Below are 144179 nucleotides of genomic sequence, written 5' to 3' on the forward strand. Positions count from 1 at the left end.
CGCTTTTAAAGTGCAGCAAATGCTTGTTTTCTGAAAAAAAAAAAATTCCATGCATTCAGTTAGCAATTATACCAAGTGGAACTTGAAATTAATTTTAGGATGTCAGGCAGAAGGCCAATGAGCATTCGAAAACTAAGTTCAGGGAAAGGGTTTGGTTGGGCATACAGAGCACACACTGTCAGTGGCACTTTCAAATTTGATTTAGAATGGCTTGCTATGTTTTTGTTTTTTGATTGTTTTCATTTACCTCACGTACAGAATGAAAACTTAAAAAAGGAAAGTAAAAATGTTGATAGCTGAAAGCAAGATTCATATAAAAGAGAAAGCCACTCGACACCTGGAGTAGGCCAGAGGAAAGACATGGTGTGGGTGTGTGACAACCTGTGGCACTCGCCTCCCAGATTGGAAAAGGGCAAAGGGCCAAAACTTTATATGAGCAATAACCATTGGAGATATCCGATGGTTATGGGCCTATAGTCTTGGGGTCATATCGGGTTATATCATTACAGCATATTTTAGTTGTGTGTAGTAATTTAGTATTTAGTTATTTGGCAGACACTCGTATCCAGGATAAGAAAAACATATATACATTTCGGTAGTCATATAGAACCCTTCCTACTGTCACATTTGATTCATTTAATTATTGTGTCCATATTGTGGCCTCCTTGTCAAAAAATATTTTACACTACACTTTGGGGCACTGTTACCATGAAATTCATGGATGCCTAATGTGTCTCTTGATTTTCTATTGCAAAGCTGTTGCTCTTAATAACTTGTCTAAGTTTCTTTCTTTATTTTTTTTTTTTAATTTTATCTGACTTTGTTTTGTTGGACCTCTTGGCCATGCTGTTATTGAAAATAAGAATTTTTTCTCAGTCAACATGCCTGGTCAAAGATTAGTGAAATAAAATAAAATAAATTGACATGGGCTGGACATCTGCCTTATTTGAAATACAACACTTAGTGCAGCACTAAGTATAGATTTTCATGAACTGAAGAGAACTGTGTGTTTACCAAGGCACTTTTGCACTTTTGGTCTTAATCATGGGGAAACCATAAACTTTATTGTGGGGGGTGGGGGGGTGCTGTAATATTCCTCTCTGTGGTGACATAGTTACATGATCACCCTGACCGTGGCCTATAAATCTTACATATGATCATTATCTCTATAAAGTAGTTAGGTGTTGCATGAGGACATTTCTTTATTTACAGACCAGCGTAGTTTAGAAGTATCACTGTATCTTTGATTCTATTACGCTGAGCAGTGGCATTCCACAACCCCCCCCCAACACACACACACACACACACACACACAAAAGTTCAGGAGGTCTCCCTTTGCAGGTATATTTGGTCCTTGGCCAGCTACAATTATGATGGGCTAATTTCGATTTCAGCATGTGCACCAAAGCCATTTTTTTCGTCTACAAAGCCAAACCTCACTGCCACAGTGTGCCATAGATTAGACTGTTTCTGGCTGCATTTCAGTGCTCTGGGGGCTCCCGCATGGCTTCCATTGCGTGGCTGTCCCACACGCCACTGACACTGTGATTTACTCTTTGTTCTCACTCCCCTACTCTGTCGCATTTCCACGTTGAATACATTTCACTCTGCAGGGTTTCTCTGTGAAGTGCTCTGTGAGTCCTTTAAGTTTGGTTCATTGATTTCTGCCTTATCAACGCAACTGGGATGTGAGCTCAGACGATTCTCTGTGACTGTGTAACACACGTTCTGTTGGTGTAATGCTGTGTGCAGGTGGTTTGTATTTGGCCTGGCCTGATTATTTCATTTTTAATAGCATTCTCTGCAGATATAGAAGGTACTCATAAAGGACAATCAATTCTTTTCTATTCTGGGAGCTTATTAAAAATACTGTTGTGAAAGTAATTGCAATATTACTAAATTAATTAATAACGATAACTGCACAGGCAGCTTTGTGCTCATGTTGCCTCTATAGCATATCTATGTGAATATCTTGGGGGACACTGCGTCTCAGCCATTAAAAGACTTCAATCAATATGGGGGAAGCCCTGTTCCTATCGGAGAGAGTGAAAGGCCGCTGCCCTCCAATACTAGCACACAACTTTTGCTTCACTCAATAAAACCTACTACCCCTCAGCGCTCCTCATAGCTATGCTAGCCTCACTTTATGGGGCAGCTTTACCATAAACCTTTGCATTTACAATGGACTTACTGCTCACTAATAACCTCTGTATTGGTGAGATTCATTCTAAAATAAACAGAAGGGCAGTAAAACAATGGTAATTGGAGAGTTGTCAATGCTGTTATTGTCTATAAATGTCAGATATGCCTAAGTACCCTCATACTATAAATAGCTAATTAAGGCTACCGGTATTTACCTAATTAGCCCCCATGAATACTACTGAGGCATGTATTTCCAATAGCCAGTTTAAAGAAAAAAAGAAAGAACCAATATGCGAGATGCTTAAAATAAATGCATGGTGTTTGAGTCATATGTTCGGAAGCCCGGAAACTGTACAGACCCGCATTTTAATTATATTTTAAGCTTCTAAATTCACACATCAATGGTATTGAATGTATGCTTATAATACTGTATATACAAAAGTGTCAAAATATCAAAAAATTTCCTGTTTGTATTACAATATATGTATGCTCTGGTCATCAGCAAAAATGCAAAACTTTCTTATTTTAGAGCCAGTGTTATTATTTTTATTACAGCAGCCCTGAGAATGACAGGATAGTGGCTGCTAATTGTGTGTTTCCCTTAGTCTCTGGCAGGGGGCGCTGGATCTAAGGTAGCATTTCCCAGAGTTTTCTCTTTTGAAGCAGGTAAGAAATGCATCACTCTGATGGTCTGACAAACTCCAGGGTAATCACTGTGATTAACCTTTGCTTTGTTGATAAATAAATGATTTCAACACGACACAATAAAAACGCAATCTAAGACAAGTTCATGTTTAGCTACTTGCACATATGAGGCCATAGGTCACATTTTCTTGTGGTCATAAAAACCAATGTTTAACCAATGAAAAAGTAAAAGGAGCTTATCAGACACACAGAGAAGCTGAAGCAGGTGCGAGAGAGATGTACACAGGTTCTCAATCTATAACTTAATAAAAATTAACAGCATGGAAAATTCAGAGGGAATTGTCTATTAAAATATTTTTAAATGATTTTTTTGAATTCATACATTGATTCAACATAGTGATTGTACTCAGCTGTACATCTTAAGATTCATATTCTTGATTAATCAAATCATAACATTTCTTGATTTTGTGCCAAGCCACATGTCTTGGCAAATGGCCCTCCGCACTGGATGTCCATCTTGGTTTTACATACACAAAACTCAATGAAGTGGATTGTGGTGTGGAGCTGTGGTTGCTCCAGGCCAGAGGGAATGAATAATGTATGTCTGGTTTCTGCTGGGGCATCTTTCTGCATGAGGGTCATGTTAAACACCCCCACAATCAGTGTGGGGGCTTGGAGATCTGACCGCAGATCATCTTAAAGCTCCAACTCACCCACGAAAAGAGTTTCTTATAACCAACAACCAACAATGCTTCTGACAGATGCAGCACTGCTGTACATCTCGAGAAGCCTCTGAAAGGTCAACACTACATATCCCACCGCCAACACCAGTAGTAATTTTGCTCAATGGCGGTGATCGAGTAGGCGAGACTGAGCGTTAAATTATACCCACTTCACTGCCTCCTGGGCATTGCAGGTGTTTACCATAGATTGGTGCAATACTGAAGCATTGGAATTATTGGTCCCAATCCCATTTGTTGACCACTTCACTGCCTCTAATTCAGATTTCCCTTTTCATAACAATATTGTAGACGTCACCATTCATTATGGTGAAAAGCCCAATTACACAGAAGAAAATCACACAGAAGTCTTGAACTGTGTGTATGTGTTAGTCTCTTCTGTTGAGTTTAATCAACCAATTTCCTGTGGTGTGGAAATTACAGTTATTATGTCTCTGATGAGTGCAAACTGTAATCTGTTTCATAGAGTCCAACCACAGCTTGGTTTGTGGAGGCCGGTTTGTTAGGCATAGTCAGTTGACTCTGTCCTTCTGTTGCATTTTGATACCTTCTTATGGCATTTTCAGCAATGGATCACGCAAAAGCAACATTTTGGGGAGGGCAGGATAGAGTCATTGTCCGTCAGAGCAACAGTTGTCTTCGAACAGAGTTTCTCCGAGTCTCTGTCTCTTTCCAAACAGGGTCTCACTCAGTTTATGTCTCTCTCTCTCTCTCGCTCTATCTCTGAACACTGTCTTACCCAGGTTGTGTTTCTCTCCCTGTTTCTCTCTCTCTGTTTGAACAGGGTTTCTTCCAGGTTGTGTGTCTCTCTTTCTCTCTCACTCTCTCTCTCTCTCTGACTCTCACATTCTCTACCTCACCTCCCCTCCCGTCTCACGGTACCCCCCTCCATCGTCTCTCACTCTTCCTCTCTCCCTTTTCGCTCGCTCTGTCTCTTCTACCCCCACCTCTCCCGTGTTCGCTCCGAAGGGTGCAACCGTTGACGAGGTGCGAACACAACCATCTCGCTGCCAGTGTAGCATAGCAACCAGGCACGGACATGAAGCGTCTCCAAGCCGACCATCTACTGGAGGTAAGGAGGCGGCATGCCCCAGATCGTCGCTGGCTGCCCTGATTGCATGACAGTCTTCCCCAACCCCAAAAAGCTGTGATGAAGCGGAGGAAAGGAAACCCAGCATGACAGCAGCAGCATTTACATCTTTTGTTATCTCGGATTTACAGTGCTGTCCATAAAAGCTTCTCTGCGCTCGGCATTTCATCTCCTTCTCTCCCTCTCTCTCTCTTCCTCTATCCCTCCATCCTTTTTGTGCCGTTCCCTTGCGACAATGCAAGCAAGGAAATGTGTTCATCCTTTTTTTTTTTTTTTTTGAATCCGCCTTCCTCATTTGTTTCAGTGCAAAGCCATCTTTTACATTTTTATGTGCTTGATGTTGAGTACCAAGCAAATTTTCTCCATCCATGCCGATATGTATTTATTAGTATGAAAAATGAGGTGATATCAGTGAAACTGCATTGCTTTATGCTTTGGTTATCAAGTTATTTTTTTACACACCTGTGGCTGCATGCACATAACTCTGGACTGAAAAATATGTGCAGTTTGTGTTGGTGATGTGAACCTGATGATGTGAAAATAAATCCAGCTTCTCCTTGACAGAATGTTTCCATATTTATGTCAAAATGATTGTAATTTCCATAGTAATTTAAATGTTGGCAGTCTGATGCTTCTGGAAGCGTGTTGTGGTATGAGATAAGAATGCCGTAGAGAAATTATATTATGAATTCATTGCAAAAATTCAAATTTCCAGCATTAAAGACATCTCTGAACATGAACCCAGCACTCATCCTAACATTCAGTGAGGTTTATTTTCCTGCATTCCCTACCTGCAGACATATAATATCCAGAATGCCATAACCACCTGCAGGATCTTTCTGTGGCATGATGATATAAACTGACATGTTTTATGCCAAGCATTACATTGCACATTTGTGTGTGACATTTCTACGAAATTTCCAGTACTGTTGAATTCTGTGTGTTCACTTTGGTTGAATATGGATTTTATTGCTGTACACAATGTTGTTTTAGTTCTAGCAACAGGAGGAAGCTAAAGGAAAGGTGTTAGAAGCAAAGTAATATTTTCACTTTTATTATCATTATTCCATATAACAATACATATGTTGTTACTGCTGTAGGCTACGATCTTGTGGTTACCATGGAAACATTGCACTGGAAACTACCAATAGTATCTGTATGTGTGTGTGTGTGTGTGTGTGTGTGTGTGTGTTTGTGTGTGGGGCATGTGCATGTGTATGTAAAAGCATCCAGAATAGACATAATTCAATTAAATAAGTGAAGATGAAGTGCAAATGGATACCTTTTCTTGGCTACAGAGGCCAATCAACGCTCACAGAATATTTACGGAGGGCGATGCATGCAGGGTTTAATTATTCAGTCTGATGGGTTTGAGAACAGAACTAATACCGTGGCTCTTTGAAATGAAATGTGTGACTGGTTTCATTACTGCTGTATTTATAGTATGTGTGTTGGCTATTCGGATGGATTCTAGTGACACCGGTCATCACTCAGGCTTTGAGGGTGCATGCATCAGGATGATAGAGGATAGACTCTCACAGTCATCACAGCAAGATTATAAATGCATTAAAACGAGTAAAAAAATATACATATAAATGCTGATTTTTCTATGCACGTTCAGTAGTTGCTGAGCCACAGACACTACATGTCATCCATTGATATGTGGTACATTTACACCATGGGATTTCAAACTTCTTTTGTTTTGGAGCATTTTTACCCAAGGGCGTAATTAGAGGGACTGAAAACAGCGTGATTTCCTCTGCAGGGTTGCTTTGCTTTGATGCTCTGTTGTAGCACTGTTTCCCAGTTCTTTTGTCAAAGCTCACCCTGCCATAAATAATCTGTGAGGTCGTTCTGTTTTATTGCTGATTGTTAATCAGCTGTGGGACAGCAACAATGGGCCGCCGCGGCTTTTGAATCGGCCAAAGAGCCGTTCCGCAAACTCTCCGACAAGCCCCCGAGTCAAGGTTCCCCCGGTCGTTGTTCCTTTAATACAGTTAAACAGCAAGCACAGAGTACACAGCGGCCCTATAGAAGCCGGTGTCATAACTGTCACCACATGTCATATCGGAAGCTACTGTAAATAAGATAGAGAGCGAGGCTCCACTTATTGTGAGAGCTGAACATCTTATGTTGTTTTTTTTCACATTAGTCTCATAGAACCTCTGGTAAGAAAATAAGGTTTAAAGTCGGGAAAAAAAACCTATGGTAAGAAAATAAGGTTTAAAGTTACGAAAAGCACTTCTATGGTATGTTCACAGATTTTGTGGTGCAAATCCTCCAGAAACAATTCAGTGGGGCTGGGTGTGGTATTAGTGTAAAGATTCGGGGATTTTAACACTTCTCATTTAATCAAATACAATTTTCCATGTCTTTCGGATCCAGCCCAGCGCCCCGGACCTGCTGCTGAGCCCCAGTGAAGGAGGGGATGGCCTCCTGTCCGAGCTGGAGTACCCAGCAGACAGAGGCAACTGGACGGGCAAGCTGGACTTTCTGCTGTCCTGCATCGGGTACTGTGTGGGGCTGGGGAACGTGTGGAGATTCCCCTACCGAACTTACGTCAACGGGGGAGGTGAGAGACGATTTGGCAAAACAGGAAGCTACACTGAGTAATGAAGGGCTCCAGGAGGGCATATGTATCGGTATTCAGAGCTGAATTGCTCCTCTGGATTCATTCAGCTTAATCAAGTCATCTTAAGGGAAAGTGCTATGCAGTAATAAAAAGAACATCTACAGTCAGGGGGTGAATCTGGTGACCTACGCCGTATTACACTTAAGTGCCTCAATTCAACTGTGATTGTATTCAGTTCAAAATAATGAAGTCGTCTTGAAAAAAAAAGGAATTTTCTTCAAATACAGATTCATCTAGGAAGAGTAGTATTCTTTGAGTGGTTCATACTTTCTCTTACAATGCCCTGGCAGTTCTGATTGAATCCAGCGTCAGAGTTTAGAATTTACTCCCATCAGTGGGTGTTGTGACATTGCAGCATCCAATAATTGTGAAAAATCAGTCCACAATTGATTGAAAATAGTACGCCTGCTCATACGCATAGGAATGCAGATGAAATATTTGAATATTATTATCAGCCTCTCCCAGCCATGTCAGTCATTAGCATAAGTAGGGAACAGTACATTACCATCCCCACAGGGGCAATTCCATAAAGCTGATTCCTCAGCTTTGGGCCAATGGACCTGCAAGCTAATTGTCTAATTAGCTACATTAAAGCAGCTTTAATGAGCGGCATTGAGCTGACCCCAGCGTTTGTACTTTCAAGTGAAATTTGCATGAGCTCCTCTGTTCCACATATAGAGACATCAGGCCATCTGTCAATGAGAGAGAGCCCGTTACTTATTAACTTCACATTCATATCGTTTTAAGCATACAGTTATTATCAAACATGCATATTATTTATTTGTATAGCAAGTGAATCCAGGGCAACCTGCACAGCCTGAATTGATCATACTCTCCATTTATTCAGCTGGATATTTACAGATGAAATTCAGTACCAAGATTAAGTACCTTTCTGAAGGATGAAATTCCATCATCCTACCTGGGACTCCATGCCATACCCTTTCCGTTACAAGCTCTGTTATGCATCCACTACTTCACTGCCTGCTGGATATCTGAATGCAGCATGGAGCAATCAGAGAGTTTTCTGGACAAGATTAGTGTAGTAACATACCAAGCAGAAACTGATGCCATGTGTTTGAATGTCACCTACAAAAGTGTGTGTTTTAGATTGTTGGTGACTTATTTTGGGTTTTAATTGGCTCTCATGGTCTGCTTGTTGTCCTGTTATGATCAGGTTTCAGGAGCACAGCATTGGTAAACAGCCCTTATTGAGGCTGATTACTGCCTAGTATATACAACCATGCATTTCCCCTGGGTTTCTTCTCCCCTGAGACCTTTTCAAAGCTCACTGCTCATGCATTACAATGTCCATATGTTGCCATGCGCTCAGAATGAACTGAAATGGGAAAATCAAACAGGAAAATCAGTGGTGCATTCTAGGACAGAATGAGTAATCATATCTCATGATTAGTCATTATTGAAGTCAAGTTAGTCATTGTGTATGGACCTTCAATGAAATGATGCAATGTCTTTTGAAGCCCTTTCCAGTAAATATTTTCAAAAAAAACAAATACACTTCAAGGGCATCTTCATCCATTCTGCTGGTGATGACGAATGCCGTGGGTGCCTGTTAAGCTAACCGTGTTCAGAGCCAGTCTCATTAAAGAGGCATCACACGTCTGCTCTGCACCCTGAGTTTACAGTGAATCGCTTTCCTTTGCCAGGCGCCTTCCTCATCCCGTACTTCATCATGCTAGCTATCTGCGGTATCCCCATCTTCTTCATGGAGCTATCGCTGGGTCAGTTCTCCAGCCTTGGACCCTTGGCAGTCTGGAAAATCAGCCCCTTCTTTAAAGGTGAGAGGTCGTCACACAGTGAAGTAGTGTGATGTTGAAGCTGAGGGATCAGTAAATGTTAACTAGGTAGAGGGTAGTTGAAAGTGAAGGGTTAGCAGTTACAAAATCAATACCTCTTTGCCAGTAGGTGGTAGAAACAAAGGTGGTGCCCGAGTAGTATAAGTGTAAAATAAAAATATATAACCAAATAAAATCACTTCAAAGCAAGCAAAGAAAACAGCACCCTTCCAAATGAGTCTCAGAAATGATACTGGGTATCTTCTACTAAAGAGGTAACAACCTGGATTAAAACAGATGATGGATAATAGAATCAAGAATAAAATAGATTTAATAATAATGCAGTGCAGTGAGTGGTGACCTCTAGTGGCTGGCAGATCTCACAAATCTGAAAATAAATTCCATCTCCTCCTCTGTGTATCTGGCCAGGAGTTGGCGTGGGGACGATACTGATTGTCTCCCTAGTGGCCATCTACTACAACATGATCATCGCCTACGTGCTGTTCTACCTCTTCTCCTCGCTGACCAGCGACCTGCCCTGGGAGCACTGCGGTAACTGGTGGAACACAGAGCGATGTCTGGACCACAAGGCGGCCGCAAACCGATCCGGATACGGCCTCAACACCACAGGCACCGTGAGCCCCAGCGAGGAGTACTGGAGGTGAGCCAGGGTGCGGAGCTGCCCCATCCCACAGGAGCGTCTAAAGGAGAGTGCTGAAACCTATCCCTGGAGAAAGTGTGTAGGCCCAGCAAAATCAGTCACACCACATAAAGGATATTTCCCCTCTCTCCATTCAAGCTGCTGACCCCATTGATTTTTTTGTCTTTGCCAGTTAAGTTAATGGTTCATCTCTGTCATTTGGCATATTTGCTGCTATTAGCATGTGGCCGTAGTACTAGCTCCCTGGAAATGGCACAGCCTTTTGCGTCAACAGAAAGAGATCAGTGAATAGGGTAAACTACAGCAGATAGGCATAGACTATTCCTGGATATCACAGAGTATTCAATATTTTATTATTAAGGAAGTCAAAAATCTGCAGGCTTGTGGCACAGGAGTGTTTCCTAACCCTGTTTTTGACTACACTTTGTAGCGAACAAGGTGACAACACAGATAACTTTTTTTTCACTAACAGCACAGCCAGACTGAGGATCAGGTCACAGACACAATTTACATGCTAACCTCCCGGTACGGTTGGACACACTGGCATGCAAATGAGCTTAACTTACTCCAAAGAAGGGCTGCCCGCTTTGTATTATATTGCTCAACTAAGGACACAAGAGAAATCACATACACCCCACATAAAATGAATGGAGCATAAAATGTGTAATTTATGAGTGTGTAAATTATGGTATTGCCGTAATCAATTATTACATGGCTGTTTAAAGGAATGAATGCAAAACAGATATCAGGTAAATATGCAAATGCTTTATCTCAGTTTTCTGAGTTATCTATTTTGCCATGCCTCGATGGCCTGAAGTTGTTCACCTTCATTCTCAAGAGCTCCAGGAATTTTTTTTAACCACTAACATTGTATACATAACTGAATAAATCTACACAGTTAATGGTAGTCTTAAACATTGAATCCAGTTGCATCTTTATTATAGTTTTGAAATGTGCTTTTTCTTGTAATGTTTTTTTTTCTCTCTTTTTTCTTTCTACTTTTCAAATGACTGTTTCAGTTATTTGGTTATTTGAATTTATTTCAATTTTGTTCGTTTATTCGTACCCAAAGCCAGTGGTAATGGTACCAAAAGTCAATCCCAGCTGGTACCCCCTGTTCTATACTGTTGAGAGCAGAGAACAGAGACATGTAGGATAATTTTATTCATAATGTATTGTACATCTTCTGTTCCTCAGATCTAACAAATAACATAGATAGATATGTATTGAACTGAGATATGAACTAAGTGATAACAATGTGTTTAAAAACATACATAGTGTATGGAGCTGAAATGGTCTGTTAACTATTAATTATATTAAGAAAAACACAGATCTTTAGCAGAAAAATATGAAGGTCCTTTACACATTATTTTTTCATGCCTTTCATACCTAAAAGTCAGCATAAAATCTTGTTGCCATGGTTTCATGAGTTCAATTAAAAAGGAGAATGCCGTTATAGCCAGCCAGGTCTGAGGAATGTCAGAATACAAAAAAGGTCACCGCTAACAATTACGCAGCAGTTACAAGAACAGAGGTGGTCAGTGCGCTTGCTGTGATATATAAGTGAGAGAAATGTAACATTTCTATGTCCTGTTTCCTGGCGGATGACTCACAATGGTCGCTGAAGCCGCCGAGTCCTGCACATACAGGGCAGCTCAGGTGTGGGCCACCCGGGGGCCGTCCGCTGGAACCTGTGCCTCTGTCTGCTCCTCTCCTGGGTCATCGTCTACCTGTGCATCCTCAAGGGGGTCAAGTCTTCAGGAAAGGTGAGCCCGCTTTCCGACACGGCCAGGTAAGGAGCTGGTGCTGTTCTAAGGTAACTTCTCCACAGAGTGGACTCTCTAGCCCCTTTCTGCTCCATCATAATTGTAGAAGTAAGCTGTGCAATAAATTGAGAATGAGTGGTAAAAAATATGGAGTTATTGATGTTCTCCGATTCACAATTGATGCAACAGTGTTGACTGGCAGCCCCTACATTTAGTTGCTATAGTTACTGTAATGGTAATAACAGATTTTGTATTGGATAGACTAAATGGATATTAGGAAATGGTTTGAAGCCAGATCAGGCAGAAATTCCTGGGCTGACAGTCTATGGTAAGTGTCATCATTGTCCACTGATTGCCTCAGCTTGTAACTGTCTAACCCCAGATGCAGATATGCAGAAATGTGAGACTATGTAGACCCAGCTAGTCAGGCAGTTCCTTCCCTGACACATGCCTTCACATGATTTTTGCCTTCTCTTGTTGAGAGACTGACAGCTACTGTACCCCTCAAGCATGCTGGGTATCCCTGCAGTTACTCTTGAAAGACAGAGTCAAAGCCCGGCACCAGCTTGTGTTCAATACAAGCGTAAACAAATACAATTTCATACTAAACCATGCTCAGTTAATGATGCGTATTTACCTCACACTATCATGGGAGAATGAAGTAGTCATTCACAGCCTTGGGTATTCACACTCATTACACATTCAGATGCAGTTTTTAATTTCCATCCTCCACAAATCCGTCCATTTATATTGTTCAATATCTTTTCACGTCACCATGGCAACGTGTCTCAGAGCCTCCAGTTTGTGTTGATCTGATATGATCAGCTGTCTGCCCAGGGCCTCCTTGCATAAAAAGAACAACACAGAAGGCAAATTGTAATGAGGGGGGCGACGTGTGATAACAGACACATCGCAGCCATTCCGCGCACCGAAGCACACGCTGTTGCTCTTTCCAGCTAAACAGTTTAGCAGCAGATCTGCGGATAGCTCTCTGTGACATGCCGTGAGCTAAACAGGCACTTGTGCTGTCTATAAGCCCTGTTACCTGACCCCAAACATACATGTTCTGTCTGGATCTCTAAGTGTGACTGTGCTGACCTGATCTCTCTGTCTTATCCAGGTGGTGTACTTCACGGCCACCTTCCCCTACGTGATCCTTCTCATGCTGCTGGTTCGAGGGGTGACCCTGGACGGCGCCTGGCTGGGCATTAAGTTCTACCTCACCCCACAGTTCGACCACCTCCTCACCTCTAAGGTGTCGTGCATTACCAGTAACTGGCCAGTTTGAACAAGTCATAGTGCTTCGGCTTGGAGAGAAAAATTATTTGGTTGGCTCAGAGGAGTCGCTGACTCTTCTATCACGAATGGCAGCAGATTTCCCAGCAGTCTTTGTGCAGCTCTCAGAAATAGGCTGAAAGGCTTAATTGATTCAATCAAGACAAGTTTAATTTTGTTTAGTGGTTAAAGTGCCTATAGACACTGTGCTGTATAAGCAGTAGGCCTGAGTAACTTTTTACATGTAAACAGGACAGTTGCAGTCCCTGGTCAGTTCCACTTGCTTTGCCTGACCATCCCTATGGTTATTCACAGAAGGCCCCCAGGGCCCAGGAGCTGTTTTAAATACGACTGCCCAAAGGAAGCTGCTTTGCATTTCCCAGAGTCCTCAGAGGTGAATTGCGCCGAGGGCATTGTGCCAGGTGTCAACAACCCTAGGGTTTGTATACTAAGAATCCCTTAGGTGTCGTTGACCTCTTGTGTTAGATAAAGTCCCTTGAATGACAGCTCGTCTTGTGATATTCACATGACATAGGCAAATGGTACAGGCTCATGATATGTTTTTTATGCTTTTTCCTTTTTCCAGGGGATTGACTATGACCCTTTCTACGAATCAGGGTTATGATTTTTTCCTATGGGCGTGGGGTTTCATGTTTGCTCCTTGTGATGTTTCAGGTTTGGATCGAAGCTGCTCTGCAGATTTTCTACTCACTGGGAGTGGGGTTCGGTGGCCTGCTGACCTTTGCTTCATATAACACCTTCCACCAAAACATCTACAGGTTTGTATGTCTTTGCCATGTGGAAGGTGACCGGTGGTACCCCTGCACCCTCACCTCCAATCCTTTGCAAAGATGAACTCCAGCTCTCAGAGGAAGTGGGTGGGGAGATCTTTGTTCACTGCTGGCTCCTTGCCATTGGACTTTCAGAGAGGTGAAGGCCCCCGGCTTTCCTTTTGTGTAATTCCGTGAGGGAAGTGGTCCAGGTGCCAGGGACAATCTGCCCCTGGGTAAACAAGCTTTCGCTCACATCAGCACAGGGAGTGGCTGCGAGGAGCCATCCAGTGAATCTGTCAGCTGCAAAAATAAAAGAGATTGTTTTATGGCCCTGTGAAAGAGTCCTACCTCTAGGGAACGGGCCGCCGTAAAAGTGGTTAATCAGTTTTCACCTGATGCTGAGAGTGGAGTTAGGCAGATTCTGTCACTGCACACCTGCACACAGCACGTTCCCGCTCGGCATGGCTATCAGCATATTTCATTGCAATAAATTCCCTACAGTGAAACAGGCAAAATACACATTAACAATACCCATTTTCATTTGTTGTACATTGACAATAATATCACTTTTAGAAGGGTAAAAGAGCATTAGCTAACAGCTTGGGCAGGCTCATTTTCAATGACGCATATTTTTTTTCCCAAAGATGATAAGCTGTCATGTACACATAAGACAAAATGAAATGAATTGTCTCTCTAATATCATAACAGGTGGAACCAGAACAGCTGAACACTTTCACTAAGGGCCAGATACTATCTCAAAAGTCACAATAGTATAGGAAGACTGCACATTTTTTCCTCTTGCAATGCAGAAATGCTCTGTTTCTGTCATTGCAGGGACACCTTCATTGTGACGTTAGGTAATGCCTTTACCAGCATCTTGGCAGGCTTCGCCATCTTCTCTGTGCTGGGCTACATGTCTCAGGAGCTGGGGGTACCTGTCAACCAGGTGGCACAGGCAGGTAAGGCCGCTACACAGATATCACAGATAGCAAATGTAGATAACTGTTGGCAAATGATGTCACACTGGTAGAACACTCAAAAGCTATATTTAAAGAGGCTTCTCTTTTAAGTTACAGAGTTCTAGTTTATTAAAAAGTTAATGTACAATTATGAATACAGGGTGCATCTGAAATGGCTATCATGGCTATCATGATGCGTCTGATCTGACATGTTCTCATTACACACACACACACACACACACACACACACACACACACACACTCACTTTTTATGATACACTGTAGCTGTTTGTATGTGTTTTGCTATGGTTACATTGTCATTCCTATGACAGTCTGTATTGTGAGGCTGTTCCTGTGCCACCTCCTCAGTGGGTTTAGTTGCTGTTCACAGGCAGAGATCAAAGGCAGTTCCCTCTCCCTGGAGATGGAGGGACGGACTGTCTGTCCTTTGTGTCCCCTCCTGGCCACACTTTGCCCTCTTGCCTAAGGTCCCCTCCCCCGCCCAGAGAGAGGCCTGATGAATGGAGTACCCTAACAGTCATTAGGCCTGGAGATGAGTTACACAAAAACACACAAACAGACATACAGATTCCCCCGCTCCCCCCCCCCCCCCCCCACATACACACACACACACACACACACACACACACACACACACACAAAGACACACACATACAGTAGGAGAAGCTGCTTAGGGGTCAGTGGAATGGTTAGTTTTTAGAATGGCCTTTGCATAAGGCCAGTGGCTTTGGCTGAGGTACCATTGCAGCAGGTTTGAACTGCTGAATGGTACAGCTAGCATGTCTTTTTTAAGTTTGCTGTGATGTGTGAGAGGTTAACAAGAGCCATAGTATTTTCGACATGTGTTGCTGCATGACGTTACACTAAATATTTGACAGATGGGCACCATTATCCAGGAGAATTTACATAGTTTACGTTTTATTTGATTTAATTTTGTCCATTTAAAAAGCTGGCTCTGTAGTGGGTCAACTCAGGTCAAAAACTCCTTGCTAAAACTAACAACAGAAATGAGACAATGAGATTCAAACTCGCAACCCTTAATCCCTGGTTCCAGGACCTGGGCTGGCATTCGTGGTGTATCCGCAGGCCATGACGATGCTGCCACTGGCCCCGCTGTGGTCGTTCCTCTTTTTCTTCATGCTCCTTACCCTCGGGCTGGACAGCCAGGTATTCCTTCGCATTTGTCTGTTGCAGAACTGTTTACTAAGATGCTACATTGGTGGTTGTGCAGTCTGCAAATTGCATTGCAACATAGTTCATATGAAGACCGAAGTGTTTTTATCATTCATGTAGTAGGAGTAGCTTTACTAGATAATATATCACTTTATATTTTATATTTTTTGAATGCTCTTACATTGGGTAAATTACTGCACATATCTTATACCTATGGATTATCTGATCATTCAGCTTGAGATATTCTGAAGAAACTTTGGCTGATTATCTTTCCTGTGGATTTGGACAAGGTTGTTGCAGTGCAATGCTCTTATCCAGAATGAATTACCTATGTTAAAAAAAAAAAACTCAAAAAAATTGCTCAGCACATCCACTGCTACACTCTGCTGTGGATTTGCAAAGAATCATACATTCAGAAACCAGCGGGACAGGAACATTTTACCTTCTGAGAGAAGCGGCAGAATAAAAGTGCCGGTTTTTACTTCTGGTGCAGATGGGCATTTACACTACATGAGGCTGAAAAACAGGGTGAAGCATCTCACATTTCCACAACATTTAAAGAAACAAATGTGAAACCACAACTGGGTTGAAAACATCAGAAATGACAGCTGAGACAAAAAGAACCTGCGTTGGTAAACAAATATGTTCAGACGAGTTTGTATCCATCACCCTGGACCTTTGCATAAGCAGACACAGTAGAATGTTTCACAATACTTACGAGCCAGTGCATTTAAGTCTGTTTAAGCCAGAGACGTTAAATGTTAACCTGAGGACTAAAATGTTAACCCTGACTCAATGGCATCTCTAAGGTATAGGGGTCCTATCTTAATTCCAAAGCAATCACCCTCTCATGTGTAAGGCTACTTAGAAAAAAGTGTAACCTCACTAACCTCAACCCTCCCAAGCTATCCCTGCAAAAAACAGACATTTGTTCTGGGTTGACTGGCTCAGTTAAACTGGAGCCGATGGACAACAGAGTAAGGAGACACCTCTAATTGCTTTCCTTTATTATACTAACAAAACTGATTGTGCAAATTGTGTTTTGTTTTTGCTTGTCTGCAGTTTGCATTCATGGAAACGATTGTCACAGCAGTAACTGACGAGTTCCCTTACTTCCTACGGCCCAGGAAGGCCCTTCTTTCTGCCTGTGTCTCTATTGCCATGTTTCTCATGGGTCTTATTCTCACAACAGAGGTACTCTTACTCGTTACTCTTGATTTCTTCATTTTCCCTTTATTTGACATCTTATTAGTCTATTTTAAAATTTACTGATAATGGTAAGCTAGGCATAGAGCACAAGGAATTTTCCTATGAAATCAATTGATAAAAGTGAATACTGACTAATACAGTCAATAGAAATGACTGGCTCATAGACACCAGACCTGCTGTGGTCCTGGACTGAATATATTCCACTAATACAGATATAACATATAAACACATTAAAGTAAATGTCCTTTGGCTCAATCAGCTCATCCAAGCAAATACTTTCTTTGGGCATTCATTTTGTCATTGAATAACCATAAGGGCCTTTAAGGGTAACAAGTCTGAACATGAATCTAATCCCAGTCCATGAGTCTAAATGATTTTTTTTTTCTAAGCATGGGCTAACCTTTATGCTTACACAGATAATGTGGACACATTATAGAACCTGGTGCTTATGACCCATAGTACAGCATCCATCAATTATGCTGCATTATCTCCATAATTTTACCCAAAGCTTATTGTTCCACAAGAGCCAGAATACAGCTTCCAATGCATCTTCAAGGTGGGTGACTTATCAGTCTTTTTTCTCTCATTGCTAAGGGTGGAATGTACTGGCTGGTGTTGTTCGATGACTACAGCGCAGGGTTTGGGGTCATGGTGGTTGTCATCACTTCCTGCTTTGTCATATCACAGATCTACAGTAAGACAAACTTCTCAAAATCATATCTTGTTTTGTGAATATTACTGTGTACCAATCTGTGGGGACCAATAAAGAGATCTGATCTGTGTTTTCTTCTCAGGTGTGCAGAGATTTTCCAGGGATATCAGGATGATGCTTGGGTTTGAACCTGGGGTTTATTTCACCACCTGCTGGAGGTTTCTCTCCCCATTCACCATGGTGGTAAGTCTGCATTTCCTTCTAGATAAATGACAGAAAGGTTAAAAGAAAAATAAAATGGAGCTTCCAGATAGTTCATTTGGCTAAAACATTCATTCCAAGCACAGGCTGAGTCCCAAAAAATAAGACACAAGAACAATGTCAGCGCAGCGCAGGGCTCCACAAAGCATTGGATTCACTGTCATGTGGCTCTCACGCAGAAACTCACCATCAGCATTTCATGAAGTGCTAATTTACAGGGTGTGATTTAAGATTCAACGCTCATTAACAAATTCAAAATGACACTTTAATTCTCTACCACATCACAGGCAGAGAAAATCACGTGCGTAGTTTCCATACTGTCTGTCGATGACGTCGATGATGTGAAAGCCAAAAACAATTCTCTCTTGAATGAAAAACTGAGTTGCAGAAACAGGGAGAGCTGTACACTGTCTGATTATTGACAGCAAGGAAGATCTTCTTGTATCAGACTGAACGTGAAATGTGTAAAATAAAAGTAAAATATATGACATAAAATTATGAATAGTAGGTATCTGCCATAGCTGGAGCATTTGACTTTTAGATAATTCATTTCAACGCCGTTACATGATAGTTTCTGGTGGTCAACAATTCTTCTGTAAAATGTGACAAATTCTGTTTCGTTTAAAGCGAGGGGTGTGATTGAAAAGGTTTGTTTACTTGTAATCTTGCAAACATGGTGAAGATGAAGAATTCATAAAGATTCAGAAACAGAGGGCAGAAGATGAAATGGCAGGTCACAGATGGAGTGACGTATCAGGTGCCGTTGGTCGTGCTTGCACCTTTCTTTCTTCCTCCTGGTCTGCAGGCCTTACTGGTGTACAGCATCGTGAAGTACCAGCCCTCGGAATACGGGACGTACAAATTCCCCCGCTGGGCGGAGGTGCTGGGCATCCTGATGGGGCTGTTTCCCTGCCTGATGGTGCCGGCGGGCATGGGGCTGGCACTCCTGAGGGAGGAGGGCACCTTCATGCAGGTAAACCTCGCTCCATCCACATGTCCAACGAAACTAGCGAAAGATTGGGTCACCGGCACTGTGGTCTGCTGGTAATGTGCGAGTCATTTAACCCAAGGGTTAGCTGGTTTAGTCCCCTACTGGAGGAGGGCAAACCCTGTTGTACCCTTGAGGAAGGTACTTAAGCAAAATGTTGGCAAATATCAAGTATAAATGGATGATAAGTAAGTTATGGAAGTCATTCTCTATTAAAAAAATTAATTAAAAAATGATGTCCTTTAACTGGATATTACCACACAGTACATATTGTTAATCAAGCCTATTAAAGATATTTACTTGTTCAGTGGAAGTGTCAGCAGTTTAACTTTACAGTCATATAGAGGCTTGAAATAAATGAGGTAAAATGTTTTCTGGGAAACGTACATGGAAATTAATTCCACTGAAAATGTTTAGTAGACATTATGAAGCACTCTACCCACATTGAGTTTTCTCATGTCTTACCTCATATTAAAGGAGTCACCCATAGGCTCTGCTGTGAGCCTGTCGACCACAAGCAGGAGTCCTTTACAGAGACCAGCGCCACGCTTTGGGCCTTTATGACTCTTTTGTTTACAAAGCGCATTGGCAAGCAAATGAAATACTTCATTGGTATCAGATCAAAACTTCAACAATTCAAGGTCTATACAAGATTAAACCAAGAGTCAGGCCACATAACTGTAATTTCACGTTACTTTTTAACCTGATCAGTCACATGCGCTGAGTAACACAGCAATGACATTATATGCTTCTGACGAGCTGCTGTCCAACTCATGTCACCAAAAGCTGTGTTTTTGCCAAATGGGTGAGATGACAAATGTGAAACATACTGCGCCATAATTCTGATTTTTAACCCAGTTGGACTGACAACATCAGCGCAGAACATTTTGCAGGCTGAATGATTTTTCTGCGTCAGGATTGCACGGGCAGAGCATTGAAGCATAGCGCCAATCACCCTGAAGATGTGAAAATCTGTGAAACTGTCAGCACTGTTGTTAAGTCTCATCCCAACTCACAACACGCACAATACCAATACACCACAGGGCCACTGAACTGGTGGAAGCTTTATTTTCTTATGATGGTTTGAAAGAACTCTTTTTGGAAGATATAATGATCCTCGATTTTCTCAGATCGTGGCATTACATTATCAACACATTATCATTATCAACTTATATTTTGAAATATTAATATTGTATGTGTATATCTTTAAGTATGTTTTGATTTATCTGTTTTTTTTAAATTATTTTTAAATGTCATTTAAGTGTTTTTTTCCAGTGTTTTGGAATTACTCACAAATTAGTTTCAATTGATAATGTTAATTTCATTCATTTCATAAGTACTAGTGTAAGTCAATTACTGATGTTTTGTTCAAAATTTATGATCTAAAATTTTATCATTGAGAGACCCTGTTCATATATTGATAATATGCACCTCTCACCTGATTTTATGGAACCAGAAAGTGTTCGTGCACTGATAATCAGGGGACTCAAAATGTAAAAATCTTTAAAGGTGTCCTGAAGCAAATCTTGTTTATCAGGCATTATCGGGTCAACAGCAGAATGTGACTATTAGAGGGTGTTGAATCTATCACCAGATGGTGGAAGAGAACCAGTCCTAGCCCTCTAAAGTATCACAGACCTACTGGTATCTTATCTTCCACAGGATATTGCAATTATTATTTGTCAGGGTCTGAGCAGCTACTCCTTCTACTTGCAATAAAAGGAAAATTTACGGACAGCCATGATGGCAGTAAAACTGTACAGCAGTTACCTGGGATATCAGGCAGTATCGAGCCGCCAACGCCTAGCCTCCACTGTGTTCCTCCTTTCAGTTTTGAGACCAAATGAAAATAATTCCTCTGCGCCCAGCGGGAGTCAAACTTGAAGAGTGGCACTGTGGTTTTAAAGAATGTTGTCTTAACACAGAACGTGGACATCACATGAGGATTAGATGGAGTCTCCCCGTTCTACTTGGTCTACTATATGTGCATAGTTGCACATATATGACTGGCAATAATTAACATTAATAATTTTGTAAAATATACCCTATTTTGACATAGGGTACACTAGGCACACAAATACATTGATGCTAATTAACAATATTAGTTACGTTGGGATAGGAGTTGTTTTTTGTGAAGTTGGAGAACAGCATGACCAGATTTTCCATATTCGTGTCATTAGTATTATCATGAACCTCCAATTTAGAGAATGTATCAACATTGTATTGTACTATTATAGTGAATCATTATGTCAGTTTTATGCTTTAGGGGTCCTCTTTTGATATCAGGCATGCACTTGAAACCCTTCGATTAAAAAATTGAGTTCCATCCTTCATATTGAATTACTGGTGATTTCACAAAGCAATGGTTTCACATCAATGACAAATCATCATTTAATGTCAATTAATGTAGCTTCTGAAAATGAACACTCCACACATTTTCAATTGACTAATGTTGGACACAGCTCCCTTGATTCAAATGGTTGTCAATGAAAAGAACATTTTTGTTGAAATCATCAGACTCACAGCGATTTCTGTCTCTGAACACTTTTTGCAAATAAATAGGATTTGGCCCAACCACCACCAATGGGCAGATTTATTCCCTTTAAATGGAGAAATTTTGAAAATGCAATTGATATTTTACAATATTGACCATATCTTTTTACCTGACCTTCTCTCAGAGGCTGAGACAGGCCATCCGGCCAGCTCCAGATTGGGGTCCTGCCTTGGAGGAGAATCGGACAGGCATCTACGTGAACACCCTTGCAGGTTGTCAGTCTCCTAGGCCACTCATGGTCCACATGAGGAAGTATGGCGGGGTGACCAGCTATGAAAACACTGCGATGGAGCTGGATAAAGAGATGGAGGAGGATGAGGAGTCCACAATCTGAGGCCCGTCCTCTGTGAAGGACGCACCTAGACCCCTGCCGCAATTTGGATTTTCTTCCGGTGCTACTGAGGCTCAGAGTGCATTTTCATCAGTCTTTTCCTTTTTGGTTTTCATTCACTGATGCATATTGCTATGGAAATGTGTCAATTTAACTGGGATTGGAGTGGCAATTCCAGACACAGACATGTGTGGCTATGTGAGTACATTTGTGACTGTCTGTCTGATTGGCGTGGTTACACATTGACTATCGATCACTTCGGAGATGTGAACGTTTGATGAACTTATGTTCTCTGTTTTATGTACAGTGTGCTCATACATTAATGCTGAAGAATAAATAGTTTATTTATTTTAAAACTAATTTATTTATTGGTCAGACACACTTACCCAGAGCATCTTATAAGGCCAGTGTGGCACATAAAATGTATATAACAAGAGCAGTGGAAACAACTAAAGCGTAGGTCCAGAGCAGTTTTATTTTATGATCATGGTATTTCTGTGGTGAATTTAAGTCACTTAAGATTGCTTTATGCACTGTCGATCAGTTTTTAACTCAATTGTTTTGTTTTTATTTATTTATTTTAGATTCATTTTCCATGCATTAGCTTCACTGATGATGGTAAGCTGTTGTATTTGTAAATTTCTGGTCCACGTGTTAATATCTAAGTGTGTCGATGGACTGTCGGCAGCGTTTACATGTATGAATACAGGATTCTATTGCTTCATGCTGACAGTCACCTGAAAATAATTATTTGCTTTTACATTTTGTAAAAAAATAATTTAAATAAAAGGAAATACATACCACACAAATGTGATTTAAAACAATATTTGATTTGTCTTGATCCCATTCTTCAACTTCCATATAGATCATAGATTACATCATAAAATCAGTTACTTTACGGACAACAACTGTTTTATTCCTCTTGTTTCAAACATCATTTTCTTAACGAGCAAACAATATCATAAGAACATAAGAACATATGATGACGAGAACAGGCCATTCGGCCCAACTAAGCTCGCCATTTCTTATCTTAGCATTTATGTTAGGGCACAAAAGTAGGTCACATGGTAAACTGATCCACTTTACTTAATAATGTTGTCATCAGGAGAGATGTATGATGGGACGTTAGCTGTCACCTGTAGGTGGATATGAACAGACACCTTGGTCCACAACTGTAGCGGAGCGAGCGGGGGGGCAGAGGGTGCGGGTGCCCTGGCCCCACAGAAAAATTACGCACTCTGTTCGAGTCCCAAAGTATAGGAACTAGGCGATCGCCGGCTGTCTTGTTTTATTTCCCATCGCCGTCACTGCTGACGGAGCTGTGGTATTTAAAAATGGTCTCACGCAAAGAGGTGGACTGACATAGTACACCTCATTGTAATCTACATTTCCCTCCATTCCGCCCTTCCGTCTCCATATGTTTCCCCTTGGATCTGTCTTATATCTCCATGCAGCTTATAATAGGCTGTGTAAGGGCCCACTACAGGTCCTCGCCCCCTCTGCAATGAGCCATTGGCTCCGGCCCTGGTCCTATGCTCCAGAGAACTGATGTAAAAAGTGACTGCAAGGTTGTGCTTTGATGTTCCGTAATGTTACTGACACATTGCAACACTCTCACATTCTCGTCTGTGAATGAGTATTTCTCAGCTCTGTATCTTTTTCCGCCTTGACCTCATAACATAACTGTAAGCCATGGACTTTATGCTCAAAGTGCACCTGCTCGGGTGTGTTAACACTTTTGAATGCTAACAATTTCATTTGTCTACAAAATTGCATCTGTGGACTCAGCAGCTCTTTCCTCTCCAAGAAGAAAAAAAACATCCTGTTACCGCAGATGAGCACAGGTTACCACATGCAATTTCATTCACTCGTTATTTTGCTTTTTTAATGCCTAAGACATCCCAGATTCTTTATTTATCAGGTAGACAGTAGACTTAAACATTCTGTGGATGAAGACTGGCAGCTGTTCTCAGTAAAAGTTTGTACTAGCTGTCACAAGCACTTGCACTTCAATTCAGGAGTGGTATAAGACAAAAACCTCAGAGTCTCATTACGTGATTTTTATAAAGGGGAGCAGGATGTGATCTAGTGACAGAATCTATTTATGCCAACGTTCTTCTTGCCTTACACTGCAATTATTAAATTATTCCCACAAGGCGAAAAGGGGATTTGAACAAGAGAGAAGGGCTTGGGTGATGAAATATCAGTGGATCCTTGTCACCTGTCGGTTAAATGATTAACCCAAGCAAGGCCATAAAGCGGTAGTTTATGGAAAGTTTGATTATGATGGGTCGTAAAGATTGTGTTTTATTGCTCCTCTGCATGGCTGTGGTCCTGAGCTCTGACCTCTGACCTCTGACTTCTGACCTCTGTCTGACTCCATGGGGGTGCCTGACTCCAAACGTGGATGGACGGTAGTAAATGTCTCCTCTGTACCTTTCTGTTTGTGCTATGGTTCACAGATGCATTACATCAAAGCAAAGCGTACATGTGATAGTTCAACAGTGCCCTGTGTTCCAGAATATTTCCTAACATTGTTAGGCTTATTTGCACCTGTATTTGTATAATAAGATTATAGAAAAGTCTAGCCAAGTGGCATTTGAGTCTCCCGTCATAGTTAACTGCTATCAGGAATCTGTGACACACTGCTCCCTGACTGGAGCTCAGGTGACTGCAAAAGGAAGCTGTGAGAGTCCCTCACAGTAACGGCCCCTGTGATAAGAAAAGTGGTTTGTATTCTCTCTTGTCGCTTCTTCCTGCTTCTGAATGTGGGAAAAATGTTCTTACACTCAAAACATTTAAATAAATTTCAGTTTAAATTGAAGGTGATTTTTTTTTTCCCTGTCATGTACAACATGTCCTGGAATGACAATAAAAATATCCTTATCCTTATGTTTAAGGGTTTAAACTCTTAAGAATGCAATTTGTGTCATCCTTAGATCTCACAGCAAGAAAAACAGTATTTGTACTAGGAAATAATCATGGAGCACCCCTTAATTTTTCAATATCTCTGCCTGCAGGAAACTGGTCTGTACTGTCATTTTAGATTTCGGGGAAGCTGATGTTTGTTTTCTAGATTATTTTTTCCTATTTTCTCTGTGTTTACAGTAATTGTGAGCCCTTCATCTTGATTGCACTAATGCTACCATCTAGTGGCCATACTTGATACGTGCATATTCAAAGTGAATGTTACAGCACTGATGGAAAAGTGAGGCTTCACAAAGTCCAGGGTGGGTAGAGCTATTATGTTATATCGATAGACTTTGCTATGAAGAGCAACATTTTTTGATTAGTCCAATCACATCAGTAATGGGAAGCACATGGAATCTCCACCCATTATGAGGGCCATTATGAAGCCTCACTTCACCATCAGTGTACTGCGGCATATTACAGAACATCAGTGTATCTATATAAATTGCTAAGCTGACTTATGACATATGACTGCTACACTTTAGTCACAGGTATAAATTTTATTGAACAACTATTGCATTGGAAATGTGCTTTCCTGTATACAGAACAAATTATGGTTTCAATTCTGTTGTATATTTGAATTTGAGCCATTTGGTATTTTATTAGGTCAAATGGGGAATTGCACTGTAATGTGTATCTGTACACCACCAGAAAACTATGTGTACAAACTCTTAATGGACTCCCCGATTAATGAAGGACTCTTAGGTCATGAGGAGCACCTCATTACATTACACTCTGGAAGCCTGGTATGTTAAAGTTTCTCTGACTTCAGACTTCAGTCAGTTCATTAGGGCTCAATGAATTATTATGTAGCATTCTCATTTCAAACAATTTCAACATTATCATACTTACTGGCTTTCATTAGATTCAGTCAGCTTGCTGTAACTGGGCACATTCAGGTGTTGGTAGAGTATACTATACTGTGTCAGCTAATGATCCTTCAAGATGGAGGGTCAGATTTTTAAAATTTTCATTCATTCCCACAGGCATAAATGACCTCTGACCTTTCCATGTCAGCAGTGGAACTCTCCTAATATTCTACATGCTCACATCAGAGCTTCCTTTGTCAATTTGCGAGTATTTTGTTACAGGCTTACTATTTGCTATATGCTTACTATTTATAGTCACCGAAATTTATAGTCATGAAAGTCATGGAACAGGTACCAAGATAAGAAATCTGGAGGATTCTAAAAGATTAGGGCACTGCCTGTTTTCATGTAACGTTATGATGGTCAGTGAGCAGCAGTGGGTAGCACAGTGGTGTCAGGGTAGGGAACAGGTCTCAGAATTACTTCTTTATATATCCATCTGTATAAATGGATGACACTTAATTGTAACCTATGTACGTTGCTCTGGGTAGGAACATCTGCCTAGCAGCTAAATGATAGGTAAATGAGCAGACAGACACTAGTCAATGCCAGAGTTGATGGTAATCACAAATCAAGGTCATTGTGAGGCATATCTGAATCTGGGTTAGTGTGCACATATTTTATCTTACTTTAGAAATTAGGGGATTTGTCTGATGATGTGAGCAGAAAATAGGTGGCAGGTAAGAAGTAAAGCCATGAATCACAAATTTTGGACAGAAAACTTTCTTTTATGTGCAAATCAAATCAGAGGGAATATCAAGACATCAAAGGGTTAATGTTTTATTACTTTGCTTAAAAAGGGGAGAGGCATAATGAGAGACAAAAGCAACAGCTGATGCTGTATTTAATTTTCTGTTTGACTATCACTCAACTACAGTATGTATATCTGCACCTACCATGATCTCTGTTATATCTGCAAACATAGTCTTGACCCAAAAGCTTACACAAGGACAGACACCTACTACATGAGGGTTTGTATTTCAGGAGCGTTATTGGAAAAGTTACATTTGAGAAATTATCCAAAAAATGAAATAAAACATTTTTCAAACTCCAGAAGGGAAACGGATGAAGTTATGGAATTTTACACTGTATCACAGAATGGACCCTGTGGAGAATGGGATTTAGGCTCAAGTGTGTCATCATCATGCTCCTCTGTGATTGGAGACACTGTCTCTATGATCACATCATTATTCTGACTGTAGAACAGTCTCTCAGTGATGTCATCTGGCTATACAACTTTCCTTAAATTTGTCACTGAGATTTAAATAACATTCTTATTATGGTTCTGTTATATCAAATATACCTTTGGGTAGTACCTAATAGTGGTTTACACATTGTGTATTTGACATGAACAAAATTTAATACATTTTAATATTGTTTGTGCATCTGGAACAAAAGTTGACTTTCTGATTTAAGAAGCAATGCATGTACAAAATAGCAGTGTATTCTGGTTAAAAATAAATTCTTTCTAAGCAAATTTAAATCTGAAATAAACTTTCTGCCAAGCTTTCTGGCAGAATATATCTACACTGTATCACAGAACGGACCCTGTGGAGGGTGAGATTTAGACTCAGGTGTGTCACCATCATGCTCCTCTGTGATTGGAGACACTATCTCTATGATCACATCATTAACCTGATTGTAGATCAGTGGATAGAGTCTCTCAGTGAACTTGTGTCTGAAGGTGTGGAGGTGTCGCCTGTCCTCAACTCCATAAAAGGAGAGCTGCCCTCCCTCATAATCCAGGTACAGCCCCACCCTCTGGGGTACAGGTCTCAGAGAGATCACAGTCTCAGGGACTGACAGGGCCTTAAAGTGTTTACTTGACTCTAGAAGCCAGTACCCAAACTTGGGGTTGACTGTTACTGCCCCTCTCCTTTCAGCAGATTCACACACAACCCCTAATTTCCACTGAGCCCCCGCATTCTTCTCATCCCTGATATGCACCTCCCAGTAGTGTCTCCCTGATTCAAACCCCTGTCTGCCCACCACTGCAAACCAGCGGTCAAATCTCTTAGCAGTGTCAGGATAATCCTGCCTGGTCTCTCCCCTCTCCACACTCTTCCCATCCTCAGAGAGAATGAGCTCAGGATGCGCTGAGTCTGGGTCCAGAGTCACATCAGCTGCAGAGACAGGATGGCAATGTTAGATACAATTTAATCAGATTAATTTGTCATAAATGATGTGTATTTTACATCTTAGCATTACTATTATATATTTCATTTTCTGTTTGCATAATATTAGCAATAAAATGTACAATAATATACCAAATGCAGTGCTATGTAGCCCCAAAAGACAGAAGCCTCTATCAACATATCAATGATGATATGGTGTTTTATTGAAGAATGACACTCCTTTTACTGCAATAGCTTGTTTTATTTTATATATACAGGACTGATTAGTTTACTCAGTATCCACTGTGGGTGCTTATTGTGCCAAACGCTGCCACCATGACACCTCATGGATTTGGATAAATTGCCTGTTTGGACTACATACAGATGCCTTCATAGTTTGCACAGTAAGCGATCTACACAGCATACAATGCAACTGTTTGCTTCATGAGATGACATTATTAAACTGTACAGTCTTCATATATATGCACAGAGCATAAATGATATTCACTCACTGAAGAGAACATCAGCTCCTGAATGATAATAACTTCCAAATGTATGAGCACCGACAACTGATTTTGACATTTGTTATGTGAAAAATGTGAAAAATGTTTAATTACAATTACTTACCTGCATTCATTTGTATTCCCTTCCATTCTGAAAATAAATAAAAAACATTCAAACAGCAATTTTGCAATTTTGCATTTTGTATTTTGCAATAGTACATTTAGTACTTTTAGTACTTTTAATAGTGTTTTAACCAGCTGGATACTGCATTGCTTGGTTAAGCACTTTGCTTAAAGGTGCAGCAATGGTGCCCTACGTGTATTATACATCACACTGCGGTCATCACACACACTGTAATAACATACGCTCCCACTGTAAGCAATGCCTGTGCAGATATTAAGTATGTAAATACACTGATACCTGATTTCAGAAGGTATCCTCTGGACTCTGTAGGAACAAGATTGTATTCGTCTGTTACTGGTCACAATGTAGCATCTTAATATAAGATTACATTAGATAATTATGATAATAAAATGTTTTTGATATTGTAAATGAAGCTTTGATGAGATAGAGGTGAGACAGATGCCTGATTTAATCATTTGCATTTTGTACATTTATATGGTGACATATATTAAAATAACTTCATATATCACTGCATTTAGAACTTCTGAAAATGTTTTAACCAGTTATTTGGCTTTATCCAGGGGAAAATAAATCTGCAACTCATTAAACATTCCAGGTTATGCGACTTCTTATTGGATAAGAAATCCCAGCTGAAAAACAAACCAGTTATCTTCAGGCTCAAGCTATCACTATGAACCACCACTGTTTATTTATAAATTCTCTCTACAAACTTACTTAAATCCTCACGCAGTTCATCACAGTCTATGAAAAGAGGAAAAAACTGGGTTAATTCTATAACGTGAATTTTCTGACATTTATAGAGACAATACTGATTGAATACTTTTAAATACCAGCATTTCATACTTATTTAGTACAATACTTTAAACAAAATATCTTTAAACAAAATTTAGAAGAGATTACTGTAATTATTTGATCATATTAATAACTGCACATTTCATTGGACTTACCCTTCTCAAGTTTCTTTTTCTCTTCTATGAAAACAAATGAACAGAGATATAGAAAATCTGTATGATTTCAGATTTGTAATGGCTACCATATTCTTGAATGTTAAAACAAACTGTTAAAACAAAATTTCATCATACTTCAAGCAACAATTTCAGAGTAAGACAAAATTAAAAGAGAATTTTAGAAACATACCAGCTTCTCCCTTAAGGTATCTGCACTCTATGATTTCAAAAAAGAGAAGAATCTTACTGAAATTTACAAAATCATTCATGAGAGGTTTTTTTAATGAGTGAAAAGAATAAATGTATGTATGTGTGTATACATGTGACATATGAGTGTTACAGTATAAACTACCAACCTTCTTCAATTGTCCTCTTCTCAGCTATTATGGGAAACAGTGACAAACAAAATATAAATTTTATTGCAAGATCGTCAGCCATTTGTCTCATGAAATGTATTGTGCACACACAGTACTGTTTATAGCAGTTCCATAATTCAATGGTTATGGTTAATGTTCAAGTATTGCATTCTTTTCAAGAGAAATATGGATACACAGTTCTTACCCCTCTCTTTTTTCAGTGTTGCAGATGCTAGGGAAAAAAACATTATAAGCCATAAATGTTATGATTAGAATTATGTCACTCTTATTTCTGTACATATTATATTTAGAAGAGGATTTGTAGAAACAATCACTTGCACTTTATTTGTTACATTTACATTGTTTAATGGCAAAATAATGCATTCCTGTGATTCTACATCTCACAGGGTACACGTGTGTGTGATTCACATACCAGAAGATTAATGGTTCCAAAGAGTCCTCTGACTAAACATTTAAAGATTAGATAAAAGTACTACCTGAGTAATGAAAGGCAGCACCATCTTCTAAGGACTTTCCACTGAATAGTGGGGTACTGAACTGCACAGAAGACTCTCTTTACAGTACAAACTCTCTCAGAAACAGGGAGGAAACTGAGCCGTTTCAGTGAGTTGAATCAGATACACTGAGGGTGAGGGCTGAGAATCCAGCATCAGTGCTCGCGGGCACCCTCTATCCAGGGCTTTCTATTTCTGCTCATGTGTGGACACTTGAACTAACTGCATTGGAACTACAATCACTAGTTAAGGGTGTTAGCCACAATTTTAAATGCATGCCTGAAATACGTATGCCTGTGAACCTCCATGACCACAAGAGGGCGCTCCTGGCTTAATCACACTACAAACCTCCTCTGTTTCTCAGGAACAGCACTGTGACAAGCACAGAGAGACCAAGCGCACTCAGTATGAGGAAGACTCCAAAGTGCTTCCACGATGCAGAAACATTGGAGAAGTATTCTCCTACACAGAAAAATAAACATATATATATGAACATGCATACAATGTTTTTCTTTTGCCATTCTTAACTTCTGTATAAACTACATTCATAAAAATCCACACTTCAAGTTAGGAATAAACATTTTGGAATATGTTTTTCTTCAGTGAAAGATATTATCCTGTAGGCAAAAGTTGAATGGATAGCATACAAATTTAAAAGTCTTTTATCATATGGCTAATAATAAAGAGGTCATGCTTTATAATAGATGGACAGTGAACTTATGGAATTGTAATGAACAACATTACAGCTGCATGCAAATACTCTGTAACTGACAAGTAAACATATATATTTTTTCAAAGTTGCAGAGGTAAGATAGATTTTACATTCAATTTAGGCTGTTATGGCAAGGAGTTGGGGTTAGGACTACATTTATGGTAATTGGTAGAGCTCAGGTAATTCAGATATGTCTAATTATACCCAACCAAAAAATGATACTAATGTCCCCTCACCACTGAGCTGTACTTTAGACTGCATGACCACATGGTCCTCACTGTGCCTTATTAGACACTGGTAGAAGACGCCCCCCTCGGCCTGCTGTGAGATGTCCAGGTGACTGGTCAGGGTGTAGAGGCTCTTTGCGTCCGCTTTGGTTGCAGTCTTAGCTCTGGCAGTAAGATCTTCACCCGTCCCGTCAGTCCAGATCAGCTGTGGCTGGGGGAACCATTTTACTGATACACAGCGTAGGGTCAATCCGCTGTCCTGGGGCTCACTCACAGAGATGAGTGGGGGGGTTCCTACAGCTGACAGTGGAGACACCCAGATTCAATCAAACTGCAATTCACTGTGTCCTTCACTCTTATAGTTACAACCACTATATATTTTACAGAATTATTCAGTTCTGTCCATCAAACTAGTACACTCATAGTACCATGTAAGTAATTATAAAAATGTAATACCAACAAATTTTTACCAAAAAAAAAATTAATAACAAAGGATAACATGCTTTGACTCAGTCTTGGCCTCAGTTTTTTACACATTCATTTTTCAGTCATCTGATTTGAGCTAATGAAATCCTTTATATCCTACTGCTATCTCAAACAAAAATGTTCTAATATACTGAGAAAAATGCCGTTCAGCCAAAGAGTCTATTGCAAGTACATGTGAAATAATTTCATGCAAAGCAGAATATATTGCAATAAACAAAAATAGCAATAATGTACACATGTTCAATGCATTAATTTAGCAAAAATACTTTAAAATAGTTTCAAAATGTATTATTTTTGTATGGTTTTGAAAGCATTGTGTCCAGTACAGTGTGTGAATGGTATGAGGACTGCATGAGTGAAAGTGAGTACTCACCAATGAGTTTCAGAGTCACATGGGCCTCAGCATACCATTCGCTGACCAGAACACAGCAGGTGTATTTCCCCTGGTCAGACAGCTGGACGTTACTGAGATGCAGGGAAACATTGCCACTCTTCAGCTCGTTGTGGAAGAGCTGTGATCCGCCTCTCTGGTCCTGGTCTGTGGAGCCTGGTCTGTAGCTGTAGAATTCCTTGCCCTCTCGTTTCCACAGGACAACCATGTTCTGGGCGTCGAGGGCTGGGGACAGCTGACACTGCAGCACCGCATCTCCACCCAGGCGACCCAGAGTGTCGGCCTCAGGGGTCACAGTCTTAAACTCTGGAGTCACTGCGATACGGGAACAGGGGATTAAGCTTCTCATATAAGTCTGAAGCTTTGCTACAGAGTATAAAACTCCCATTCCCTTCCAAAACACAGCTACAGGGTAATAAACTTCCCTTTTCACTCCAAAACATTACTATAGGATATTTAATTTTCCATTTCACTCCAAAGCATTCCTACAGTGTATTGATTTTCTTATTTAACTTTAAAGCCCTGCCACAGGGGTTTCAATCTTCCTTTCAATTTCAAAACACATCTGTATGGTATTGAACTTTCCATTTAGATCTAAAACACTAACGCAGGTTATTAAACCATTATCTCTATTGTGTTCTTCTGAATGAGCTTCACAAGTAGGGGGAATACCTTCTCGCATATTGTATGAATTATCTGATACATTATCACCCATCAACTTATACCTCAATCCCCCCAAAATGGATGTTCTATTTTTAATGGATAGTTTTACCTGAAATCACAGCACATATATGTAGGAATGTAATGACAATTGTATCTTGAGGTTTGAAAAGGGGCATCATTTCTGTTAAGAAGAAGACATCAATATAAATGCTATTATTTTCTACTAAAATCTGCTGTTGAATACTACCAGGATTGCTAGAAGAACAATATGAACCAAAATGAATGATGCATAAGAAACAAAATGTATAATGCACAACTCCAATTCCCTTATCTTGCTGCTTTCCTAACGATTTAATGTTCAATAAAAGAAAAATCTGAGGAACAATATATGTAATGTTAAACTCACACAATTCTTAGCCACACAGGTGAAGGTAGTCTGGACCAATTTGCTGTTATAATTTAAAGTGTACTTTTTGCAGATATTTTAGCTTTTTCCTCCTCATTTCTTTTGCAGTACTGTAACTGTGTCACCAAAGTCAAGCAGGAAGTAACGTGAACTCAAAAGTTCTTACCTTTCTTGCTATAGATGATGTTCAGGATGTAATGCTGTCAAAAGTTAATTTGTTAAAATTCACAAACATGTAAACCTGTAACATGTTACAAATAACATTAACAAAAATCCTGAAAGCTGAGAATGGTTGCTTACTTATGGACTTGTATCATTCCTTTTTTACTTTCACTTTCCTAACCTTCAGCTGTGAAGGTGTGCGTTCAAGAACTTTGGACTTGTTTATCATATGAGGGCGGTTTCTCTAGTAGAGGTGTACAGAGACGTCAGAGGGCTTTGGTTTTTTGACATGATATATATATATATATATATATATATATATATATATATATATATATATATATTTGAATTAGGCTACTGATGTTAATCATATCACGTTTAGTTTCACTCACTAGTTCAGATAACTCGCCCATCCCCCACCATCAGGTAAGTGTAAGTAAGGGGGGGTGGGGTGTAATATTTCGAAATACAGTTGACCCTCCCACACCACGGCTTTCCACATCGCGGCTTTGATTTTTTGCGGGTTGGGGGGCGGTTTTATTATCCAGAGCCGGCCCGTGGCATAGGAGGCAAATTTTTAACTTTTACTATTTTTTACTAATACTATTTTAATACTATTACAGTTGACCCTCCCATATCGCAGAGTTAGGGGCTCAGCGGAAAAGCTGATGGGCCAAATAATCGCAAAACATTAAGCTTTTAATGGTCTTAATAACAAATCCTTGGTCAGAAAATTAGCAAGAATTATACAAATACACTCCTGAGACCTTCTGTGCCACCATTTGCTCGTTAACTTTTGCTGCAGTGAATAGTTTGGGAGAAAGTTGGAAACAGGGAAATTCACTTTCCTAAACTTTTCTAAAAATATCTTCTGGGATGTTTTTATTCTGAAAAGATAAGATTATTTGGTGATCTGCCACACCGCAGATCGCAGCCCGTCAAAGGCCTGATAATGAGCTCATAAGTGGAGCCAGGAGTGATAAAGAGATCTACAATATGCAGTGTTGTGAGTCTCAAGGAAAATCTGCTCCAAAAAAGCAAAATATCATGCTGGGGTTGCTGTCAGAAATCGCATAGCTGGTCTTCATCAGGCCAGCTGTTGTTATTCTGAAATTTACAAGACCCTAAAGGCAGAGAAAATCCCTATAAAGAGAATAGGTCAACACTTTGAAACAATAGGTGATGTTGCCAGAAAGAAAGGATCTGGAAGGCCCAAAGCCATGTCATGCAAGGATGACCACCTGCTGAAATTTACAGTTCTCAAAGACAGGAAAAAAAACTGTCAGAAGAATTCAAGACAGACAGAATTCAAGACAGACCTCAGACAACAAGAATCTTTCGAGAACAACAATTACCAGAAGGTTGTCCATTGCAGGTTTTGTGTCTAGAAGATGTGTTAAAAAGCCATTTCTGTCTGAGAAAAACATCAAAGTTGCACACTGCACAGACCACCAAGGAGTGGCTTGAGAACAAGTCCATCAGGCTTATGTTTTGGCCTGGCCATAGTCCAGATTTGAACCCTATAGAGAATATTTGGTCTCACATTAAACACAAACTAGCCGGGAAACGTTTTTCAACTACTTGTCACTCGTTTTAAGCCATCAACGCTGAGTGGAACAATATTGACTCTTACTTCTGTAAAAAGCTGTCTGCAAGTTTACCCTCAAGGCTTCAACATTTAAAGAAATCACAGGGGAAAGCTATCCCATACTAAGTTAGTTTATCTATTTGTTTAACTCTTGCTAATTTCCTGAAAAGTTATTTGTTATTAAGACCATTAAAAGCTTATTGTTTTTGCCCATTTTTTGCCTGGGAGTGTGTGGGTGTATATATATATATATATATATATATATATACGTATGTATATATTTTTTTTACTCATTTAGCAGACGCTTTTATCCAAAGCGACTTACAGTACGAGGAATACATTCAAGCTATATATATGTTTTATATATACGAGGAACACATACAAGCTATATATATATTTGTGTGTGTGTGTGTGTGTCTGTGTGTATTGTATTGTACCGTATTTCGAAATATTACACCTCCCCCCATCCCCCCCGATTTACCTGATGGTGGGGGATGGGCGAGTTGTCTGAACTAGTGAGTGAAACTAAACGTGATACGATTAACATCAGTAGCCTAATTCAAATATATATATATATCATGTCAAAAAACCAAAGCCCTCTGACGTCTCTGTACACCTCTACTAGAGAAACCGCCCTCATATGATAAACAAGTCCAAAGTTCTTGAACGCACACCTTCACAGCTGAAGGTTAGGAAAGTGAAAGTAAAAAAGGAATGATACGAGTCCATAAGTAAGCAACCATTCTCAGCTTTCAGGATTTTTGTTAATGTTATTTGTAACATGTTACAGGTTTACATGTTTGTGAATTTTAACAAATTAACTTTTGACAGCATTACATCCTGGACATCATCTATAGCAAGAAAGGTAAGAACTTTTGAGTTCACGTTACTTCCTGCTTGACTTTGGTGACACAGTTACAGTACTGCAAAAGAAATGAGGAGGAAAAAGCTAAAATATCTGCAAAAAGTACACTTTAAATTATAACAGCAAATTGGTCCAGACTACCTTCACCTGTGTGGCTAAGAATTGTGTGTGTTTAACATTACATATATTGTTCCTCAGATTTTTCTTTTATTGAACATTAAATCGTTAGGAAAGCAGCTAGATAAGGGAATTGGAGTTGTGCATTATACATTTTGTTTCTTATGCATCATTCATTTTGGTTCATATTGTTCTTCTAGCAATCCTGGTAGTATTCAACAGCAGATTTTAGTAGAAAATAATAGCATTTATATTGATGTCTTCTTCTTAACAGAAATGATGCCCCTTTTCAAACCTCAAGATACAATTGTCATTACATTCCTACGTATACGTTGCAAACCGAATGAGCATTTTTATTTTGTTATCACAATGACATGAATCGATGATTCGAAGAAACATAATGGCTGACACACAGATATGTCAATCATGTTTTTTTTTTTTTTTTTTTGAATAATAATGAACAACTTCGAGTAGAACAAATGTCTGTTTCCATCGCATTATTTGCGCTTTCCTGAATAATGTATTCGGATTCGGGTACATCCCTATTCTCTAGCTTCCTTATATTCTAAGAAATAATTAAAGAATTAAAGGAGAGGTTAAAAGAGCAGTCTACCAAAAGATCTAAGGTGATCTAAGTTGTGAGGACTGCAATGATTCTATTTTCCACATCTTCTTTAGGCTGCTCATTACCTTTAAATTACCTTCATTATCTTCTCTTTCATCTTCATCTTCGTTTCATTGTGGAGCTTTATTTTGCAAATTGCCATACCCCTGGGTGACTTAAGGATATTTAAATAAATAGCCTAGAGTATAAGCTGTGCATAAGCTAATACATACAAGTCATTCTGTGAGCTCTAAAATAACCTACAGCCTAAACAGATTTCTAAGTGTAATGATTCCAATCTAAGTCATAATCACTTACACTGGGGTCCAAAATTATTGGGACACTCACTTTTTTTCCTGAAAACCCACAATATTTTTGCTGCATATTCCATCAGACATTGGGAAAGTCATATTTATGTAAAAAAAAAAGCAATCAAATATCTCAAAACGACTGGCAGAATAGAACAGGTCTGAATTTGATACTCCCAGTGAAGCCTGGAAAGGCAGTGGAAGCTGAATGTGCTACCCCATCTGGTGTAGGTAGCTCATTTCACCACTAGGGGGTAGTGGCTGCAAACAATGTAGACATATTGAGGCGAAACAGCCAATCTCTCCCATTAATAATTAATACAGTCATACAAGACAGTTAATATTATTATAAGACAAACATCTGTCCGTTTTCAGGAGAAGAGTCTTTCTTTTTATCCTGGTAACACACCAACTGCTCTACTGTTTGACAGGCAATTTATTGAGGTCTTCTAACACTTTTCATCATCTAATAAGCCATTTATAATGTTCTCTTTAAAAGTCAAGTATATGCAATTAGCCAAAATGTGCAGATTTTTATTTTCATATTCTATGTCAAGGAGATTAGATAAGGTACCCCGTTCAGTGGCTGCACATTCAGGGCCTGAACCTATATCCTTGTGCTTCTAAGACTAATTATTCCATATTATAACAGACTGATACAATAAAGGGTACCACAGCTGTTGAGGCTGAATTCAGTTTATAATACTTAAGGCCATGTCATCACGGAAACATATTTATCTTTATCCGAAATTATCTAGCCAATTCTTGATATGAATATATGACGTAGTCTCCTTTTCAAACAGTGTAATTCAGACAGCTGAGATCCCCACAGCTCTCTCGAGAAAATGGATGTAAGTGAATGAGATGAAGTGATGGACATAAAGTAATGAGCACAAAAATGTCAGTGCTTTAGATTTGGACTCTAAGCTCATTTTATTTGTATGATAATACATTGGATTTCCTTTCATTCTATTGCATTCAAGCAACAGCTTTGTCTTACTGATTTTACTAGTCATGAGTCTGGCAAATTTCCAATGAAAAAACAATGGAATTGTGTTCATTTTAAACAATGAAACTACTTACAGAAAACTAAGATGATGAACAAAAAGAAGGATGGCCTGCTCTTGAAGTCCAAAGTTAATTTTAAAAGAAGAGGGGAAACTTCCTTCAGTTTCTATGTGCCCAGACTCTGGAGGTCTTTGAGAAATCAGGGAGTCACCATCAATTGCAGACTTCATGAAATGTTTCATCACTGAGTTCTTTAAGTTCTGTTTTTAAAAACAGATAACTAATTCTATCTGCCCAGTGCCAGCCAGAAGTAGATGGGCTCCCCCTCTGAGTCGGGTTCTGCTCAAGGTTTCTTCCTGTTAATTGGGGAGTTTTTCCTTGCCACCGTTGCCTTAGGCTTGCTCTCAGGGGGTCTCAGACCTGGGATCAATGTAAAGCTGCTTTGTGACAAGTTGAATAAATTGAATTGAATAACTATATACGATATATGAGTGGCTTCATAAAGAGCACTGTAGATTTTATTGCAGTTTAGCTTGTGCTGTGCATTTTTTCCTTTCCATTTTATTTATACTATTTCTACTGCACATTTTATATTGTTTCATGTTTAACTATGCATTGGGTTTGACTTCCACTTTGTTTATTAAACCATATTGTTATTTCATTTATTCATTATTTTTCTGTAAAGCACTTTGGCTCATTATTTACTGTGCTATGTAAAAAACAAGTTTAATTTAGAGGTGGCATGAATAAAATATTTCCAAATTCACACAGTTTGTACAAACAATGCTTTCACCCACATATAAGTGATCAGGCCCTTTTTCTAGGTGATAAAGTTTCACATGTTGCTGAGCTTAGCTTAAAAGTCAGTCATCAAGGTCACAAGGTATTCTGAGAACAAAAAATTCATGAGAGTCAACAGGTGTGACGATTCAAATTCCACTGTCAAACTGAAACTAAAGGTTATTTTCACATTCACAATACTATAGAGAAGGCAACGCATTAAGGACATTTTCTCCATTTGGGGGAACAATATTGTCAATAAACTGCTTTTAACTGAGTTACACATTAACAAGTGCTTATACTAAAACAACTGGAAAGACCTCTATGTAAAGGACGAAGCGGACGTACAAGGTATGACATTAAATTTGCAGTGTGAATTGTAATATTCTAAGTGAAAATATGCTGTACAAGATTTCCCAGATTATGACATTTTGAATGATTGTTTCTTTTTGATGATTTCAGGGATTGCTGTATGTAATATTTATGTCTCAAAGTTGCTGTCAGTTTACTTTCGTTTTCACCTGTTATCACAACACTGAAGCACGTCATGACAAAATCTACACGGCAAATGTGATGATGAACTAAAAAAACAACAAAAAAGAGAAGAAAAAAACAGACTATGTTCTCGAGAGCACTCTAGACTTTGATTAAAATTCATCATCACTAACAGTGTCACAATGCCTCGTCTGTTTCACGAATTCTTATAGTACACTGTTGGTAGTGAATACTTTGAACTTCATATAAGGTAATTGTTAACCTTGAGATGTTATGAATTTTCCTGTATTACACCAAAAATTTGAACCACCATTAGATTGACTTTATTACATGAGAGCAAAACTGCAAAATGAGAAAATTTTACTGTTCTAGATAAGTTGCTGTTCAGAGGGATCCAAACCACCTCACTTTGTCTGTGCTGGGACTCATTTCTGCCATGGGAACGTGTTTCAGCAAAGAAGGTACAGTACGCTTCATGCTAATAAGTAATATTTAGGCATCCATCTTGCAAATGCAGTTAATTTTCTTTTACCATACACCTGGTCAACATTTAAGAATTTCATTTAAAAATAAAGTTCTTCAGCTAACAGCCAATGATAAAATGTAAACAACAGAAAAAGTGAAAATTAGAGGAAAGATGAAAAGAAAAAGAAGACATTATATCATATATTCTCCAAAGTTCAATAAAATTTGATGAATGTCATAAACAGTTTTAAATTGTCCTGTATGTTTCATGAATAGACATACTTTCTGATTTCAGATGTTTTATACTTAATACATTATATTTGATAATCTCTGGTAATCTTACTTTTTGGTATACTGTCATTACTTTTTATAACTTGGCATTACTTTTATTGGACAAGAAACTTTCACAACACTTAGATTTGCTTAGTCACACGTGAAAAATAATATATTTTCAATTCTGTTTTACAAATCTACTTTTACCAATAATATATTTGAAAAGCTCCTAAACTGAACACACTAGTGTTTATGCACCCAGACTCTGGAGGTCTTTACCTCAAGACATCAGGGAGTCATCATCAATTGTAGGTTTCAAGAAATGTCTTACAATTGAATCCCTTCACTTCTGTTTTTAAACACAAATAACTATATACTACATACACGTGACTTCAAAAGGGGCAGTGTAGATTTTATTGCAGTTTAGCCTGCACTGTGCTTTTATCTTTACCCAATAATGCTTAATGTCTGCAAAGCAAGTGTCTGCTTATTCTATACATTTCTGTTCTACATAGATGTATTTATTTACTTACTTCCTTATTTATGCAGCATTTAAGTGTGTGGATCATTCTTTATCAATTGTCATTCTTTTTTAGAGAGTAAGAGGGAACAAATTGGTAAGGCGCTTCTTATCCTATTCTTGAAATTAAATTTTCAGAATAATTCAGAATTAGTTAAATAGCATGTTCTTTATGATGAGCAAATTTTGATCATCTGTGAAAATGAGCTTATCATATTTCCGAAAAATGCATTAATCTATGAAATACACATTAGTTTGAGAAGGTAGAGCACGTAGTGTATGTACGCATCAATCAGAAAATTGACTTGGTAGCTATCTAATGACAATTGTTCACAAAAAAGTAGCAATGCTGTGCTACATCTGTGGAATATTGAATATTTTGTTTGAAAATGTTTTCTGCTTTTACAGAGGAGTTAAAAAAGGAAAATGTAACCCTGAGACAAGGTAAGAATTTTATATGATGAGGAATCTGCATGAGGTTATAGTGGCAATATTAGTTATTGTTGTTTTCTACTTTTAAATTCACATTTAATGATGTGAGTTAAAAGACGGTAGGCCTACACACCTGTGCTGTGCATATGTTTTCAGTAATGTACTGAATGACCAGATAATACTCTTCACCAGCCTGATTATTCTACGTATTTCTGTTCCACAAGAAATACATTCTTTATGATTTTTTTAAAATATTGAAGTGTGTGTATATCATTGCTTATCAAGTGTCCTTTTCTTAGATCGTGAGAACTTCTGTCAATAACTTAGTAAAGGTGTTCTCATCCTTTTCATGAACTTATATTTTCAAAATGATACAGAACTAATTATAACCATGCCCGTCTATGATTTGCAACTTTTGATTACTCAATTTATTTTCCGTTGGAAATGAGTCTACCATATTTGCTTAAACTGCATTCATCCTCGATATACATACATAACAATTTCAAAACATACAGGAGGTACTGTAATCATCCATCAAGCAGCAGATTGAGCCGGTAGCTGCCGAATGACAATTGTTCACAACAAACTAACAATGCTGTGCTATCTCTGTAGAATAGTGAGAGTTTCAAATGAAAATATTTTCTGCTTCTGTGGAAGATTACAACTGTTATGGTTGGAATGGGAAAATATCATGTCAGTTCAATGATGTTCGTAAAAGTAATATTCACATAATTGAAATGGTAGTTAAATAAATACTAGCTAGGCCATTGAATTTTATGTCACGTCATTGTATTGCCTTTCTTGTAAATGTTTTTGTCCACTGCTTTTTAGTCAACTTGTAAACAGTTGCGCAACTGCTAATCATCTTTCCAGATGTCCACAGTGACATGGCTAGCAAGGTAGTTAGTGCAATGAAAATCTGGAAGACTTTGGCTGTCAGTTTTTCAGTAGTAGCATTAGCCACGGATTAGTCTAAAGCCTAGAAACATTATTCACTGCTTCAATACAGCATGCTCTTAAAAATGGCCAGCCTCCATGTAGCATCCATGGGCTTGGAAGATTATTTTTATTTTTATAGGTATGTGAATTCATGCGAATGTATGCTAAAATGCTGTTGGAGAAGCAATATATATTGTTTCATTTTTAATGAAAGTTATCTGGTCTTTCATTAAACAGAATTGGATAAAATGGATTTGTCCTTTTAAAAGGTTTCTACTCACCACTAACCTTAGTCAATGCTAATTTGCAGCCACACCTTTTCTTGATTCATGATTTTAAGCCCTTATGAGTATAAAGCTGAATTACTGCACCATGGTGATGTGATATTGAATCCTGAGTTCATTTACTTATTTACTTGGTCATTTATCTTGAATACCATTTCCCTTTCATTAACAAATTCAGCCTTAATCTTATTTTGATATGGAGAATGATACTGTCTGACCAGATGGCAGCCTATGAGACCAGGTAGTTTATTCAAGGGATAAAACAGTGGGAATTGGACAGAAATTTTATGTGTATGTTAAAAACATTTCTGTCCACTACTAGCCCTGGTAAATACTAATCTGAGGCCACACTTTCTACTTGAGTCATGATTTTGAGCACTTCCCAGCATAAAGCTGAAATACTGCAATGTGGTGATGCGGTACTGAATCCTGAGTGTATTTTCTTATTTTTTTGCTCATTTCGGTTGGTGACCTTTTCCATTCAATTAACATATTCACTCTTGATCTATTTTCGACATGGAAGATGACACTATACTATTCAGAATTTGGAGGGAATGGAAAAATGTTGCATTTAACCAAGGAAAAGATGAAATACAGTATTATGCTTGTGCAACATACAATTTAATTAATTCGTTTTGTTCACATTTCAGAGTTGAAGAAACTTCACAATGAATTTGGTAAGGTTTTCCAGACCTGCCAACTGCTAAAACAGACATGCTTCAGACAATTACAGAATTTCCATGACATGGTTTAAGAAAATTTATATTATATATTTAAACAAAGATGTTAATTCATCAACGTTAATTCAGCTGTACTTGGCCTGATGATGTATACAGTAAAAATGGCAACACTATTCAAACTGAATATTGAAAATTGAAAAAAAAAATCAGCAGGTTGGCAATGTTGGCAGGTGTTTTCTCTGTGGTTTCTTTTTCACATCATTGAATACACATTATAAGTTGTAAAACCAGAATTGATGTTCTGTCTCTGTAAAATATTTGAATTTGTGTTTTAAATTTTTACAATAATTGGCATTATCTTGCTTAATACAGGTGGTGAGAATTATGTTCTTAAAGATGGTAAGTTCATGGAAAACCTGGACGCTACTTTTGATATTCAGTTAATATTTAGTGAGTTTTCTCAACATTACATTATCTTGTTATTGAGTAACTTCATTTTTGGCGTGAGTTTTCAAGATGTTTAAACTTCGCTTAGTGAGGAAAATGTTCCTATATCCATTGCTTTCAAAATGTTTCTATTATTAACATTTAACCCTTTATTCAAAGATTTTGCAGAGATCAAGAAAATGACAGGTAATGAAAACTGTTTTCTGTTGCATTAAACACATTCATTTATCAAGGAAATATGTAAACATATAACTGCCATCACAGTTTTAAACTATTTTGTGAATGTTCTTTTTAATTGAAAAAAAATAGCAAATTGGTAAAATGATTGTTCATTGATTAAATTAATTGATTCTTAATTGTTTAAGGACAAAAAGCAAAATTATTCAACAAATAAAAAACAATTAATTGAACAAAGTAAGCTTAGTTGTGATTGCTTCCCAAGACTTCTTTTAATCATTTTTACTAAATCAAGTCAATCATTAACTGTGAAGAGATGTAGTGCCCATATTTATTTATACCCATGGTTAACTAGGCAGTGAAAACATGATATTATTGAAAAAAATGTACGTGTGATACTTTTCTGCTAAAATTTGTTTCTGCGTGTTATACTTCATCTGTAGCACTGCATAGAGCGCAAGTCATGTTGTTCACAAATAATGAACTTTACTCTAACAATACCGGTATTACAAGTAGTTCGTTTGTTGTAAATTCTCCACTGCTATAGATTGGCAAGATTCTTCTTGCAGTATTTTATGCAGTTGTGGCTTACCTGAGGGGAGATTTGGCCATTTCTGCAAAATCACCTGTGGCCCATCAGATCTTTTGTTGTTTGCTTGTAAACTACAAGTGGTTGATTGGATTGAGGTTTGGAAACTGAGATGGTCAGTTCTGACCATTTGTAACTGCAGTTGAATTCTCTGGATTGTTATCATGTTGGAATGTCCATTTTCAGCTTTGTGGCTGTGGGAACTAGGTTTGAGACTCCATCTATCTTAAAAAAAATGCCAAGATCTATGTATACAAAACTGCCTCAAAACATCATAGCAACTGCCAGATTTCAGTATGGGGAGTTTTTGTTTCCAAATATAAACTTTTTTTATGCTGAACACAATGTACAATCACATGTAGTCTGGTAAATTCAATATAGCCAGTGCTGAACATCTGTATTCAGAAGATGCCTTTAGATTTATGGTTGTCTTGTTTCTCACCTTGTAGTGGAAAGATGCATTCTTGTCCGGTTAAAGGTCCATACTGTACTAATAGCCTAAGAAATAAATTTCCTAATGAAGACCGGTAGAAAGTGGAACATTCAGCATTTTTATAGCCATGTCCCAGTACACAGAAATTAATACCTGTTTGTCTGTGTGTATAATAATGATTAAGGATGCTGAATGCTAGAATGCTACCAGAATGCTACTGAAAATTGTTCTGTGTGTTACCTCCTTTTATACCCCATGGGAACAGAAAACTTTCAGAGACCTCTATATAGTTCCTGAACCTTCCACTGAACTTCTGAAAAGCAGACTGTTGCTGAATATTTGTTTTTGTTGGATTATATTTGAAGAATTATTCTGAGGTGTGAATAAATGTGAACCTCATGTTGAGCATTAATATGATTAAGATATACCAGTTTAAACAATTCAAGCAGAAGCAGGAATCAGATTTGTACATTTTTTTCTATTACATGATGCTTCCATTCCAAATCATGGGTCTGAATAAATACTGGGTAGCTGCATTTGACCCAGATCAGCCTTCAGTGATGCAATCTTCAGCTAAATTTGAGTATCTGAGAATGAACATTTTGTATATTTTGGTCATAGAAATGATTGTTTCCTATTGTTGTTTATTCTGAAATGTTTTGCTTTCCAGCTCAGGTAACTTTACCTGCAATCCATAAGAACAGCTGCCTAAAGACAATCAATGGGAAACGAGTGAGATTTATCAGGGATGTGGATGATGGCACTGAAGACTGGCCTGGTGTACTGGGAGAGCAGGAGTTCCACACTGGGAGACACTACTGGGAGGTGGAGGTTGGGGAGAAACAGTCCTGGAGAATAGGCGTCTCCTCTAAACCAGTGGCTCATGGAGAAGCAAACAGGGAGATGCTGGGGGAGAGTTACTGGATGCTGCAGTTACAGGATGAACAGCTCTCAGCACGGTCAGCAGAGGGAGAGATCACCCTGGAGAAGGAGAAGCCTTGGAAAATCGGGGTTCATCTTGATATTGACAAGAAGAACATTTCATTCTACAATACTGAAACTAAAACTCAGATTCACTCTTTTTCTTTGACTGGGCAGCGCACCATTAGGTTTGGGTTTTATCCTTACCTCAGTCCGGGTTCAAAGGACAGAGACTTGCTTGCTATTCTCACCTAAATTAACAAGATTGTCATTTTACAATCAACTACTAGCATTAGTATGATCATTCTCTGTGACAGGTGTTATGCGGTTTAGTATGGCTGATTAAAATAATGGTTGCAATAGGGTGGTATGAAATATACTGTGGAGTAGTGTTATGACACTCAAAATTATGTGATTCAGACAGACACACTCACAGCTCATAGGATAATCTTTTCCATAAATGGGCTTCCTAGGGCCACCCTAAATGTCCACACATCATCATCATAAGGAACCAATAAAAGGAGGGCCAACCAACATTTCATTCTACAATAGTGAGCGTAAAACTCATATTTACTCTTTTACTTTGACCTACCCAGGTCAAGAAAGCATAAGGTTTCATCCTTACCTCAGTCCTGGGTCAAAGGACAGAGACTTGCTATCTATTCTCACCTAAATTGAGGAGTCATTTTAGTATTAGCTACTGTAGAACATTAGTAGTTCTCTGTGTGACAGGTATTATGTGGTTTGTTATGGCTGATTAAAAATAATGGCTGCAATTGGGTGGTATGAAATATATTGTGCTGTAGTGCTATGATTCTCAATATTATGTGATTCAACAGACATGCTTATTGTCCATTGTATAAACTCTTCCACCCTTCAGAAAAAGTCTTGGAGAACTGGGTTTCATCTGGACTGAGAAGATTAATATTTTGTTTTACTAAATATTATTTTTTACTAAAACTAGAATTCACTCATTTGCTTTGACAGCATAGCACATCTCAGAGTTTGAACCTGGACTGATGTAAGGATAAAAGAACAGAGTCACACACTTCTCACTGATCACTGGTAGTCATTTATATCCTGCTTTAATCCATGTGCTTAAGATCATAGAATAGAAAACCACAAACAATCACTGTTATATGAAGTGAAGCATACTGTTAATTTGACCAATTGTTCAAATGTTAATTTTTAACATTGTTGATTGTGACAAATGAAATGGAAAACCTGCAATATATGCTGACAACAGCTCATCACTCCTTCTTCCCAAAAAAATATTCCAGGACTGAATGAATCAGTAATGTCAATATAATCAAGAAAATTACACAACCTATCAAGTTACACATTTCTCATTTTAAAATGTCATACTTATATTTATTTAAGGGAGGTACTAAATTACAGTGTACATAATGAAGCAGTCAAACAGGATGTTGGAGTGTACAGAGTACATGCTGAGTACATCTCAAAGGTTATGTGCATGTACTGCAATGCCTTTGTCATAACACATTTAGCAAACTGTGTCCAGTTCTGTTTGGATTGAGTCTCTCATGTCACAGAATTGTGATGGTCAGGCTTTGTAAAGTTGCAAATTTTTGGACATGGAAATGTACTTTTCTACACTGCAAACTCAGTGATTTTTTCAGATGTTGAACCCAGATGCGATTATATCTATATACAGTATAATTTTTTTCATTATTATATATTTTTCCATTTTCCTCATCCTTCATTTTGTAATACTCCACTTTTCCCACAAGTCTTTAGAGGTATTTTCTGTTTGATATCTTCCATCTGAGGCCATGAACTTAAAAAAGTTTAACTTAGAAAGTTTGGGATGTTGTTCAGTAAGCACATTCACCTGCACACACTAATAGCACACTCTGTTACCTATTAATATAATTAGGTATACTGCAAAATGCTTTTAATGTGACACAAAATGTCCAGTTTATAGTTACTGTAGCAGCAACTCTGCAGGTTTTACATCTAACAGTACCCAACTAGCAAGCCATTTTCTGGCTATAATGCTTTTCATCTTTATGCAACCCGTTTTAGTTGTATTTGCACATTAGGCTGACTGAATTGAAGCACTGAAGTGATAATAATAACTTTACATGACTAGCTCCTTTTGTACATTGTGATTGCAACACAAAGTATTACTAGAACAATGTATACCACAGCTCCACAGATTAGGATCATAAAAGCAGAAAGCATCTCACTCCGCGTTTAAATTTGGTACACTAAGTGCGGCTTGATCTGCAGTGTGGAGATCTCGGTTTGGCTGGTAGACTTTAATGCATTCACTAATGTATTTGGGTGGTAATCCATGCAGTACTTTAAGATTAAATAAACAATAAAAGGACCTTAATATCAATTCTAAAAGAAACACACATCCAGTGTTGGTTGGCAAGAGCTAGGATGATATGAGCATTATGACCTGTCATTGGTCAATACACTTTTTTGACAAACAGAAATTGTGTGGCAGTAATATAATCATGTATTAACATCTCTGAATCTGGTAAGGATAGTAGTGGGTTCACTTTTGCTAGGTTTCTCTGATGACATTTTAAAATAAGGCACAGTTAAATTCAGAGATGAATGTAATCCTACAGTACACTCGCACACTTAGCCAATTAATATTTTTCACACTACAAATCCCACAGAGCAGAACAGCGAAGGATAATCTACTCATGTCAGCTGAGTAACTCACTGCTGACTGAAGAATCACAAGATGTCTGTGAGTGTGTCAGCACTCCAGCCTGAGTGGCTGGTTTCTCCCTGTCAGTCAGTTGTTATCAGCCATCGCCCCACCTCCTGTCCTGCCTATCTGCCCTGCTGCCACGCCCACCACTGAAGCCATCCTGCACACCTGTTCCCGGTTCTCTCGTCACCAGCCCATGTATATATGCCCTGCTGTTTCCTTTATTCATTGCCTGGTCATCTCAGTTTTGTTCCTGTGTTGTTCTCGCTGGTTGTTAATTTGGATCTGTCTGGGGTTGTTTTTTTTTTTTTGGACTCTGCCTGTTCCTGATTCACCCTTTTTGCCTGCCGTTTTTGATACTGTTTTTTCCTGTGGATTTTTTGGTTACTGACTTTGGACTGGTTTTTCATTACGACTTTGCCTGTGCGTTTGGATCTGTAATTAAAGGATCTCCTTATACTGCCTGTTTTGTCTGCGCCTGGGTCCTTTCCCTGTCAACCCTGACACAGCGGTTAGTTGACTCTGGTTGACCAGTCAGTAAACATTTGACCTGATATGATCTAACATGACCTTATAAAAACATATCCCTGCTGCACTTTAGTCATGGGGAAAAAAAAAAATCATGCACAAATATTGTTTTGGAAAGTGTGCAATTTATACTTTTGATTCTGTTGCATGTTTATAAATGTACTGACCCCTCTGCATCAGGTAAGGATAGTAAGTGGACTAACTTTTCTTAGATTTTTTTTTTTTTTTTTTTTTTGGTAGAAAAACAGTCTCAGTTGGCACAAAGTTAGTCAAATATCTGAATTAAACTTAAGACGAATGCAGGGAAAGATGTTATCAATCATCACTAACCAGTTTACATTATACTGTCTGTTTCATGGTTTGGCATATGTGACTTTGTGACTGCAAAATTGTTGTGCTTACTCTCAGGCAATGATTAATCTGAGCTGTTAATATGCGACTACTCTTCCTGTATCACACCAGAAACAACTGCCACACTGAGACTGAGAACTACCAAATGGAACATTCTCTCAGTATTTCAAGCCTGACACTGGTCAGAGGGATCCAAGCCATTATCCTGCTGGTCTATTTGCAAATCTACTCAGCAATGACAGGTAAGATGACCATTCATAAAGGTGCTATTTTCAGGATCCTGAACTGAACAGGATGCAAAGGAAACCTCATTGACTACAATGACTCAGGGCTGATCTCACTTAAAGGGCTTTATTACATACCAGTGTGTGAATGTGCTCAATAGAGACTGTTTCCTGGTACCGGACTTTCTGTATAGTATGCTACAATGCTGGCTTGATGAGGTTACTCATTACTTCAGGTAAAGTAGTTTTGTTAATTTTCTCAGTTTTAACTTGAGTGGCCTGAAAGTCCACGACTTGAAGGTCACATCTATTTGTTTCACTCCCTCTTTCAATTGCATTTGGTTTGTCTTGAACAGACACATGTTTTCTTTTAGACATTTATTTCACTTTGAATGTACAATGGTGGGGGAAAAATAACATTTATGTAAATGTCTTGAGCACTATTTCATTATTTAGTGATTAGGAGGTTTAAAACACACCTTAATTTGGGATCCCTCTCCACAACTGCTGGTTATCTAAAATCTGTAACTTATCGAGGTGTGACTTATGAAGTGGGTAGTATATTAAAAGCATATTTTAATAATGTGATGTTTATATTTTGGATTTTAATTTTGTTACCGTTTGAATTCCAACACTACCATTTTAGACCCGGACCACTTAAATAGGAGCATTGGGCAAAATGGAAGTTTTCTCATCATTATAAAGGGCAAATCCAGGGAGAAGAGGGATGCTGATGACCCGTCTGCTGTGACCAGTCGTCCAGACATCTCCCATCAGCCTCGCCAAGGTTATCATGAATGCTTCATTAGACCTTCAAACAATGATAAATCAATGCTGAAGTTCAGCCTGAAATCAAAGTCAGTCACATATACACTAATCTGACATTAAAATGACTTATATCAAAATGAAGCCATGTTACTGTACTATTTAGGGCACATTACTTCACACAACACTTACATTTTGTCATTTCGTAGACTTATTTAGTGCAACTTACAGAGAAAAATGTAATATAGTTGCAAGAAAATGAAACAATTACTATTCCAGAGCAAACAAACAAGCATAAGACTGAACAGCATGTTTTAAATTAACTGAAGAAATAAGTTTGAATAAAGGTTATAATGATGTTGCAACAATCTCATCTCAAACACTAGAACAATGTCTTCCAACTGATGGCATACATTGTTAACTGTGTACACTCAACTGTGTTTAAACATAATATGGCATTCATTTATTGGGTACTGTATGCAGTCACACCTTTCTCAAACTCACGGATAAGTGTTTCCTCATCCACATCTTGTCTGTGCTGTTTGCAAAGTTTGCTTTGTAAATTTATAATTCTAGGTCAAAATGCCAGTTTTCCTTCATGAATTCAGTTGTCCATTTCCTGTGGCCTTTTCAAAGTTCAAAGTTTTGTCACATGCCAAGGTACAATGTACAGGCCAGTGAAATGATGTTTGGCAGCAAGGCAGACTGTGCAAAACTCACAACAGAAAAAATATAATTTACTCACAATCAAAAATTACTCAAAATAGGAAAAAAATATAAAGATAAAAATATAAAAAATATAAAAGGAAATAACTTAAGGAAGATGTAAAACACAATAGAAAAATGTGCAAGACATAGAAAAATGTGCAGAACAAAGTTAGACTCCAGTATGAGCTGCATTTAGTGTTCTGATGGCCCAGGGGAAGAAGCTCCTACGGAGCCTCTCAGTGTTGGCCTTGAGGTTGCAGAGGTGAAAGAGTCCATGGTTTGGGTGATGGGGGTCCTTCATTATCGTACCGGCTCTGGTGCTGCACCGCCTGGTATACAAGTCCTGGAGGGGAGTTAGAATGGTCCCTGTGGTGCCCTCAGCTAGTCTCACCACCCTCTGCAGGTCCCTACGGTCCTGTGAAGAGCAGTCTCCATACCAGGCAGTGATGCATCCTGCCAGAATGCTAGTAGAAGGTAGAAGGTTCTTAAAATCTGTTTCGGCAGTCTGAATTTCTTTAGCAGTCTGAGGTGATAGAGGTGCTGCCGTGCCTTTTTCACCAGGGTGGAAGTGTGAGTGGTCCATGTCAGGTCCTCGGTGATGAGTATGGGGTGTGGCTCCTCTATCGTGTCTTGCAGAAGTCCACTGCCAGCTCCTTTGTTTTGCTGATGTTAAGGGAGAGGTAGTTGACCTGACACCATTTTGTCAGGTCCTCCAGGTAGGCCTTCTCATTGTTGTTGGTGATCAGGCCCACCACCACAGTATCGTCTGCAAATTTTATGATGGTGTTGGAGCTACTCTTTGCCACACAGTCATATGTGTACAAAGAATACAGTAGGGGACTGAGGACACAACCCTGAGGAGCACTGGTGTTGAGAGTGAGAGAGGTGGAAGTGAGGCTGCCCACTCTAACCACCTGTGGCCTGCCAGTCAGGAAGTTCAGGATCCATTTGTACAGAGAGCTATGCAGTCCAAGGTCCAGAAGCTTGCTGACCAGTAGGGGGGAACTATAGTGTTAAAAGCTGAACTATAGTCAATGAACAGCGTTCTAACAGCATTCTTCCCTCTGCCGATGTCAAGGTGGGATAAGGCGGTGTGCAGTATGTGGGTGACTGCATCATCAGTGGAGCGATTGGGGCGACAGGCGAACTGAAGGGGGTCCAGAGAGCATGGTAGAGAGGAGCAGATGTAGCCCTTCATAATCTTCTCGAAGCACTTCATTGTTACTGATGTGAGGGCTACAGGGCGGTAGCCATTTAAATTGGTTGGGGAGGTCTTTTTGGGCACAGGAACAATGACAGATCTTTTAAAACGTGGGTACTATGGACTGGGCAAGGGAGAGGTTGAAGATGGTCGTTAACACAGGGGTTAGCAGATCTGCGCTAGTTTTTAGCATGCGAGCAGGAATGCCGTCAGGACCCGCTGCCTTCCTAGTGTTCATTCGTCTCAGTTCTCCTGACGTCATGCCCTGAGACAGTGAGGGCGTGCTCTCCCCCCGCAGGGGGGCTCAACTCCCAGGCGCTAGTCTCAATGCCGTCGGAGGCAAAGTGGAACATGTCCCAGTCTACATCCACCAACGCGTCTTGTAGCATGTCTTCTGATTGGGCGGTCCAGTGCCTGACCTCTTTTCAACAAACAGTAATAGACAATTAATTACGTAAATACTGGATGAATGACATTATATGTGAAATAAATATTGTACTCTTAAACTGTTTTTTTCCTCTTTTTCAATAGATTTCCTGTATTTTCCTGGTGAAGGCATTGTTGTGATAATATTAGCCATCATCATCATCATCATCATCATCATCCTGTTAATATTTTTTTACTATCGGAGAAAGAAAGCAAAAGGTATGTTTCAATTATGCAGTTTCCAGTAATTCAGCACACAGTCTGATATAATGGAGTAAGTATCTCATTAAATAAGTTACCACATTGACCATACCTCACATACATGACACAGATACTACAATAGTTTGCTGCAAAATATATTCACTGATAGGAATGCTGGATGGCTAATACCACTTTTGTTTGTCACCATGAGACAAAACTGAAACAAGCAGGCTCATGTTTTTTTTTTTTTTTTTTTTTTTTTTAACTGAGATGGGCCTTCTCATGCAAAATTGAGAAGGCCCATCTCAGTTAAAGAATTTCTTCAATTTATCAGAGGCAACTGCTGAGCTTTCATAAACTAGGACATTCAGCCAGAACTCCATGAGAATATGTATCGACCACCAACCTCTCAGAAAGGAGGTGTCGTTCTCTAAGGAGAAAGGAATTTACTCAGAGCACACAACTTTGTACCAGCCATTTTAAAAGATATGGGCACCTATCTGATTATTACAAATTGGACTCAATATCTCATGCATGTCGCAGTACTAAAAATCCTCAAATTTATTAATTTCTGTATCTGTAAATATCTGTAAAATGCAAAAATCAGTTAAAATGCACTCCTTGGTTCTCCTGCATGTTAGGCCATTAGATATTAACCCTGTTCAGATCAAACCCCACATAATATTATGTATTTGGATATGAAGCTGATTACACTGTATATATTTAATTTGATATCACAACACTTAATTAAAGACACACACCTATGTGTACATACTGTATTTTCACTATATTATGGCAGACATAGTTCTCCATAATATTAGGCTTTTTATTGTTTTTTGTTAATTGGGGGGGCATAATTCTTATGAGATATGAATTTATAACTCATTACTTGTGGAATGAATAACATTATTCAAAACATGTAATTACAGAGGAAGAAAGACAACGTCTAATAGGTAAGTTGAGTGAATTTCTGATTGTGCCACTACTATACCATTTTCTCATTTCAACAAAAACACTTAAACCAATAATGTTAGTATTGTTCTCTTTGATATTAGGCTCCAGATATTGTTTTCCTTAAAATGCATTTTATTGGTATAAATTTGGCATTTTACTTTGGCAGTTTAGCTAGTTAGCTAATAGCAGTTGTTAACACATATAGCATTCATAAACATTTGGCATAAGTAGTGCCAATAAAAAAGCCAACAAGGCCAGCAAGATTCAAATTACTAATTATCTAATACATATTTGAAATACTTATCTGTAGATTATGTACCTATAGATTACTTATCTGTATGCAGACATCAGCATCTGCACTGAAAACTATGCATACTTTTTATAACAGAACACTAAATTTTCATTACAGATCAATGACACAAGTTATACTCACAGTACTGGTAAATTTTACTCCATTACATACCAGAAGATTAAAGCACTGATCAACTGTACAACATCATATCTCAGTTTATTTTCAGTTGAAAATATACCCTTTCTTCACAATATTAAATTTTACTTACTGACCCAAAGAAAAAACCTTTAAATGCACCTTAGTCATGGAACAATCTACAACCAACTCTACAACCAAGACTGATTTTTTCAGTCTTGAATTTTATATCAAATGTTTGTATTGTCTGCATTGCATGGTGTGTTGTGTTGTCATGTGTTGTGTCAACTGCTACTCATCTTCCCAGACTAGTGTCCTTGGCTGGAAAGGTGGTGCAAAGAATTTCTGAAAGGCTTGTTGTTGCAAGAGGACAGTAGTAACCTATGCATGCACTTGGTATGCACTGGACCAAAGCCTAGAAACATTATTTAAGGGCAGCATGTTCTTATAAATGACCAGCCTCCATGTAGGATCCAATCCATGAGCTTGAAAGATGGTGTTTATTTTGATTATTTTTTGGAGTGCAGTATATTATGTCATAGGATATTATTTTCACTGCCTATTACTGCTGCAAAGACTTTTATTTGTGTGATGTTTAATAGCTTATTGGCCAACAGCCGGTAAATACCAGCTATTGGGAAATCTAACTCTCAGCCTAATATAGTTTTGCTTCATCTAATTATGTGACACTAACTAACTAGACAATGTACTATATTAAAACACAAACACTTCTGTTCTGGTATTTATATGATTCATGGGAGAGTTGATATGTATGTGAATGCTAAAATGTGTAGGAGAAGTAGCATAGTTTGTTTCATATGTAGCTGTAGTCTCATTCACATGCAGACTAATTCATTAAGTTTAATTCATTAATCTGGCCATTCACTAAACGTTTTATTCAAGGGATATGACTATGAGAATTGGACAGAATTTTCACTGTCTTGATTTTTTCCTACCACTAACCTTGGTCAATGCTAATCTGAAGCCACACCATTTCCTGATTTGTGATATTAGGCCCTTATGAGTATAAAGCTGAATTACTGAAACATGGTGATGTGGTATTAAATCCTTTTTAAATCCTTTTTTAAATTTACTTGCACAATTGTACTTGCCAAATTGTACACCAGGAGTAAAGGGAGTTCCGTGTGGCCCCTATTTTAATGAAGAGGCTGAAGTCTTTAATATAAAAGGAAATGATACTTTATTAATACAGTCCAGAAAGATAGGATGAGAGCAATAAAAAAACACAATAGCCACACACACACACAATTACACGCTACACTTCCCTGATAACAGGTCAAAGGTAAATGGTATTCAGCCTTGATCTTATTTTGACATGGATGACGATACTATCCTTTTTCTGGGAGAATAGAAATATGATGGTCATACTTTGCCTTGGAAACTATGAAATACAGTATTATGCTTGTGCACCATATCATTTATTTAATTCATTTTGTGCATTTTGTGCATTTCAGATGTCGGGAAACTTTACAAGGAATTAGGTAAGGTTTTCCCAGATCTGCCAACATTCATGCATTATTTGCACCATCCAAACATTTTGAGGTCAAAATATGCAAGTACAATACTATAACAAGAATTATTCAAAAATGACTCATGCCAGGAGATACTGTTTGTGACCGCCTCTTAACATGAGCCTCTTACTCACAGTGCTGCCTGAATCATTCTGTTTCATTCAGACCCTAGGGTGAATCAGCTGTGTTGGAGCAGGGAGAGATCTAAAACATGCAGGGCAGGGGGTACTCCAGGAGAGGGTTTAGAAACACTGCTCTAGAGGATTGCTCAGCCCTCTGTACTCACTGACTACTGTGTGTTAGTAACAGATACTACCATAGGGACCAGGGTAAATCCCTGAGGAATTTGATTGATTTTATGTACTGGAGGCTGTCTTTTTTAGTTTTCAACATCTAGCAGTTAACGTAGACCGCCATAAAACTCACAATTTCAACCAAAATTTTACAGTAATACCACTTCACACTCCTAGTTCAGTCACTCTCTCTTAGCGTATATATTTATTTCATCAGTATTTGTCCTTATCCTGTGCCCCTCCTATGCACGTCCCTGCTTACATCCCTAAGTGCTCATAGCATCCTGCTGTCCTATGGCATGGTGGCATAAATTGGTTGTGCATGTCATCTTAGCTAATCAGTGAGAAGGCAAAGCACCAGGAGAAACTGAGATGTTGGACATCATCTCCATCTTTGGGAGAAGGAAAATATGAGTCCTCCCAAAAACTGGGTTTTGTTCATTGTTGGTTATTGTTTCTACATGGTTCTGACAGCCTCATAGACATTGACTTATTTCAGGGTTTGTCCAGAGGTTGTAACTTATCTTTTGCCATGGAGTAGAGGGAGGGGAGTATAGCATTCCAGCGCCCTGCCATTTTCTGTTTGGCTATCTGCACTGCGTACCAATGACAAGTGTTGGAAAGACTTAAACTTACTATTAGAGTGCTATACTTTCTAGTGGAACTAATGTATCACAGTTGCACAGTCTAGCAAAGTCGGTTTTCCATGCTTTCGTTGCACTTAATTGAATATGCACAGTATGTTATGTAACTACTCCTTAATTGGTTTACCTTCTCTTTAAAATATTTGAATATTTGAGTATTTATACAGTTTTTTTTACAATAACTGTCATTACCCTGCTTACACAGGTGTTGAGGGTTATGTTCCCCAAGATGGTAAGTTCATGAAAAACTGGGTTATTTACGTTATTTTTGATATTCAGTAAATATGTGAACATTCTCAACAATTACATTATGTTGTCATGAGAATGATAAATTAAAGTTTTCAAGATATTTAAACTTCACTTAGTGTAGAAAATATTCATGTTCATTCCTTTCAATTTTTTATATCATTGACATTTAACCCTTTGTTCAAAGATTTGGCATGGATCAAGAAAGTGACAGGTAATTAAATTTTTTTATTCCAGTAAATGTATCCATTTGTCAAGGACACACAATCATAAAAATGCACCAGGTTGTTAACTGTTTCTTGCATTTTCTTTTTATTTGAAATTCCGTACATCGTCTTAAATAAATTGATAAAAATATTATTATTCAACTTACTGTTTAAGGACATATAACTATAACTAGCATAAATTATACTGACAAGAAGCATCTTGTAGTATTTTATGTAGTAGTGGTGCACTTTAAGGGGGATATCGACCATTTCTCCTGGCAATATTAGTCTAGGCCCTTCAAATCTTAAGGTTTTTGAGTGTGAACTACAAATGGATTATTGGATTGAGGTCTGGAGATTAGGATGTTTGGAGTTTAGACCATTTTTAGTGAATTCTTTGCATCCTTGTCATACTAGCATATCCATTTTCAGCCAAGCTTGAGCTTCTTGGCAGAGGGAACTAAGTTTGAGACTCCATCTAACTTAATGAAAGCTCCAGGACCCATATATGCCAAACATGTATGTTTGTGTATATGTTGGTGTATATGTTCTAAAAGCTCCATTTCCATTTTACCTGACCATTAATTGTCATTCTGATGTAGTCTGATGTAGTAAATTCAATACTGACAATGTTGACAGTTTGTGCCCAGAAGATGTCAGCTCATTTTGCAGATTTTCAGCTGTTGCCTTTAGATTTATGGTGGTCTCCTGAAACACTTGTTTCTCAGCCTGTGTTGGCAAGAGGCATCCTGTCAGGGTCGCTTCTGCCATTAAATTTCTTAATGTATTTTTGTAGCCCCCAGTCTATGGTAGCTAACACCTAGTCACCTGTAGTCTTTGGAGAGCTGTCCATTATTAACCATAAATGATAGTGAAAATTGTTCTCTGATACCTCTTTGTATATCACATGGAAACAGAAAACTTTGAAGACCTCTGTATACCTTCAGAAGCATCCACTGAACTTCTAAAAAGCAGAATACTGCTAGATTTTTGATGGATTTTATTTAAAAGAATGCTTAGATTGATGAATAAATGTGACCATCATGTTGTGACTTTGAACTGTGCAGCATTAATAGCATTATGGTATACCATTATAAACATTTTAAGAAGAAGCATGAATCCCATTTTACATTTTTTTCTACTATATCTTGCTTTCCTTATGATTTAATCATGTATCAGAATAAATCTTGGGGACCTGCACTTGTCCCAGATAAGCTTTTAGTGATGCAATTTGTTGAATCTGAACCACTGAGAACTGAAATGCTCTATATTTAAGCCATGAATATGAACTTTTCCCATTGTTGTTTGTTCTGAAATGTTTTGTTTTGCAGCTCAGGTAACTTTACCTGCAATGCCTAAGAACAGCAGCATAAAGACAATTGTAGGGAAACGAGTGAGATTTATCGGGGATGTGGATGATGTCACTGAGGAGTGGCCTGGTGTACTGGGAGAGCAGGAGTTCCACACTGGGAGACACTACTGGGAGGTGGAGGTTGGGGAGAAACAGTCCTGGAGAATAGGCGTCTCCTCTAAACCAGTGGCTCATGGAGAAGCAAACAGGGAGATGCTGGGGGAGAGTTACTGGATGCTGCAGTTACAGGATGAACAGCTCTCAGCACGGTCAGCAGAGGGAGAGATCAACCTGCAGAACGAGAAGCCTTGGAAAATTGGGGTGCATCTGGACATTGATAAGAAGAACATTTCATTCTACAATACTGAAACTAAAACTCAGATTCACTCTTTTTCTTTGACTGGGCAGCGCACCATTGGATTTGGGTTTTATCCTTACCTCAGTCCGGGTTCAAAGGACAGAGACTTGCTTGCTATTCTCACCTAAATTGACAAGATTGTCATTTTACAATCATCTACTAGCATTAGTATGATCATTCTCTGTGACAGGTGTTATGCGGTTTAGTATGGCTGATTAAAATAATGGTTGCAATAGGGTGGTATGAAATATACTGTGGAGTAGTGTTATGACACTCAAAATTATGTGATTCAGACAGACACACTCACAGCTCACAGGATAATCTTTTCCATAAATGGGCTTCCTAGGGACACCCTAAATGTCCACACATCATCATCATAAGGAACCAATAAGAGGAGGGCGAACCAACTGCGGTATTATGACAAGGTGTTGTGCTTGAAACTGTCATGAGTGTGACAAAGATGTCACTACATATTAGCCAAACAGGATAAATACCATCAGGGCTGGCCCAGACATGGTTGGTGACCTAGGCCTAGATTATTGTTTAAATAAATTGTAGAGACTGAAGTCTGTCACTAAGGACTGGTCCAAAGTAAATTACTGTATAGATGGCATTATAATGGACTAAGAGATTGTGTATTGTATGTGTTGCTTACATACAGCTACAAGATTATGTTACTGATGTGCATGGGAATAATTGCTTAGCTAAGACATGAAGATTCCATTCAGTTAAGAGGTTGCAGCAACAGAGAGTGTAATTAGTGAATTAAGAGTTGTTAAACAGGAACTGTCACAATGTTAACATCCCACTGTAACATGATTAGTATAGCAGCACATGTCTTTGGTTAAAGATTTTTCTTCTTTTACATCTTGAGTTCATTTTAGTTACTAAATATTGGGAGCTAGTAACTGGATTCATTCTTATGTATGGAAAAGAGATTCATGTAAATATTACACTTGCTAGCTTCCATAATGTTTTGTACAGTATGCTTGGGTGAAAGTTTGCATGTCAGCACTACTGTTATAAGAATAATAGGGGTTGAGCTATGGTGGTTCACTCAGGTGAAATGTATGGAGTTTCAAAATATACTGTATACACCAGTGGGAATAATAGTAAACATGTATATGTTGATGGAGTAGATTCTATGGATTACTTTGTTCAATGTTTGGTCTGTCATGGTTTTCATTGTAAATAAAATGCCCAGGAAAAGCGTTTTTAAACAGCAGCTGAATGTTTGTCTTCTTTCTATTCCAGTATGAGTGTGAAGGAGAGCCTTTACCTGTTTCACACAAAACCATCTGATTGTTTTTTAAATGTGTGTTTAAGGATCTGTCTTTCCAATATATATATATATATATTTATATATATATTTCAGCTTACGTCAACCAGTTGCATCCAAACAGGTTAATTGTTAGTTGTAAATTTGTATTTGCCGATGTGTCTGTCTTTGTATTTTTGTGAACCATCATGTAGTTAACTGGTTCCACCTACCTAAGTAGAGATACTGAAATGTGTGTGTGTGGCTGCAGAAGGAAGCTCATTTCTTTTCAGTGTAGCTGTATGGTCAGTACTGAATGCTTTTGTTTGAGTAGTTTTAAAACAATTATTGATTTTTTTTTTACTTTTGTTCCTTCTTTTTGTTCTTTTTTGTGTTGGTAAGCTTCTCTGTGATAAGCTGGTTTTGTTGATGTGGTACAGTTCACCAGAGCAACCCAAAAGGAGCATACCTTGGGAATACAGGGGATGGGCAAAATAACAGAAACACCAAGCAATTTATTAATATTTATTAACTAATAAGGAGTTGAGACCCTTTGCCCTCAGGATAGCTTCAGTCCTCCTTGGAATGCTGCTTTGAAGTGTTTCTAGTGGGATATTGGACCATTCATCATGAAGATGTGATGTGAGAAGAAGGAGGTGGATGTTTCAGAACCTGCCATAAAGGTTCAACAATGTTTACATCTGGTGATTAGGGAGGCCATGAATGGTATTTGACTTCATCCTGTCATTTATGAAACGACTCTTGAATCTGTTTAGCAGTGTGTATGGGGGTGTTATTGTCTTCGAGTATGTGAACATCTTGAGGAAAAATGGTTGCTTAAAATGTCTCTGCATTCCTTAGTTGTAATTCTACCAGGCAGACTAATAATCAGACTCAATGAATCTCATGAGGTGGCTGTCCATACCATAACCAATTCACCACCATGACAGTTGGAAACAGGCAATATGGGTTGAATGCTTCCTTTGACTTTCTCCAAACTTACACCTGTCCAGATGTATAGAAAAGAGTAGAAAGTAGAAAGTAGAAAGTCGATTCGTAAGAATATATTTCTTCCACTACTCAGACATCCAGTATATACCCTATACATACTAGCACTCAGGCCACATTTACAGTATTTATACATAAAAAAGTGTTTATTACAAAAAGAATCTGAAAAAACACAATACAATCATGCAGTAATATTAACTGGTAACAGACAGGAATTGAACCAGTTTCAGGCACTGAAATATTCACAGCACATTGTTTACACAAAAATGGTACAAAATATACATGTAAAACCTTTTTTTTATTTTCCTGAGGCATCTATAACATTTTTAACACGTACTCAAAGAACTGAACAAATCAGTGTATGGTGTACTGAAATCTATGTTGAATTTGCGTTTGGCATTTCTATTCAGTGACTATAATTGCAATACGGTGCCTCCTCCAGCAATTACACCCTATAATGCTTAACTTGTCCATGCCATGTTGAATCTTTGTATCATATTGTGTATTGTACTGTTCCCTTGTTATCCATTTCACTGTATTTTAAAAAATCTTGCTGTAATGTAAACTCCTTGGTCAGGTCAATCACTGGCAATTATCATATTATGGTTGGATTTTCGGTTAGGTGTTTTACCTGTTTTTTTTTACCAGGACACTACCTTTCCTTCAATGTTCTTAATTTCACATTTGATTGTGCAATAGTACGTGTTTCATCATATAAATCAATCAAATCAATATCCCGATTAATATGAAACCCAGGGAATCTATCTATGAATCTATCTGTGAAAGGGTCAAGCTGTTTTTGATGAGTGTGTCTGATAATGACATAAAATTAATGTTAATGACAATCAGCCCTACTCCCTTGTAGTGAACCTCTTTCGCCATACCTTGACATCTACACACCCCACCCCATCACAACAAGTCTGTCCAATCAGCTGATCCATACAACAAAAAACAGGATCTCACATAGAAACAATATTCATGCTAGGACTGTAGTAGCTGTATTACAAAAATGATCATATTTGGTCACAATTCAGGTGAGAATAGCAAGCAAGTCTCTGTCCTTTGACCCCGGGCTGAGGTAAGGATAAAACCTTATGCTTTCTTGACCTGGGTAGCTCACAGTAAAAGAGTAAATCTGAGTTTTACGCTCAGTGTTGTAGAATGAAATGTTCTTCTTGTCAATATCAAGATGAACCCCGATTTTCCAAGGCTTCGCCTTCTCCAGGGGGATCTCTCCCTCTGCTGACCGTGCTGAGAGCTGTTCATCCTGTAACTGCAGCATCCAGTAACTCTCCCCCAGCATCTCCCTGTTTGCTTCTCCATGAGCCACTGGTTTAGAGGAGACGCCTATTCTCCAGGACTGTTTCTCCCCAACCTCCACCTCCCAGTAGTGTCTCCCAGTGTGGAGCTCCTGCTCTCCCAGTACACCAGGCCACTCGTCAGTGCCATCATCCACATCCCCGATAAATCTCACTCGTTTTCCATCTATTGTCTTTATGCTGCTGTTTCCAGGGTTTGCAGGTAAAGTTACTCCTTCTACAAAATGAAACATTTAGTAACAGACAATGATCAAAAATAGTTCTATCCTTGAAATATATGGTTTATGGTAAATGCTTCAGATTCAGTCACGGATTACATCACTGAAAGCTGATCAGAGACAAATACAGAATCCTCCATGGGACAGAACATTGTCATATCCACCACAAATTATGAACTTTATTCCATATTCATCTAACCAAATACAATCAAGTATCTGTGGTTCAAGTAAAGAAAGCAGTTCACAATAAAATAGAAGCTCCTAAATGTCTGAAGGGTCTAGAAAATTCTGCCTGCAATCCTAACAAAATCAAAGTCTAATACATAAAGATCCAATATGCATTTTCTGCTATATGTTACACCCAGTGCCTAACTGAATACATATTGAAGGCACTTTATTTCTTGTGTTAATGACTAACTTCTTTCTTAAGATAAATTCTTTCTTCCTATGTCTGCGCAACATTTTATTTTTACTACTATAAATACTTTTTTTCCTTGTTTTTATAGTTTTCCTATAGTTAAATAGTAATGAGAATTACCAGGCATAAGATGAAATGTGGACAGATAACAATTCTTAAAATAGTTAAAAATGGCAGTTTTATGGTTACACATGTGCTTGTTTAATGAATGCATTTAACACTGCATAAACATTACCTGTCATCTTCATTATCCATGACCGATCTTTGAATAAAAATAAAAATGTTAATAATGACAAAAATGAAAGCAATGAAAATTTTATATTTTTGTACACTAAGTGATCCTTAAACATCACTAATATTGAAAACTTCTCAGAAAGTTAAAGATTTAATGACAATAAAAAATGTTGAGAATATTGACAGACTATTTACTGAATAACAAAGTCCTTCATACTAATCCATTTTCTACATGTTTACACCATTGCTTACCTTGCTGAATGACATAGTCTTCTGCACCTATTTTAAACATGACAACATTTAAAAATATATATATTTCAAAAGACCTATATCAAAGAGATAGTAAATAAACACAATGATATTTATACAACACTACATGTCCTGAATATGTCACACTCTTTAAAAGAAAATATGCAAGACCTTACCTAACTCCTTGGTAAGCTGCTTTTTTTCTGAAATAGGCACAGATTAAATAGAATTAATCATATTGTTTATTTTAAACATGTACTTTCTATTTCTGTCTGTACTAGGCATTAATTGTAATTGCAGTAAACAATGGATGACCAAGGCTTTCATAACAGCTTCATGAGTATTCTTCATGAAATATTGTGCTTACCTGTCTTCAGGGTTTCATTTTCATTTTTTAATTCCACTGTCAAAAGAGAAAATTTTGCAGCAAATGCAGTAAATCTTTTCTTAATAGGCATATAAACATTTTAAAATATTGTTTATTCTAGCCAAAATACTGGCATGTCACACCTCTCCTCATTTCCCTCCACTGGTTACCACCTGCAGCTCAAGTAAAATACAAACCTGGACACAACCTACAGGGCAGCGAAAGGGGCTGCACCCCCTTACCTTAAATCTATCACCTAAACTTCAATATATTATTATATATATTATCTAAACCTTACGCTCCTGCCAGACCAGTCTGCTATGCAGCCTCTGGTTGCCTTGCCATCTCTTTCCAAAAGGGTTCATCATGTAATAATTCAAAAATTATTTTTGTTAGATTAAAGGGAAGTTTTACATTGTACAATATTATTAATTCACATTGTTATTATTATTGACAGTATTATACATATTATAAATATTAATTTTAAATGTACACTTAAAATGTGTTGTATTTTTCTAATAAAAGATTTGATGAACCAAACACCACACACCATACAAACATACAGGATTTCTTAATAGGAGGATATGGACAGGCTTACCAAGATGCTGATTCAGCATTTCACACTCTTAAACAAAAAAGTCAGTATGTTATTTCTGAGAATGCTGCCACAGGGAATAACTTTCATCATAGTTTCTTTATAGAAATATAAAAGGCACTATTTCTAAATACAATGCAGAAAAAGGTCACATGCAAAGTGATGAACACACAGTGTACAAATGTAGGTATAGAAATGAAACTGATGAACACATTTCAAGCTCCAAGATTTATCACATCACTGTAAACCCCATCACCATTTTAACATATATTTAACATGCATTTTCTTTATCTTTCTTCCTGTTGTAGGTAGAAAATTTTTGAGTAGTAAACACAGACAATTACAACTTTATTTTTATCCCTTGACATAGTGCACTTACCTTTTTTCAAGCTTTTATTCTTATTTTTTACTACCGCTGCAGAAAGGGAAACTTGCGTAAAATTGCAGTAAATTATTAAATAAAAATAACATAAAAATGTAAGTGTTAACATTTGGAAGATATCCTTGTCCATTTCATTGTTGCACTTCTAATACATGAAAAATGAGAGTCTTACCGAGTTTACCAGAAAGGCTTTGTATCTCTGAAAACAAAACAAAAGGGTGCATTTCATTCATAATCAATCTGTTGCATCACAATTTATTCCCCCATGAAAGACTAATTTTAAAACATTACACATACATTTTTGTGGTTCTTCTTTTTTGATAGTAAATTTCTCTATAGAGAGAGATGCAGACGATATTAGATGCTATTGCCTAGCATTGCTGCTGAGGAAAAGATCTTCTGCGATGCTGTTCTTCAGCAGTAACACAGCATGGACATAATTTTGTAGAGAATTTTTTAAGATGCTAGCTAGCTAACATGTAACTGACCAGCACACTGGTAGCTACTAATGTCAATGAAGAATACGCTTACATACAGCAAATATGGTCAGTTAATTTTCTAGATTATAACATACTAATCACATTCTTCTGCCACAAATCAAAGTACGATGATGTTTATTGCTCACTACAAAATTAAGTAGGTAGATACTGATAGACGGAAGATCATATTCTAGTGAACCTAGTTATGTTTGGTATTGTGTAGAAAATCACAAGTGACAATACCCCTTCACATAAGCATACATGCAGTCAAAGCTGTCTGTCCTGGGTCCCGTTCAGTTTGGACCTCAGGTTTATAAATTGACATTTTACCCATGGTCACCGAATAGATTTGCAAGGAGACCAACAGAATCATGACTCGGATTCATCTTTATAAAGATTGGCAAATACGATGTTGAGCCATTTTGTTCTCATGTGTGAATCATCAAGCATCATAAATCCATCCTTAAAATATACAGTGCTCCCCCTTGTCCGGAGTTTAGCTTTCCGTGGTCTGAAAATATTGAGTGGAAAATTCCAGAAATAAACAATTCATAAGTTTTAAATTGCACGCCATTCTGAGTAGGAACATATCCGTCGCGGATAAGGGGGGACTACTGTAGTGCCATTGTGGGAAACATTATAAGTGCATGTTTACCACTGTTGCTGTAAAAGCTAGAGGTGCTACCACACCATAGTGGGGAGCTCAATTAAGCACTTGGGGGCAAGGATTGACTAAAGATGTGAATGAGATGAGCAACCCTTCCAGGAAGGCACTAATAGGTGACCAGAAGTATCAGAGTGGAGTGTTCTAGCAAGAATATAGTGTGTAATGTTAGACTGTAAGTGTGGGGGTCCAGATTTTGTTACTGTGCGGTAGGCTACAACTAGAGTTTTTTAGAGAATTTTATGTGAGCCTTAACAGGTAGACTAAGAGAGAGTGCGTTGACAGGATTTCGTTTGGTTGTAAAACAATCAGACACCATTTTCATCAGACAGAACATTTTCTGAGAAGAACATGTTAGTATTCAACAACATGGGATATGGGATTATGACATGGTCATGTAGTCAATGAAGCTTGTGTAGAGGTGATAACTTAGCTGGCATGTAGATAAGAACTCATTGAGACTGAGCTTCAGATGTTTACTGATCATGTACACTGTTGTGTGAATGTTTAAAAAAAAACCCATGAAATTGTCAATTGTTGTACCTCAGAGAAACTGTATCTCATGAAAGCTCTACTTACTGAAATAGGCGATCATGATGATGATGATGATGATCATGGTGAAGATAAAGACAATAATGATGTCCATGTGATGGGAAAAACCCCTGTCTTCTTGGATAAAAAAGGCCTGATGAGGCTGGCTTGGGTTTAAGAGAGGAGCAGGTAATTTTATTGGAGGAAAATCTTTGGGGAAAAGAAAAATATAAAGTAGTAAGTAAAGCAATGTTTTAGGTATCTTTTCTGTATATATATATATATATATATATATATGGTTCACCTGTAATTTAATGTCCATCTGCCTATTCAATACATCCATGAAAGCTCTACAAAAACACTCATTTACCTTTGTTTTCAGTCTGTAACAGGCACTAATTGGAATTACAGTGAGCAAAGGAAGGCTACTCTTGTCACATCAGCAATATTGGGATTCCTGATGATGTGTTATGTTTACCTTTTTCCAGTTTATCCTTTTCATACTTCAGTGCATCTATGGGTCATGTATCAGAAAACATCACAAAAGATGGGTGATTTCACTTTAATTTCCTGAACAAAGTTTGAACAAAAATTGCTTGAGGGCTAAATGTTACATTGCACAATATTTTGTACACAAAAAATTACACTACAAACAATACAACAATATTTAATGTGGTTTGTGTTATCTTTGAAATTTCAATTCATGAATAGGAAAATAAGATGAACCTCACCATATTTCCACCTTAAGTTTTCATGTTCTAAAAAAAAGACAATTAATAAAAAATGATACATACACACTTAAATATAAAATATTTCAATGGACAATTCAGGCTTCTCCATAAAATTACTAAGATTATGATTTTTTCATGTTTTGCTTGATTTGAGAGAAATCAAGTAATGGTATCGAGAGAAATCACAGTAAAGTACATGTTTACTTCATTGCAGAGAAAGCTATGTAAATAGGAATGTCAGTGTCTTTTTAGCACAACTGAGGTCAAGCATCCTGTCACGAAGGAAGACTTATCATGTATAACACCTTCATTAACACATATAAATTTTCACATATACATATAAGCAAACATATGCAAATATAATGTATGTCAAAGACAAGGTTTGGTGGCACATCACTACACAGAAGGAAAATGATATAGCTATAACAATGAAATTGATAAATCCATTTCATTGGATTAACTTCCAATTCGATACCCCTATGAACACACTAGCAAAGTTTAATCATACTCTTTTCTTCCTTCTGTTCTAGGTGTGGATTTTCAGAGTACTAAACATGGATGTCTAAAGTGGTCACAGCAGCTTCAAGGGTATTCTGCATTACACATCATGCTTACCTTTTTCCAGTGCTTCCCTCTCATTCTTCATTGTTTCTAAACAGAGAGACACAGGCTACATCAGAGACACTTACCTATGTGATGTATTTTGTTCCTCTTGAAATATGGGATGAAAAGCCTTACCATGCTCCAGTCTTAAGTTGATGTGCTCTGCAAAAGAACCACAAGTTATACACCATGATTCATACCCACTTAAATGTACAAAATATTGCTATGGGCAAATCAGGCTTCTGTTCCATCGTATAACTAAGGCTTTCATTGTCGCATGTTTTGAGAATAATCAAGGAACGCAATTGGGAGAAAAAACAATGGAAATAAATGTTTTCTTCAATACAGAGAAAGCTGTGTTAAGACAGGTCTGAATGTCAGTGTCTTGTAAATGCAATCAAGGTCAATTATCTTGTCTCTAATAATTTGTCATGTAGAACAACTTCTTTGCCTACATTTGTTAATACAGTGAATATTGAAGGGAAAATTTGGTGGCACATCAACCACACATGGAATGTGTAAATGTATAATTTTTCTTTCCAAATATCTAAATACAGATTATAAGAGCAGTCAATAAAGAATGGCTAAAGTGTTCACAATCATGGTTATTGTGCATTACACGCCATGCTTACCTTTTTCCAGTTCTTCATTCAAATTTTTCATAGTCTCTATAGAGAGGGATACAGGCTACATTAAAGACACTTGCTTAATTTTATGTGTATTTGGAAATTTCAGTTCATATATGGGATGAACAGTCTTACCATGTTCCAGTCTTAAGTTTTCATGCACTACAAAAGAACCACAAGGTACATATGATCATGCTTACAGACGTAAACATGCAAAATATTTGTAAGGAAGGTTCAGGCATAATTTGTATCTGTTGATGAAGCCAAAGATTTTATCAAGGTTCTAGTCAATATGAGCAAAACAGCACCCATAAATCCTTTAATACAGTAAATAGCACGAACATGCAGCACAAACATTACATTGCAGTAAAAATTGGAAGTCAGTGACCACAGCACCACACAAAGGACAGAAAATAACACACAGGACTTAGTTAATCTATTTCAAATTTTAACATGCATCTGCCTGTTTGATGCATTCATGAAAACTAGTCATGTACATTCTTTTTACAGTCTGTAACAGGTGCAAACTGTAAGCTCAGTAAACAATTGATACATCACAAGCATGACTACTGTTGACACAACAGCTGCACTGGTCTTCCTGATGATGTGTTATGCTTACCTTTTTCCAGTTCATCCTTTTCATTCTTAAGCGCCTCTGTAAAGAGACACACGGACTACATTAGACACAGTTGCTTACATTGCTGCTGAAGAAGAGATTCACTGTTCCTCAGCAGTAATACTCACCGTTGAACAGACAGTAGGCTCTGAATCAAGATGCATCTTGGTTTACAGCACTAAACTATATTTTATATTTGGCCTGTAGTTACTGAAAACTCATATTTTGTAGTTAAGAGCTGTTTGTGTAGGGATACAGAGGTCTGTATTTGTTTAGTGTAAGACTGCAGCCTGAACACAGTGGAAAACGTCATATATAATACTACAGTAAGCAAAAGTCATTTCATGAATTTGAACTGTCTTTGTTTTCATTGCATGAGGACACCACATGACTGGAGTAAAAGTACATTTATGATTAAAAGGTATATATTTTGAAGACAAATTTCTAAGCCAAAAATTGTACACCACAAGTATCACAATTATTTCATGTGTTTGTGTTATCCTTGATATTTCATGAATATGAAAATAAGAATGGCCTTACCATGTTTCTGCCTTAAGCTTTCATAATCTAAAAAATGACAAGTGGTTAAAAAAAAAAAAATATATATATACATACATACTAACAAATACAAAATACTTCTTGGACTTGTTCTCCATCCATTTGGTAAAACAATTTCAAAGATTTATCAGTCTATTCAACCCATCCATGATCATACAAGCACAATGCAATCATGTGCATAATATGTAATCAATTTTTTTTTTTTTACAACAGCGTCACGGTTATTCCTCATCACCTATCATGCTTACCTTTTTTCAGTTCATTCTTCTCATTCTTAATTGTGTCTACACAGAGAGACATGGGCTACATTAGAGACACATGCCTCTTTGACGTGCTTTGTGTCCATTTTGTAATTTCTTGTAATATATGGAATGATAAGTCTTACCATGTTCCAGTCGTAAGTTTTCATACTCTAAAAAAGAACCACACATTATACACAAACGAAGCAAACAGCAAACAAGGGATGGGTAAAGTGTTCTTCTGCATGACACATCATGCTTACCTTTTTCCACTTCTTCCTTCTCATTTTGCATTGTGTCTATACAGAGAGATAAAGGTCACATTAGAGACTGTTTGCCATGTTACACGTTTCGTGTCCATCTGGAAATTTCAGTTCATGTATGGGATGATGCGAAAAGCCTTACCATGTTCCAGTCTTAAGTTTCCATGCTCTAAAAAGAATCACAATTGAAGAAATTTAAGAAAAATAGTGCCAATAAACCTTTTAATATAGTAAATACTACAAACATGCCTTAACATTATACTGCAATATGAACTGGAAGTTAATGACCACATCAGCATACAAATGAAGGAACATACACACTTCAGAAAGGAATTAGTTAATCTGTTTTGAGTTTTAAGGTTCATCTCTTTATTTGATATGTCCATGAAGACTCAAGAACAAATAGTCATCAGTCACTAATAGTTACAAACTGTAAGCTCAGTAAACAAAGAATGGCTACTGTTGTCACACCAGTTGCACTGGTTTTCCAGGTGATGTGTTATATTTACCTTTTTCCAGCACATCCTTTTCATTCTTAAGCGCCTCTGTAAAGAGACACACGGACTACATTAGACACAGTTGCTTACATTGCTGCTGAAGAAGAGATTCACTGTTCCTCAGCAGTAATACTCACCGTTGAACAGACAGTAGGCTCTGAATCAAGATGCATCTTGGTTTACAGCACTAAACTATATTTTATATTTGGCCTGTAGTTACTGAAAAGTCATGTTTTGTAGTCAATAGCTGTTTGTGTAGGGATACAGAGGTCTGTATTTGTTTAGTGTAAGACTGCAGCCTGAACACAGTGGAAAACGTCATATATAATACTACAGTAAGCAAAAGTCATTTCATGAATTTGAACTGTCTTTGTTTTCATTGCATGAGGACACCACATGACTGGAGTAAAAGTACATTTATGATTAAAAGGTATATATTTTGTAGACAAATTTCTGAGCCAAAAATTGTACACCACAAGTATCACAATTATTTCATGTGTTTGTGTTATCCTTGATATTTCATGAATATGAAAATAAGAACGGCCTTACCATGTTTCTGCCTTAAGCTTTCATAATCTAAAAAATGACAAGTGGTTAAAAAAAAAAATATATATATACATACTAACAAATACAAAATACTTCTTGGACTTGTTCTCCATCCATTTGGTAAAACAATTTCAAAGATTTATCAGTCTATTCAACCCATCCATGAACATACAAGCACAATGCAATAATGTGCATAATATGTAATCAATTTTTTTTTTTTTTACAACAGCATCATTGTATTCCTCATCACCTATCATGCTTACCTTTTTTCAGTTCATTCTTCTCATTCTTAATTGTGTCTACACAGAGAGACATGGGCTACATTAGAGACACATGCCTCTTTGATGTGCTTTGTGTCCATTTTGAAATTTCATGTAATATATGGAATGATAAGTCTTACCATGTTCCAGTCGTAAGTTTTCATACTCTAAAAAAGAACCACACATTATACACAAACAAAGCAAACAGAAAACAAGGATGGGTAAAGTGTTCTTCTGCATGACACATCATGCTTACCTTTTTCCACTTCTTCCTTCTCATTTTTCATTGTGTCTATACAGAGAGATACAGGTCACATTAGAGACTGTTTGCCATGTTACACGTTTTGTGTCCATCTGGAAATCTCAGTTCATGTATGGGATGATGCAAAAAGCCTTACCATGTTCCAGTCTTAAGTTTCCATGCTCTAAAAAGAATCACAATTGAAGAAATTGAAGCAAAATAATGCCAATAAACCTTTTAATATAGTAAATACTACAAACATGCCATAACATTATACTGATGCAAAACGACCGCATCAGCATACAAATGAAGGAACATATACACTTCAGAAAGGAATTAGTTAATCTGTTTTGAATTTTAAGGTTCATCTCTTTATTTGATATGTCCACGAAGACTCAAGAACAAATAGTCATCTAATAGTTACAAACTGTAAGCTCAGTAAATAAAGAATGGCCACTGTTGTCACACCAGTTGCACTGGTTTTCCAGGTGATGTGTTATGTTTACCTTTTTCCAGCACATCCTTTTCATTCTTAAGCGCCTCTGTAAAGAGATACATGGACTACATTAGACACAGTTGCTTACATTGCTGCTGATTCACTGTTCCTCAGCAGTAATACTGTAATCACTGTTGAACAGACAGTAGTTTCTCAATCAAGATGCATCTCAATGCACAGCTCTAAACTGTATGTTATATTGTGCCTGTAGTTAATACAATGTTGTTATTTTGTTGCACAAGACTGCTTGAGAAGAGATGGAGAAAATTATTTTTGTAATGCAATATATGCAACTTGAACACAGTGGTGAACCTCATATATTGTACTGGAATTTAAAGTAAGGGGCGGGCTTATGATCGTGGAACAATCCTATTTTCACTACACAAGGGCAACATTTTACACTGAACAATACCAATGTAGTAAAAGTATATTCAGGATGCATGTATCCTGAAGATAAATTGTTAAACCAAAGATTGTCCACCACTAATAATACAATATTATTTTATGTGTTTTGTATTATCCTTGATTTTACAGTTCATGCTTCATCCTTACCATGATTTTGCCTTAAGAGTTCATTCTCTAAAAAAGACAGTTGGTAAAACAATAAAACAATAAAAGATTTATCTGCTGATTCCAAACATCCATGAGCATTGCAGCACAGTTTAATCCTGTACAGTCTCTTTGTTTCTTTTTAAGTAAATTCTAAGTCCAGCAAACAAAGGATCATTTAGGTTTTTACACCAGCATCATGGGTATTCTTTGTGACATATCATGCTTACCTTTTTCCAGTTCTTCCTTTTCATTTTTAATTATTTCTGTAGACAGGAGACACAGGCTACATTAGAGACACCTGCTTCTTTAATGTGTGCTTATTTTGAAATATTACTTTGTGTATGGGATGACAAGAACAGGCTTACCATGCTCCAGTCTTAAGCTGTTGTGCTCTAAAAAAGAACCATGTTATATACGTGATCATGCATACACACTTAAACATACAGATATTCTGATGGAACAATCAGGCATCATAAATACTACGAACACACACAACAAATCACAGAGATGGATGGAAATACACACAAGAAAGGGTTAATCCATTTCATAATTTAAAGTTCATCTGCCTATTTGATACACCCATGAAAGCTCAAGATGAACTTGCGTCATTTAGCCATTTAGAATTTAGAACCTTCTTTTTTTCTGTTTGCAAAAGAAATTGTAACAAACTGAAACAGTGAGCAAAACACGGCTACCATTTTCACAACAGTCATAGATTTTCCTCATCATATTCTATGCTTACCTTTCACAAATTCTTCACAGTCTGTCTTAAATGCTTCTTTAAAAAGACACATGGGCTATATTAGAGACAGTTTATCATATTACCACTGGGAAATAAATACAATTCTTAGAAGTATCACAGTATGGTCACTATTGCTGTGAACAACTGATGTCAAAGAGCTAGTTAATGATTAAGTGAACGTGTTTTCATGTTGGTAGCTACATTTGTTAGGGAAGAATTTTCTCAGAGAAAATAAAGTCAGAAAAATTTCAGATTGTGGCGAGGAATTACTAATCTCCATGTACAAAACAGCACATTGTGTGTTGCTCAATGTTGAACTGAGACTAAGTACTGATTTAAGGTGCATCTTAACATACACTATGTCAGTTTTGTTCTCCCCTTCTCTAACTAGCTACATAGGTAGCTGGTGAAGTAATAGGAGACACTATCAAACTGTTCTAATTGTCTCATCTTTTTCACAGCATGCTGCTGTGCTCTGTCTGGCAACGCTAAGTACTTCAAACAGAACATGAGAGTGTTTTCGATGTATTTACCAACACGACTACTTCCAGTAGGAGGCTCACCTGTTATCCTCAGGTATATGTTGGTTATATGAAATTCATGTTTCACACGGGTGACACACTTGTATTCTCCCTCATCTGATTTTCTGACATTTTTCAGCCACAGACTGCCATTTCTTTGATGAGTCCTGCCATGGTACTCTTCCTGTTGCTGTTCTTTTTTATTGATGTAGAGATGAACGATTTGTTCATTGTCGCTCTTATACCATCGCACTTCAGTTGCATCTGGTGGTTTTTTGCAGGGCAACAGCGCATCTGTCCCCACTTTCACCTCTATGCCTTCTGCCCATGTGAGGCTGCCTGAGAGGGAATCATATGAGGATCAGAAATGAACCTGGTATCAGTCCCAGTCATTTAGAAACATTGTGAAACATTGCATTGGAGGTCTTGTATTATTCTGCGTACTTGCACTTAGCAGTTGCTTTTATCCAGAGCAACTTACATAGCTTACAGTTATTAAGATGCTGTCCATTTATACAGCTAGATATTTGCTGAGGCAATTGAGATTAAAAGCCTTGCCATAAAGTACTATATGACCGTTTTATTGTGTTCACTTACCTGAGCCCACAAGACACAGCAGAAATATGAGTGGTAACACAAACATAGAAATATTCTCCATCCTACAGTATGGGAGAAAATTAAGAAAAAAGACATGAGATGTAAATAAATTAATTCTTAAATGAATCAATCATTAGTATCTTTTGTATGTTTTGTATTTTCTCCCAGCTTTTTGTGGTCAGCCATTTTGCACTACGCTTGTCCCGCTGGGACATGCTCTGCGCTCAAGCAGGAGCATGGGGAAGGGGAATGCAATCATCCAGCAAGCACTCACCTAAAGGGTGCCAAGAGAGATGCGACTGAAACTACCCTGGCTGACCCACCCACCCCTATCCCAGGTGGAATAAAGCTATGTGTTCCAGGTTATTGTCAGTAAGTCACATGACCAGGTTTGAAACCGGACCGTAGGACTCTTGGAACATTGGAACATGTGCTTGGAACTGACACCTTGCGTTACACCAATGTTGTGTTTTCTATTATTATTTTCCAGGAGTGTCTCAATCAATAATTTATAATTATAATAATCAATAATAATTAATATATAATACATACAATATAATAATCAGTATAATTAATCAATAATTTTCCAGTTTTTTTTTTTTTTTGCTTAATTTGCTCAGGTTTTCTGGTTTTTGATTCCCTCTGGAGAATGCAATATGCACAGCACTTTGTGGCAATCTTGATTGTAAAAATGCAGTATAACAACTAAAACTTTCAGGAGAACTTTATCAGTCTTTCTGATCAAACAGCCATGCATACAGACAGACACATGCCCACACATGCATACACGCACACTTACCGTAAGCCAGGTGAGTTCATAACGAAAGGCAGATGTACTTTCACTTTCTCAACTTGCTTTATAATGATCTGCCAACAGTCTCTATCACAGTTTTCTTCCGTGATGATTGTTCTGAAGCATCATATTAACAACATTGCTAACAGGAATTTCATTTTAATTAACTTTTAGCAATCAATAGTAAACTAAAATTTAAAAAATGGTTTCTCCTTTACCTGTTACCGTAAAAGTCCCCCATGGACTTAGCCCTACTGATCATAAACAAGGAAGTGAATTTAACCCTGCAAAGCCCAAACCACAATGTGCCCTTTGAATAACAAGCAAATCATGTTCATTACTGGAAAAAATAAAAAACACATTATTCTTTCTTCCATACCTCACACTAATAATAATAATTGTTTGTAATAAGAATATTTTTATTTCATATCACTAATACTTAAATCAGGAAATGTTTATATAATATCATGTGAATGTTGAACAATACCCATGTTTAGAATTAGTCGTTGTTTTTTGGCTTATTCATGGTATTGCTAACATTTGGGATTCACTGAAAATGTTGACAACATTGATGAAATAATGACATCCACAGTAAAGAGGGCCTATCACTTTAAGCACAGGTAAAATGGTCATGACGTAGTAGTGCTGCTCTCAGACGGGGCGGGCTCATGCTCCATGTCACTGCACACTTTAGCCTGCCGTACGGACACTGTATGGAACTGTTTGAGTGTTACTGCCTGGTTCTATGGGAGAAAAGACAGATCTTCTCTCTGTTGCTGTGGTGAAACATTTTTTATTGCAAATGATTTTTTTATATGAATGTGTTATGTATATCAGGTAATGTGCACAATCAAGTGGGCTTGCAGAGTATTTTAATGATCTTTTTTATTTTGTCATTGTGAAAGATCCCACTCTCATTGATTAATACTGAAACAGCAGTTGCATTTATCCTGGAACTGATCATATTAACTTTAGTGGTGCAAATTTATAAACTTCTGCTTTGGTTTCAATTTCTGCTTTGGTTTACAACGTCTGGCTTGCATAGAAATTTCTTTGGCTGTTATTGTAAATACTGAAAGTAACTCTACATGATTCCTGCTTACAGTAGCAAATTAGCATACAATGCAAGAATATAAGAATTAATATTCCAGTGTTTTGCAACACATTTGACAGCAATTGATTTGGCTATCATGTTTTGTTATAAAGACTATCCAGAGAGGTGAACTCTGCTTCCAGTAAAAGACAGCAGCCTTTGAATGCCAAATAAACCATTACTTGTACTGTAACATTTTAAGAGGTCAAAGAGATGCAGGACAAACAGATATCAGCTGTTAGATATCATGCATTAAGCGCATATATAGTTAGACCAGCTGAACAGGTATCATGTATGGATTTATTTTTATGAAAGCATATTTAACATAGTGTTCCTTTCTTTCACGACTGTTTAGCCCTCCAGGGATTGTCCAAGTTAAGTTTTAGGTCCATTTCAGATCAGAAGTCACAAAGCTTCTTCTTATTCTTATTCTTCTTGAAAATGCTTAGTTTTGTACATTGAAAAACTTTTGTGTCTTTTATATTTCATTTCAATACCATGAATCCTTTTGTGTACATATTTGCTGCTATCAGCATTTGAGCACAAATTTGTGGTGTTGAATGTAATTATTGTGAGGCATTTTGGTGTGAACTTCATCAAGCAAAATATTGCAGTCCACTGTGTACAGTAGGAGTTCATTCAAAATTGAGCAATTTACTGGTACTCAAACTCATACTTGCACTTGCTTAGTGGTCAAACAGTCTCTCATATTTGTTGGCTCATAGATTCTTAAATAACAACCAAAACAAGCTTTATACTAACATATACACATATTCTGAATCAATATAAAAAAAGGCTTACCTTTTTATTTTGTATCCTCTATTTCACTCCAAATCTGACGAGAAGGCATTCTCTATAAAGCCAGTGCTTGTGTGCCTGCAGTTTGAAATTGAGAGGGAAATAAAGAAACAGTTTTGATTGGCTGAAAATAGTAGAATGAGGAAGCTGGAAGGTAGGTTGGATGTTAATTGCTTTATTACTTGCCTATATAACCGTACACCCAACCATCCAATATTATCTTCATAATTTTGTATGTACACAAGATTGTTTGAAATCAAATGTAAAAAAGGCACATATTGTGTCTGTATATGGCATATATATATATATATATATATATATATATATATATATATATATATATATATATATATATATATATATATACACTTACTCCACACTGATTTTGCTACAATGTCTCCCCAAAAGCATTTATTCATAAATGATCAATAAAAATAATTATGTGCACTTAATTTCATAACAATCAATTCGATTAAAAACCTTGAAAAACATCATTATTTGTATATTGGGAACATTCCATATGTGGAGGAATGGATTGCAGAAGATGGTGGCAGTTTTCATTTTGTTTCTTAAACTGTGACAATGACTACATTGAGTACTATGTTAAACTTTAATCTGGACGCTATTGCAGAGAGCAGTCACATTGTTAACAATAAATTTTACTGCAGAAGACGTGAAGGTCACATTTACTCACACACCCTGCTGGCACGGGTTGCCCTTACAAGGTGCAGAGTTCTTTAAGGTTCTGGCACTTCAGTTAGGGCATGCTTGTCCTTTCATCTTGGCCTAAATCGCCTGGGTTCTTCATGTCTTTTTTTGTGTGAACTGCTTTGATAGTGGTATTTTGGTGAAGTAGGCAGTTTCAAATTTTTGTATTCTGCATCTTGAAGAAATATGAGAGGGGGTGTGTGATGAAAATTAATGTTAATTATGAGAGTTGTGGGATAATTTCAATGACAGCATTGGTGAGTTAAAAATGGCTTTTAAAAACGTAACTAAATGTCCAGTGAGACAGACACAAAGAAACAGTTTTTTATAGAGATTAGCTGTCTTGCATTGTTTATAACATTGTCTACTTTTTCCACCTTGTGTATAAACTGCAGTAATAGTCCATGTAACTGTTTGAATTGTACAAAAAACACAAATATGCACAGTATGATTCAGGCAGATCCTCCTCAAATCCACATGGAGAAAAAAAAGGGGGGGGAGCTGTAATTTAAAAAGCTTTATTTCAAACATTCAATATGCATCTTTTTAAAACAATACCATCACAAAGACCTCTGACTAACATACATGTTCCTGTATGTTCTACGTATCACAGTGGGGTCACGTGTAACTTAATGAAACCATTGTTTCATTCCTTTTTATTAATACAACACATGAAATAACTGGCTCATTACTTCACACACTGGGGTCTTTCTCTTCATTTGAGCTTGTAGCGCTTGATATTTTCTATTGTTGCAGGAAAGCCATGCAAGAGTAAAGAGTTCTAATTTAATCTGGCTATGATCTGATTGGCCATCACACAGTTACACCTTTTACACAAAACAGCAGTTTATTCTGTTTACAAATACAGTATTTCTAAGCAAATTTACATATGAAAGAAACTTTGTGCCAAGATTTCTGGCAGAAGATGTCTACACTGTATCACAGAACGGACCCTGTGGAGGGTGAGATTTAGACTCAGGTGTGTCACCATCATGCTCCTCTGTGATTGGAGACACTATCTCTATTATCACATCATTAGTCTGACTGTAGAACAGCGGATAGAGTCGCTCAGTGAACTTGTGTCTGAAGGTGTGGAGGTGTCGCCTGTCCTCCACTCCATAAAAGGACAGCTGCCCTCCCTCATAATCCAGGTACAGCCCCACCCTCTGGGGTACAGGTCTCAGAGAGATCACAGTCTCAGGGACTGACAGGGCCTTAAAGTGTTTACTTGACTCTAGAAGCCAGTACCCAAACTTGGGGTTGACTGTTACTGCCCCTTTCCTTTCAGCAGATTCACACACAACCCCTAATCTCCACTGAGCCCCCGCATTCTTTTCATCCCTGATATACACCTCCCAGTAGTGTTTTCCTGAATCAAACCCCTGTCTCCCCACCACTGCAAACCAGCGTTCAAATCTCTTAGCAGTGTCAGGATAATCCTGCCTGGTCTCTCCCCTCTCCACACTCTTCCCATCCTCAGAGAGAATGAGCTCAGGATGCGCTGAGTCTGGGTCCAGAGTCACATCAACTGCAGAGACAGGATGGCAATGTTAGATACAGGATCCTAATAAATGTATGAGAGTATGTTTTCAGGCATGCAGTTTTGAGGTTTGTCTTTTCCTAAAACATTTAAGTGCTACTATCAATTTTTCATAATGCACATGCGAGGTTACGTTTATGCAACTGTCCAGCAATGTTGAGCAATGATATAAAAAGGACCTCTTGCTTAAATTCATGACTTAAATTTCAAGATGAAGACAGAAGAAGCACTGAAGTTGGAAGATAGGTGCATCAAATAGCAGTTCAGAGGCATTTTATTGAACAAGTGTTTAATGTAAGAATGCAAGTGTTTTAGAAATACTATGGTTATTGATATTTTTCTGCAAGTAAGTCTATCTAGAGGATGTCACTGAATGCTGCAATGGGGTTGTTTAAACTGGGAGAGATTCAATGCAAATAAAATTCCTTTTCACATGCATAAAACATGTCATTATTTCAGTATAAGTAATTACCTGCATTCATTTGTATCCCCTTCCATTCTAAAAATGAAGAAAAATGAACTTCAATTGAAATTGAACACATTGTATGTTGACATTTTTGCCACAAAATCTAAACAGCCATCATTCTTCATAATTATGTTTAATTATTAATGTTTTCACCATTCCTAAAAGAAAGGTCCATGTGTAGTTGTTGACCTATTAAACATGCCACACTGATTAAACATTTTGGTTGTGTTGATTGGTGTAACTACCAAAAGTTCATACCTGATTTCAGAAGATACCCTCGCGACTCTGTTGGGAAGGTGCAAAATTGAGTAGATTAATAAAGATAGAGAAGCACTGATACTGAACAGTACTCATGTCTATCATCTTAAAATCATTTGTTATTTATTTTAAATACAGTTTTCTTGGATGTTAAAAACTGTTTTATGAGCATGGAGGCCCATATACTTTGCCACTGAACACATTTATTTTTCAAATGGACTTACTTAAATCTTCTCGAAGCTCATCACAGTCTGTGAGAAGGGAGAAAGAACATGGTTGTTGTCTTTTTTTTCTTTCAGCACATAGTTGTCAAAAATAATGTTGGCTGTCCAATTATCTAATGGTAACATACATTACAATACATTTTTTCTAATTATTAGAAAAAACATAATTACCAGTTCAATAAAAACCTGAAGTCAATATAAAAATACTTACCTTTTTCAAGTTTCTTCTTCTCCTCTAAAAGTAAAAACAGACAATCAAAAATGGATTCATAATGAAAAACTGTTTTTTTTTTCCCAAAAAGCGTTTTAGATTGGATAAACACTTACCAGCCTCTCCCTTCAGGTGACGGCATTCTGTAAACACAAAAATGCATCTTAAAAGAAGAGAAATATGGCATTGAAAATCCTCTAACCATGATGTTGCCAAGAAGATTATTGAAATATCATGAGGTTTTCTTCTGTGTTCAGCAACAATATATTGTTGTCATTTAATTAATGTAATGATTAATAACTAAACACTGACACAGGTCTCAAGCAAATTCTGATGATGATTTATTACACTTATTATTTGTATTTCTTAAAATGTCACAGGCATTCATGAAGACCTTTAGTAAGACATAGCTGTTGTAAAAATTACATACCTTCTTTAATTGTTCTCTTTTCAGCTTCACAGGGAATAATCACATGTGAAAATAAGAAATAAGTTTACAACATCCAGTGCCAAAAATAGACTGGGTAGCACAATAGTAGTGTGTACAAAGATATCACATAAACCCCAATGTAAGCCTAGCAGATGTGTTTCCTTGCTTTTGAATCATTTGTAATCTTGTAAGACTACCTTTTCAAGTGTCGTGCATTTTAGATCTTTCTCAAATGCAGAGTTAATCACACTGAAATATTGCATTGTGTCTGATAATAATAATAATGAAATTAAAAAATCTCACCTCTCTCTTTTTTCAAAGTGGCAGATGCTAGGAAAAAAATACAACACAATATTAGTATTAATGAAAGCCAGAGGTAGAATGTCATTAAGGAATCTTGACTGGAGAAATACACTCAAAGTGGCTGTAGGTCCATTTTTTTAACGGGACACGGATATTGTACCTTTTCGGAATCATAAATTGTGTATTACTGTATTGTGTATCATGCTTTAAAAATAGTGCAGTGTAGTTACAACATATGAATTTGAATTGATAGTTTGCCTGGGATTTTTGCGACCAGGTTTTAAAATTATATAAACACCAATAGAAATATAGAAGTTGATTGGATATTACTTTACAACTTTACTTTGCCTCAAAACCATACATTAAAGTTAACACTGACTTTATATTTAAAGTAATTCACTTCATCACAGGTTGTGGTCAAAGTGACTGCTGCTTATGGTTTGCTTACTCTGCCAAGCACATTAATAACATAGTGAATTTACAAATTGGAATTTGTAAGGGACTGTCTCAATTAAAGGTACAAAAATTACATAAACACCAATAGAAATTGACTGGATATTATTTTAAACTTTTTCCTTTCCATACATTAATGTTAACAATGACTTTACATTTAAAGGAGTGCACATGAGAGTGGCTACTTATGGCACAGACGGTCAACAATTCACAAGGCTGAGTCCTGTTTTGGAGTTCTCATTCAATTACAACCTGGTAAGCAGCTACAATAACATGTGCTGCTAATCTTCATGAGATTTTTTTTTTTCCTCACATCAGTTCTTCACATAATCTCTCACATACCTCTTCTGTTTCTCAGGACAAGCACAGTGGTCACAGCCATGAGTCCCAGCACGAAGAGAATGAGGAATATCCCTCCGTGCTTCCATGATGATGAGACTCTCAAGAAATGCGCAGCTGAAGGATATCCACAAGAATGCATTTTTAAATCTGCCCACAATATCAAATGGCAAGTATATGCAGATGCAGTATATGGCAGATGGAATTGCTTCACGCACCATAGCCTGGCTGTAGGTTGTAGGTTCAAATTCTGGTGGAGGTGTTCCCGTCATGCCCCTGCACTTAAACTAAGTTGCTTTTGTAATTAAATGAAATTGTGCAACTGTATAAATTGATAATGTGTAAATAGTATAGGTTTCCCTACAAAATGGTATATGCCGTTATAAGATGTAATTTTAATTGAGAATGTAGCCCAAATCAATTGGCAGATGGCTCAGGGGCTTTTTGCTTATGCTTAGGATAGTAAGACACTTACCACTGACTTGGATCTTGGACTCGAGTTGGGTGTTGGCCTCCGTTTGTCTGAGGATGCATGCATGATAACCAGACTGACTGGAGATGTCCAGATGGCTGATCAAAGTAAACAGGCTATTAGTGTCATTCTTCTCAGTGGTCTGGGCGCTACTGGTCAGATCTGCACCATTCTCGTCCATCCACAGCAGCACAGGGCGAGGGTACCAGCCACCTGAGACACAGGTAAACCTGATACCATCATGAGGAGCAGCCAAGGAGACCAGGGGTGGGTTACCAATACCTGTCAAAGCAATCAAGACAGCGGCATGATGAGCAAAGAAACTCACATAGAACTTCTGAATGTCTAATTCAGACTTTGTGTACGATTGGCCAAGCTCTGAAATGGTTGTGTTTGGTCTAAAAAACAAATTATATTACACACAAAAGCATTGTGAAATTGACTGTCTTGGTAATGTTATTTTTCCTGAAAAATGTGTGTTATGATAACATTGGCTTACCTATGACCTCCAGTTTAATGACTGCTTCTGATTCCCAGGTCATAGAGGTTACAGAACACCTGTATGTGCCTGCATCTGAGACTTGGACCTTGGTCAGCTTCAAAGAGACATTCCCCCTCTCCAGTTCCTCTTTGAACAGGCTTACCCTGTCCTTATAGGCATCAGGCTGGTGGTCAGTGTTTTCTGTCTGTTTGGTGTAACTGTGAATTTCGTGATCTGCCTGGTCCGTCCACAGCACAATCATTCCCACAGCGTCGATTTTAGGCATCAGGTGGGCTTGAAGGACCACATCCTCACCCACATTGGCTGTGATAGTTTCTTGAGTGACAACGGTGAATTTATCTGCAAAAAGAGACATGATGTATGGAATTATATTTTTGACTGAATGTTGCAAGAGGCCTATATGTGATCTCAGTTCACTGCAAAATGCGGTGACTTAAATTACCTCAATAACATTGTATATAGATTTCATATTCAAAGAATGGCAGTATTTGTGTGCATATTTTATAGTATAGCATATATATAGTACAGTGTGATGATAGTGTGTACATTTGTGTTGTATCTCTCAGCATCATCTTGCAAGTCAGTCTGCATGCTATTAAATGAGAATTAATATGATATATGACTTTACATATTGCCGTTTATCACTGTCACTGTAGAAATGCACACAAAGTCCACTGGCAGGACACCATCTTTTCTGACACTGATATATAAAAATAAGAGCCATCTATGCGAGTTCACCCATGAGATTGTGAGTCACCGAAGTAAAAGCTGTCTGCTTTGGGTGCTGTACAGTCTGGACCCTGAATGTAGCACACCTTTACAAATTATTGCCTTACCATTTGTCGCTGAGCAGATTTGCAAACAGACCAGTAGAATGATGGCTTGGGCCCCTCTAACTGGCAACATACCTGAAATGCTGAAAAAATGGACTGTTTTACAGACCTTTTGTAATTTAAGGGTCATGAAAATTCATTTTGGTAGACTTCTTTGGTCTAATACAGGAATGGAATTGAATCAGTATCACTCAGATCAATCATTACTGTAGATTAAACACAACGATCTAAACGTCCGTGATCTCAAAGTGCACCTTTGTGAAACAAGCAAGGCATTGTAAACCTGTAATGCTTCTGTTATGCTTTTAGAAATGTAGATTTACTGCTCAAAACCTGCTATATTTTGCCAGTAGAACCAGAGCTTCATCCTCAAAAGATATCTTCATAATGACTTAATATAAAACTGTAAGCATTTGTGAAAAAGAAACTAAGTAAGACATAATGTAAATTTTTAAAAGCATTAAAGAGACAACAATCAGTTCTGTAGTATTGTTGTGCACTCTATTAACATCATACATCATCTTACCTTTTTCTGACCTTATCTGTTCGAAATCAGTTCCCAGTCTTTCTTCTGAAATTTAATTTTCACAAATTTCACGAATAGGTCTGGTTTTTCCCACATGAAGCAAATGTCCTCGTTCTTGCAGTAGAACTATGGATCTGAAGACAACTTTCAGTTTCACTTAAACGCTGGACTTGGAACTGCCACTCCTGTTTACTGAAAAACAATCACTCGAGTCACCTAACGCCTTTGTCCTTCTCTGAAACGTATATTATAGCCCATTAGTTTAAGCAATGTTGTAAAAAAAGCTGTTACTGGAAGGACAGACTAAAACAAGAGAGCCTGTATTGTTACAGTGTACCTGGATTCCTTTTTTCAGCATATTTACTCTATAAATTGGGTCCTACGTTCCTTCTTTCAGATATAATAATTAACTTGCTAGGCTCATGCTAGTCTGCTAATGATTAATTGTATGTCACCCTGAATATCCTTTAATCAATTGTGTCAATCCTCTCATAATAATATACAAACAAACTAGCATTTTCTGCAAGGTAGGATCTACAATTGTGCATTGTTTGGGTAACTGGGTTTGGGTAACCAAAAGTAAGTAAAATCAGTTGGAGAGATCTGCACAAAAAGGTTTTCATTTTTACCTTTAATGTTCTCTTTATTTAATTCAAACATAAAGCACAGTGCAAAACTAAAGTATTATACACTGACACAGTCAATCCCATTTCCATGTCATTGTGGTAGCTGAAAAACAAGTTCGCAGCCATTCCAGTGTTATCAGTTGATTCTTGTCTGGACACAAAAAGTTTATTTGTCATTGCTATAGCAACCCCTGCAAATTCAAGGTCCCCTTTGTCCTACCTGCTCCGTGCTTTGAAAAACAGGTCTGGTCCACTGTGTAATGAAAGCGGAATTACTACAGCAGACACTGCGATTGGAACAGTCCTTTAGATAAGGCAAAACAATTAACAACATGCTTGCATATATAATTTGATCATCCATCCACTTTCCAGATGCAAATTAATGTGGCAGTATGTCTATTCATACACGCTACATGTTCGAACTGAAATAAAATCTAAATCGGAGCCAAAAGCAATAAAGTGCAATAAAAACAATATGTTCAAACGAATTTTTCTAACATGAACTACAATTTGAGACACTACTAGCTAGCTTCATTTCACTAAAAAAAATGTTTTGGTCACAACTAATATTTAGCCAGTTAGCTATATTATAAACTACACATATTTTGTGCATCCATACCAAACACTAACCAGTGAAAAACAGGAAAAAAAGACGAGGCAAGGAGACGTGCGCGTCCTTCCAGAACCTTCTGTTTTCATGAGATAACACCGCGATCTTGCGCATTTACCCACACAGTGGTCCTGGGAGCTAAGCCATAACCTCGCTCCGCCACCTACTGGGGGAGAAACACAACCAGCGTGTTCAAAATCTAGCATAGCCATGCATTATGCAGGTGCCCATTTCTTGACCGTTTCCAAGAAAATTAAATTACATAAACCAAAAAAACATCACAAATGTGACCGAACATTTTGTGAGCGTCACAAATGCTACTTTCAAACAGCTAAACAATTTTTGTGCAGAAAAACAGAGGTAATAAAAGGAATGTTAATACTGTAATTTCCAGCTACCTGAATCACACCCACAGTGAGGGGATTTAACACAGAAATAAACAGCAAAGTAATGGTTCCACTACATGGTGATTTCAGTGCTGTTAATTTTTACAAACATTTCTTATTCAATATAATGTTTTCCATTAATTTTAGCATAAAACAAATGCGTGTATTCTTGTGAATTGGGAAAAAGGATTTACTACCATCAGTGCCATTTTAGATTTGTCTTTTATAATCAGATGTTCACAAAATGGAGGCCAAGCTAATTTTTGTTTTAAAGGTGATACCTCTACTCCCTCTGCTGATCTCTTCCGTAACAGTGTTTCAGATTGTGGGTGGGGCCACACTATACTCCAACAAAAGTGAAAGTCATGAGAGCTGTTTTCGTTTGAAAACAAGGAGTAAAGTTCAGGTGGTCACAGTGTTGTAAGAGCTCATATTTCCTTGTGAATGACTGTCTTTTTTTCCTTTTGTGTATGAAATTATCCAAAAACTGATACTGCTACCTATCAGAATGCATTATGGTACCTACTTATTCCACAGGAGATCAGCGCTCGTGAAGAATCCCAGAATGCAAAGCTGTTGTGTAGGAGCATTATTGGTTATCTGCTGTTTTGTCCGACAAGCTGAATCCTCACTCCAATGTGAGTAATGCCTGCTAGGCAGCCTGCTTTCTTGTTGCACATTTACTTTTCAAAAACTACAGTATAGAAATGTCGGTGGTGCAAATGGTGTAAATGACCACAGTGTTTTGCACATAATCTGTCCACTCTCTGCTATTTTAAAAGTGTTGAAGAATGGCTCTCTTTTTTTTGATCTCACACAGATTTTGAAGTCAGGACAGCCGTTGACACGGTGACTGCAGTGGAGAATGAAGACGTGGTTTTGCCCTGCTCCATCCCCCCTGAGACCAGCATCCCGAACCTGGAGCTGCGCTGGTTCCGGGAGAAGGGGGATGAGTTGGTCTCGTTCTTCAAGGATCAGAGGGAGGACCTGGAGTTGCCTGGAGACAGCTACAGGGGCAGAGCGCACCTGTTCACTGCTGAGCTGTTGGATGGAAACGCCTCTCTCCACCTGAGCAGGGTCCAGACCTCCGATGCCGACCTCTACACCTGCTCCGCGTTTGTGGGGCTGGCATACGGTCATGCAGAGGTGGAGCTGAGGGTTGAGGGTGAGTGAAATGGCCAAAAAAATTGCTTCTAAACCCTAGTTGATGCAAAACTACCACAGGTAATTAAGGCCAGAATAAACAGGGAATAAGAAGGAGATTCATTTTCAAAAATCACTTGCTGTTACATTTGTTGTCGTTATGGTTTTATTTCTAAAGGCAGACAACCACTTATTGAAGTTACAGAGGAGGACCGTTCCGAATTGGAGCAAGAGGATACCTCCCGCTCCCCATCATATACTGAGACAGAACTGGAAGAAACAGGTAATCCACACACTTATTCTGTGGAAGAGACAGACGAGGCGCGGGAGGATCATTCCCCTCCTTCTCCTCTCAAAGGTAGAGAGGAAAGCGAGAGAGAAAATATATTTTGTTGATATTACCTCATGTTGTATATTTCTATTTTGTTCTGATAATATTTTTGACTAATTTCTGTTTTATTTCATTCCACTCTAAATTCTTCAGTTTGATGTTTTATAAAGAAAAGGTTATTGCTCTTGAATTTGCAATAATTGTTATTTGTTGGTAAACATATGAATATGCACCACGTTATATTTGATCAAAATAATATTCTTAAATATTGGCACTACCTATAGCTTGACAGAATAACAGACAGTATGGGTGTCCATTTCTTCATTTTTTTCCCTTATTTTTTTCCCCCCAGTTTTACGGACTAATCTGCATTGGATAGGTGCCATTATTGTGATGTCCATTGTCATAACTCTCATAAGTATGAAGTTAAAAGGTAGGATTCGTAAAATTATATTTATTCATAAAGAACAAAAGCTGTGTTCCTACTCAGTTCCTACCCTTATCTTTTCTTAAGGGAAAGCACCACAAGGACCAGACAAGACAGGGACACATAAGGAGAGGATTATGCCAACAACTGTCTCCCATCTACAGTCACAAAACCGAACTAATGCAAGCTCATCAGCACGGACAAGACAAGGTGACATTTCAAATATTTCCTGTATGGGAAAATGAGGATTTTGGCAGTCTAGCTGACTGAGATGGACTGTAATAATTTATACTGCATTTGAATTTTCCTTTGCAGAGCAGGAACAAAAGCAAAAGGATTCTGCATCATCCAGAGGTTTGTTGAGGAATCTGATCATTTAGACCAGCGTGCAAACTTACACACACACACACACACACACACACACACACACACACACACACACACACACACACACACACACACACACACAGTTGCACAGATGATAATCAAGCGGGTATTATCTACCTACAGGCTGGTGGTATTCCTTGACCAGCTTTCTTCACACAAACAGTCCGTCAACCCCCCAAAACAACACCCCCATGCTCCAAGTGTCACCAAGGCTGGGTTTGTAACATCAAATGTCTGATATATCTTTTATATATCCTGTGTTGATAACAATGTAATTCTTTGAAAATGTAGAGTATACTCATCCAAATCACATTATTCCAAACTTTAATGTTCTTGATTGCTGTTCCCCAGTCCAGACACCAGTAGTTTTGTTATTTCGGCAGGATCAGATGGGAGTTTACCCCCATCGGTCAGCACTGGACCTTCATCACCCTCAGTGCCAGTGCGGGGAGCGGCCCAGCGGACACAGCTGCCACATACCCAGAGAGGTCCCCGGCGCTTCACTTTCATTGTTCTGAGCTCATCCGCAATCCATGAAATTCAATAAGTCACTCTGATACACACACACTGAGACCTACCCACATTTTACTAGTTAGAATGGTTCTGCCTGAACGGATATACTTCTGTTTTTTATGCTGGAAGTCGCTCTGGATAAGAGCATCTGCTAAATAAATGTAATGTAATGTACACACAGACACACATACACACACACACAAGCATGTACACCTTTGCACACATGATAATCAAACTGGTATTATTTTCCTACAGACTGGTGGCATTCCTTGACCAGCTTTCTTCACACAAACAGTCTGTCAACCCCCCAAAACAACACCCCCATGCTCCAAGTGTCACCAAGGCTGGGTTTGTAACACATCAAATGTCTGATATATCTTTTATATATCCTGTGTTGATTGCAATGTAATTCTTTGAAAATATAGAGTATACTCATCCAAATCACATTATTCCAAACTTTAATGTTCTTGATTGCTGTTCCCCAGTCCAGACACCAGTAGTTTTGTTATTTCGACAGGATCAGATGGGAGTTTACCCCCATCGGTCAGCACTGGACCTTCATCACCCTCAGTGCCAGTGTGTGGAGCGGCCCAGCGGACACAGCTGCCACATACCCAGAGAGGTCCCCGGCGCTTCACTTTCACTGTTCTGAGCTCATCCGCAATCCATGAAATTCAATAAGTCACTCTGATACACACACACTGAGACCTACCCACATTTTACTAGTTAGAATGGTTCTGCCTGAACGGATATACTTCTGTTTTTTATGCTGGAAGTCGCTCTGGATAAGAGCATCTGCTAAATAAATGTAATGTAATGTACACACAGACACACATACACACACACACAAGCATGTACACCTTTGCACACATGATAATCAAACTGGTATTATTTTCCTACAGACTGGTGGCATTCCTTGACCAGCTTTCTTCACACAAACAGTCCGTCAACCCCCCAAAACAACACCCCCATGCTCCAAGTGTCACCAAGGCTGGGTTTGTAACACATCAAATGTCTGATATATCTTTTATATATCCTGTGTTGATTACAATGTAATTCTTTGAAAATATAGAGTACACTTGTCCAAATCATAAACATTAGCTGTTTTAATATCCCTGTTGTTTCTTAAGGGAAAGCGCCACAAAGGTCAGGGGACATAGGGACACATAAGGAGAGTATTAAGCCAAAAACTGCCTCCAGTCTACAGTCAAAACACCGGACTAATGCAAGCTCTTCACCACCAACAAGACAAGGTGCCATTTTTTTCCTACATAGGAAAATGAGACAATTTGGCAGTCTAGCTGACTGAGAGGGACTGTAATAATGTATGTTGCATTTGCATTTTCTTTTGCAGAGCAGGAACAAAATCAAGAGGATTCTGTATCATTCTGGACCAGATTTTTCCCCACAATCAAACAGTCGCCTCCCAAAAACGACACCAACCCTCTCCAAGTGTCACAGACGCTGGGTTAGTATCACATCACATGACTGATACTTTTTTTTTTTTTATAAGACGTATATATCCTAATAACCTATGTTGAGTAAAATGCCATTTCTGAAAATATAAAGAGCAGCTGTTAAGAGATTCAGTACTGTAGTAATGCAATAGACAGTGGATTATGTCATTCATTAACATTTATTAGGGGCAGAGTGCAATACAAAGGGGCATGACACACACGGTCCCAGTACAGAGAGAGGCCGGGGTGGCACAGCTGCCTTGTACCGAGACAGGTCCCCGGCACTTTACTCTCATTGCTCCGAACTCATCCACAGTCCATGAGATTCACTGCCTTACCCTGATACACACATTGCAACCTACACACTGAGTGCACTGGGTCTCTGATCCACATTTCACTAGTGAGAATGGTCTTGCTTTTATGTGGCATGCCTGATTGGTATACAGATGTACACGCAAGTATGGATATGTATAACTGAATCAACGGCACATGTCTTTTATTTGCTTTATAATAAAAACAGAAACTGAAGATGATAAAGAGGAAGAACCCATGGATTCAGAAGCAGGTAATGTGGTGCTGGCCTTATTCATGCTTTGTGACATTCACTTCCTATTTATGATCCATTTACATTTATTCATTTGGCAGACGCTTTTATCCAAAGTGACTTACTGGAGTGGAGCAGAGTATAACACAAGCATAAAGAGTTAACAATATTAGAAGTATCCACACAACAAAACACACACACTCCAGAAGAATCACTCAATATGTCTGACTGAAACGCAATTGCCTTTGAATTCCAGATTCACAAATCTTCAGACGACATTTGGTAAAACTACAAGCACACAATAAGAGCTTGAGGTGGTTTTGTGCTGACCTGTTGAATCGAGTTGACTTTTGTGGCTTATATTCACATTTTCAAACAGGACCAGTAGAGGGCGAATAAGAGCCGATGGCTGAGGACACTGGTATGCAGTGATTTTGTTTATTTCTGTTGTGTTTTCATTTATGGAATATAAGTGGGAACTCAGAAGATATGAGGTTAAAATGATACTAATGATGATGCTAGCACTGCAGTGTGTAATTTTGTATATTTTCTCATAATGATGAAGGACCAGTTCACTGCGAGGAAGGACAGTTTTCTCTTAAGAATACAAAGATACATGAGGACAGTTTACTTGAATCTGAATGTAAAATGCTGTAGCAGTTCTTGGCAAGAGTGTTATATCCATCTTACCAAATATCAAAAGCATGTTTAGAAAGTAGATATGAGAGTTCGGAAACCCAGGTGGCTTAATAATCATGGAAGCAAAACCTTCCTACTCAGAAATTCATATTTCATATATTCATATACTGTATATACACAGCATATACTGTAATAAATAGTGGATCACGTCATTCAGCTCTATGTACCCAGACAGGTCTCTTCTCATTCACCATCACTGTTCTGAGCTGATCCACAATTCATGATGATTCACTAAATCATTCTGATCCACATTGTGAAACGTACACAATGGAGTTCACTGGGTCTCCACACTTCGCTAGTGAGATGTGGTCTTGCTTTTTTGCAGCGTGTCTGATCGGTATACAGATGTAGATGTAGTTACAAATATGTATAACTGAATTGACAGTAAATGTCTAATTTGTGTTTGAATAAAAACAGACTCTGAAGATGATAAAAAGGAAGAATCTATGGAGTCAGAAGCAGGTAATGTGGTGCTGGCCTCATTCATGGTTTGTGACATTCACTTGCTATTTATTATTCACATATTGAAACACCCTAACCCTAAAACATTCACACTCCAGAAGATTCACTCAGTGCTTCTGACTATACAGTTTACTTTGAACTTCTAATCCACAAATCTACCAGTGACTTTTGGCAAAACTGCAGGTGCACAGTAAAGCTTGGTGATTTTAACTAATGAATTCTAATTTCATAAAAATACTTCCATCATGTTATGTGTTCAATTAAAAGCATCACATATTTTTTTTCCTGTTCATTTCAATAGACGGAATGAGAGAAATTACATCTGGCAATGACAATCCAGAGGCTTCAAAACACCCTAAGGCCTCCACTGGTAACCGTCGGGATAACAAGGGTTCACGAAAAAGAGGTGTGTCTCCAGTGCCCTCAATGCTAGCTTTAGGTAGATGCTTCTCACAGAGCGCTAATTATTCTCTCTTTTCAACTTTGTGAGCCCATTGAAGAGTTAATACTCTTTCTATGTGTTGAAAGGGAGGCAAAAAGCTGAAGAAAAGGAGGGAAAGGGTTTGAAAAAAGGTAAGTGTTTATTTTGTTGAGATGTGTAGACTTGAGCCCTGGTTCAATGTAAAGGTATGACACTTTATGCTTAACAGCCACGAAAGGTCAATGTACAATGTACAAATAAATATTAATGCTTTTGGATGTATATAAGCTGTCTGCAAGCTTTACTTGTCACAACCTAAAAATCAGCTTAATTTTATTCCTATATAAAAATTTGAATAGTGACTAACACTGCATTGTGTAATTTTTTTATTATAAGACAATTTCTCAAAGATGAGAAAGGGCAGTCCATTTAGAGGAAGACTCTTCCCTTTTCTCAGAAATATGTTTCTACAGTGGACCTTCTTTCCATTAATTCTATGCGGAAATATCAAGTGTCTGCTTAGACACTATATGGGAGAGGTTGGACACCCAGGTTACTCCTGGGAGTGGTGAAGGTGGATGAGAAACGGAGCCACTGTTTCTTCTTGACCAGTTAAAAAAGACTGCTTTAGTGCACAGATAGGGACACTGTGTTCTGGGACAGGATGTCATTTGGATATAATGCACCAAGGTGCTGACACTCAGTAAAGCTGTTTGCGCAGTAAGAGATTGTTTGGGCATTTAAATCTCCTCAGCCATGTGGTTTGTTTCATTTTTATCCAATTGCACACTTAATCCTACTTTAATTCCCAGGTGATGATGAAGAGTCTCCAAGCAAGAGAAGTAAAAAGGAGTGAAGTGTCAAAGTTCACATAATTTAGTACTGACCACAAAGCAAGTGCCATGAAATTACCTGTAAAAATATTTACCTTGAATCTATATTTGTCTACACAGATAGTAAGGAAAGTGCAGTGTCTTTTTTACACGGAGAAAATAATTCTAGATTCTTTTTTATTTTTATAAGCAGAATATAAGACAGTCAATGTGATAATTGCAGTTATGGCTGTTGTAACTCAATACAATAAAGCTGGTTTGTATTTGACATTCAAGACATTGAATTTTTCATTAACCCACCCTACAACAGCCCCCCCCCCCCCAAAAAGCATCCATTTCTAATTTTACTCCTGTCATCCACTGATCTACAGTGACATAGAAACATGTTATTCATGGTTTGAACCAATCAAAAGACTTTGCATGTTTGACAGCCAATGGAACCATTGCCCATTGTGTAGCTGAGAGCGACTCTTTCTCTTGTTGAGATACAATTAGATTCTACACACACCAAGAGCAATTGTAAATATTTCATGGTTTGATGAAGTGTATTTTTGTAACTTTTTCAAGTTCTCCTCTTTGAAAAGGGTGGTGGTCTCTTCATAATTAGAGTCACCTTAGATTCAGGCCATTACAGTATTTAGTGTTGGCCAGCACCAATGAAAAAGGCCTGCTTGAATGACTTGATTGATGTTAATAGTCTTTTTATTTATTTATTCTTTAATTTACACTGCAAGCACATCTCTCAGCTCTGTGAAGACACCCCCTTACCATAATACATTTGCATTCAGTCCCTTCAAGTTAGCTCTGGTGCACTGTGAACACAAATACACTGTAATGAGATAAATATAAGTCTATAGAGAGAGAGAGAGAGACGGACGATTTCCATCTCACCATCACATCTCGATAGGCCACAGCGACAAAGTCTTGTGCATCTATTTAAAACTGAGGTCTGTCTGAAGGCACCCAACTCACCTCTCAGAGAGCAGAGAGCCTCAGAAATGAACTCCAGCAGCTCTGTGTTTTTACTGCTCTGTTGGAGTCTTCCCTGCTTCCTAACCGGTAAGACCATCATTCCTGATATCCATGTTGTAGTCACTGTTGTCCTTTTGTATTCTGTTGGATGAGAACCCTGGCTGCAAAACATTTTTCCCCTAGTGGGATAATAAAGATAACCTAACCTAACCTAACCTAACCTAAATGGCATGCCTAAAGCTGTACCTGTCCCATGTTTATTTTATGAGCATCCCTCCATAAAAAATACAGTTTGTAATGATTGCATGGAGATGGATAGTCATGGGTCCGTTTGCTTGCTGTACAAGAGCTTGATCATTTCAGTAAAGACAAGTATTCGGCAGTAAGTGTCATATATCTGGTAATGCAAATGAAATGATGCATATTCCTATTTAATTGGAAACCCTCATTAATTATTACTTTTAAAAACAGGTTCTCCAGAAAATGTAACGGTGGAAGAGGGAAGCTCAATATATTTAAAAATCCAGGAGGGCACATCACAGGGAAGTTCAATTCTGTATTTCAGTAATAAAAAAGTAGCATCATGCAACAGTTTTTCGTGCAAACATCATGAAAGTTACAAATCCAGAAGCTCTCTTTCAAATTCCACTCTCCGCATCGACGGGGCAATGAAGAATGACTCAGGAAACTACACTTTGATGATTTACGATGAGGACGGCAGAGAGGTTAAGACGCTAGTCTACTCTGTGTTCGTTACTGGTAAGTACAGCACTGGCTCTTGCCAACTTAGTGGTGCGGAGCTAATATGCCGATTTCAGCCATATTGGCATGGGGAGTTACCTGAACATACCACTTTATCACAAAACACCTATCCGTTGCGGAATATCAATATCAATTTGTGATAAAAAAAAGAACAAATTTAACTACGACATGACAAAAATTGACACCTTTTGTTCACTTGTGTTCTTTAACAAACTGTTTGGGTTTAGCTGTCACAGAACATGCAATGTGTGTGTGTGCGTGTGCGTTTCCCATCGACAGCAACACGTATGGGCAATATTTATTAAATAAATGACTATATTCACTGTAATAATGAATTTTATTTCTTCACTGAAACAATGGTTTTCCAGAACGCATGATTTCCACTCAGGGCATTGGGGACAGCCTGCTGTTAAGTACCACAGCTGGGTCTGAAAATGTGACAGGCTTCAGTGCTACTGAGGTGACCTTGGGTAAGTTTGCCCTTGATCTAAGCGATGGTAAATATTGCTGGTAATGGAGCACCTACATGAGGCTCATTATAGCCTGTGTCATAGTAATGCTGCAGTCAAGTGTGTGCATAATGTTTACATTTTTTAAAACAATATTTTAACCGTTGACAATTTTTTTTTTTTTTAGAGCGACATGCCACCATCTGTATGCCAGATGGACATATTGATTTTGTATGCTTACTACAAAAGGGTAAGAGTATTTACAACTTTCATCATCCTGATTAAAGCAGATTTTAACTCTCTAAGACAGCAGAAAGCTGCAGCTGTTATGCTTATCTGACCCCTCTGTGGTGAACTTTGTTGTAGGACTGCTAAGTAAAACAGTCGTCTATTTGATGGTACATACATGTTTCCTGCTGGTAGCACTGGCTGCGGCTACCTGCACTCTGTGCTACATGAGCAAGAGACTACAACAGTAAGTAACACATTCTCCCTCTGAATTGTTAAAGCTGTACGTACAAATCAATGTTGAGTTGAGCTGAGCAGTGGTGTGGAATACGTTTTAAAGCATTGGGTTTTGAGTTTGAACAAAACTGTAGCTGCTATGCTTCCATTAAGTATTTTACATACAAGCTAAACCTGATATTTATGTAACATTTATTAAGTTATGTAAAGTACTGATTTTTTTTAAATGTAAAATTCCCTGAAACAGCAAATTGTGTGTTTCATTCATTTCTTTTTTTCCCCCATGAATATCATTTCCATGCTAAAATGTCCTTAAAGATGTTAGTTTGACGTGTAGGAGAGTGCCATTTTTCATGACCTTCACTGCTGTATTTTTGGTTTACATATCATTTGTCTGTTGTTGCTTCACAGCCGAAAAGGAAGGAACATTCATACTCACACTGATCTATGAAAATCACTCACCACTACCTATAAAACCACTTTGGAAATTTCTGGGCTTCATGCTGGGTGATGTAACCATATAACTGATTGTAAATGTGTGTATATTTAGATATGCAGTTTATATTTATACTTTACATATGTATTTTCTTTTTTCTCATATCTAACCCCTCAGACTCAGTATCAGATAAAGGGTGCATGTTAAACTAGCTAATGTTTTTTGGTTCAATTACTACTCTGGATAGCTGAATTACAGCCAAGCAAGCCATTTTAGGTAAGCAAGTTCACCCTTCAGTGCAAACATTGCTTCCTCAAGAAATGGAGCATAATACTCCCTTACACACTGCTAAAGAGATTCAAGAGTGGTTTCAAGAAGACCAAGACAAAGTCAAACGCCTTCCATGGCCTTCTCAGATCTGAACCAGATCTGAATATCATTGAACCTTTATGGGAAATTCTGGAATGCAGAGCACGGAGAATATTTCTACTTTCTTCATCTCTCAAAGCACTGGAGGCTTATCCTCTTGAAGAATGGTGAAATATCCCAAAGTTTGTATAACAGCATTCCAAAAGGGACTGAACTGAAGCCTAACTCATATACTGTTTGATGTATCCATTATTTTGTCTACCCCCTGTTTTTATTCTACGGTAAGATGTGTTCTCTCAATCCCCAGTGAAAGTTTGTTCAATGTAAATTAATAAGCCATGTCATGTCCATTTTGATTGCTTATATCACGTGTTACCTGCATGAAAATGTACAGGAAACCACTAGAAGTGGTAATGCCATGTAAATAGGACATTAGTTTAGAACGGGTCCAAGACTGCAAAATGTTTGCTCCTTAACTGTCTCAGTGCTCCAAATGATGTAACTTGTTTTCATGTTCATATTACTCTTGATGATTTTCACATTCTGTCACAGTATGTTATGGCTGAGGTAGTCAATGAAGCTAGCAAGTTACTTGCTGGCAGATTAAGACACAAGATCACATCAGGGAACGCTTTCTCTGATAGTTCTGTATGTGGAGACCTCAGGGACGATCTATAGCGTACATCTGAGTTCTGAACACATCGTATTCAAAGACGTCTAAGTGGCATTTGCTGAGACTATGAAGCACCTTGTGCCCTGGCCACAGTCATGAGACAAAGTTAAACTTGTATGAGATGAAACCTTCATGCGGTCACAAGGAGCTGTCTGGTGTCACTTAACCTCAAGCAGCCTTTATCTTGCACAGATACTAGTGCTATACTCTATACAAAATGTTTCAGCACCACACTGTCATGCTCTTGAACTGAAAGCACAAGACAGCTGTATGCTTTTTTTTAATACTTTCCACAAACATTTGCTTTTTATTTATTATCTAAGCAACACCAACTAATATTTTTACACAAAATTAAAAATATTTTGCTCAAAAGAAGTCTAGTATTTCCTTAGTGCTGTACTTGCTTGATTTAACAATTACCTACAATGCACACACAAAAAAGATATTCAAACCTGCGGATGAAGGTGTGTGGTGAGCTGCAGTGCAGGATCGAACCACCAGAGGGAGTGCTTTCCAATTTAACACTACGCTGCAGGCCTTAGCGCACTATACTTGCATCAGACACAGAAATTCTTTCAAACCTGTTTCTGTTTATGCATAAACAAGATGCCACTGGCTGCAACTGTCTTACTGGAAAAAACTGAAACAGGCAAAGGAAGGCTGGTTTTGGACAAAACACATCACCACTGTTTATTTACCCTTGATTTGCTATTCAGGTAATTGGGTATCCTCAGTTTTTAGCTGCACACTTGAGTTGCCTTGCTCAGCCAGCCTTTACATATGACTCCATATGAGGGCAGCAGTGTAGCACAGTGGTAAGGTGCGGCTCGTAACCAAATGTTTAGCGGGTCAGTTCCCTGCTGGGGCACTGCTGCTGTACACTTGGGCAAGGTATTTAACCTAGAATTCCATCCGTAAAAAATCCAGATGTGTAAATGGATAACATGAAAAAATTGCAACCTGTGAGATTTGCTCTGGATTACATCATCTGCCAGGTGACAATAACATAATGACTTGTGACGTCTGTGCATGTAACTGAGATAAGTATAAACAGACTGTTGTTTATTACCTGTTCCTTTTGTACACAAAGTCTACTCCATGCGTGTTGAACAGGTGAAACCCCCACTACATTTGTTTGCTCCCCTTTTGTGAATACATTATCTCTGCATTTTACCACTATCTTCAGGCCTCACGTTTGGTTGGGTTGGAAAGTGAATCCAGTGAATGGGCTCCTTCTGAACTTTCCATATATACCTTTCTCAGAAAATAAAGGAGAGAGTGCACATTACAAATAAAATATATATTTTTTTTTGACCTTGTACCTTTTTTGTATTTGGTCACTTCAATGGTCCATGTTGTTTTGTATTAACATGAACCGCTACTTTACATGGTTCATGACATATGAAATAAATACATTGACATAATAATCTCATAATCCCGTACAATATTCCAGACATGCCTTTCTGCTGTTGGTGCTTCTTCAAACGTGTGTGATGTTGCTCTGTTTCTCCGTTTGTGGTAAAGTCTGGATGGAACATTTCTCATAAAGCTTATGATCTCTGTGCGAGTATGAACCATAACAAAAACAGGAAATGAGAAACCAACGTCCTGTCCGAAAGCGTAGCAACCCAAGGTTTTATTTTGGCCATAGGCATTAACTGTAATAATGTGTTCATGTTGTGAAAAACTGTCACCTCTGTGTGCAAGTAGTAACCTGATTGGTGCACACCATGAAGCATAAAAGAAGATAATAAAAAAAGATGATAAAATTGTTTATGTCCTGTAACTTGTAATGAGTAATTTGTGTACCACACCTTAGGCTTGTGCTGTGCATTTTCATGTGGCTACACAGCAGTGTGTAGCACATAGCAATAGCCATCTGCTGACTCAGACAAAAGTAGTTTCATCCACGATAAACCATAAGAACTGTACTATTACCTAGATGCAACAGACACATTCTGCTCAATGGTGTCTCAAGGGGGGGGGGGGGGGGGGGGCTGTATCTGTTTTTCTTTTCAGTGGTCAGACTTGCTCAGAGTTTCATTTAATGTAATGTCCTTGCACACATACACGGTCTTGTTCCACAGTATGTGTGTTCATCTCTACCTGTACTTCATTACAGAACGTAACCACATTCAGCAGTCCAGGCCTTTATGTTCTTACTGGTGTAGCTCACAGCATGACCATAGGGTCTAAACCAGGTTAGTCTGCTTGGTGGTTAGCTGCCCTATGAATGCCACCCCCAGACCTACCTTGGTCAGAGCACCAGTTCATTACCATGGCTGAAAGACCGAACATTGCTTCCATTGCAATCATTTCCCTCTTCCTTGTGTCTGTCTCCGGTAGGTACAGTATGTTCATGCCATTTAACTATTTGTATGCATGTCAATACATGTCAATCTAGGCATGAATTGTGTTTTTCCGCTGATGCTTGGCATCCTGTTTCTGCAGCTTTTCATGCCATTTTATTAGGTGTGTGAGAGTTGCACTGGATGAGAGCATCTGCTAAATGACAACAGAGTGTAACGTAATCCATTTGCTAAGCCTATATATACTACCAACAACAAACTGATTCTTTTGTAGCGTTAAGGAAGGAGAATCAGCTTCATAAATTTTCTTACAGGAATTGTCTTTTGTTTGTCCTATGCAGGCAGTGGAGGAGCTGTTGGAGTTTTGGCCACAGCAGGTAGCCCAGTCATACTTGACTTGGTCAATGTGTCTGTATCAGAACACAGTGACATCAGGTGGACCCAGGGACAGGTTCGAATAGCTCAGATAAACCGCCACAAAAAATATACTGTTAGAGAGCAAATTGAAATATTAGCAAACGGGTCCCTTCAGCTGAGAAATGTCCAAAAACAGGACAATGGTTTCTACAAAGCTGAAGTGTACGACAACGATGGACGGCTCTCTCTCAACAAGACTTTTGAGTTGACTGTCACTGGTGAGAATGACACACATGATATCTAGAACTGAGTTATCTGTCTGATGCAGTCATGTACTGTAAACAGCATGAAATAGTGTAATTGTGTATATATATATATAATATATGTGCTTACTGTAATATTCTGTTTACCATTTAATCTTTTTAGAGCAGACGCATAGCCAAACTGTGGGGGCCATATTGATACCATTGGCAGTGCTGGCGTGTTTGGTTCCGGTAGCGTTTTGGATACGCTCCAAGATACAGAATCGGCAGCCCGGCATAAGTGAGTACACTAGAAACTGGAACGCTCTCACTTGGCTGGATGGTATACCTGTCAACCCAATGATGACTAAGACAATTCTATGATATGTTTTTATCATATAATAGCTGTAAAACTAAAATAAGTACAAAAAAAAATACATAATTCTTTTATGAAGCTCAATATACGCATGACTGCATTTGCTTGGAATGACTTGGAACACTTACGTAATGTAGAATTCCTCCACTTACACTTGTAACATACTAGAAAGTACAACTACATCTGCGACAAAATCAGGTGTCATTCAAACGAGGGGTATTTATACTCTGCATTTACACAGAATAATGTATGTTCTATTTGTGTGATAGAAGCCCCCCCCATCCTCAGAGCTTTGGGGACGGACGGAGAGAGGGTTCGTTTTTAGACGGCCCTTTCCTGTTCAGCACAGCCCTCACCCACTTTGCGGTTTCAGACTCGGCTCGTTCCAAAGCTCCGTTTTCCCTTGTGCAGCCTGTGCTTCTCAAACACTGTTGCTGCCAGAGCAGCACCTCTCACCTCTGGCCCCAGAACAGTGCTGAACTGCAGGCTCTCCAGCGCTCTTTAAACCACAACCACTCTCAGAGCCAGGGGTATGGGGGACATTAAACTGACAAAATAAAGACAGAGTTATTGAATTGGGTGGTTATTCGTTAACCAGATGCTCCTGTGATGAATGGCACAGTCGTCTTCGTCATATACACAGCTGTGTTTATAATGCAGTTACTTAAACACGTTGGTCAAGTCTAGAACATCAGTTGAATTTCATCAATGTGCTGCACTGCACCCAGAGCTTTAGATTAGCATGCTAGAGGTTAACAGCATGTATGCACATGTGGAAGTACTGGCCCTTTAAGAACAGAGTTTTAAGACTGAGGGCAAACCTGAAGGACCCTAATCCAAACTTTCAGTGTCCAGTTATCCCTATGTGAAAACATAAGATGCTTGTGTACTTTGTTGTTACATGAATTAAGGACAGAGCTGATAGAATTTTTTTTTGGTTCGAGCAGGTGAAAGTTGAGCTGCTGTGGTCAAGCCTAATTAGGAAGATAAGGAGGGATTCTCTTTTTATCAAGCACAGCATCTTCTGCAAAGTCCATCTGGGATCCACTAAAGGCTTACACCTCACCCTGCAGCCTCCCCCTCTCTCTTTTTTGTGTGCGATTTGTTGACCTCTGTTAAAAATGGTGAACTCAATGGGGAATACTATCTTGATTAAGTTTAAAGGGCATTCCACTTTCTCTCAGATGAATTTAACATTTCTCAGGGGATATTATGAAATGTATAGAATTTTATTCACAGAATCATGGCTGTTTGGATTTCTTTATAATAAAAACTTGAGATTAGCATACTGAGCATTAAATGCAGTGTGTAGTCTGATGTCTGTTTTGCATCTTGTGGCTGCAGTGGATAAAAATATAAGTGAGAACTGATGGTGTCTATTTATACACATTTCCTGTTTCCAGATATCTGTGTACATATAGTGCTTATCAACTATGAAAGCCCATTGTCTGAACTGTTACCATTTCCAGAATGAACATTTAAAATGCAGTACCAACCAAGTGACCAAGTAGCATTTAATCACTCAAAGCAAATAAATCACAACATAATTTAACCAATTTCATTAACTATAATTTAATAAAGCATGGTATTCCTATATCAATACATGTTTAGTGTCAACAGTTCCATGTTTAAATGCGATAGGTCACAGGTGCAAACAAACAAGATTGTGACAATCTTTTTATGCAAACTCATGACCCTGGTACGAGACACATGATTAACTTCTGCATCGCACATCAGAGAGCCAAATGAAAAGATGCAATGGCAAACAAAGAGGTAGTAACCCCAAACATGGTGTACAGAAAGGTGTGATCTGTGCTGTTAATCTGGTACAATTGCCCTGTAAACCTCCTAAAATAATTTTCCTGCGTTTTGGCTGAAGCATGTGAACATTGTGAATGTGAAAGGAATTTTCTGAGGAGGCTCATGTTCAATGAAACAATGTCTTTGAAAGCTTACCATCTGTTCAGCTCTGCTTTAGTCACCACTGATTTTGGCCTTCTAATGTAGGGCAGCAGTGTGGCGTCGTGGTAAGCAGCAGGGCCTGTAACCGAAACTTTGCCAGTTTGATTCCCTTCTGAAGCATCCGTTATACCCTAGAGCAGGGTACTTAACCTACAATTGCCTCAGTGAATATCCAGCTGTATGAATGGAGAATATTGAAGCCAATCTTATGTATGCTACATAAGAGCATCTGCTAAATGATAACGTTGTGCGACTATGTGTATCTGTTGTGGTTGTGTTCACTGGTTCTGCAACTGAGGGAAACCGAGTGTGAAGGTGATTTTCTGCATGCACTCAAAATGTCCTTTTCTTGCAAAAAGTAGTATGCAGCCCTGGGTAGATAGTTGTACATGCAATGCTTAGACTAAAACAGGACTGAAAACAAGCAGAATAGAATGGGATAGGGTACTGGCCATCAACAAGGAAATGAATGAATACAAATAAATAGAGTACACCAACCATAACGGAGTAGTTACTGAAATTGGGGGGGGGCAGGCTGACTCATCCAATTCACATGTCTGTGCTCCCAAAAGTACATGTTATACTGGTACATGTGTATCCACCTCATGCAGTATGAGGGAATGGGAGCCACCATCCAGTAACCATCCCATAGATGCAGCTGCACTACTTCCAGAAAAATCTGATGAGCAATTTAAAAAAATAAATAAAAATAAGACAACCAGTACCTGTGAAAACAGTAGGTGTGGAAAGGTAGGGACTTAGGCCAAATGCTCAGTTCTCTACCTAGAATACTAGGTGAGATCACCAACCATGCACAGCTACATGGAGTAGGCCCCGATACATACAACTAATACAGAAAATAACGGAACTCCAAAAGCAAAAACACAAAAATAAAACACACAAGCCAGTACCAAATAAGCAATACAAAAAGTTGAATCTCAAAGCAAAAACTAAATTTGCAAAGGAAATGAACACAAATCAATTCAAAAACAGAGCCAAGTAAGTCAAAGAGCAAAACGAGACAACAGGCAGGACAAAAACGGCAAAGCACAGCAAAAACAGGCTAGCAAACGGGTATGACAAAACAGTTAAACAAGCTAACCAAAAACACCAAATCAAAACGAAACGAGTGAAACCAAGGCAGGCCGCACAAGGCAAAACAGCAACGGCAAACTCCTGTGAACATAAACACAATCATGATCACAAACAACACAGTTACAATGAGTTCTTAACACACCTTCCCTAACCGTGTGGGTTGTAAACTACGTGCAATATAAGTTAATGGAAAAAAGGCATTGGGCTCCCTACCTGCAAGCTGCAGCAATTGCCTACGCACCCACTGTAGGCCTGTTGCGATCTCACAAAACATCAGTCTTTCCACAGCAAGGCAGTCTCCAGCAAGGATCAAGCAAACCAACCAGGAATGAGCATGCTGCCCAGACTACTTTGGGGGTTTAAATATGCTGCTGTCCAATCAGCTGATTGTGTGTCAACCAGGAAGTAACTATGGTGGCTGGGAAGGTACAAGTAACCCAGACAGAAGGCAAAGCCTATTTCTGGCCAGTTACAAATGCCACTGTGCTAAATCTGTAGCTACCAGAGTTGTACAGCCTACTGCAACAGAAACATGTTACTTTAACCTGCAGTCACTGTATTTAGCTGATTTAGTTTAAGTTTGGTGCATATCTTCAACATCACAGACGACAGCCGCTCTGTCATGTTCGGGCATGGATTCAGTGACATGGTTTTTGGGGCAAGAGTTTTCTCCTCAGCTAATTGAAGGGAGGTTTGGCTCAGCCAGAAGCCATCACTGTAGGGGGTCACTTACTGTGGGACCCAGGCTCGGCGCCAGGAGAAATTACAGAGGGGTGCAATTGCAATCCACTAGGGTGAACTAAAAGAAAGAATTACAATTGGGGGTCTCACTGAGGTCTCTTTGTGGGTGCAATGCACCCCTAAGCACCCTCATAGCACCAGACCCTCATACAATGTGATCATGAAGCATGTGAATATTTTTTTAATATACATTTGATTAAAAATACTTTCAAGTCTAGTATATTCAGCATACACCTCCCCAGAGTAGTCTTATCACCTCTAAATTCATCAACATCCTCAAATGTTGTCGTAATGGTGAATTAGCCCAAATGCTTTCATTAAACTCACATCCCAAGGTAATTTCTGTTTCACTTCTGCGGTGGAGAATCAAAAATATTGTAAAAACTGATTCATTAGTAGTTCACAAATATTCAACAGCATGATGCTTATGGCAAGAATGGACATGGTAACTTGTTTACTTGAAAAAATCAGGGAAATACTCTGAACACAACCTTTCAAAACTGTTGTGTTCAAAGCTGTTTGAACTCTGACCCCTGCCAAGAATGCTGCTTTTTTAAGTCTATATGGTGGGATGATTAATAGCTGACCTAAATACAATTATTTTCTTGCTCTCATTAATTTAATATCAGGGCATTTAAATGTGAGAAGGATTTTTGGGCCACTAATATGAGTCTTATTGGCAGATTGAGGAAGAGATTTGTGTGATTTTGTATGTGTTCTTGTGCTCTTCAAAGCAAGGCATGTATTGCTTAACAATAGGGTACAAGTACTGTAACTGCTGGATTCTGTCGGGTTGATTTGATCCAAGTGGAAGACCACAGGTGAACTCTTCAAGAAGGCAGATTGTTGCCTGCATGTACAGCTGACCATTTTCACTCAGGGGGAGGGACATTGCAAGACTACAGTGATCGCAAGACTACCTGCTCTAGATTATTGTCATGGTATCATGTATTTGTGCACAATACTGTATAAGGTACTCATGCTGTTCAATGCAGGGCACGCATTGTTTAGTGGAAGAATACAATGCTGTAGCTACCGGACTGAATTCTGCATGTTGCTTTATTTCATCAAACTGCTCAAAACGGTGTGTTACAAGATTTTACAGCTGAACATTTATTCAGGGGGTGGAGCATTGCAAGACCAGTGACATGCAGTCTTAGTTTCCATATCCGGCCACATCATTACTTCGTCAACACCTGATTTCAAATTTTCCAGTCCGTCTTTAATGAAGAAACCATAATGAGTGTCAAAGTCATCTATCTGTTCTACTTGGGGGCTTCTCTTTTCTCAGGTAATTTTGACATCTTGATCTAATTAGAATTGTTTTATTAACTCCATTGACTAATTGTGTCACAAGGAGTACGGCTAATATATAGATAATGATTAAGGATAAGGTACGTATCGATAATAAGTTGAAATTTTTGAACATGACAGCTTTTTTTTTGTTGCTTTAAGGTAAAATTGGTTGTTTCATTGTAATACTAAGATTAAAATACTAATCTCAACAACAATGTACATGCATTGAAACAGGCCAACAATTTGCTGAGTTACTACATGCCTGATTTTAGGAACCAGACAATGCACACAAAGATATTGTTGGATGTTAGATCTAACAATCCAATAACTCTTATTTGTTTCTTCACAGGGGCAAGTGATGCCTTTAAGCTATATGGAAAGACAGGGGAGAATGTATATCTACATCTGCAGAATGTGAAAGGAGTCTCTTTATCGAATGTCAAATGGAAACACAACAATGTACGCGTAACCTTAAACTACAGCCTTTATAAAACATTTGCTGAGGTTCTCAGTAACGGGACGCTGAAATTAAATAACATTCAGAAGAACTGTAGTGGTGTCTACGCTGCTGAAGTCTTCAATGAAGATGGCAAAATGATACTGAACGAGACTCACGACTTGATAGTGATTGGTAAGCCTAAAGTTGTATCATGTCTGTTATAATTTCATATTGCCTAACTTTATGTTGGATTCATTTTTACCATAAATTCTATTTTTATATATTTTAACTTTTTGTATTTGATAAACTGTGACATAGTTTAAACAGTCCTTCATATCTAGCAGAGGTAGATATGTTTTCATTGTCTTTTTTGTCAATACATTTTTCTGTAGATCCTCCTGTGGTTGAGCTTATTGTCTGCACTAACAGCATTGCTGTGTTTCACTGTATGGGAGAAAACGGCCCTGATGCTGTGTATGAGTGGACAGTCAGTGTCCGTATTCAGGGTGGAGAGAGGTCTTTCAATCAGACCGGCACACACATATTTCTGAACATCACATCTGGCAACATCACCTGCACCCTGAAAAAGGGAGTTTTCAGAGCTCAGAGTGATCCTTACCCATTCTCCTGTACAGGTAAGTCACATTACTCACACAGAGAGAAATAACTCAACCTCAGTCACTTTCAAAAGCCCCTCTTTAAAAATTAAAGAACATTTTCTGCTATGGCACAATATATTATTATTTCATTTGTTTATTTATTACAAGATTCTTAAAAGTCATCTTTGCAATTGTGAATACACTTCAGTCTGTGAATAATGAAATAAGTTATAATTATAATTATAGCTCATTTTATGGCCCTTTTGGTGTGTTGAATTATTTTTACATCTATACCATTGTCTATCCATACACTAGCATGTTGAATTTTGATAGGCAAGTTGTGGGAAGCATTTGTTTTGTAACAAGTAAAGGAACAATGCGGTTGCTTAGATCTAAACGCACTTGTCTATTGAGCTCATATATTGATGGGACTGATAAAGAAAACTGATGCTAATATATTTTTGAGCCTACCTCCATCATCTCCTCTTTTTTCTGCGGTACAGCTTATTTACAGTGATAAATCTCTATATTGGTAGAATGCACTACTGTTCGCTTATGAATCGTCAGTTAGCTCATCTTTGGTATAAAACAATGAAACGGATGATGGTGAAGATGAGTGTTTTTGTGTTTGCCAGCCCCTCTGCAGGAGACCGAGCAGAAGTGGTGTATCAGTGCTGGAATCGCTCTCATACTGGTCCTTCTTTGCCTGATAATTTTTGGATGTTCAGTTGCTGGTCGAACATGGTGCAAGCGATGGGGGATAAGTGAGTGATGAACTGAAACATCTTTGTTGATGTTCTTAGCAATTTCGTCATCTGATGGTGTATACATTTATCACTGGATTTCTGATTTCAGTTGTTGAAATCATAAACATACATATGTGGCATGAATTAATTCATTCAGAGTGCTAAAGGCACCATTTCTGTCACAGCCATGCCGAATGAAGAGCCTGTGCTGGATCATACATATGTGATTTTTTTATTATTCCATTAATATGAAAGCATCTCATCAGTATTTTCGTCCTCTAGATGTGCCATTTCAAGGACGTCGTTCCTCTGTCGAGTCGACCCAGGTTGGCGATATTGTCTACAGTGAAGTCAAAGTTGCAAAACGACACAGATGACCTTTAAACATAGTTACATAAATGACTGTTAAAATGCTATGTTCAGTAAGTTCATGCTGACTTGTATTAAAATATTTTATTTTGATAACTTTGATGCAAAGCAGCTGTGACATTTAGAACATATATTGGTAGCCTGTGTGTGTGTGTGTGTGTGTGTGTGTGTGTGTGTGAGAGAGAGAGAGAGAGAGAGTGTGTGTGAACAGGAAATTTAAGATTTTGCTTTTGGCTGTTTGGAGTTAAACAGTAAGGCAGGTATTGTGTACAAGAATATTTCTTCTGTCCAATAAACAAAATGAAAAAATGTGTGTTAGAGACTTCAGTTTTCTCTTCTGAAACTACTATGTGTATATGAGTGATAAAAAGTCCTTGTGAGGTCATCCTAGAGAAAGGGGCTTGTAATGAAAGAATAATTATTGAAAAAATACTATACCTTTAGGGTTCAACATGCTTTTTAAAAATTAAATAATTAGCTTAAAACATGAGATAATCAGCAGTAGCCAGGAGTTGTCCAAGTATTTGATATATGATATGTGATAATATTAGAGTATACATTTATAACATGAAACATCACGACCCTTACATTAAGTTATCTGTCAGCATATTTAAAAGGAATGCTATGAGAGTCCACCATTCTCAAATCCCAGTAATGTTAGTCTATTTGAATAATTTCTGTAAATGAACCTTTATATGTTTCAGACTCTCCTGTGTTGCACTGTTAGTAAGGCCCTCGTTCTCAGTGGAGACTGAGCCCTGCAGCCCAAGACCTTTGTGAATTTAAGGCTGCGCTGTGTCATTTGCTGACAGTGATGTGGAGTTTCCATAAGCAGAATGCAATTTTCTTCATTCTTCGAGGAGTGGGGCATGTCTCCTCACCTCCTCGCTCATTAGCACCTTTGAGCAGCTTGTGATGTACCTGCAAGTCACTTTTGAGACATGACATCATTTGAGACGTGCCCATCCTCCAGTCTGCACTGCAAGCTGTGTACATTCTTGAACAGTTTATCCATAGTCTTCCATTTGGCTCAAATCAAACAACATCCAGAACTTAATCCAGTAGCTACAGCACTATTATCTTCCACTACACAATGCATGCCTTGCTTTGAGGAGCATGAGTACACTATAAAATGTTGTGCACACATACATTAGTGACACCATGACAATACTCCACAGCATGCACATGTAGATTGGGTGCGTACAACTGTGTGTGAGTGTATCGTAGGATTACATTTGTGGTGCTTCAGCTTTCCGGTGCAAGTATTGAGTTATTGAAGATGGTGTGAAATGGAAATCTGAATGTTCAATTTTCATTTCTAAAACGATTAAAAAGTAAGAAAGCTTTCTGCAAAATATTTTAAATATATTTTTCCATAAATAAATATTGGTGTTGAATTCCTTTTAGAGCTTCTTCTACCCCACAATCTGTTAGCTCTTTACACAGTTGCATTATGCTGTGAATGAATGCAGACCACAGCAGTGTGTAAAGACTACTTCCTGGAATGAACAATCTTCACATGCACTGTAAAGCTCAAGATATTAACTTGTCAGTGCCTTATTGTGTTTCCATCATTGTCAACTGGTAGTAATGCTTTTGCAGTTGCATTGTGGTTTTCTTCAGATCTGAACTTGCTGCAGAGCTGGTAGTTGTTGGTACCTCGCCTCAGCCAGCACTCACATGACCCCCCTGCTCTCCCTCGCTGCTGTGCAGCAGCCATTTTGTACATCAAAACTCACCACAAACAGCCAGAGCTGGGGGAGGGAGGGGGAGAATGCAGGGGACTGGCCACGAAACCAGGAGTGCATGAAATATTAGGTGCTATGAACTTGTCTTTGCTGTCGCCTCATTTGAGCTGGACTGTACCTGTTTGGTTCCTAATTTACATGGGGCGGGACAGTCTCAGATCATTTTCATATCCATAGGTCTTAACCTCTCTGCTCACCACCCATTTGCATGCTGCCATAGTTTATGGCTACAGAGGCAACCTAATGTCACACTGCCTCATAACCCTCTGCACCTAAACTCACTGGTCATCCCACTCTAAACACTATATTCTCTAAGTCTCTCCTTCTTGATTGTACAATACTAGTGTTTATTGCAATCAAGAGCAGCCAACACACCAGGCCAAACTCCAAAACACTGCAAATACGTAATGCCTGAACATGAATTTGGAATGAGGTCTGAACCCAGACCCATTGTTTTGACCAATCAGAGATGGTTACTGTGTCCATCCTGTCATCTGATTGGAGGCCAGAGCAGCATCTTGTCAAGGACATGATTGTTCTGTAGAGGTTAAATCCCAGATACAGGCACTTTGAGCAAGGTAGAGCACTTCAGCTGAGTTGCGTCCACAAGTATTGAATATTAATATTTTAAGTATTAAGTATTGGATTAATAAATGAAATAGCTTATAAAATGTGTGTTGTGTAGGTTGTCTCAGATAAGGATGTGCACCAAGAGAATAATGATAATCAACTTTATGAGAGAATTAGCAATTGGTTGACAGCTGCAGTCAATGAGAGGATGTTTAAATGCTAAGGGGCTAAGGGGCAGCTAATGTTTACGAAAACATATTGATAGACATTGAGGAAATGATTAGCATTTGTCTTCTCACAGGTGTGCTCCTGACCCGAGTGCTTGATCATGAGGGAAGTGTATGTCTGAGGTGCCATCATGACTTTATGAACATAAAAACATCTTTATTTCAGAATATAACTAGAGGTAAGAATGAACCATTCGTATCAAGATAGGGATCCACTTTTCCTAATCTAGGCATACCTCCTGTACAGTCTTGTCATGGTGTCACTAATGTATCAGTGCATAACACTTTATAGTGTTCTCGTGCTGTTCAATGCTGGGCATGCGTTGTTTAGTGGAGCGATATAATGCTGAATTATGGATACCATTTGATTAGATCATAATGGAAGACCACAGGTAAACTCTTTAAAAAGATGTGCAGATTGTTGCCAGCTTGTACAGCTGAACATTCATTCAGGGGGAGGGGCATTGCAAGACTGGTGACATGTGGTGTTAGTTTCCATGTCCGGCCACATATTTACTTCATAAAGGTATGATTTAAAATTTTCCACTCAATCTTTATTGAAGAACTCGTAATGAACGCCAGCGGTGTCTGCCTGTTATTCTTTGCGTTTCCTCTTTTCTCAGGTAAATTTTGCCTCCTGTATTTAATTGAATGCTTTTAATAGCTCATTACATGAGACAGATTCCAGAGTTATGCACACAACACACTGACTATATATAAGGTACTAAAACCAGTTGAAGCTAGTGTGTCAACTTTTAGCTGCTTAAAGGTAAAATGTGATGTACTATTATGATATAAAATCGGGGAATAAGCTCCACTAATAAATGAAAGGGTGTTATCAATGTACCAAAAATCAAACTGGCCAATGTTTTTGTGAGTTATTAAATAACTTATTTTAATACCTGGACATTACAAGGTGGAGGTTGTTACTGATGTAAGATTTAATAAGCTAAAAAACTTGTGTTTTATCTGCACAGGGGAGAGCAATGCCCGTACACAGTACGGCAAGACAGGAGAGACTGTATACCTACATCTGCGGGATGTGGAAGATGTGTCTTATTCTGATGTCAGATGGACATATCATCACAAAATCATAACTTTGTCTAAGCGTCATTTAGATTCATCAGCTGAGGTTCTCAGTAATGGGACACTCATACTGAGGAACATTCAGAAGAGCTGTGGTGGAGTCTACTTTGGTGAAGCTTTTGATAAAGATGGAAGAAAGATACTAAATGTGACTCGTGACTTGATGGTGATCGGTAAGTCTAAACCTGCATTATGTCTTTCATAATATCATGTCATTTATCTTGATGATTCATATTCTTTCATTTTTATCATATATTCTATTTTAAATATTTTATCCTTTTTGTCCTAGGTTAATTGTGCCATAGTTTTAAAAAGTCCTTCATAGGGCTGACTGTAGAAAAGGTAAACAGAGGTCAATGCTTTGTCATGGTCTGTCTGTGTCGATGCATTTTTCTGTTTCTGTAGATCCTCCTGTGGTTGAGCTTATTGTCTGCACTAACAGCATTGCTGTGTTTCACTGTATGGGAGAAAACGGCCCTGATGCTGTGTATGAGTGGACAGTCAGTGTCCGTATTCAGGGTGGAGAGAGTTCTTTCAATCAGACTGGAAAACACATATTTCTGAACATCACATCTGGCAACATCACCTGCACTCTGAAAAAGGGTGTTTTCAGAGATCAGAGTGATCCTTACCCATTCTCCTGTACAGGTAAGTCACATTAGTCACACAGAGAGAAATAACTCAACCTCAGACACTTTCAAAAGCCCTTCAGTGATTTTCTTTAATAATTAAAGGGCATTTTCTACTATGGAAAAATATATTGTTATTTCATCCTTTTTTCATCCTATTACAAGATTCTTAAAAGTCATCTTTGCCATTGTGAATACATTGCTTCTGTCTGTGAATAATGAAATAACTTGTACTTGTAATTATAGATGGTTTTATGGCCCTTTTGCTGTGTTAAATCATTTTTTACATCTATACCTTTGTCTCTGCATACGCTAGCATATTGAATCTTAATAAGCATGTTGTGGGAAGCATTTGTTTTGTAACAGTTAAACTAACAATGTGGATGCCTAGAACTAAACACACTTGTCTATTCAGCTCATACATTGATGGTATTGATAAAGAAAACTGATGCTGATAAGTTTTTGAACCTTCTTCAATCGCTTCCTCTTTTTTGGGGACAATTTATTTACAGTGATAAATCTTTAAAGTGACAGACTGCAGTACTTTTCACTGATGAATCGTCAGTTAGCTCATCTCTGGTATAAAACAATGAAAATTATGAGCCTGTAGATGAGTGTTTTTCTGTTTGATTGTCAGCCCCTCTGCAGGAGACCGAGCAGAAGTGGTGTATCGGTGCTGGAATCGCTCTCGTACTGGTCCTTCTTTGCCTGATCATCGCTGGATGTTCAATCTCAGGTCGAACATGGTGCAAGCGATGGGGGATAAGTGAGTGATGGACTGAAACATCTTTGTTGATGTTCTTAGCAATTTCTTCATTGGTCATCTGATGGTGTATACATTTATCACTGGATTTCTGATTTCAGTTGTTGAAATCATAAACATACATATGTGGCATGAATGAATTCATTCAGAGTGCTAAAGGCACCATTTCTGTCACAGCCATGCCGAATGAAGAGCCTGTGCTGGATCATACATATGTGATTTTTTTATTATTCCATTAATATGAAAGCATCTCATCAGTATTTTCGTCCTCTAGATGTGCCATTTCAAGGACGTCGTTCCTCTGTCGAGTCGACCCAGGATGGCGATATTGTCTACAGTGAAGTCAAAGTTGCAAAACGACACAGATGACTTTTAAACATAGTTACATAAATGACTGTTAAAATGCTAAGTTCACTAAGTTCATGCTGACTTCATGTATTAAAATATTGTATTTTGATAACTTTAATGCAAAGCAACTGTGATATTTAGAACATATATTGATAGTCTCTGTGTGTGTGTGTGTGTGTGTGTGTGTGTGTGTGCGCGCATGTGTGAGAGTGTGTGTACAGGAAATTTAAGTTTTTGCTTTTGGATGTTAGGAGTTAAACAGTAATGCAAGTATTGTGTAAGAGAATTTTTGTTCTGTTCCAATAAACAAAATGAAAAAATGTGTGTTTAAGACTTCAATACAATGTCCTTGTGACGTCATCCCAGAGAACAATGTTAACTAATCAAACAATAATCAGATAATAATTACTGAAAAAATACAATACCTTTGGGGTTCAACATGCTTTTTAAAAATTAAATAATTAGCTTAAACCATGAGATAATCAGGAGTAGCCAGCAGTTTGCCCAAGTATTTGATATATGATATGTGATAATATGAGGGCATACTGTATATTCATAACATGAAACATGATGGACCTTGCATTAAGTTATCTGTCAGCATATTTAAAAGGAATGCTATGAGAGTCCACCATCTGAATGTTCAATTGATACTTTTGAAAGTATTAAACAATAAAAAAGCTTTCTGCAAAATATTTTAAATATATTTTTCCATATTGGTGTTGAATTCCTTTTAGAGCTTCTTCTACCCCACAATCTGTTAGCTCTTTACACAGTTGCATTATGCTGTGAATGAATGCAGACCACAGCAGTGTGTAAAGACTACTTCCTGGAATGAACAATCTTCACATGCACTGTAAAGCTCAAGGTATTAACTTGTCAGTGCCTTATTGTGTTTACATCATTGTCAACTGGTAGTAATGCTTTTGCAGTTGCATTGTGGTTTTTTTCAGATCTGAACTTGCTGCAGAGCTGGTAGTTGCTGTTACCTCGCCTCAGCCAGCACTCACATGACCTCCCTCTGCTCTCCCTCGCTGCTGTGCAGCAGCCATTTTGTACATCAAAACTCACCACAAACAGCCAGAGCTGGGGGAGGGTGGGGGAGAACGCAGAGGACTGGCCACGAAACCAGGAGCTCATGAAATATTAGGTGCTATGAACCTGTCTTTGCAGTTGCCTCATTTCCAGCTGGAGTCTACCTGTTTGGTTCCTGCTCCAAATCATCTATGGCTGCTACCCTTTCTTCTCACCACCATATTGCATGCTGCCATAGTTTATGTCTGCTGAGGCACTGCCTCATAACTTACTGCACCCAAATTCACAGGTCATCCCACTCTAAACACTATATTATCTTTCTCTCTCTTCCCCTCTTTCAGTCCCATTCTCTCTATCTCTTCACCCAATGGAGTAACAAGTACCTCTACAGCACCACTGGCAGCTGTTGCTTGGCCAAGATACAATGCCTTGGTAGCAGAGCTGAAATTAGTAGCTTGTGTGAGTTCTATGTAAAGCCAGTTTTTTGACAAGTAGCCTGGGTATTCTGGTTTTTTATTCCTTCAGGAAAATGCCCTATGTGCACGCTTTGTGAATATCATGATCGTAAAAATGCATTACAGTAAATAAAACTTGATCGATTGATTGCTGATTTAAAATAAAATGGGAGTTGTGTAAGCTCTCTGAAATAAGGATGCATACCAAGTGGCAATGTTTCCAATTCATCAACTTTGTGACCGAATTAGCAATTGATTGACAGCTGTAATCAATGACAGGATGTGAGACAGATTTGGGGCATCTAAATGTTTCACACAGCGTATTGATAGACACAGCGGAAGTGATTAATAGTTGTGTTCTCACTGTTGTACTCATGACTAGCTTGATGACGAGGTAGGTGCATTGGAGAGATGGCGTTGTGACTTTACGACTTCATGCTGATCAACACAGGGCACGCATTGTTTAGTTGAAGGATCCAATGCTGTAGCTACTGGACTGAGTTCTGAATGTCGTTTGATTTGATCCTAGTGGATGACCACAGGTAAAATGTTCAAAAAGGCGCGTAGCTTGTTGCCAGCTTGTGTAGCAGACCTCACATGGCTCAATGAGCTGTGCTGATATAACATGGGGCATTTAATACATCATATCTGCTCTCCATTCCTCCATTCAGCATTAAAACAACTGAAGGATCACTGGGTAATCGTGACATGTGCTCCGGTAATGGTGTAACTTTTAATTGTGCCCCAACAACAACAACAGGATGCCATTGTTAAAGAGGAACTAGATAAATTGGAGTCACTAACAATTTTGGGGAAGGTTCACTAACATATTAAAAAGAAAATATAACGCAGCTACACTTGTACAGCTGAACATTCATTCAGGGGGAGGGGCATTGCAAGACTGGTGACTTGTGGTGTCAGTTTCCATGTCCGGCCACATATTTACTTCATAAAGGTATGATTTCAGATTTTCCACTCAGTCTTTATTGGAGAACTCGTAATGAACGCCAGCGGTGTCTGCCTCTTATTCTTTGTGTTTCTTCTTTTCTCAGGTAAATTTTGCCTCCTGTATTTAATTAGAATTCTTTTAATAGCTCATTACATGTGGCAGTGTCCGGGGTTACTCAGACAATGCACTGAATAGCAATAAAGTACTCATATATAGGTAATACACCGTAAAGATATTTTTTGACTGAAACCAGTTGAAACTGGTGTATACGTGTAAAATAGTGTAACTTTTTGTTGCTTAAAGGTAAAATGTGATGTGCTATCATAATATAAAATTGGGGAAAAACTCCACTGATAAATCAAATGGTGTTACCAGTTTACCCAAAATGAAACTGGCCCATTTTTTTGTGAGTTACTAAATGTATCTGTTTTTAGGAACTGGACAATACAGGCTGGAGGTAGTTATTGATGTGAGATCTAACAAGTTAAAAATGCAGTGTTTTATCTGCACAGGAGAGAGCGACGCCCTTACGCAGTACGGCAAGACAGGAGAGACTGTATACCTACATCTGCGGGATGTGGAAAATGTGTCTTATTCTGATGTCAGATGGAAATATAATCAGAAACTCATAGCTACAACTAAGCGTCCTTTAAATTTATCTGCTGAGGTTCTCAGTAATGGGACACTCATACTGAGGAACATTCAGAAGAATTGTAGTGGAGTCTACTTTGCTGAAGCCTTTGTTCAAAATGGCAGATGGATACAAAATGTCACTTATGAGTTGGTAGTGATTGGTAAGTTTAAACCTGCATTATGTCTTTCATAATTTCATATTGATGATTTTTAAAAAAAATTTCATTATAAATTCTATTCTTATATATTTTATCTTTTTGAATTGTTTAAATAGTTTTAAACAGTCCTTCATAGGGGTGACTGTAGAAAAGGTAAGCAGAGGTAAATACTTGTTCATGTTTGCATGTTTCATGCATTTTTCTGTTTCTGTAGATCCTCCTGTGGTTGAGCTTATTGTCTGCACTAACGGCATTGCTGTGTTTTACTGTATGGGAGAAAACGGCCCTGATGCTGTGTATGAGTGGACAGTCAATATCAGTACAGAGGGTGGGGAGAGTTCTTTCAATCAGACTGGGAAACATGTCAGTCTCAACAGCACATCTGGCAACATCTTCTGCACTCTGCAAAAGGGTGTTTTCAGAGCTCAGAGTGATCCTTACCCATTTTCTTGTTCAGGTAAATCATACTTCTCACACAAAGTTGGAGTTTTAAGCCTTTCAGTTTTAATACCTTTGTACTATGGCAAGAGTTAGTTATTGCCATAATATATGACTTTATATGAAAGCTTAACTAGCTGCACCTGTAATTTTCATACCAATATTTCCCAAATAACTGCATCATTAATCCTTTCCAATACCTTTTTGATGCTTCAGATTCGTTTTTCAATGATCAATTTCTCTCCATAGTCTTAGCATGGTGAATTGTAACCAGCAGAATGTGGGAATCATTTGGTCCGTAAATGAATAATACTGGTAACTATAAATATATACATTTATTTATACAATGCGTACAGTGACATGTTTGAGGAAGATGCAGTGATCTGCTTTTAGTTTATCTGATATCTTTCAGCTAATGTGATAAACTGTGTTCCTTTTAACTGATGAATCATCGGTGAGCTCATGTGAGATATAAATGTTGTGAAATATGAGGCTGAAGGGGAGTGTTTTTGTGTTTGATGGTCAGGCCCTCAGCTGGAGACAGGGCAGGAGTGGTGTATTGGTGCTGGAATTGCTCTTTTGCTGGTCCTTTGCCTGATGATCATTGGATGTTCATTCGCCATTCAAACATACTGCAAGCGAGACAATTTAAGTAAGTGGCGATAGGATGTTTGAGTTTGTGGGTTCTCTTAGCATTGTTGTTGATTGATCAATTTAAGGCATCTTCATGCGTCAGGTGATATCTGTTTTCATTGACTTCAAGTTGCAGACATTAATATGTAGTTTGAGTTGATGAATACACTTTATCATTGAGTTAAACAACCTCTCAAACACTGTATTTATGGTATCATCGATGTGTGTCATATTGTATGAAGACGCTATGATAGTATAACTCAAGGTGTTATGACCTGAATATGGTGCTTTTTCTGGTAATATGAATGCTTTAAACCATCATATTAAATATTAAATAACATTTTTATCCTGCAGATGTGCAGTCTGAACCATCCCATAATGAGGTGACCCAAGATGAAGATGTTGTGTACAGCGATATCCAATTTGCGAAATGACTCAAATGACATTTGAATCCAGTCGAGTACACCATTGTAAAAATGTTATGTTCTTTTTAGAAAGCATTTGCTTTAACCATTAAACCATTTTATTTTCATTACTTCAAAAGCAATTGTGATATTTCCAATATAGTTTTTCAGTCATTTTTGTAGATAATTATTTTCTTTAGGGGATGGCTATTTCCTTTTTATATGATGTGAGTGCATATAAAAGATGCATTTATGTGTTAGCCTGTGGTTTTAAGGGGTAAATAGTGTAGTGTATGAGAACTTTTTGTCCAATAAAAAATGAAAAAATATGTGTGTTGCAGGTATTAATTATTCCTCATGAAATTAGCATGTGTTTAATAGAGATAAAATGTGCTTGTCTGGTTATCCCTTAGAGGGGTGTAGGTACTATTACAGAGGAAAAGAACAATGAGAGACAAAAAATAGAATTAACTTCAAGGTTAAAATGTTAATGTTAATGTTAAATAAAATATTAAAGCATTAGGTTAACTCTTAAAGATAATGGCCAGCAGTTTTTTTTTTTTTTTTTTTGCTATATGACGTGGTAAGATTATGTTACATAATGGATTTTATATCAGATTTGCTTTTTTCATCTTGAAATGTGTCCTGTGAGATTAAAATGTGCTGACAGAGCAGAGTGAGAGTGAACCTGCACACAGTCTGTCATCTATGACATTTCCATGCTGGTCATGGAGAGCATTTCAAATTCAGCTCACTTCCAATTTTCTCCACAAGAGGGAGCTGTAGCGGTGTTACCAGTGCATCATGCTTCACCCCTACAGCACACCTTTTAGCTCAGTTTTCCTTTTTCCCTTGATGTTGATTCAACAGTTCTTTTTTTTTTTTGCATTTTGATTGCAATTATTTTATTGCAATTGATTGCAATATTTCAATTATTATTTCGGTTTTAGCCATGGAAATGCTGTACACACATTCAGTTCAAAGGTTTGTGCAAATAATATGTTTTATTCTTATATAGTGCATCCTAGCAAGATCATAATCATTTGTCAAAGTGTATAAGCGGCTTTGTTTATAATCACATCACTACACTTTTCTGAAATAGCTTTTCTTTTTTTTCTGGATTTTACCTCCTTTTTCACTCAAAACTTTGAAACTGTCACCTGTACATCATTTTTACCTCACCACAACAACCCCCCACAGTCACAGAGAAGCACTGAGGAAAAGCAAATGCAATACACAGCTACTAAGAGACTCTGACAATCCTCTGCAGAACGAAACCAATTGAACTCCATTGCTAGTTGTCATTGGTGAATGGCACAGCTCAGACTCAAATCCAGGTTTGAGCTTAAGGGTTGAAATGTTTATGGCTTATTTACATTACACTTGTGGACCATAGGGATATGAAATGTGATACAAAAAAAATCAAGTCACACATTCATGAAGTGTTCCCTATGAGCATTCATCAAGGAACCCTCTTTTCACATTACCACATTTTGGCACTAGGTGGCAACATCTCTGGAAAATATTCCCCACTGTAAGCCTACTTTGATTTACTCGTGCAGCTCCTACAGTAGGGTGACCATACGTCCTCTTTTTCCCGGACACGTCCTCGTTTAGAGACGCGTGTTTTAGGTCCCAATACGAGGACATGTCCGGGAAAAAGAGGACGTATGGTCACCCTACCTACAGTCACATCATTTTACTAGGGTGCAAATATCCCGGCAACATTGTCAGAGCTGTTGGTCTGTTGAAAAGTGCTTCTTGCAGAGCCTGGGTCAGCAGGCTTACTCACTGGTCTCTAAACCCTACAGTAAATGCCACAGCTCATTCGAGAAACCGTCAGTGGGGCTTCAGTCTGCAACATGGAGAATCCATAACTGTGATTCATCAGAACTCCACACAACTGCTGATGTGTTCATCTGCAGTTTTGCTGACGCCATCTCATTCTGTCGAACTAATGAAAACTGTGAGCATTAAAGCCCATTGTGCTGGAAGTCGGTCTGGACAAGAGTTTCTACTAAATTAATGTAACGTAACGTCATGTGATGTAAGCTGGTGAGCGGCTTGTGTAACATTAAATTATATGTCGGCCCTGCAAAGCCTGCATGTGTTCACAGATGAACTGTTGAGCTGTGTGCTGTGACCCGGTGTTTCTGATGAAGTGGGACTAGCCATGTGAAAAGATTCACACAAACAGAGCATCAGAACGGTATGTCTTCCTCTTGGAGAGGTGCTTGAGCTTGTGGTCTCCCAGATCTTGGCCTATTCTTGGCAGGCTGCGTTTGGCTGTAACATCTCGCCAGGTTTCAAACGACCGGCTGCGAACACCACAGGCGGTACATGACAATGCATGCGATAGTTCACTCTGCAAACACACAGCCACAAAGGCACACAGCCACAAAGGCACCAGCCTATTTTTATAAGCAGGGATTATTGGTTATTTTCTGTGTTTGTCTGTCTGCTTATCACCAGGTTTGAAATTCAAGGGGTTAAAACACCTCGTCACCACAGGTACTGCTGCTGTACCCTTGGGTATTTAACCCTCATGCCTCGATAAATATCCAGCTGTACAAATGGATAACATGTAGAAATTGTAATATATGTAAGTCGTTCTGATAAGAGCATCTACTAAATGACAATAATGTAATATAATAATGTAATCCCCTGTGCTCATTCACCTCAGTGACTAGTGAGATTAAAGTCATTTCAATTTCAATTCAATTCAATTCAATTCAGTTTATTTATATAGCGCTTTTTACAACATGAGTTGTCACAAAGCTGCTTTGCATCGGTATTCCAGGCCTGATACCCCCTCAGCGGCAACAGTGGCAAGGAAAAACTCCCTGAATAATAGGAAGAAACCTTGAGCAGAAACCATTTAAGCAGGGTGAGCAATTAATATCCAAAATCCATATTCTTTTTTTCTCCTAAATCAGGCAGGGACATTCAGCATCTCCACCTTTCTCATTCATGTTTTAAAATTCAGACATTCAGACATTAAGCTCACTGTGACATCCTCATACCAAAAACACAACATTATTTACAAATTCAACATTAAAGACATTTAAATTCTGAGTTGAGATCAACCATGCATGTGTTTCATAACAAAGCAGCCATTCACGAAAGTGAGCCAGACCTGGGAAAGCACACGTGCAAACTTTCTCACAAAGATGAAACTCACTGAATGTTCTTTTCCATCCATCGAGCCCTGACACATCACCACGGCTCTCGCTTGCCTGCTTCCCTTTAAATAACAATGCATTCGGCTCTGTGCTTGCAGACAGGTCTAAAATAAACAGCGAACAAGCAGCAGGTGAGCTTCCTCTCTTAATGTGGCCCCTCACTCCAGCGGCAGCTGCTGCTTCTGTGTATCTCAATGTGCTGCTTAATAGCTAAAAATTGTTTCACATGTTCTCAAGATTACATATCTTCATGTGAGAATGATTTTTTCATCAAGCTTGTTCACACTTGTTCAATGTGCTGTTATTTTCACCAAAAGGAAATCTACACAAGAATATACATATTTTTGTAGAAAAGTGGAAGTGAAAATATTACATAATATATAAAAAATTAGCTTTTCTCATAATGATGAAATGGTACAAGAGTTTTAATTTCCAAATTAGAATTAATGTCACAATGTTTTCTTCTTATTTTCTTTCTATGTATGCCTCATGCTTTAATGTTTTTATACATGCATTGTGAAGCATTTACTTTCATAAACTATTATTACCATTAGTTTACTCTCCACAAAACATCATTGAACTGTAGACTCATGACATTTTACAAACATCTGTTAAGCATAACGCCACTGAGAAATTCCTGAATAGAATTTGAAATCACTGTGTGAATTGAAATCACTGTATAAAAACATTTATAAAAATGGCGGGGAAATCATTCTACTTTCTGCTGAAAACAGGAAGATGTTGACACACATAAAAGAACATAGTCTCCCTCTCAGCTTTATATATTTACAGCTAATATATATATATATATATATATATATATATATATATATATATACACACACACACAAACACACACACACATCCATTTCTATGTGTATGTATAATACATAATTTATATTTATAAATTAAGGTTCCTAGACCCTGGGATTTTTCAGTTTTAATGGACCAGTTTGTACTGGATGTCACCTCAGAACATAATAACGGCCCATGTGTATGCCTTTACGTGTAACTTTGCATGCTTGGTACTTATCGGCCTCTGTTAACGGTGACCACATGAACTTTTAGTTCCTACCACGGTATCAGTTCTTCACTGAATCGAAGAAGCAACTAATAGACTGTGGTTTCAGAGCAATTGCGGACAATGCTGCATACAAACTGTTGTGGGACAAACAGCTGCAGCACATCTTAGATCTTCACACTCTGTTTGATTGCACAATGGATTGGAGGTATATGTATCAATTTCTGCCATTTATTTGGAATGTTTTACATCTCGTATCTGGTAAGTATGTTACAATCTGTATAATTTTACCACGTAATGCGATGAACTTTGATCCACTGCATTCCGTACTGGCATGACGTGACAAATTATGTGTAAACTAGTACATAATGTGCCGGTTCCGCAAACAAGGATTAGGCCTGTTTGTAGACTAGGACATTTTACAAGGGTTTCCACAGAGTGAAGCTTTTTAGTCTAGGATTAGCCTTAATCCCTGTCTGTGAAACTGGCCCAATTACTTCTGTGAAGTAATCAAGTACTGCTCTAGGTTTCTTGGGAGAAATCATCTTTTTTTAATTGCTTACTACTGTTAGAGTCATATTTCATGCAGTAATTCTGTATGTTATCCTGTGTGTTGCTTATTGTAGCAAACATAGATAGCAAGTCTACAGTTCATGGGCTCCTGGGAGAATCTGTGGTCTTCCCTCTCGCCACAGACAAGATGGACAGCATCTCTGACCTGACAATGAAAAAAGGAATCTACATTTTCAGATGGAAAAGGGATTTTGTAAATCAGGCCTATGCAAGCAGGCTGACTTTTCTTGGAAACAAGACACTAAAGCTGGACAGGCTGGAGGAGCGGGATGCTGGACCGTATGAGGTGGAGGTGTTCGATGAGGCAGGCAAACGCATACACATGGCCGTCATTGATGTAATTGTCACATGTGAGTAGGGGCTGTACCTGTACCTCGTGCATCATAACCATTTTATCTCCTGTGAGCAGTTGCGCTGGGGCAGCAGTGTAGCATAGTGGTAAAGAACGTGGCTTGTGCCCAAAAGGTTGCTGGCTCGATTCCCTGCTGAGGCACTGCTGTTGTACTCTTGGGCAAGCTACTGAACCCACAATTGCCTCAGTAAATATCAGGCTGTACAAATGGATAAAACTGGAACTTATGTAAGTCGCTCTGGATAACAGTAGCTGCTAAATGAGAATGACGTAATGCACTGCACAGAACCAAGCATCCATAAAGACCAGCATGTCTTGTCTCTTCGTATTCTGCAGGTGTGAGAGGGTTCTCTCAGGTGTATGGAGATTTCGCAGCCCCCGTAGTTGTCTTTGGGGAAGACCTCACAGGCATCTCCCACTTTTCGGAGGTGAGGTGGGAAAGGAATGGATCCCTGGTGGCTCAGCTCAACCAATCCAGGCAGCCTGTGTATTCAGGAGAGTACCAGGGTCGTGTGCAGATTTTACCCAGCGGGGAGTGCCAGATCCACCAAGCACATGTCAGCGACGAGGGTAATCATACGCTGGTGGTCACTCAGGGGAGTCTTCGACTAATATGGTCGGCACAGCTGTTCATTAGAGGTATAGCAATGCAACAATTCATGCAATCATTACATGTTATGTGTAATAGAACAACTAAATCATGTTTTTTACACTCTGGGCAGCCATTGTGCATGTGAAGTCATTGTATTGCCACCACTTTTGATACACTTTAATCATGGTAGCGACCATTGTTATGGTACACGCCATACAACCACTACATTACATTACTACATTAAATGCCTTTGATTGTGAACCACTGTTATATGGTATATAGAATGCAACCATAACATTATATGGTTTGTACAGTAAGGGCCTGCTATGGCGATCCACTGCAACCAATATATGTTCACCTGGGATCGCTGTATTGGTTCAGTGTGGTGCAAGCACTACATATAGTACTCACTGAAATCAAGCATCACGGTTGGTGCAATGCAATACCCACATTATGTGCCAATTACCGTAAGCAAACATTCTATGACTTATGCAATACAGGAGATTCATATGATTTTCTATGCGAGGAACTACCAACACATCCTTGCTTTTGGCTTATGCTATGTGGTATTCATACTGTTGCTTTACTGTAAAGTAAAAGTTACTGATGCTGTGTAAAATCAGACAGAGCATCCAGTTCTCCTCCAGCCCTCAGTATCTTTATGGCAATCTAGCCATTTCAGATGCTGACAGTAAGCAGCAGACAGTCGTGGCCTAACAGAAGTGCATTGAAAACTCACTTCTGCTCACGTGGACTTGAGAACCAACATCAGTTGCTCTGTAGTACAGAACCGTGCAGTCGCTGACCAGAGGAGCAGCCGGCTTGGATGTCACCGTGATGCACAGATGTAAAAATAATACATCAGGCCTCCGTGTGTGAGAATGACACCCATTTCTAGTTTGTGCTTCTCTCTGTCTCATGATCAGTGCCCACACCTGTGATAGAACACTCCTGTTTACCCGGTGGGAGAGCAGAGTTCCGGTGCATGGCAAGTTCAAGCATCCCAACTCTGTGGATTTTAAATGGAAGTTACCCAGAGAATGACAGTTTCCTGGTCCTGGACGCTTTTGCTGGGGAGCTGTTTTGCGCTGTCAAGGATTACCCTGACCATAACACATCTGTTTTCTTCATGTGCACTGGTAAGAGGGCCTGATGCCAGTCAAACATTGGTGCAGTACAGCAGGCTGAAAGTTACTCAGTGCTACTGTTTTGAAAAGATCTATACCTTTTTATATACAAGCTGACATTAAAAAAATTCTTTTGAATGATGCTTTGTTTTTTTTTTTTTCACTTTGATTTCATCTCGAAGAGAAAGAGACGAGTGTGGTCATCATTGCAGCTTCTATCTCATCTGGTATCGTTATGGTGATGTTATCTGTGGCTGTGTACTGCCTTCTTAGAAGAAGAAAGCGAGAAGAGAGACATGAATTGAGTAAGTCATGTTATGCTTTTTCTTTTTCGTTAGCCTAAGTAAACATTAAAATGTGGCAATTTATTTTAAAATTTCAAAATCGGGAAGCCATCAGTGCTGTAATGCCCAATTCTGTATTTTACAGCATTGAGAAATTACAAAATTTAAAAGGCATTTTCACACTGCTGTAATAACCAATTCTGTATTTTACAGTACTGGGAAATTACAAAATTGGGAAGCCATTTTCACATTGCGTTATCCTTGCTGTGTTTCTTTCTTAAAATTAACAAGACGGCTTAGAGAGGAAAAAAAAAAAAAGAAGATTCATGGCAGAGCTTGAAGTCAAAGAAAGTTGAAGTCAATGCTTTGGACATTATGCATGCCTACATTTACCTTTAATACATAACAAGTGACTTCTGGAACGCGTGTTGATGGCACCTTAAGACCTAATGCTATTTTGTGAATACTGAACAGCCGCATGTCATTGTTGCGTGAAGCGTACAGATTCAGCATGGGGATTCAGCTCTTTCTGTTTGCATCCTCGCACAGCTCCCACGGTTCCTAACGACGTGACACAGATATGTGAGGAGACTGAGGATGAAGAGTTCCCGCCTCCACCACCCCCCGTATTGCAGGACGGAGAGGACTGCCCGGCTCTCAGTCCGGTGATGGAGATGTCCACCTTCACATTCTGATCACTGGGGAGCTCCGTCTTGTGATCTTCATGATGCCCATAACAGGCAGGGCAACTGTCAATCAACAGCTTGACTGCAAGTCAAAAGACGTTGCTCTCCAAAGCAAAAGCCTTTGACACAGGACAGCTCTGCCCATTTTGGGGGTCATGAAAAAAATTCCAAGATAAGGGATGTGTGTCAAACTGTACTGCATATATTACAGAAAAATCGTCATTATTGGTAATATCGTGTTATCATTTTTACTGTTACATTTTCATGTGTTCAAATTATTTCAATAAATGATCAAATAGATATCTTACAAAGTTTGTGTAAATTTGCATGTATGAAACTGTTGAACTGTGTATCTGTATATGTATTGTAAAATATATTCTTTACACTGTGAACTTCATACTTTGTCACATATTTCACAAGCACTCTAATAGGGGTAGTTTCCTCTTACTGGTAACACACAGTAGCCCATGTTTTCTGATACTAGTGGGACATAGCACATTCAAATCTTTAGAATTTACACTACTCAGCACTTCACAATTGTATTAAAAGTTGTAAGAACATCTACCAGAAGTTATGTTGTATCAATTTATTAGGTACACATTAGGCACATATACATAAAACATATTCATAGAAAATACACATATGTAATACAAATACACATATACATATATAATACATATACACATATATATGTGTCATTACATATGTATGTTCACACACACACACACATATACTGTATCATAATCCTTATGAACATTTGCAATGACATAAATTAAGGAAACTGCACATTAAAAATGTATAGACATAGTTATATTGACAGGGTGAGTGCACTTTCAGAGCTCTGAATATGCTACAGGTGGGCATAATTACACTTTGATCAGCACCTTTCACACATATATACTCTCCTCTCCAGCTGGACTGATGCTCATGTCCATCAATTGATTGGCTCGTTGAGATCTGCAGGTGACTGGCAGGAAAAAATGAAGAGAAACATTTTTTACTTTACTTCATAATTTACTTGTATTTGACATTTATTTACTTTACTTCATAATTTACTTGTATTTGACATTTACATTTTGGAGGATGGCTGCTTTAAATCAATCAACAAAACACCTTTTGGACTGCACAGGGCTTTGATATGTCCTTGTCAACTGTTTTTAGTCGGCTCAGAGGACCTGGTTGTGTTCATGTTACATTACTTATTATGTTACTTATGAAAATGATGTCAGCATGGGCTATTTGTCAAATGCATCAATTAACACGCATACATCATTGCCTATTATTCTTGTGAACGTGCTAGCGGTTCATTTTGGCAGATACGTTACCGTAAAGTGAGTCGTCCGTCTCTTTGAATTTGTTTGGCTCAGCTCTGTCTCTCATTTCCTGACACCCCGCCATTGTTACGTAGACGTTGTCCTCTGCATCTGAAACAGCAATCAGTAATATCAGCCAGCAGTGGGCAGCACAGCGACATCACGGTGAGGCATTTCCGACCCCAAACTCAACCCAGGCTGGAATGATAAATACCAGTCAATTATGTAAGAGGGCTTGAATGGTGTTATGCTCGCACTCACTAGTTTGGGAGTGTTGTTAGTCTGGTCTGACGCTGTTGCTTACTCAGCTTGAATGGATTCACTTCTGCTGTGTTGTGCTGGAAGCCATTCTGGATATGACCGCCTTCTAAATGAATGTAATGCGGTGTAATGTAAGACATGCTGGATGAAGCCGTCCTCCAAAAAATGTCAAACGCTTTGGAGGAAGGATTCTGTGTCTCACTGTGGCAGACCTTAACTGCGTACTACTGACAGACACAACTACAGCGCGTGTGAAGCAGGTTAATCTGTGATGCAGATTGTGATGTCACCAGAGATCTTGCAGCTGCATCATGCATCACTATCATGTACCATCTGTGTAAAAGTGTGACCTGGCTTGGCAGATTAGCCCACACGTACTTAAGTGAGAGTGAAGCACGGTGGTTCAGGAGGCAAGTGTGTAGTCATAAGGTTCAAGCCTGAACGCCAGCTGTGGCTGCCTTTGTTCTGCCAGGCTACTGCAGTATGAATGGGTCATATGTAACCATGTAAACTGCCCTAATGGCCTGTGATGAGGCAAAGGGTTGTGAACAGTATGGAGTTGATTGGCAATGAATGCGCAGGCGATAAAAATAGTACGGAGCTCATTGGCTACAATGGCAAAGGTAAACATATTTGAGGTTGGGGGAGTGGAGTATAATCATAACAAATGTATTTGTGGAGCAAGTCTGCGGTGGGTAGGTTGTCCAGGAGTTCATCCATCCCTTTGGTCATAAGCGACCCCTGCTGGCCAATGGGGGTGTCCACAGTCTACAGTCTACCCTGTATAAAGCTGTGCAAAAAGTGTTTTCCTCTGATTCACGTCTGCGCAAGCCTGGCATGGGAACTGCGGTGTGTAAAAAAAGTGGCAGCTACATCATGCATTTTTGGAGGACAGTGTGTTTGGATGAGCCCCCCCCCCAGACTGGCAGTGGGGGCCTGCAGCAATGGGGCAGCATGTCCACAACATAATTCAGTGTTCCAAATTAAGATAAAAAATGGGGAGGGAAATTAATATAAAAATAAAAAAATAAAAAAATAATTCTGGAAATGTATACCAAAAGATCAGCTTCACAACAATTTCAGCTCTAAGACTGACTGGAGCGCAATTAGTATTTACGAGTTGGGCTTTGTGGTCAAATTGTAATTTGCCATAGCTGGCAGGAGAACACACATGCAAAGAGATCAGAAATGCATAGATATTACAGTACACATTTTAGGAGACAAAACAGATATTTTCAATTCACAGATAAACTCTTAGCACTTCGCGCCTACTACAAGGCCCCCTTCCATACTGTAGCTTGAATGCATTCCTCGTATTGTAAGTCGCTTCGGATAAAAGCGTCTGCTAAATGAGTAAATGTAAATGTAAATAATCTTCTGCTCACCCTCACTGTGCACGACAGGCTTCTTGCATAACTTGAATAACACGGCCATAGAAAGAGCAGCAATTCCAACAATCAATCCCAACAGGACCCACAATAGAATGTGATCCGTTTCGGTTTTCAGACCTGTTAGAGGCATGGTACATTGGATGTCTTTATCCCTTTGAGATTAACATAGCTTTTATATATATATATACACACACTCAGAACAAAGCACATGAGGAGGAGAACAGAATACCGTAAAACTTCCAATAATAGCTGAGTCTCCAATAAATGCAGGCGTCTCCAATAATCGCTGGTATGGGCGACCCTTTCAGTGAAATAAACACCTGCCTCAAATAGACGCTGGGGAAAAATATATTTATTTTTCGTGACTATAAAACGAAAGAGCAGTGGGTCAAAATGCTTACAGTAGTCCTATTAACTAAATAACACAAACAAATCATTTTTTAGGCTAAATGAGGTTGATTTAGTGAATTCAGTTTGCCTTATGTGTCTTCATCTGTTCACAAATTAGATTAAACATAAACGAACAAAACAAGCTGTCTTTCGGATCATGGTAGCCTACATTCACAGTGATACTGCTCTTCTTACAGACTGTGCTTTCCCATCATAGGTTGCAATGACAGTGTTTAATTTACTTTATTAGTGATTCCTGTTTGAGTTACTACCAAAGAGCGTTGTATAATATTTGTTAAGTCGGCTACTTGGGGAAAAAAACGTGGTGAATTTTCCTGGTCATGTCTCTAATTATCACCGAGTCTCCAGTAAACGCCAGTAAAGTTAAGTAATTAAAGCAAATAAATGCCTCAGCATTTATTGGAAGTTTTATGGTATACTATATATAAAGGACCAGTTATACACATAAATATTTACATATACATATACTAGTGGTGGCTGCTTCCCCTTTATCCTCCTTGATTAACAACAAAACAAATAATTTACAGAATAATCCACACCAATCGCGTAATTAGAATAAGTGATCATGCTCACGAAACACCACAGATTGTGAGCATGAGATTGTTTAATTATAAACAATTAATTATAACCAGAACAGACCATATTGTGGGTTCCCAACGCTGCATCTTTGGCTGATGGGTCCACTGGACCTATTGCTGACCTGGTTTTCAGCCACACAGGCCCCAAGATCAGATGTGTTAGCGCTGAAGAACAGGGTTAAGTTCCACTCAGTCTGTCTCTGCTCTGGTTGTGGGTTCACATCTGCATCCCCTGTCCAGTACAGCCTAACCTGGTCCCCCCTGTCCACCGAACAGGTCATGACAATGTGCCCGTCTGGTGTGCAAGACGTGTGCACGTCTGGCTGGGACACAGCCTCTAAGGGGGGTGAGAAAATAGAAGTAAAGCAACATGAGCCAAAGCAGGCCTGTGGATAGCGAGGCCTGGTTCGGGCAGTTCAGTGGAGCAGTGCATGGCCGAGTGTAAGCTGTGCCATTAAATCTACAAAAAAAGCTTGGCTTGCTCAGGTTATCAAATAAAATAAAAAAACAATTAAGCTGGACTAAACTGAAAGCAGCATGAGCATCCTGGCGCAACCTCCATGCTAACCACAGCATATCGTGTGTACCACGAGAAGAGAAGAAATACAGTAAAACATTGAAAACAGGAAATCAATGTGGTCGATGTGTATCGCAAAATAGCACGGTTTTATGCCAGCCAGGTGACTCTCACTTAAAAAAAAATTAAAGCCTTTTACAGTAGCTGGTGAAAAAGTAGGTGGGGATAAACAAGTAGCATTCAGTAAAAGAAAGTTCAGTTTCTCAGAATCTTTAATGCAAATGTATTATAGCCTTTGAAAACTTTCTAAAGGATTCTACAAAATGTAATTGGAAATAAGAATGGCAGTTGTCCTAAACAACAATTTTTTCAGTAATACTAATGCAACCCAGAAAGCAAATAAATAAGATTCAGATCTTACCCAAAATGATGAGCTCAATATGTGTCGTTGAAATCAAATGTCCCGAAAGGTTGAACAGCTCCACTGTATAATTTCCTGAGTCGTTTTTGATTGCAGTGCTGAGGAGCATTGATCCATTTGCAAAAGACTCTGATCTATTAATAAATCCTTTTAGGAGTTTGTTTGATTTTTTCCAGCGTGCATCATGAACATGGTTATTGGAAAAGGCAGGATGTAAAGTTATGCTGTCCCCAAGCTGTCCGACTTGTTTTATTGAAATGTCCAGTGTCATAACTACACAAGGAATATACAGACATGCAATCACTGACATGTAGCTGATATATATTACATATGTCATTATGTATTATAAATATTTATATACTGTATGATTTTATGTATAATGTGTTTATGTATGTGTGTATTATAGACGATATATCTATACAGAGATCTAGGTATGTGACTATACAGTGCTGGCCAAAAGTATTGGCACCCCTGCAATTCTGTCAGATAATGCTCAATTTCTCCCAGAAAATGATTGCAATTACAAATGTTTTGGTAGTAATATCTTCATTTATTTTGCTTGCAATAAAAAAACACAAAAGAGAAAGAAAAAAAAGTCAAATCAAGTATCAATTTACACAAAACTCCAAAAATGGGCCGGACAAAAGTATTGGCACCCTTTGAAAAATCATGTGATGCTTCTCTAATTTGTGTAATTAACAGCACCTGTTACTTACCTGTGACACATAACAGGTGGTGGCAATCACTAAATCACACTTGCAGCCAGTTAAAATGGATTAAAGTTGACTCAACCTCTGTCCTGTGTCCTTGTGTGTACCACATTGAGTATGGAGAAAAGAAAGAAGACCAAAGAACTGTCTGAGGACTTGAGAAGCAAAATTGTGAGGAAGCATGGGCAATCTCAAGGCTACAAGTCCATCTCCAAAGACCTGAATGTTCCTGTGTCTACCGTGCGCAGTGTCATCAATAGGTTTAAAGCCCATGGCACTGTGGCTAACCTCCCTAGATGTGGACGGAAAAGAAAAATTGACGAGAGATTTCAACGAAAGATTGTGCGGATGGTGGATAAAGAACCTCGACTAACATCCAGACAAGTTCAAGCTGTCCTGCAGTCCGAGGGTACAACAGTGTCAACCCGTACTATCCGTCGGTGTCTGAATGAAAAGGGATTCTATGGTAAGATACCCAGGAAGACTCCACTTCTGACCCAGAGACATAAAAAAGCCAGGCTGGAGTTTGCTAAAACTTACCTGAGAAAGCCAAAAACATTTTGGAAGAATGTTCTCTGGTCAGATGAGACAAAAGTAGAGCTTTTTGGGAAAAGGCATCAACATAGAGTTTACAGGAAAAAAAAACGAGGCCTTCAAAGAAAAGAACACGGTCCCCACAGTCAAACATGGCGGAGGTTCCCTGATGTTTTGGGGTTGCTTTGCTGCCTCTGGCACTGGACTGCTTGACCGTGTGCATGGCATTATGAAGTCTGAAGACTACCAACAAATTTTGCAGCGTAATGTAGGGCCCAGTGTGAGAAAGCTGGGTCTCCCTCAGAGGTCATGGGTCTTCCAGCAGGACAATGACCCAAAGCACACTTCAAAAAGCACTAGAAAATGGTTTGAGGGAAAGCACTGGAGACTTCTAAAGTGGCCAGCAATGAGTCCAGACCTGAATCCCATAGAACACTTGTGGAGAGATCTGAAAATGGCAGTTTGGAGAAGGCACCCTTCAAATCTCAGGGAGCTGGAGCAGTTTGCCAAAGAAGAATGGTCTAAAATTCCAGCAGAGCATTGTAAGAAACTCATTGATGGATACCGGAAGCGGTTGTTCGCAGTTATTTTGTCCAAAGGTTGTGCTACCAAGTATTAGGCTGAGGGTGCCAATACTTTTGTCCGGTCCATTTTTGGAGTTTTGTGTAAAATGATGATTGATTTAATTTTTTTTTCATTGTCTTTTGTGTTTTTTCATTGCAAGCAAAATAAATGAAGATATTACTACCAAAACATTTGTAATTGCAATCATTTTCTGGGAGAAATTGAGCATTATCTGACAGAATTGCAGGGGTGCCAATACTTTTGGCCAGCACTGTATATCTGTATCTATAGATCTAGAGAGAGAGCAATAGATATTATATAAACATAACATATACACAAATATATAAATAGTTATATATAATGGCTCAGACATACGTGTATATGTATTGCTGACACAGGTTGACCACATTGAAAGCTTAGTGCCTATTTTATTAAAACATTGAAGAGCACAAGTAAAAATTAATGCCGCTTACCATATTGAGCGTAAAAACACAGACTCACAAGCTGGAAGGAGACCCTTTCCATAAATCTTGAGTGGCCTGTAGCACACAAGGAAACCATGCTCTGCTAGTACTCAGCATTTAAGCTACGGCAGTGTGGCAGTCGCTCAAACGCCACTTAATGCACTTCTTTTTTTCTGTGTATCGAGGGGCTTCTGTGAGTCATTTGAGAAAATGGTTGCTTTGTTTAGATGTGGTCAGCTGCAGGGGACGCCCGCAGAGCGTGTGTCTAGCAGCTCAATATATGTTTTTCTGCAGTACTGCTGCTTTCAGAGCGTCCTCTGAGGCTTTAACAATTGCAGTAAAACAACTGTTGTGTGTCTTGTCTTGTTGTGTGTTAGTCAAATGAATATAACATTACTGCATATAAGCATCCTAATGCTCTCGTAGCCTAGTATACATTATACATTGTGTTGGCTGACATTTCACAACGTCTTTTTTTCCCTTTAGAAATTGGGACGTTTTTTGGATATTTTCCATATACATATATTTTTTTTTATTTCCAACAAAGTTGATCAAAGATTAAAGAGAAATATGTTTGGCCTGAAAAATATTTTTTGAGGATCAATGTTTCCCATGAAGGAATCTGTTTGTGATAATGTCCATGAGAGAAATGTTATCTCAGTACTTTTTATGCAACAATGGCCAACGAAGAGCTTTCTTATTAACAAAACTCTGACACAACAGCTCTTATGCATGGCCAATAGGAAATAAATCACTCCCAACTTTTATGTAGTATATTTCTATTCATCACCCATTTACCTTGCAGTCTAATGATATTTACATCAACAATCTACTTCTGACTTAACAGATTTAAGTTACTCTCCAAGACAGAATTAATTTTCAGAACATGATTTCCACTAATTCATAATGTAATTAACACCAGCCAGTTCACTGTCTAGTGTACAGCCGCAGGTAATATTTTGCTAATCAGTCAATCAATCAAGAAATGTGTTGTGATATCAGCTGATGCCGGGGAGGAGTTTTCACAGTACTTCCTCACATATCGTAAGTAACAATGACATAAAACATGAAACAGAATTTAAAAAATTGAAAACAGACCATGCATATACAGTGTTTACATACACTGTGATGCTTGGCTGTACACTATATAAACTCAAATAAATTACAGATATTAATAGTAACTTCAGAAGGCCTTGAGAAAGCATAAATAACACATGTATATTGTAAAAAAAAGTGCATTCGCCAAATTCAAAGTGTACTTCAAGGTGGCCACTTTAAGGCTTTTTAAGGCTGATTCCACTTCCAGTCAGCAATAGGTCAGGTGGGGCTGAAAGCAGGTAGATCCAGGTTTATTTTTCTAACTATTATTTGATGTGGTTATATCAGGTCTGACCAGGTACATTTTACAGAATTGACATTAAACTACATGATTTCCTGTAATTACAGTTTTATCAAGTGAATGTTGGACATGTCTAGACGAATGGAGAGAGCATTCTCCTCATAAGAGAAGAGAAATTTCACTTTTGCTTTTGTTTTATCTACACTGACGTCTTTTCTACATGCAGGGAGGAGCGGGTAGCGTAGCTGGTTAGACATGTTGCAGCTGCTCACCAGCATAAGAGAAGCGGGGACATCTGACCATGCCGCACAGCAGCTGCTGTAATGTAACAAAGACACTGGCGGGTGCCAGCCAGTCTGTTTCAGTAAACATCGTAGAAGAGGGAAGCAAAACTGCGGCAGTCAGCTGCGTGTAAGCACAGCTCCAGAAAGTAGATTGGAATTGGGGAGGGGGGGTGATGCAGCCCATACACACTTATCTGCTCGCCACCTGTTTGGCTACAAATATCTCTTTAACACATACGAACAACTTGTGGTTAAGAGCTGCACAGAATGTGCAAAGAAAAAAAAAAAAAATCAGCAAGTCCATTGATTGGCTGCCCTGCAGGGGCTGGCTGAGAGGATGATGGAAAAAGCAGTAGTGGCTGCTTATGTGGTGTAATCATAAATTACCCTTAATGCTGCAGTATGCATGCTCTTGCCAGACTGCAGTTATTGTAGGTAATTGACCTTTGTCCCTCTGAATATTGTCCCTTCTGCAGTCTATCTACGACTTGTATGCTTTTCAAACAAAATATGTTTTCTACTGTATATTACTTAGAATATAACCAACATGATGAGTGAGTTACCTCAACACAATAAACAAAAATGTTAACAAAATTATTTGTTATTATTTAGAATTTTCAGTATAGTCCAGGTTTTTAAGCAGCAAACACAAATGTATCCAGTTCATCAAGGCTATCATAACTGGAATAAATTATATGAAATAATATTAAACAGTAAAATACAGATGAAGAGATTACACTACTACTGTTGTTGATATCGTAATCAGAGAAGACAGAGGGCATTAGTTATGAATACCAAGGAGAATAATGAAAATTAATTAGTCAATGAATTTCAGAAAAAGACGATCACAGATATTATTCAGACATATAACAAGCAATATTTGAATTCTCCATTTACACCTGGCATTAAAGTGCAATCCTCAGATCCAATCCAATCACCTAGCTGGATCACTATCTAATCATAACTCAATATGTCTATACTTTACCTGGTACTAACCAGCAGGTATTTTCTGCTTCCATCAGACAAGAGTGCTAGCAGGCCTCTGGCCTCCTGGACACTTTAAGGGCATCTAACGTCAGCCGTAGCTAATTTACTGCAGGTGTAGAGGAGGTGTAAAATGCTTATTTTGATGTTCAGATGATCAATATCAGAAATACAGTCAAGCAGCTGAGACAGGCTAAGTATATTTTACCAAGCCATCTCATTTTTCTGCACTTTTGACTGAAGTGGTTAGCTGCTAGACTGGCCTGCAGCTGTGACCTCTTAGGTTATTAGGTAATGGCCTGTTGAAGTAGATTAGCAGTTGAAATGTTAGATGCCATGAACATAAAAGTTTGACTTCTACTATATGTAAGGTCAAAGTGTATTTACGCTGTTCTGTTTGTGTAGGATAAGGAAAGTGAATTGTTTTACCTACATGTCTTTACTAAGATAGTACAGCTCTGATATCTGAGCTGAGAAAAAAAATCAACTGACATTACATATTTTTTCATACATCAGGCCTTCAGATCTCAGCACTGAATTACGACCCTCTAACCACAATGTACGTTTTCCTTCACTTTAAATGGTGGATTCAAGCAAGCCTTTGTTTTGTTTTGTTTATTTCTCATAAATTTCAGCATTTGCTGCTAATCCTGTCACATCTGAAGAGCTCATATTGCTTGCTTGAGCTGCTAGAATTAAAGGACAATGCATTTTGTGGTTTGATTGTCAGATTAAGGTCTCTAAACATTTTGTAGGCTCAAGCTTCATGGGAAATAGCCAGCTTTTAAGTATGGTGAGTGATTTTTAAGCCACACCACATGCCTGTCCAGGGACTGCCTTGTTTCTCTTCACAATGTAGATTTGGGCATAAACCACATCGTTGCTTTGTTCTGTTTGTCCTGTAGATGGGCCACCTGCTGAAGAAAAAAAACTGTTTACGCAGAGAAGAAGAGCTTTTATTTAGCAAACATGCCCTCAAGTAATGCTGGTAGAGCCACATCCCCATCTTGGAGTTTCACTTACCTTGGTTAGCATCATCGGGTATGGGTTGTTTCCCTCTAAATGCAAAACTGTTCTCTCTTGGCTGCAGGGTATTAGTCATCGAAACATAGATTTCCTCTGCAGTCACACAGAAGCCAGACAGTTATTTGGCTGCTAATGACCCTGGGCAAAGCCCACTTCAGACCATACAAGTTTATTCATCACAAACAATGCTATATCAAAGCAATTTCGGGAACCGACGCGAAGAAAAGCCCTTTCCATCACTATCCCCTTGTGTCCTCACAGCACAGGGAGCATGGACCTGTGACATTCATTTTAACAGATCTGACCGAACGCTTAACACTTCGCCCAAGCGAGAGCAAGAGCACGGACTACATGCAACTGCAGCCATGGTTTTTGAACAGAATCAGGGTGCACAGAAAACTGCAAAAAGGGGCCGCTTTTATTCAGCTTATAGCCTGCCAGCTAGAAAAGCAGCGAGACAAAGCTGCACTTGCTAACCCTTCCGAAAGTGAAGAAGCAAAAACACACAAGCTGATTTGAAAGTTCAAAATGTAGCTAATTTAGTTTGCAAAATTGCCTTCCATAATGACTCGCATTTTTTGAACTTGTTTCATCTTATGAGAGGCATTAGTAGTAGTAGTAGTAGTAGTAGTCCGTGTTGCTACTTTTCTTTGATTTCTTTTTTTTTGTTGTTGTTGTTGTTGTTGTAGTTGCTAATAAGCTAATGAGCTAGCTACAACATACAGTTATGTGTCCTCACAAGTTATGTTTGATCTGCCCTCTTCTAGTTAAGTAGCTACTGCAACCAAGGACAGTTTTGGATATGGGCATACTAATTTATCTAGCTGGCTAATTACTCGACGTGTTGTCTTTAAATACAGCAAGACTCTGCATTCTACATCTCCTTGGCCAGGACAAAGTATGTGGTCAGCAGCCAGATGTCTTGTTGTGGTATGGCAGAATAGAAACAGGAGGGGGTTTTCTGGTTTCATGCTAATGTTCCTTAAATCCCCTACAGAAAAAGAAAGCAAAATTTAGAAGTGACTTGGATGTTTTCTGTCAGCGTTATACATTATATGCACGTGTTTGTGGGGGTATTTTTTTCTTCCACACTATGATGCCAGGCTTGGTGCATGTGGATGGGTCTGGTAGGCTCTCACCACACCATACTACACCATCTCCTCTCCACTCTAGACAACCAATACACAACTCTGCCCGGCTAGACTCTTGCCTTGGTCTGTTGCCCGGCTTCCCAGAATTCCTCCATCAGACAAGGAGGGATGGCTCCCTACACTGGTACCTGTCCTTGGATCAGTCTGCAAGCACATGTCTATGTACTCCTCTTCTAAAACAAAAACAGGATGAGACATCTGTGATGATTGTGTTCATTTCTGTGGCAAACCTGCACAGGCATAAAGACATAAACAGGGCTCACAGCTGCTTATCACATTGGTGTTTATCACATTCCATTCCGTGATTGCATAGGGAACTATCGTAACTATTGGCTCAAAACTTTTCAGCTGGTGACCGTCGTCTGTGTAATAGCATTCAGTTCATAAGCATAATATGTTTTGATCTATGGAACACTATTCGCTCATATCCAATTATAAAGAGGTAAAAAAAATGTTGCCAGCCATTTTCTAATTTTCATCTAGGTGATAACCAAGACAAATGTGCTGTGGGCTTACAAGTATCTCAACGGTTAAAGTGCTCGTACTGAATGCAGGGTGAGCGCTACGGTTCTGGGTTTGATCCCATCCATGTCATCAGCCGATGATAACTGGGAGCCCATAGTGGAATTAGCCCACAGATTAGCTTTGCTCCACCTGGGATAGCTGGGATAGGGGTGGGTATGTCGGCAGGGGTCGCTCGCCTCGCTGCTCTCGGGCACCATGTGATTCGCCAGGGGCCTGCAGGTTGCCCTAATGCATCAGTGGAGCAGCGCCTGTCCTCCAATGAAGGCCCACTCTGCTGTGATGCAACTCGTGACTTGCAGAGCGAAAACTAGCCTACATGCGAGCATAGTGAAGGACTGCGGTCATCTCGCCTCTGCACTCCTGCAGAGCTTATTGAGGTGAAGGTAGCCTGCTATGGTATACAACTGCTGATTCCAAATTAGGGTTGCAAAAAAGGTCAAAAGCAGTTAAAAGAAAACCTGCCATTGCTTGTCACAAGTAGAAATAGACACACTCAGAAAGTTTCAGTAATGACTTGCCTTTGAATGTGACCATCGGCGTCTTTTTACATAGAGAGTGACTGCTTCCCCTTTCATCTCTCTTCTTGTCAAAAATGTTTATCTCTTCTCAAACAAAACAGACAGTTACTGAGGGACCCTTAGTGGTTTGCAATACAGTGCTGTACATCTAATTCATCACAAACTTATAAACAGCTCACAACACACGTCTAAGATGTTATAAGTGAATTATTGCCCAAGGAGATGCATAGTTTATTTACTAAACACACAATGATACGGTAATTCACAAAATGATACAGCGATCATATCCATTGCAGAAAAGTAGTGTTAACTTATTTTCATAAAGAAATTAAAATGAAATGAGAGAGAATGTTTCTGGTACAATCTCTCCACAATCTGTCTCACATTTTGGGAATTAGCTTACCTGTGGAGGGCCCCTCTTTGCCCCTAGTGACGCATAAGATTATCCCAAAGAGGATGACTACAACCAAGAGACCACCACAGGTGCATAGCAACATCAGTAGGAGGTTCTTGGAATTTTGGTTGCCTATAAAAAATGTTTGAAAACTCAAATGCAATAATAGAAGATTGAAGTTCTGCACTGATTTCATAATTTGCTAAATAAACTGATATGGGAAAATATAAGATGAAATGTACATTTGAATGTTAATATTGAGCAAATACTAATAAACAAGAATAGGAAATGACTACATTAAGAAGAAAATTGATATTGAATATTTGACTTTTTGTGGTGGAGTGTGAAGTCATTTACAGTTCTGGCCTCAAACCCGGGGCATCAGTATCCCTAGAAGTATTAGGGAAATTCTGCCCTTGCACACCTGGGACAAATTGTGTAATAGCAGATTTTATTTGTTTCTTACAAGATAAAATTACTTTCGGCAAATACCCCAACATATTTTGAAAAAATTAGAACAGATTTTCACCAAGTACAACAAATGGCTATTAATATTTCTTTATCCAGTAAATTATTCCATTTTAGATTTTACTCATTACTAATTTTTACTTATGATATTGCAGTCAATGGTCCAATAAAACTGATACCCACTTAAATACATTTTAAGTAAAGAGATCATAGATGCTGCATGTTCCATTATAAGAGCCCTTGCATAAAGGCACTTTACTGACACTTCACATTGCTGATCATACTGCAGTAAAATAATTTCTACCATAAATCTTTTCATGATATGTGCTGGTGGAGTTAGGTAGAATGTGAGTGATTGTGGATATCTGACCTTTAGCAATATCGGCACTGGGAGTGTTCCGATTTGGTATCAGCCCATCTAATTAGCAAAGAGGAAGAACACAGATGTCAAAAAGTGAAACTTACTACTTATGACTTGTTTCCTTCCTTTCTGGGCGTTTCATTTCAACTCCTGATCTGAAACACCCTGTTTGGAAACTTGGAACAAACTGTTTTTATGACTGACTGGTTTCTAAAGTTTTGTTTAATCTCCTGTATCGGGCTGCAGTGCGTCGTAATGGTAAAGAGCAGGGTTCGGAACCAAAAGGTTGCTGTTTTGGGGCACAGCACCGTTGTACCGTTGGGCATGGTACTTAACCCAGAACTGCCTCGGTAAATTTCCAGCTGTATAAATTAAACTAAATAAAACTGTAATGTATGTAAGTTGCCCTGGAGACTATATAAGGTTGCTAAATGACAATAATGTAATGTATCCAATGGATGGCTAATACTGTAGACGACAGGCTAGAAGCAGTCACATTCTCAACACAATATAAGTTTGAGCTTATATTAATTTACAAGATACATAAATATCCCACAACTCACCATGGCAGTCAGGTTTGATGGGAGTGCTGTTCTCCATGCTAATGTTGTTGTAGGCTGTGCAGACCAGCTCCCCCATGGTGGGGGTCTTCACAGACAGCAAATGCCCCCCCTCACTGGTGACCCCTCCACTGCTGTCCAGAGAGCCCCCGCTGATGTTCCACAAGAAAGACACATTGTCCCCCCTCTCCACTTCACACCTCAACTCCACACGCCCGCCATCACAGGACACCATGGAAATGGTAGGTACAGAAACAGGGTCTGAAAATCAGATCAATTTCCAGTCATCTTCAGCCACAAAAGCATGTTTAGGTTTCTATGATAGTGTACAATGCCTGAAACTGGATGCCAGGTAAATATGACTTATTCAGTCTAAGTAGAACGTCTGGACTAAACAACATTTGAAATTCATTATGATGATTTTTTTTCCCTTAAAACACCCTGTTATTTAAGGTATTTATGTTGTCATCTGTGTTCTTCCTTCTTCTTATAGGATTTAGCCCTGGCACCTCACTGTATCAAAGTTAAGCTGAGCTAGAAGAAATTAAGGGTAGTAGATTGTACACTGTTAGATTCTGCTTCTAATATTGCTCACTCCTTTCTATGGCTGTTTGCCTGTGTTGTATTCTGCCTCACTTGTAAGTTGCTGTGGATAAAATCATCTGCCAAATGAATAAATGTCAATGTAAATGTAGATTAAGAGGCCTCAGGGAGTTTTTAACCTTTAACTTTTTTAGTTTGATTAGGAAGTAAATGTGCAGTAGAGATGTTTCATATTTGTCTTTTTTCAGGTTTCTGCCAGGCCAGTCATAGCGCTAGGTGTTGCTGCAACATATCATATACTTCAATTAAATTTAAATTTACATTCAAACTCAAAATCAAATACGTAAAATAAGACCCAATAGTCACCTTGCACCTCCAGCCGAATGTTTCTGCTGAACACGCAGCGTCCGTTGTCATCGAATCCTTCCAGCCGAAAGGTTCCACTGTCACTCCTACCTGGCTGATGGAGCTCCAGGGTCCCATTTGTATAAACAGAACTTCTATTCCAGAGAGTTGTAATGCTTTTGTCTCTGAATTTTGCCACGACGCGGTTTTCCTTTTTCCAAGTCAGCTGTGAGAATTTGGCAGAATGCTCAGCTGGCAAAGGGAAGGACACCGACTCCGCTCCGGACCTGATGATCATCATCAGCTCCTCAGCTCTGCCGTCGTATGCTGGGGGGAAAGAGCACAATTCTGAGAACCTGACAAACCTGCAGACAGTGAGAAGATGTCACAATGCAGCTTTATCTGCTGTGCTTTCTGACATCTGAAGTTTTTTTGTGTCCAGTAGCTGAAGTAAAAAAATAAACATTTGCGTAATAGGTAAATCGTCTAACATCAGGACCGGCTTCCTCCTCTAAAATTTTTCAATGCTCTTGTGTTAGCACGTTCCTCTGTTTGGCTTTATCATAAAAATCATGCTAGCCCGTGATAAGCATCATAGACACTTGCTCTCCGCCGCAACAGAGGATTAATTTTCTTTCTTTTGCTCTTGTACAGTATAGCATGCGATAAGGCAGACATATACTTACATAGTGTGACAAAGCAAAGGCTAAGAAAAACATCTGTTGCAATACAATTTGTTTACAAAAAATAAAATACTCATCAGTTGGGAATTCAATATCCATTAAAAGAAAGAGAATGGTTTTGAGAATATACATTGCACAGTTCAGCAGGTGTACACTCACACTGTCCGGAATGATAGAGACTCAAAAACAGGAGAGTCGAGAGCTGCCTGATCCGCCACACTGACATTCTGCACAGTCTCAGCACCGGAAGACAAGCGGACCAGAACCAGAGGATGAGGACCGGAAGACCAAAGGACCAGAACCAGAAGACCGGAGGAGCAGAAAGAGACGACCACAGTCTTAGGACCAGAAGATCAGAAGACCAGAGGGTCAGATGACCAACAGAGCTTAAGACAGGTGCAGCCCTCAACCCACCACAGCTTTTCATAAAGTACTTCTGTGTCTGTTGAGTGATAGCCCCTCCACTTCCTGAAAGTCGGCATGGAAACTGTGATGTTACAATGAGCCATTTTCATTCTGACCCATGCCAGGTGGTTTCAGTCGCCAACAGTAAGCATGGCCCCTCAAAGAATTTTACAGTGAAGTGATATCAGGTTTGTCTGGTAAAATGAATTTATAACAAAAAGCCACTTAAACTACTTAAAAAATGTATTCATGTATGGTAAAAATGTTCACCAGAGCAATTCATGAAAACCATTTTTTTTTTTTCCGAATGGATGTGTTTATTTTTGCTTTGGCTAAAAGACATTAATTCAACACATATAGCAGAATCAAAGATAAATGATCACTCAGTAATATTATGAATGTTAATATAATAAAAATGATAATTATATATGTATATAATCATCTTCATCATAATTACAAATTATGAAAAATAAGCCAGCAAACACTTTCATATGCATTTGTAGAATTCACAAATATGAATTTTTTAAAAATTATTTAAGTATTTAAATTACTTCTCCAAAAGTCATTAAAGTAAAATAAAATGAAACCAGGAAGGTTGCTATTTTGCTAAACGTATTTCCTGTCCAGCTTCACACAATTACAGCTACTTCAGTAGTTTATTTGCATTGACCAATGACACACAAAAGTGAGAGGAGCTGGATGAAACAGCTCCACCCATTCTGTATAGCACAACAAGACCTCTCTGGTCCTTCCTCCTTTCACAGTGCTACAGAGCATCCTATCGCCCTCTGCTGGACCATTCAGCTCCAATAACTAGAATGGAGGATGTGCCAGGTTTTTAGCATCTAGTATACTGGCACTGAATGAGAAGATATAGTCTGGACAGCAAAAGAACCATGATACATTCATTTCTACATTGCTATGCAAAGTCTCTATGCGAAAAGCCCACTTTTGGTTTTATTACATATATAGTTAAATCAAGCCAGGATAAACTAAGTGCTGTACATTAAGAGGCTTCAGATCATTAAGAGGCTTCAGATTATATTTATTTCCGTGTTTATTTATTTAATTGTAGTTCTATGTGTTGACTGATCTTGCTGGATAACATGCATCAGTTTAAATTCAAACTCAAATCCAAATATGTGAAATAAGATCCAAGTCATCTTGCATCTCCAGTTGCATGACTCCACTGAACATACATTTTACATCTTGAATCCTTCCAGTTGCAAAGTTCCCCCTGTTACCTCTTTATCTAGATTGAAGAGCTTTAGGAAGCTCAATAGTTCAGTAGAAGTTCAGTAGAAATAGTTCAGTAGAAATATTTGCCTGAATGAGCAGTTACACGTTATTGGCATTTAGCAGACACTCTTATCCAGATCGACTTACATAGGTTACAATTTTTACATGTTATCCATTTATACAGCTGTATATTTACTGAGGCAGCTATCGTTAAGTATCTTGCCCAAGGGTACAGCAGTAATACCCCAGTGGAGAATCAAACAAGAAACCTTTCGGCAACAAGCCCTGCTCTTTACCATTACGCTACACTGCTGCCCCGAGTACAGGTACACCCACACACCAGAGGGGACAATATCAAAACTGTTATATGAATGCAATGAGAGAAAATGAGGCGCATCAGACATAACAGCACGGTGAATTTAAAACAGTCATTCAGTAAATTGCATGTTCAAGGTGTTTCTTCCTTTAAGTTCTGCTCACTTCCGGTCAGTACCACAGGAGGGAGCTGTGCAGATTCCAGTGTTCCTGCAATAAATACACGTCTCATAATTTTCATTTCTTACAAATGCATCACAAGCATTAGAAAGCTAGTTTCAAAGAGAAAATTAAGGAAAGAAATAATACCAGTAGCTGTGCCCTGGAGTGATGGAAAGTATCAACAGTCTACATAAGGTTTCTTGTTTAATTATCATTAGATTTCTTTATTTCAGCCAGCATTCTAAAATGAAAGGATATATGTTCTAATCTTAGAGGAGTAACCACTCAGCAAGGTAGCTGATCTGTGCTGTACTTGATCCAGAGGAGACCCATCTGAGTGAAGCATGTCTCTCTGATCTAAACTCCTGTCGGGAGGCATGCGTCTGCTTGGTATGTTAATAAAAG

General features: G+C 38.5%; 7 protein-coding genes and 5 long non-coding RNA genes across 17 annotated transcripts; 5 read left to right on the forward strand and 7 right to left on the reverse strand.

Annotated features, from left to right (window-relative positions):
* Nucleotides 1-4534: 4534 nt before the first annotated feature.
* Nucleotides 4535-21696, forward strand: LOC118790941 (sodium-dependent proline transporter-like). The gene is made up of 14 exons (XM_036548086.1): nucleotides 4535-4599; nucleotides 7003-7189; nucleotides 8914-9045; nucleotides 9472-9703; nucleotides 11331-11469; nucleotides 12590-12724; nucleotides 13420-13523; nucleotides 14352-14476; nucleotides 15552-15664; nucleotides 16733-16864; nucleotides 17474-17573; nucleotides 17674-17774; nucleotides 18598-18765; nucleotides 21459-21696. The coding sequence occupies exons 1-14, from the start codon at nucleotides 4567-4569 to the stop codon at nucleotides 21666-21668; spliced, it is 1911 nt and encodes a 636-aa protein (XP_036403979.1). The 5' UTR covers nucleotides 4535-4566; the 3' UTR covers nucleotides 21669-21696.
* Nucleotides 21697-27028: 5332 nt separating this feature from the next.
* On the reverse strand, nucleotides 27029-33260 carry LOC118790654 (butyrophilin subfamily 3 member A3-like). Its single transcript, XM_036547646.1, has 13 exons — nucleotides 33136-33260; nucleotides 32673-32744; nucleotides 31883-32215; nucleotides 31033-31323; nucleotides 30433-30546; nucleotides 29775-29801; nucleotides 29570-29593; nucleotides 29404-29430; nucleotides 29214-29237; nucleotides 28981-29007; nucleotides 28543-28569; nucleotides 28246-28272; nucleotides 27029-27627 (listed from the first exon to the last, which is right to left on the reverse strand). Exons 2-13 carry the CDS (start codon nucleotides 32740-32742, stop codon nucleotides 27029-27031), a joined length of 1590 nt encoding a protein of 529 aa, XP_036403539.1. The 5' UTR covers nucleotides 32743-32744; nucleotides 33136-33260.
* A 2123-nt stretch (nucleotides 33261-35383) lies between these two features.
* Nucleotides 35384-58340, forward strand: LOC118791518 (E3 ubiquitin-protein ligase TRIM39-like). Of its 3 annotated transcripts, none has more exons than XM_036548903.1 (8): nucleotides 35384-35584; nucleotides 39269-39357; nucleotides 40231-40251; nucleotides 40563-40598; nucleotides 42460-42486; nucleotides 42862-42888; nucleotides 43096-43122; nucleotides 57786-58340. In XM_036548903.1, exons 2-8 carry the CDS (start codon nucleotides 39333-39335, stop codon nucleotides 58289-58291), a joined length of 669 nt encoding a protein of 222 aa, XP_036404796.1. In that variant the 5' UTR covers nucleotides 35384-35584; nucleotides 39269-39332; the 3' UTR covers nucleotides 58292-58340. The 3 variants fall into 3 exon arrangements, 2 of the variants coding, with proteins under 2 accessions (XP_036404796.1, XP_036404797.1); XM_036548904.1 differs by lacking the exon at nucleotides 35384-35584 and adding an exon at nucleotides 38678-38752; XR_005005546.1 differs by lacking the exons at nucleotides 35384-35584; nucleotides 39269-39357; nucleotides 40231-40251; ... (2 more) ...; nucleotides 42862-42888; nucleotides 43096-43122 and adding exons at nucleotides 53032-53105; nucleotides 55009-55035; nucleotides 56208-56234; nucleotides 56436-56462 and having other exon boundaries at nucleotides 57786-57861.
* A 10653-nt stretch (nucleotides 58341-68993) lies between these two features.
* Nucleotides 68994-70067, reverse strand: LOC118790722. Its single transcript, XR_005005515.1, has 6 exons — nucleotides 70031-70067; nucleotides 69664-69690; nucleotides 69522-69557; nucleotides 69405-69431; nucleotides 69268-69303; nucleotides 68994-69028 (listed from the first exon to the last, which is right to left on the reverse strand). It is a non-coding gene; the product is annotated as an uncharacterized LOC118790722 (long non-coding RNA).
* Nucleotides 70068-70516: 449 nt separating this feature from the next.
* Nucleotides 70517-71098, reverse strand: LOC118790740. The gene is made up of 4 exons (XR_005005519.1): nucleotides 71081-71098; nucleotides 70965-70991; nucleotides 70828-70863; nucleotides 70517-70594 (listed from the first exon to the last, which is right to left on the reverse strand). It is a non-coding gene; the product is annotated as an uncharacterized LOC118790740 (long non-coding RNA).
* A 1251-nt stretch (nucleotides 71099-72349) lies between these two features.
* Nucleotides 72350-73445, reverse strand: LOC118790560. The gene is made up of 4 exons (XR_005005500.1): nucleotides 73419-73445; nucleotides 72856-72891; nucleotides 72479-72505; nucleotides 72350-72376 (listed from the first exon to the last, which is right to left on the reverse strand). It is a non-coding gene; the product is annotated as an uncharacterized LOC118790560 (long non-coding RNA).
* A 15-nt stretch (nucleotides 73446-73460) lies between these two features.
* On the reverse strand, nucleotides 73461-75076 carry LOC118790656 (myelin-oligodendrocyte glycoprotein-like). Its single transcript, XM_036547647.1, has 4 exons — nucleotides 74773-75076; nucleotides 73974-74035; nucleotides 73520-73715; nucleotides 73461-73476 (listed from the first exon to the last, which is right to left on the reverse strand). Exons 1-4 carry the CDS (start codon nucleotides 74790-74792, stop codon nucleotides 73461-73463), a joined length of 294 nt encoding a protein of 97 aa, XP_036403540.1. The 5' UTR covers nucleotides 74793-75076.
* Nucleotides 75077-77867: 2791 nt separating this feature from the next.
* On the reverse strand, nucleotides 77868-85234 carry LOC118791047 (butyrophilin subfamily 2 member A2-like). Of its 4 annotated transcripts, XM_036548270.1 has the most exons (15): nucleotides 85179-85234; nucleotides 84769-84801; nucleotides 83923-84114; nucleotides 83400-83479; nucleotides 82561-82902; nucleotides 82065-82343; nucleotides 81593-81706; nucleotides 80798-80824; nucleotides 80495-80518; nucleotides 80181-80207; nucleotides 80065-80088; nucleotides 79854-79880; nucleotides 79630-79656; nucleotides 79378-79404; nucleotides 77868-78893 (listed from the first exon to the last, which is right to left on the reverse strand). In XM_036548270.1, the coding sequence occupies exons 4-15, from the start codon at nucleotides 83467-83469 to the stop codon at nucleotides 78295-78297; spliced, it is 1587 nt and encodes a 528-aa protein (XP_036404163.1). In that variant the 5' UTR covers nucleotides 83470-83479; nucleotides 83923-84114; nucleotides 84769-84801; nucleotides 85179-85234; the 3' UTR covers nucleotides 77868-78294. The 4 variants fall into 4 exon arrangements, with proteins under 4 accessions (XP_036404163.1, XP_036404165.1, XP_036404162.1 ...); XM_036548272.1 differs by lacking the exon at nucleotides 85179-85234 and having other exon boundaries at nucleotides 83934-84114; nucleotides 84769-84967; XM_036548269.1 differs by lacking the exon at nucleotides 85179-85234 and having other exon boundaries at nucleotides 84769-84967.
* A 1017-nt stretch (nucleotides 85235-86251) lies between these two features.
* On the forward strand, nucleotides 86252-88379 carry LOC118790657 (ICOS ligand-like). The gene is made up of 8 exons (XM_036547648.1): nucleotides 86252-86271; nucleotides 86378-86709; nucleotides 86866-86970; nucleotides 87371-87451; nucleotides 87533-87655; nucleotides 87761-87799; nucleotides 87956-88048; nucleotides 88216-88379. The coding sequence occupies exons 1-8, from the start codon at nucleotides 86252-86254 to the stop codon at nucleotides 88377-88379; spliced, it is 957 nt and encodes a 318-aa protein (XP_036403541.1).
* Nucleotides 88380-88927: 548 nt separating this feature from the next.
* On the forward strand, nucleotides 88928-90365 carry LOC118790645. Its single transcript, XR_005005511.1, has 5 exons — nucleotides 88928-88967; nucleotides 89248-89340; nucleotides 89476-89598; nucleotides 89700-89813; nucleotides 90323-90365. It is a non-coding gene; the product is annotated as an uncharacterized LOC118790645 (long non-coding RNA).
* Nucleotides 90366-91468: 1103 nt separating this feature from the next.
* LOC118790737 lies at nucleotides 91469-92061 on the forward strand. The gene is made up of 3 exons (XR_005005518.1): nucleotides 91469-91507; nucleotides 91809-91913; nucleotides 92036-92061. It is a non-coding gene; the product is annotated as an uncharacterized LOC118790737 (long non-coding RNA).
* A 34134-nt stretch (nucleotides 92062-126195) lies between these two features.
* Nucleotides 126196-132618, reverse strand: LOC118790658. Its single transcript, XM_036547649.1, has 6 exons — nucleotides 132482-132618; nucleotides 130201-130473; nucleotides 129324-129599; nucleotides 128268-128390; nucleotides 126634-126732; nucleotides 126196-126275 (listed from the first exon to the last, which is right to left on the reverse strand). Exons 1-6 carry the CDS (start codon nucleotides 132567-132569, stop codon nucleotides 126196-126198), a joined length of 939 nt encoding a protein of 312 aa, XP_036403542.1. The 5' UTR covers nucleotides 132570-132618.
* Between the last annotated feature and the right edge of the window lie 11561 nt (nucleotides 132619-144179).

Source organism: Megalops cyprinoides, chromosome 16 (genome assembly GCF_013368585.1).
Source record: "Megalops cyprinoides isolate fMegCyp1 chromosome 16, fMegCyp1.pri, whole genome shotgun sequence".
NCBI lineage: Eukaryota > Metazoa > Chordata > Actinopteri > Elopiformes > Megalopidae > Megalops > Megalops cyprinoides.

Coding starts and splice junctions, on each gene's coding strand:
- LOC118790941 (XM_036548086.1), top strand. CDS start 4,567: ATGAAGCGTCTCCAAGCCGACCATCTACTGGAG. Junction 14,477..15,551: donor CAACCAGGTGGCACAGGCAG/GTAAGGCCGCTA, acceptor CCCTGGTTCCAG/GACCTGGGCTGGCATTCGTG. Junction 16,865..17,473: donor GTCTTATTCTCACAACAGAG/GTACTCTTACTC, acceptor CTCATTGCTAAG/GGTGGAATGTACTGGCTGGT.
- LOC118790654 (XM_036547646.1), bottom strand. CDS start 32,742: ATGATGCCCCTTTTCAAACCTCAAGATACAATTGTCATTACATTCCTA. Junction 29,594..29,774: donor AACACTGAAAAAAGAGAGGG/GTAAGAACTGTG, acceptor TTCCCATAATAG/CTGAGAAGAGGACAATTGAA. Junction 28,570..28,980: donor TGAACTGCGTGAGGATTTAA/GTAAGTTTGTAG, acceptor TTGTTCCTACAG/AGTCCAGAGGATACCTTCTG.
- LOC118791518 (XM_036548903.1), top strand. CDS start 39,333: ATGGGAACGTGTTTCAGCAAAGAAG. Junction 39,358..40,230: donor AACGTGTTTCAGCAAAGAAG/GTACAGTACGCT, acceptor ATTCTTTTTTAG/AGAGTAAGAGGGAACAAATT. Junction 42,487..42,861: donor GAAACTTCACAATGAATTTG/GTAAGGTTTTCC, acceptor TGCTTAATACAG/GTGGTGAGAATTATGTTCTT.
- LOC118790656 (XM_036547647.1), bottom strand. CDS start 74,792: ATGAACTCACCTGGCTTACG. Junction 74,036..74,772: donor ATGAACTCACCTGGCTTACG/GTAAGTGTGCGT, acceptor CCCATACTGTAG/GATGGAGAATATTTCTATGT. Junction 73,716..73,973: donor GCTGTGTCTTGTGGGCTCAG/GTAAGTGAACAC, acceptor ATTCCCTCTCAG/GCAGCCTCACATGGGCAGAA.
- LOC118791047 (XM_036548270.1), bottom strand. CDS start 83,469: ATGTTGCCAGTTAGAGGGGCCCAAGCCATCATTCTACTGGTCTGTTTG. Junction 80,825..81,592: donor TGTCCTGAGAAACAGAAGAG/GTATGTGAGAGA, acceptor TTTTTTTCCTAG/CATCTGCCACTTTGAAAAAA. Junction 80,519..80,797: donor CACTTTGAAAAAAGAGAGAG/GTGAGATTTTTT, acceptor TTCCCTGTGAAG/CTGAAAAGAGAACAATTAAA.
- LOC118790657 (XM_036547648.1), top strand. CDS start 86,252: ATGTCGGTGGTGCAAATGGT. Junction 87,656..87,760: donor ATCAGCACGGACAAGACAAG/GTGACATTTCAA, acceptor TTTCCTTTGCAG/AGCAGGAACAAAAGCAAAAG. Junction 87,800..87,955: donor GGATTCTGCATCATCCAGAG/GTTTGTTGAGGA, acceptor ATCTACCTACAG/GCTGGTGGTATTCCTTGACC.
- LOC118790658 (XM_036547649.1), bottom strand. CDS start 132,569: ATGGTTTCCTTGTGTGCTACAGGCCACTCAAGATTTATGGAAAGGGTC. Junction 128,391..129,323: donor CGTTGGGAACCCACAATATG/GTCTGTTCTGGT, acceptor TGCCTCTAACAG/GTCTGAAAACCGAAACGGAT. Junction 126,733..128,267: donor GCCTGTCGTGCACAGTGAGG/GTGAGCAGAAGA, acceptor TTGCTGTTTCAG/ATGCAGAGGACAACGTCTAC.